The 144,179-nt window shown below is 39.1% G+C and overlaps 3 protein-coding genes across 9 annotated transcripts in view; 1 reads left to right on the top strand and 2 right to left on the bottom strand.

The window, feature by feature from the left end:
* Window positions 1–44,707: 44,707 nt before the first annotated feature.
* Window positions 44,708–81,000, top strand: ECI2 (enoyl-CoA delta isomerase 2; the record flags this gene model as incomplete). The annotated part of the gene is made up of 10 exons (XM_080610745.1): window positions 44,708–44,769; window positions 65,392–65,554; window positions 66,811–66,909; window positions 68,549–68,740; window positions 69,093–69,162; window positions 71,025–71,127; window positions 74,618–74,738; window positions 78,531–78,620; window positions 79,910–80,053; window positions 80,840–81,000. The coding sequence occupies 10 exons, from the start codon at window positions 44,708–44,710 to the stop codon at window positions 80,993–80,995; spliced, it is 1,200 nt and encodes a 399-aa protein (XP_080466871.1). The 3' UTR covers window positions 80,996–81,000.
* An 11,974-nt stretch (window positions 81,001–92,974) lies between these two features.
* Window positions 92,975–118,107, bottom strand: PRP4K (pre-mRNA processing factor kinase PRP4K). 7 transcript variants are annotated; one of them, XR_013956289.1, is made up of 19 exons: window positions 118,005–118,107; window positions 112,965–114,158; window positions 109,827–110,000; window positions 109,383–109,538; window positions 108,552–108,633; window positions 107,269–107,479; window positions 104,836–104,909; window positions 103,263–103,353; window positions 102,753–102,900; window positions 101,023–101,160; window positions 100,311–100,464; window positions 99,226–99,340; window positions 98,562–98,713; window positions 98,003–98,089; window positions 96,934–97,029; window positions 96,257–96,391; window positions 95,698–95,743; window positions 95,089–95,174; window positions 92,975–94,269 (listed from the first exon to the last, which is right to left on the bottom strand). XR_013956289.1 is itself a non-coding variant. In XM_080611342.1 (16 exons), exons 1-16 carry the CDS (start codon window positions 118,040–118,042, stop codon window positions 96,290–96,292), a joined length of 3,012 nt encoding a protein of 1,003 aa, XP_080467468.1. In that variant the 5' UTR covers window positions 118,043–118,107; the 3' UTR covers window positions 92,975–96,289. The 7 variants fall into 7 exon arrangements, 3 of the variants coding, with proteins under 3 accessions (XP_080467468.1, XP_080467469.1, XP_080467467.1); XR_013956291.1 differs by having other exon boundaries at window positions 95,698–97,029; XR_013956292.1 differs by having other exon boundaries at window positions 92,975–93,148; window positions 94,224–94,269; window positions 95,089–97,029.
* A 24,927-nt stretch (window positions 118,108–143,034) lies between these two features.
* The window catches only part of LOC308216971 (uncharacterized protein), a gene marked incomplete at both ends in the record, with an annotated part of 16,430 nt that continues 15,285 nt past the window's right edge, over window positions 143,035–144,179 (bottom strand). The window contains one exon of the mRNA XM_080609672.1: window positions 143,035–143,114. Coding sequence (XP_080465798.1) covers window positions 143,035–143,114 — 80 coding nt within the window. The remainder of the gene's footprint in view (window positions 143,115–144,179) is intronic.

The raw sequence follows: 144,179 nt of genomic DNA on the forward strand, positions 1-144,179 counted from the left end.
AAGCAGATATTCAAGACAGCATACTCTGTTCAACATTTTTGTTCCTGAAAACGTTCACCCCAACTCTTTAATAATTAGGAAGCAGGTACAGATATTTTGAGATGTTTGCATGTAAATTATGGTGAACAAAGACATCTTGGGATATTAATGCTGTATTAACAAGCCTCCAGTACTGTATTATATAAACCTGTTCACTTTCAATGTATTTTCAAATATGTTGATGCTTTCAAACTTTCATGAAATATTTTGTGCCTTGGAAAGTATCCCTGATTTTTTTTTCTTTGCAGCATTTTGTGTAAGTCAACACATGCACCTGTTTAAAACATGGCAGGACTGTGACTGAAAGTGATGAAAGAGAAATATTTGAGACATACAGTGAAATGATCTAGGATGTCCCAGTTTCTCCGGTTTTACTTCAGCTTTAAAGAAACATTTGTATTCAAGAGCCTAAGTCAAATTTTCAAATTAGAGATCTTTAAGCAGTGGCTTCACTTCAATTAGCAGCTAAATAATAAAGGCCAGAGCTTCAGACATGCAATCAATAGAAATTCCAGATGCTTAATATTGTAAGTCTGTAAAACAGTCTTGTGTGTTTAGATGGCTAAAGATAATGACCAATTTTCAGAAGAGCTAAATTGTCTCAATTAGAAATAAACATAGTTCCCAGCTCTGCAAAGCAGACCCTCTTGTTGATCTAGTATTGACCTATTCCTTTATATTTGCATCTTTTAAGTTTTTATATAGGAGAAAAAGAAAGAAACAAACAAAATTCTTTCTTCAGCAGATTTCTAACTGGAACTGAATCATGCCCTTTAGTACATCAATACAAAGCAGAAATACCTTTGCAGAGGTTAATGTCTTTTTTTTCATTTTTTTTTCCATAGAAACAAGTCTTCCAGTTTCATAGGTTAGACATTTTTATTTAATTTTTTAATTCAGATGTAAATATGCAGCTCTAGAAACATGATTGCTGTAACTCTTCTGAAACTCAAAAAGAAGATAAGAGATTGCAGCAGGGAAGGCTTCAGCTGCAATAAGAGTTTGGAGCTTCCATTGCAACATGTCTGTAAATAACTCTCGTAATAAAGGGGGCAACTTGGCTTGGCTTTACAGAACACTGCGTTCTTTCATGTCATTACCAAGAAGTTCATACATGAAACAAGGCTAAAGAAATTTCACTCCCTATTAAAAAGAATATCTGCAGGAAGGGAAATTCCACCTAAGTAGATCATTAAAGTTGGAAGAATGCACCACTTCATTGATTCTGAGTATCAGAGCCAGATTTACCAACAGTTCAAACAATAAAAAAACAAACAAGCAATACTCTTCAGGCAACATACTAGACTTTCTCCAATTTTACTGCAGAGCAGAAATGTGGCGCCTTTTGTCAGTAAATGAATTGGCGCTACTATATCCAGGACACCAAAAATTTGCTTCTTACAGAAAAAGGTTCCATGGAAACCAGTGAACACTGATGAACATTTGACAATTATCTATTTTTACTCCTAACAAGTCTAAACACCACAAAGATCATTTTATCTTGTTTTTTCAGAAATTTGTTTCCTTACCATTTGAAATAAAATGTGATATTTCTAATTTATCAAATGGATTTTTACCGCAAGTGTTTAAAAAGGGTAGACAAAGTTCTTAAAGACATTAGAAATAATGATTTGGCATGGAGATCTGGGATTTCCTTCAGTTCTGTGAAACACTGGACTGCTGTCAGAATTATATAAATAAGTCATAGTAAACCATGCAATAAAAATTTGAAAATACATATTCAGAAACAAGAGGATTTCTTATCATTCAAGGCTTTCTGAAGGATTTTTATTTCAACACGCAAGGTATTTCAGTGAAATAATTGTCCACTCCAACATTAAAAGTTAACTACTCCTAATGTGAGGAATATAGAATGTACCTACTTCTTACCCCCTTGTATGGGATCCCATAGAAGTTGCCTCCTTTATTTTTTACTGAGCATTATACCTCTGTACAGAGCAGAATAACAGCTTGTCAGCTACGTTGCAATGCCATCACCAGCATGAGAGTCCTCCTGAGTTTTATATCGGATCTATGTAAAATAATAAACATCCCTGAGATGCCAATAGATCAAACAGATAGGTGCAGAGAAGGGAAAAGGAAATCTTAGCTTCTTAAAGCTATTTTAAAAAATGCATAGCTGAAGCACAGAGATTTAAGTGATTTCAGTAACTGATAATGGAAACCTAATGAATATAATAAAAAGCTTATCTTTCTTTCAATCCTTAAAGCCTCTTAAAATCCTAGCCCAATCACCAGCAAAGACAGTGAGAATTTTTCCATTTACTTGAAAATACTCCAGATTCAGCCACAACATGTAGCTTGCCTGCTCACTACAAGCTAAAATTTATCTGGGAATTTTGTATTTTATATAGTGCTTAGGCTGTTTTCCTTTTTTTTTTCCAAATTAAAACACAGTGTCTTCAAAAGTCTTCAGTCTCAGATTAGTTTTCACAGTTATCTGTCTTTCAGATGGGCACTATGACTAGTGAATGTAGGAGAGACTCATCCTCTTTAATATTGACTATACTATGTAATTACTTCAAAGGGTTTCATATTTATCAGACTAAACCAGTTTTTTATTAGAAGAACTATAAATAGAGTGATCACAGCTGCATTTATTTTATGCAGGTTTCATCCATGTGGATAGAACTAGCTTTATGGTGTTCACCCAGGTTATTCCTTCGTGTAACTTGTGCTCTCCCTTGGAATTGTGGGCCAGTTCTGAAATGCTTATGCTGTTCCAGGGAGCAATGGCTCATGAGTCATTGTGGATGAGGAGCTGGAGTTTTTTGATTTTTTTTTTTTAACTGATTAAAACATGTTTAAAACATTGCATCATTTTAACTTTATTCACATTTGCATAGAATTAATGGGTTTATATGTTTTTCTCTCTGCTGTCTTGGTCTAACCCCATCTTCATCCTTTTTTTTTTAATTACAGAATGAAATTTGTCTTCCTAGATCATAAATTCTTTGGAACACAAATGCTTTTTTCCCAGATGGATTCCTGTATATACATGCATCCTGTAGCCCAGCGCATAATGTTAGTGCTTCTACAATGTAGAAGCATTAACAAGATGTAATCAGTCTAATCGGTGATAAATGCATATCCACACACCTTGCGCTACAGGCTACTTAGAAGACATACATGTTAGTCACGTTTTTGGGAGGGTTTTGCAAGAGGTTTGTTCATCACGATTCGCATACATTTCTAAGTAACCATGACATTCTTCATGTGAGTTTGTAATCCCCTACAAACAAATCCAATCGAAAATATTTCTTAGTCTTAGTTGTCCCTTCTCTTCCTAAAAAGTTAATTGACTAATGCCATGATAAACAAGTAAGAGATCACCCTAACACAAGGTTATATTTTTCCAATAGAATGAAAAAAGTGAGAGTAGAGATATTTCATTGTTTTGCATCCAGTAGCATATATTGTTAAAGTATCAACTCATCTGTCACATGAAGTCATATTTCTTTTTAATAAATAACTTCAAGTAGCATTATTGTGCCCTGGCTTTCACAAGATATGTCAAGAAAGAGGCATCTTTGACCATTCACTTAGCTAAGGAGTTACACTTATATTCCTGACAGTTTTGGGACAGGAGAATAAAACAAACCTCCCCCTTTCAAATCATACTTGCATCCCCAGTAAAGCCCAAACCCTCTTCGGGTAGCTCCAGCTCAAACAACACAGCTTTGAAAGAACAGAGGAAGCAATCTGTGTATTGAAATGTAAATATTCGCTACAGTGTACTGTAAGTAGGAATTCTGAAGGAAAGCGGGATGCTGAGCATATTTATTCATCCATCATTACCCAGAGTTCTCCGTCTGCTCTTTCATAGAAATGCTTTTCAGTTTGTTTGAGCTCTGGAAGAAACAGAGCTTGGGCATTGCTTTGGAACAGGCAAAGTTCTTTTCTTGGCACTTGTAGAGCACTAAACTCATTTGAAGGCTTGATTCAGATGAGTCAGTACCTTCATTAACAGATTTTAGACCTTCACACAAAAGTTGCAGGTTTGAGTTTACCGAGAGAAGTAACAGGGCTGTAGGCCCATTACACTCTCTTTTCCATTAGCACAGTCTCACATGCTTACAGCTGTGGCTGTGTAAAGGATTTAAATCAGTTCCATTTGTATGTTCAGGCAAGGCATTTGAAGATGAAAGATGGGTAAATAAGTGCCAAGCATTGAAAGCTGCTGATAAGTGGGAGGAAAAAAATCACTGATCTATACAAGACAGTCATTTTCATTTTAAGGAGTCCATTTTAGATGACACTAGCAATCTAAAGAGTAGAATTTCACCAAGAGCTTATTTTCTCATGTTACTGGTACTTTTGGAAAGGAATAACAAACAAACAAAAAAAATCTAAGAAAGTTATTATGAGCCAGCCCAAAAGGACTTTAAAACCAAAATTTCGTCAGTCAAGACCAAAGATTCCTTTTGGGCAAATAAATTCTGTTTCAGCATTAAGAATCATATATTTTTAAAAAAGGATGTTTTTAAAAATTACTCGAATTAAGAGAGGAAAACTATAACATCTTGTTTTAAGGATGCTGAAATAAAACTCTGCCTCATTTTCAATTAACAGTTCAGCAAATATGAAAAACATGCTGGTGTTACTCCTACCATCTTCTCTGAAAGGGATCTTAACATCAGTAATGCACTCAGTTCTTGTGAAGAGGCTTTAAAGTAATGTAGTTTACAGTCTTGTAATTTTTCTGCCAAAGGGAGACACATGTAAATATAATAATATTCCAAATACTATGTGCACCTGTGTAAACAAGCCATTCTTCTTTCTTTAGGAAGTGTTTAAGAAATATAAATACCTGTGAAATAAAACAAATATCTTAACAAATCCTGGAAACCTTAACAGGACACTTAAACTTGAGCACTTGAACTGAGAAAATTAGTCATGTTATCTACTAGTATAAAATCATGACAAATGCAAACCAGACTATTTCAATATAGCTGAAGTAGGTTATATTACTGTTTCTGAACTTGACTTGATTCTTTTCTTTCAAAATGATGGTGGATTATCTTTTTTAGTAAAGTCCACATAAATCCTTTTTTTTTCCAACGTATTTGCCACTTCCATGTATCCAGAATCAATTTAATGACTTTAATGACAAAGTTTTCACTATTACTAACAGTCAAGCTTCCACATCTGATACAGATAACAGAGCACAGCTGAACTGAATTCCTTCTTTTGAATAATCAACATAAATTTTTACAAGTTCAAGAGATGGAATAGGTCAGCAGAAGTAAGAAGCAATCCTGTTTGACCTTCACATGCCAATAGGGACAGCAATAAAAGCCATCTGTCTGTTTTTAAACTAAAGACAGTTTACCTCCTGGTGCTGTTCTTTGAGGTAGAATCTGTACCTCTGGAAGTCAAGAGCAAAGAGGCAATGGTAAAGTAAATAAATCCAGTGGAAAAATAAATTATCTGTGCTGCTACTATGCATCTTTACGCTTCTTGGTCCAGTGGTCAGAATTCAGTTAAGTGAACCGCAAAAGCCAAGAATAAGATCCTGCAAAGCATGCAAGAAAATGAAATGTTGAAGACAGGAGACAGAGTATGTCTAACAAAAATATGTTTATGGGGAAAATCACCAAATACCTTTTAAGGAAGAGAACTTAAAAAAACCCATAATTTTTAAAACAGTTTGCAACTATGATAATCAAGTAATTAAATTAATCTTGAGATTAATCAATTTGAGATGATCAATTTTACTACAAGGCTGAATTGACAAGAATTTCAATCTGGAATGCAGCAAAACACAAGCATCGGAACAATTAAGAGTACGCATTTAAAAAAGCTGTTCCTGCTCTATGATTATACACTGACCTGAGATGAAAACCTGCTACTTCATCTAAGAACAAATACAGAAATTTAATGTGGTACCTGGAGACTTCAGAGGAGTTGATGGTGGACTTGGAAATGTTTACGGTGATTGAGGATGTATATGCACATAGCATGCATGTTGAAAAGAAAAATAATCTAAAAACAGTAAAAAGAGAAAAAGAACTACCAAACTTGTGAACAGGAAATAAAAATTGGATTATATCACTTATTTTCAAATATACAATGACTTAAGAAGAGGAGGTTAACCCTCCTGTAAGCTTTAACGTTTAAAAGAATTAAATTCTCAGCTTTCAATAACATTAGCAGTAAATTAAACTGGCAGTTGTGCAATGTCTTGAGTACATCATAACCTCCCCACAATTAACATAGCCAGCCAAACCCTGTCCCCAAGCAGGCAAAACTCCTAACTGGGATCAAGGTTTTCATCCAGTGTTTAGTCTCCTTTGACCTGATTAATTTCACCATGCCTGCTTCAGAAGTAAGGGGAAAGTCTTGTTGCTGTGAAAGCCAGTGCAGTTATCTGGTCCAAAATTAAGCCTGATGTAACTCAGATGATGTCACACCAGGGATGGATTTGGCACAGTGTCTGAGGAAGTTAATGCTCTTTCTGAACTAGAGATCAGTGTTAAGTCACAGCAGTTCTTTACCTTTGCTGCAACTACAAGTTCAGCCTGGGCTTGAGGGACCAAGGGGCTAGGTGACCTGATTGCAGTAAAGAGGGGAGTGCAAGTTCCCCGCTGCTGCGCCAATAATCCACTTTGTACCTTTACAATTGTGACAAACTGTTCATTTCTTTACAAAGATACATTTATCTGCAGAGGTGAAAAAAAACACTCTTTTAAGGTTCCTTCTGCTTCAGTCACTGTGAATAAAACCCTTTTGTTGGTAGCATTTCAAGATAGGAGCTGTGGCAGTTCACAAACTGCACCTCAATATCTCCTTGGCAATGCTGCCTTATATCCTGCACTAATCGTCTTTGTAGAAACAGGGCTACCATATGCTATGTTAAGGACTGGATTCACTCTCTTATACCAATTCATTAGATGGAAATGGTATGGCACCATTATAACTAAGGGTAGAATTTAGAGCTCATGCGAAAAATGCTGCTTGACTGGGAGTGCTTGCCTTCTGCATTTCAAATAGTCCTTGTCTGAGCATGCATCCCAGTTGAACAGCTCTCCGCACATACAGATGAGCAATAATGACTTCTCATTTAGTGTCCTTTTTCCCCAAGACAGTTATTAATGGTGAAAAGAATTTACTGCAAGTTTGACACATAAATTACAGGACAGCTGTGGAGAGTCTGGGTGTCCTGATGGCAGTGGTGCCACACCTTGCAAGATTGCTCAGGCAGTAGTATTATGTGACTCATTCATAAGGCAAACAGGGGAAGCTGCTGAGTGCAGGAAATGCTCATCTCTATAGTCCTTGCTAAAGAAAATAAAAGGGCTTTGACAAACCTGCAGTAGGAAACCTTTGGTCCTCCTCTGGCACAGTCTTCCCCTACCCCAAAAAAAACAGAAATCAGAAGGGCAGAACAGGAAAATTAAGATGACTTTACATTGCATTTCTTCTTCCGTTGCCCTGAGCTGGCAGAGGAGCTGCTTTATTCTGAGAAAAAGATAAAGCACAACCTGCCCTACACCTGCTGCCTCTGGGTCATAGCAGGGTGTTCTGGGCAGTTTGTGTACTTCCAAGTGTGATCCTCTTCTACTGACGGTCTTCTAAAGAGGCTAGAAGAGAGGTAATGATGTGACCTACACACCAACCAAGAAAGACCTGCTTCATAATCACCACCTGTTAGCAAGGTCAACTATCTGCACAGCCATGAATCACAATGAATGAGTCTCATGCTGCTGTTAGCCTAGGAAACAGCTGGAAGAAAGCTGCACTTTTAAATTGTAGTTGGACAGGGACACCAGGTTAATTCACAAATCCCATCAGTGTTCATAAATTAAAATCACCAGAATCCCATCCAGTATTTAAATCACATTTTAACAGTATGGTTAGTGAGTTAAGCTTCAAGTCAGCTGTAGAGTATCCTTTTTGTTTGCCACTGGAGAATTTCCCAATTTTTGTTCACAGTCAGTGTCAGGTAAACTATTAATACACCTGCACTTGCTTTCGCAATACCACAGCCCTGTAACCTATTAAATCCCTCCCAGTCTCACCATGCAAAATGCTGTGATCTAAGCCAGTTGCTTTTCCTTCCAAGTGAGACAAAGAACACACAGCTCTTCTGCTCCTCTTCCCTGCTCCACACCCAGCCTACATTTTCTTCCTACTCCCAACCTTCAAGTTAAATACTTGTGCTGCGATGCCATTAATTCCATCTGCTTTTCCCATATGTGACTTTCTTGATCTGTAATATCCCTCACTCCATAATGCCCCTCCAAATCTTGGGATGAGGGGAAAGTAAGTTTGCTTCAGCCAACAGTGAAAGGGCTAGAGCCATGAATAACATACTGATGTTTTCTTCCCATGTTAAAATGAGTTTGGTTTGTCTTTAGGGGGTAGAGATCATGGGAAGCTTTTCTCCTCCTTCCTCTGAATATTTTTCAGAAAATGTAATGTGAATCCCTACCATTAGTCAGAAGGATAAACAGAAAGTTGAGAATTGCCAGGAAAGTAGTAAAGAATATAACAGAAAACACTTTTATGCCACTATATGAATCTATGGTGTGCTCATAGACTGAGTAGTGAATATGCTTCTGATCATTCTAACCCATAAATATTATAGTGGAGAACAGTAGAGGGCAGAAAGGATGATCAAAACGTTGAAGTGTTTCACTCAGACAGCAACTGAAGCCCTTCAGTCCAGAGAAAACACAACCCAGAGAGATTATCAGATAACTAAAATATCTAGAGTGGCAAGCAGAACAACTATTCATTGTTTCTCAGAAAAAGGAAGCAAGAGGCTCCCAGTGGAAATTATTAAGCTTCAGGATTAAAAAAAAATCACGAAAGGAAGTGTTTTTCCACAGACGGCAGAATGAAGATCTGGGACTCATTGACACAGGATGTTGTGGAGGTCAAAAGGAAAATCTGACTAAATAAGACTAGACCAATTCATAGAAAGGTCTACTGAGCTCTGTTAAATGTGATGGTCTGCATGTAAGCCACAAATCTAAAAATCCCTCATCACCTACTGTTAGAAGATGGAAAGGTATACCAGGGAAGAGCATATTTACTTTGTTTACTATGTTTCCCTAAACATCCATTACCGGCCCCTTTAACAGGCTGAAAACTGGCCTTTCAGCCTCATCTAGTGGTGCCATTTTTGTGATCTATTGTTTGTTTCTCCCGGTAAGACTGAAGATGTAGCAGAAGTTTCCTATCTCCTTTACTGAGCCTCCCAGGGGAAGGAAAGCACACCCGTTGCTCCAAGGTGCTAGCAAATGCTCTGGCTCATTACATGCCAATCCCAGAATATATAGGTCGCTGTCTCAGCTTTGCCCTTGGCCTGCTGCATGCCTTGCTCAGTGATTATTCAGAGGCTTAGTATATGCTGTGCATATACAGAGATTTACCAAGGAAAAAAACCCACCTATGTCACCAAGAAAATACAGCTTTTCCTGTCATGGGTGTCAGTACCTTGAGAGAGACAGGCACAGAAAAGTAATTCAGAGATTAGGGCAATAACTTAGCCAGAGGTGTTTTTGTGACTGGATCCATCCATTTCTGTGCCTTGGTTCTCAACCTAGAAGACAATAACAATCATGCAGTGGTTTTTTGTTTTGCTTTTTAATATTGCACAGGCTTTATGGGGCTGAATATGTCGGATGTTTTAATAACAAGTAAGACAGGAACCATAAAAATGTTCGAGCTTGAATGCAAATGGTGCTGAAGTTAAGTCCAGCTCTGACATTTCTAAATTGCTTTTTCTCTCCCTGATTTAAAGCTTTGAGTCTTTTTAAAAATAAAAGGAAAAACTAGCATGGCTCCCTAAGAGTACTTCTTTAGAAGCTAGAGGGTGGATTTGCCCCACTTCATATCAAACCGTTTGTACCAGATGGTTGCAATGTCAATGTAAGGACGAAGCCAATGCAGATTTTAGAAAATAGCAATGTTGTGGAAAAAGTGCTCCCTCTGGTTATTTTGCTGGAGAATTAATTGCTCACAGCGGAAGAGAAGTAGGGCAGAGGGCAGTTGGGCTTACCTGCATTGTTTTCACCATTACAGTCAGGAGACCGGTTGTTTGTCAAACAAGGGTTTGTGTTTCTGCCCCTCAACAAGGGCACACATTCCTGACATGCTGTTTTCATTTTCTGAGGAGGGGATGGCTCTTTCTCAGAGGCCATCCATTTTCTGGGCGCAGTAGGGAGTGAAAGAATGTAGCTTTGTACCCAGCATGGGAGTCAATCGTTTTACCTGCTACATCAGCCATGTTGTTGGGAGCAGAGACCCAAAATGGCAGACGCGACTGAGGCAGCTGCTGGAGCTAGCACAGCTTCCTTCAACCCCCCCACCCCCATCTGACACAACAGTGCAGCGTGCTGGCAGTCCTGGAGGATTACAGCATCACCGCTGACTTGCTGTTAACCCTTTTGAGCCCACAACCTGCCAAGCGACGTAATGAGCTGTTAGGTGAAAAATAATGACAGCACCGGGAGCAAAGTGTCTCTCCAGAGACACTTGCACAGTATTTGTTGCTAGTGTGGCACAGTCAACTGCCTTAAAACAGTAACCAAAAGAGAAAACTGTCTTTCAAAATTTTGCACACAGAAAGGAAAACCCTAAACAGGTTATGCCAAGATACTGAATGGAGATAACAGCAGTAACTTCAAGGATTATCACTTCAGGAGGAGCCATAACATAAATCATTTGTCGGTCCTCACAGGGAAGTAACGGGGTCATGTTCTGGGCAATGTCATTTAGACTGAGTCAGAAGTACAATATATTCAGGAGCAGGGTGCTTGACTGCTGAGAAGATATCTTTACAAACTATCAATTGCCATGTTAAAAAATTAATCATAGTAACAAAAAAGTAGAAGTGCCCAAAAGCAGTGCTGAACTGAAAACCCCAGTGATTAAGTATAATCTCAAAATACATCTTTGGGGCAGTCAGTGGCACTGCTGCTCCACCGGGGTCTACCAATGCTAATTTCAATCTGTTTATCAACAGCAGAGAAGTTTTGTCATCTCAACCCATGCTGTCCAGGACCATAAATACTCATTTTGGGTGTCCAAACCGTGTCATGGTTCCAGGGTGCCCTCCCTACCTAGGTGGATACTAATGAGTATCATTATGATTAATGGCAATCACACTTTTGACCACAATACTTGTGAGCTCCAGAACAAACACAGATTGGCAGTGCTATGTCTACATTTTACAGGGGGTTACCACTCCTCCCTGTCAAGATTGCTTCTTACAGGAACACTCTACTGTTAGTCTGAAGAAGACCAGGAAGACGACCTTTTGCCATACGAACTCTGAGCTGCTTTTGGCCTTGACAGTATGGGCTGTTATCTTTTAATACATGTTAATCACCGTATCCCTTATCTTAGGTAGTACAACAGAAAGATTATGGACTTTTGTTACAGGCTGTACCTTTAACAATCTGCAATTCATGATGAAGGAAAAAAGGCTGTTTTCTGTGACAATATGTAAGGGGTTTACAGATAACAAACATGAAAAGTCAAGATGATCTTACTGTCAAGTCCTAAAACCAGTTTAGTTTTACATAGGAACGTTTTCTAGAATGTGAGATTTAACCAGTACTTTTATTATTACTTATTTTGCTCTTCATCCTTTTTCTTCCTCCTTCAACACCTAATATATTGACATCTCAGCAGGTCTTTCTAAGCATCTGTCATTCGACATATTACCCCTCTTTTCTCTTCTTTGAGAAATTGCCTCCTCTTCCCTTTTTTATAGGGAGAAGAATACAGTTCATTTGCCATACCCATTTGCTTTTTCCTTTTGCCTCTCCTCTGAAACTACCAGCAAGGATGACATAAGTGACATTGGATAATATTGGTTAGACAACACTACGCTGGGAATTAGTCATAGATCAGCTGACATCCAACCCTTTTATTCTTTTCTTTTTCTTACATTTTTCTTTGAAAAAGACCTTTTCCCCAAAATCCCAAATGCAGTAATCCATGAAGTGTTCCAACAATAAGGAAATGAATATTTAATTACTTTAATTCTACTATGTTGTTGAAAGCACTGTTTCAAGCAAGTTCATTTTACATGTGGTGAAATTAAGGCAGTCAGTCTCAGTCCCCAGGTCTCATCACAAGTGCTGAAGCCATTAATAGATTTGAGTATAAGTCACATTGTTCAAGCTCATTGAAATTCTAACTGTTTAGTTAGCATTGTTCATTACAAGGGAAAACCAAAGCTCCTCCTGTGCCTACCAGTTCTCAGAAAAAGACTCTGCACCTTTTTGTTGCACATGAACTATATTGCAGCACACACAGAATACAGTGATATTTGTCCAACCAAAACAATGCCGTTAGAAAGCACTCTGAAGTGGCACTGAAATTGGCATTTCCAATTATTTGGGCTGAGCAATTCCTATGGGCTAGTTGTCAAGCACAATCTGCAATGGCTTCTGGCACCCTGACCAAGGGCGAATTCCCCAATTTGTGTTCTAACACAGACAACAACAGTAACACTTTAATCAGAAAGTGGAGCCTTCTGGAAAGCTCTATTATAAAGCATTGTTATATACAACAGAACTGCAGTTTGATATGGCCAGAAACTCTATGGTGGGCTGTGTTTCCTTAGTGAAGCCACCACAGATGCCAAAGTAAAATTAAACAAAAACCATTCTCCTTTCCCTTGACACTTACACAACTGTAGTAAATAGCCTCCTCTGAAGAACAGCATAAACTCTTTTAAGAGCTATCTGCTCTGAAGTTAGATTAGGGAATACCTTGTATATGAACAGAGCAAGTCACAATTAGAGGCAGAGGTCTTCATCTGGAGGACTCAAAAAACACAAGTGGAAGGTGGATCCTGACAGCTCACTTAAATGTATGTTAAGCATGAATTCTCCATCTATACTAAACTTCTAAGTTATGTTAGTGAACACAATGGCATTGTAGCACAATTTTTACAATCAGGCCTTTAAAATCAAAAGTAGATTTTCTGACTTACAATTTGTCAAAACCATGCTATCTTTTAAATACATGGAGGAATGGAAGGGCAACAGTATCAGCCTTCATCTCATTGTATAGGTGAGGAGGCCTCAGTATAAAACCAAAAATACTTCAAGGAAAAGGTGATAGGAACAAGAAGAAAGAAAAATAAAATTATGGATTCAATAGCAAAAGAAATAGTGTATTTAAAAAAGAAAAACACAGTTCAAATGGAATAAAAAATGTAACCTTGAAATTTATATCCTGTAAGTACAATAGATCCAAAGTTCATCTTTTAAATACATGAACTAGAATCTTTCTTGAAGCAATTACAGTATCCCTAATTAAACTGTGGCTCTTGTATAGTAATATCATTTAGCTCTTTAAAAACCACATTATTAATTTATCAAGGAGACAGCTTGATAACATGGTGAAGGCAATAAAATAGATTAGTCTGTAACGCCCACTGCTAGAGAGAACAGGCTTCATTCAGAAGCACACAGGCAGTGAATCTCCACTAACTTCTGTAGAGCTTCACTGATTCACTCTCTCAGGATGGGATCTGCCTTAAAGAAGAATGTTTTTGTGTTATTATGTGTTCTGTTAACTATTTTTTTTATGCACAGCCACGAAGAAAATCATAGTGTCAGAGAGCATGAGCTGTAATGAGGTTGTGCTGTAATGGGCTCTTCTTTGCTGTAAAAATGCATGCTAGTGTAAGGGGAAAGAAGATAAGAGCAAAAAAATAAAGTTTGGAGGGAGAATGAGAACTGAAATTAAAAGCAGAACAAAAGAACAACTTCTACATTGAAAGCTATTTCAGCTAGTAATAATGAAGTTTCCAGATAAACCAGAAAAGAAAGGAGGTTTGGGAAGTACCTCTGGAAGTTATTTCTGAAGAGTAGACAGATGGTTTGGATGGCTTGCATGTGCTTGACAGCAGCTACTCTATGGAGTAATAAGCGAGTAATAGACAACTATTTGGTCTGCTACTGGGTTTGGATGGCAGAGAACCATCTGCACTTAAAATGTCACTACTTATGGGAATGAAAATGTACAAATACTCTGAAGAAGAGCAATACAAACAAACAAGTGTGGAGGGAAAAGTAGGACAAGCTTTCCCCACTGTTACAGTAGTGTACATCTCCTCATTTACTAGGCTATTAAACCAGCAACTCTTTTGAGACACATATATTTAAATCAAATATTTGGTAAGTATTTCTCTCAGTTCTGTTTGTTACATCTCACTAATTTCATTACTCCTTTCTGCTTCTTCTTTTGACCATATTTTGAACATCATGTCCATTAAGCATTCTTCTACAGACAATTTCTTCAGCAGGGCCCCACAGACATCTTCCTGATTTGTGAAAGCATCACCTGCATTTACATGCATGTTTGTGGTCAAAACCCAAGCTCTGTATCACTTCAGCACTTCCCTGCAACGACTTGATGATGTCGACATACACCAGCTTTGGGCCATGCACATAAAGCATAACGTACAGCTCCACCTGCTGCTGGAGGTGCCTCCTGCTTGGATCATCACCACATGGTTTCCTGCAAATGCACTTAGGGAGGACACAAAGTTTATGCCACTGAATGGTTTTTGGGACTTTTACAGTCTGCTGTCCGTGTAGGCTTCCATGTGAGCCTGCCTGCTTTGCTCCCACGTGCAGTTACACGGCTGGCCTTCGGTACTAAACTTAGACTACCAGCAAACATTAGGCCCCAAAGCTGCCCTATCTATGCTTTACAGATGTTCTGCTGGTTTCTTGCAAATCCCTTCACTTGCAAACCAGAAATACAGAGGAAATACCTTTTTCAATGACACTAAAGCACAGTTTCTAATACGGAATGTTCTTTTGTGCAGCTGCTCTGTAGGTCTGGAAAGACCAGCAAAGAAACGAGTGTGGAAGTCAACTTCATACTTTGGAAAACGATTTATAAGCATTTGTGAAAATATAAACAAACAAACAAACAAATAATCTGAGCTTCTGAGTTGGTAAAAAATGATGACATTTTTATTTCTACCAGGTTTGTATTCGAGCCCTTTTTTTTTCTTAAGAAAAGAAGGAGTGCGGTGTGGAGAACAGAATGAGAAGGTAGAACAAAGAGATGTTTCCCTCAAATAAGAACATATCATTTATTCACAGCTTGGCATAACAACAAGGATCTAGTTCTCAAGAAGACTCAAGAGACTTCATGCTGCTCTATGTCTTATTACCACAGCTGGAGGCCTCCAAGCCCAGCCAGGTCTTAAACATGGCAGTGTACCAGCAGGAACCCTCCCAGCACAGCCCTCCCACAGAAAACACTGAGCAGACCTCCAGGACCTGATGCTGGGGCTGCAGAGTCCATGAGCTCTGAATGTCTGTCTGATAAACGCTATCTCATGTACATCAAAAATATGGTTGATGAATGCAGCCTCTACCAAATCAAGTGTTTGGAGTCATAGAATATTTATTTTCTATGGAGAAACAACTTCACCATTGGAAAATTTCTAAATAATTTTTTATCAAAAATTCAAGGGGTGGTGGTGACAAAAGTCACCTGAATCCTCTGGAATGTGATCTAGCAAAATAGTTCCAACTCTTCTTCCAAACTCCTTTGAAAGAAGGAGGTACGCAGGCAAAAGCTAGACTAATAACTAGATTTAGAGAGTGCAAAAATATTCCAGCAGAAGCATGAGTAATACTGCAAGACAAAGTCAGCCAGAAATCTAAATTACAGTTTTGTTTTGTTAAAATTTTCTTCCAGGAAAAGTATTTTTCTTTACAAGGAATCATATACCTGGCAAGACTATTCCCATTGTGTTACAGATATCTGAAGAGAAAATAAAAAAAATAAAAATTGAGAGTGCAGGCTTGGGGGCGAGTTTTTTGTAGTCTAACTGGTCAAATCAACATTATTGAGAGAACGAGGTAAACATTTTGAAGGAGCAGTGGCTTTTTGCAGGACTTGTTAAGAACTGTGCTTTCTAAATGACACTAATAATAAAGATAGACATACACCATGCCCAGGTATGAAATAGTATTCCCTTCAAATTCAGAGATAATCACAATATGGCAAAATTATTTCAGTACAGCTGAAACAATCTGTTGTTCCCCATAACAGCATTCTAGATAATCAGGTAAACTTCAAATAGTTTCAGGTTTGTATGAAAACCAACATTTATGGTAGGATTGACCTGATACAGAATGTATAAAACTCTGCATCTTCAGCCCATATATTCAGCATTTAAGCTATCCCATTTTGCAGTCAAGTCCCAAATCATTACTTCTCACACAACTCAATCAGGAGGCAGTGAGATTGAGGAAGACCTCTGGTCTAGAACACAGACAATCACTATGACAAAGCCGTGCCCTGCAACAGAAACTTCTGCAATACACCGAAGGAAAGGTGAGAAAGGGAGGAGAAAGACCTACTAAGCTCAAATACATGGGACGAGTACATAAATTAAATTCTCATTGCCAAACAAGTTTGACCAAATCCAGGAAAGATGGAAACAATTTTGCAAAAGGCAAAGCTTCAAAACAGTAATGCCTTACATAAGGTTCAGGGAATGTTTCCTTTGAAGATAAAAGGTATCCAAGTGTGAAATCTGTGATCAATAGAGGAAGCAGAATGAAAAAGCAAACCAGCCACAACCAAAAATTCCGGGTGGCATTTTAATTCTGCAAGCATTAGACAGCACCCAGGGAAGACTAATCACTGTATATACCTTAAATAAACTGCATGTAAAATATAAAAAAGTGTTCATTCTTGATAATATATTTGTTTCCCTTATCAGTTAGGGACTACTTCTTTCTCATTTTCTTTTTATTCTCCGAAGTCTTGAAAGAATGAGGTTTAATAAAATTAAATAAGTCTACTCTTATTTGCTAGGGAGTATTGGTGATCTTCTTATGAACATCCAGCAGCTTCATGTAGCTATAAATATTTGCTCTTGAAGCATTCAGCAACTTCAGGAAGTATCAGCTGCAATTAGAAGAAAAATGAATTAAATTTGGAATTAGATAGGATAAAACTTCACACTGTTCCCACTGAAATTTTTCAGGTTGAAATATTGGCTGTGTGATTTCAAGAAGGCCTGGCTTCCACTGATACAAATAATGCAGTTAGCGAAAGCCTGGTGGATTTTCTGAAATAGCTTTAAACTAATTTTACTGCTACTGTATCTTTCAGAAAGCAACTATTACCAATCGGTCTCTTGACTAAAGGCAGACCTAAGGAAGCATGGCTCCAAAGATAATTTCCCTCAAAACTTGGCAAACATTTGGGTTTGGTTTTCTGATTTGTTTTCTGAGTCTTGAAAATGAGATACAAAATTAGGCATTTTATCTAATGCCTGCTTTGTTGCCAGTTAGAAATGAGAATGCATCAGCACCTCAGCTGAACACATATTTAATACCCTGTCCAATTTTAAGTGCACGAATAGTCTCATAGATTGTAATAGGACTACAGTCAAAATAGTATCTCATATGTCTTTTAACAAGACAGAGAACATAGAATGGCTAACCTCCCAGAGCAAACACAGAATGTAGAAAACTGTCCTTTCTGATGTAAGCCAAGCAGCCAAGGCAGGAGGCTGTTTTGGCAAACATCACTCCCGGTTGATGCAGAAAGATACGAGAAGCTACAGGCTGGTCAGTCTTACCTCCATCCCTGAGAAGAAAATGCAGCAAATCTTCCTGAACATCATTTCTGGACATGTGAAGGAGACGAAGGTGATGAGATGACTGGTTCAGTGAGTAAGGAGATGGAAGTAGATGTCATTTACCCTAACTTTAGTAAAGCTTTTATTACAACCTCCCAAAGCATCTTTTGATTCTGTCTGGGGAGGTATGACTTGCATGCATGGAAAACTAGCTGAGTGCCAGCCTCAAAGAACAAAATGTCCAAAGGGTAATCAGTTCCTAGGGATGTTTCTAAAATGTTGATCTTGGTACAGGTACTGCTTAACATCTGCTTTAAAAGAGCAGGACACAATAAATTATTGTTTTTACCAACACACTACTAGCAATAAGATGTGGTCTTGGCCATACAGCCTCAAGGCTGGAGATGGACATATTCCTAGTATTAGTTAAACACTGTTCTTTTGAGTGGTGCCACTAGAAATCATACATAGAAATTGCATAAAATATATGTAACAACACACATCCAGTATGTGAAAAATGAACTTTCTTGATATTGACCTCACTTTATTTGCTGTTCATCTGCCTAGACACTTTAGAAAAAAGAACAAATCTACTTTTTAGGTTTTTTGAGAACCAGTACCAAGAGCCAGATGTGACTGGGATCTTGAGGAACTATCAGGTGGAGTACGTTAAAGTACTTACAGCCACAAATTAGGAATCCTTTCTTAATTACCAGAAAATGGTCTCCTTGGACATACGATTAGAAATCTAAGATGAGATTTCTGATGGGCAGACGGGCTAAAAAAAATGTCTCGGATCTCTCAGTGTTTTAATATGCAATTTAGGCGCCTAATTCATTGAACTCAATGAAGTCATTGAATTCAGTTTTGAATGCACTGCTTTGATGAGTTTCTATTTCAGAAGTAATTCCCAAATAAGCTAGATGAAAATTATCACTTTCCCTTTGTCAGTCTTACTTATCAGACTGTTCTTTGCTCCAGTCTTTTGGGTTACTACATGTGTCCTGAAACTTTTCTAAATACGTGTTGGCACTCTTCTATGCAAGTCAGGACATCATGCTTGGTTCTTTTAACTTCTCTGTTCCCAGCCCAGTAACTAAGCATATTTGTCTGTACATACAAATACAAAGGATTTATTGTCATTTTCCATTTCTTTAAATATGTGAACAGTATTCTGAGAGATCCTACCAAATATTGGGAAGGAAACCTCTTTATCAAATCCTTTTTTTTTTTTTTTTTTTTTTAAAAAAAAAAAAAAAAAGTAAACAATTTGCCTGGAAACACTAAACCCCCAAACTACCAAACCCAAAACATACTTCATGCCTCCTGCTAGTCTCTGCCTTGACTGAATGTAAGTTGTAGGAGAGATTCCTACACGACAGGTGGTGTTGGGAGTACTTCTTGGCACATACCTCTTCAGCTTCTGTCCACTGTAGGAGACCTGGCCATATGAGTGCTTGTAATTTATTAATTTGCGTAGGTCTGTTTGATGGTGCTGGAGCACTGCAAGTTTTGCTTGTTCACTTTATTTCTGCCTTAAGCATTCATGAAAAAGCACACTGTGTGCTGTGTAGATTAGCAACTCCTCTATGCTGTATGCATCCAGAAAGCTTTGGGGTGTATTCAATTCATTCCGAGGACTTCCTTGAAGGCAAATACAGCCATCTACAGTAACACAAACAGTATCCTTTGATTATTTGAAGCTGATGGAAGACTGCTGAAGAGGGCATTGTGGATGAAAAGTATTGCATTGATATCCAGTTTTAGGTCTGCTTGTTGATTTTGTATCAGAAGTATGCACTAATGCTCTTATCAATGAGAACAGCCTTGGACACAAAACACCGTCTGACTGAAAGCATCTGTTGGATGCTGGATTCTACTGTAATTGAGTAGATTAAACTATAAAATAACATCCGTCCTAATTTTTCTACTTGTTTACAATCTGAACGGTTCAGTGTGAGGTGTCCCTGCCCATGGCAGGGGGATTGGAACTTAATGATCTTAAAGTCCTTTTCAACCCTAACTATTCTATGATTCCATGATTCAGGAAGATACTGACTTTGATAAAGTCAGTACTTTAAATAAAAGACTCCTGCAATTTACCACTAACAGCAAAATCAAAGCAACAGTAAACTGCCCAGAAAAAGCAATGATACCAATTTTGCAGTGCACTGAGTAATACATAACTGTAAACTACATATTAGCAAACTCAGTTAATGAATTTTTAGATCTATTCAAAGAACTCCTAAAAACAGTTGCTGATCCGACTAACATCCGTTAATTTCAACAAACATGTAATGAAGCACATCTAAGCAAGTGTGTGTTGCCTATCAAGAGCATGACTAGATCAAGACTGAAAACAATGAAATGAATTTTCGTTCTAATTCAAATGAGAAAATTTGTTACTATTTTGCTTTTTTATAAGTAACAAGTACAAAGACAAATGGTCAAAAAACACGTATACTAAACACAACAGTTTCCAAAAGTTCCCCTTAAAATGTAACTATACATTTTTGTCCATATAAACAATATCTAGTTATCTAACTTAAATTAGTAAGTTGGGTTCCATCAAAAATAACACCTACACGTCAGCTAGCAGAGCAAAATTTCCAGTAAAACTGGGGAGTATTGAGCTTTAGATCCTATGCAAGGCTATGAATTTATCTTTAAAAATACTCCAAGGACTGACTAAAATCACCACCTCATTACTGAACATCACGTTTTGTAATTATAGGTACGATATTTGTTCCTGCCTTTGAAGTTTATTTTCAGAACAATGTCCTCTCCAATTAGCCCTGCAGCTTACAAAACATTAGCATACTTGACTTTCAGTGACTGAAGTTCATGATGTTTTTATCAAAGGCTAATGGTTGGGGAGACAAAATAATATGTATTTGTCTACTTATGTTAAATGTATCTGAAATTGACTTAAGGGAAGGCATAAATACCTTAACATTTGCAATATTCTGTTTCTCACTTGCTCAAAAAGTAGGGAAGGTTATCAACTGGTCTATGATTTGTTCATAAAACCACTCATATAAAATTCAATTATTGCAAATTTCAATAGCTGAGCTAAGTGCAAGCAAAGTTCTCTTTAGTTGCATTTATGTAATCCTTCTGGATTTAAGAACAAGTCAAAGAACTGAGGAAGTCAAAGAATTGGGCCTTAATTTTATCCAAAATATCAATACTCCTGGAAAGCTAAACAACAAAGTAATCTGATTGAGAATATGGGATCATTTATAATAAAGTCTGCTAGCTCTCAGGATCTTGGCCTAATTATGTTTCTACCAGCATCAGTGATGTGTAATTCAACTGGGGGCAGTGTAAAATGAGTAGGTGAGACCAGGATCATGCCTTTTGAGACCAGTATTAACCTCTTCACAACATTTATTTAGTCAAAGTTTTTTCCTCTTGATTCATATTACACTTTCCTTCCTAGAAATCCTGGCAGAAAAACAGTCTCTCATTTTTTCTCTCTTTTACTCTTTTCCCTCAGAGTTACACAGAAATTACATAGCACTTAGAGAAGCTGCCAAGGACAGTTCAGCTGTAAGTGTCATACAGGCATCACATTTCACACATTTCTCAGCCAGCCTTGATGTAATACAGGAAAGATCAGATGATCTTTGGCATGTGCAAGTGGAGGATAGACCAATCTACCAGGTCAAAGCTACAGCAGGAGAAAGCTGATGTGAATGCAAGGAGTTTGCTTCCCTGGAAATATTCCAGCACTGAAACGCTTGGAAAGCCCCCTGAGGAAGAGCTTCAAAGCTTAGAAAACCAGGCAAGGAGCTGAATGCTAACCTATTTTGCATCTCCTGAATCCCTCTGCAGGCATTTACTGCCAAACTTGCACTGACTGGGTTTACTATGCATCAGACTGTCTCCTCATTTCTGCCTCCCATCTTCTCATGTACCTGGCACAGAGTAAGACAAGGAGCTCCAGAAACCTGTAGGCCGCCGGCAAAGAGGACAAGTCTATTAAAGGCCAGGCTGCTAGAAATCTGGGTACAGCAGAGTACCATGGCCAGTAAGAAAAGGGAAAAAGGGAAATGTCCATGACCTCTGTTACAACTCAGAGCACCTTCAACCTCTGTAATGCTGTTACTGGCAGGAATCCTGACTAAAATAAAACACAAGCCAGCCGAGCCCAGTCTTATGCCTCATCACCACTCAGAAAGCTCATCTTTTACCCCATTACTTCATTACCTCATCCTTTACCCCATTACTTGCTTTATGTCTATCAGACATAGCTCCACCATCAGGTTGTACCTGGTGTAAAAGTGGCTGAATCCGGCATTTAAGAAGAGCGCTGAATTGCATTGGTGTGTTTAGGAGACTTCCTTGTTTCAGGAAGTGTCAATTTCGACTGTCAAAGGAACCTCAACAATTTTGCAGAAAATTCAGAAGGTGAGTAAATAAATAAAGAAAGGACATTTTGGGATTTTGGTCTGTAAGAACCTGATCAAAAGACCACCAAAGACAGCAGAAAAACCTGGTGCAGCTACACTGTTTCCAGATCTCAGCTAATAACCTGCTCTCTGGGCTGAGCTACAGCCTACAGCCAGAGTGGCTCTGGAGATTGTTGTGTTGTTGTCTGTGATTTAGGCAAGCTATAGGCATTGTTCCAAGACAGATACAGATGGGTTTTGAAACACCATTTGTCCACCAGAGTGGTCGTCAGTTGACAATGGTAGTTTTTTTCTAGGAAATTTTATGAGAATTCAGAAGAAAATAGGACTGTCCCTACATTGGTCTATTTACAACACAAGTCCCACAGCTTTTTTAGCATCTCCTCCCACTATAGATCTCAATTATTCACATATCCTGCCTCATTTTACTGCATCTCATACTCCTATAAAGGCTTCTGCACTCTTCTTAACTCTCATAATTCTAATGACAGTTTTCATTAATAAAATAGTTTTGGTCTGCTTACAAAGGTCTTTCCACATGGAATGAGATTTTTAAAGTACTAAAAGTCCTGCAAATTTTATTTAAGTAAAATGTTGAGTTCAGAGGTAGCCAGTTTCTGTTGCGGCTTACTCCTTTGCGCAATGGTTGAGATAGATTGAGACAGGAAGGGCAAGTTCTTACTACAACAGCTAGAGCAGAAGAAAGGCTCCAGATCACCTACAAAGGGAGGGAGGGAGGGAGGGAAGGAAGGAAATGAAGACGGGGTGCACCATTTTTCAAAACAGGAAGAAGATAATAACCCCTCATCTCATTTAGTAGAGAAACAGGTCTAGATGCAATATCGTGAGTTAATGTGTTCAAGTGCCCTGTTAAATCATTCCTGCTAACCTTAAGGTTCTGTTGATGGACAACTTACACCCATTTGTTTCTGGGACAAGATCAGGAAGAAGCACATGTCTTTCTCTTATTTAAAACTCAGTGCTTGCTGGTTGATAATAAAGGCAAATAAATCATCCTTATATAAGCAATCTTCTTATCTAATTACGTCCAGTTCTTCAGCTTCCCTTCCTCTCTCCCCCAAAAATTTAAGACAAAAACAGAATCATCAAGACCTTCTTTTCATTTTTTGCCTCATTAAAAAGATTGTGTTTAAAATAAAATTTGAATTTTCTGCAAAAGTCACTGAAAGATAAAAATAGGAAGGTATGAGAAAAGGCTTTTTATAGTGCAGTCATAACAGTACCACATCATTGTTGAGCACCACAATTAAAATGATCCATTATGACAGTGATGTGATACATCTCTTCATTTAGTCTTTCAGGATGCAGAAAAAACTAATACAACTTTTGTTCTGTCTGCCAACCATTTTTTTGCATGTGGTACTCATATGCTTTGAGATAGTATTTTTGCCTTTAGATGTTGCGATATGTGTATTTTTTAAACACATTTTTGAGGTGTTAAAGTAACATTATTTTATAGTCACCAAACCTACTAAGAAAAAGAAGAACAGGAAAAACTCTGGGATAAGTAATACTTTTAGCTGGACCCAAGAGCCACAGTTTGTTTGGAAGACTGGCCAGGATAGTTATTTTGTGAAAATATTAGATAGTTTATTTTGTGAATTAGATAAGAGTTGCAGGTGTGAAATTCCTTTTGATGTTTAGATAATTATATTAATTTATGAGACAAATTCATGCTGAGATTTGTGAATGTGGATGCCGCTACAGTTCAGATGGAAAATGAAATATGAAACCCTTTAAAGCTGAGGTGATCTAAAGAGGCATTTATAAATTATATGAATACTGTTTACCCTTCAGTGTTGCCTTCTATAAGATTCCCCCGTACAAGCTTCCTGAATAAGCCAAAGTCTGGCCTTCTGAAGTCCAGGGTCTATCCCCTGTTTTTTGCCCACCTCACTCGCCTCAGGATATTGAGAATCGCTGTTCCATGGTCATTGGGATAAGGCTGCCATTGATCCTATCAACAAACCATATCGCCTCAGATTATAGCGTTCAGAGGGCTGAGGTACTCAGTCCTACAACACACGTAGTAGTGATCACTGCTGTAAGGCTAAAGTCCCAGGACTCAAAATGCTTGCAGAGGAAGGTTCATTGTGCAGCAGAAATGTGTTTATATACTTTTCCTTCCTAAAAAATGTAAGAAATGGCAAAGTCTGTATGGATGTATTTCCTTATTTAGGGGAATTTATATCAGCTTTTACAAGATATAGTTATCAACCCTGACATCTCACATAAATACACTTATTCTTTATACAATAGGGGACTAGGGGATTTTGAAGCTCTGCTCCTATCCACTTTCTTTTAAATGCCCAACAATGACAACTGTATCAGTCTCCTATGAAATCAGAGGCAGCTGTTTATTTCTTTATGCCTGTCTTTCTCCACCCTGTTCTCTTAAATTGTAAGCTTTTTGTGGCAGAAAAGCCTTTTGCTCATTGTTTCATGGTGAGTATTTTTGGACAGCACCCAGCAAAATGAAGAATAAGGTTCCTAAGCTTTACCATAATACTAATCAATACATGTTCATCCATATTTTTTTTTTCTGGGTTTGTATCTATATGTGACATTTTAGAATCTAAAAAGATACCCAGCTCAGTCAAACTCCAGAAACTGCTCCATACACATCTTGCCAAAGATAGTGGTTTCACCTGCAGTGAGCAGCAGATTGTTCCAAATACTCTTCTTCAAACATATGTAAATACTGCTCAATGTCATCTACCAATATAATCAGCTTTCTGAAGAGAGGCAGAGGCACAAAAAAGATGACCAAGTTATGGGCTGCTATTGTCAGAGAGAGCAAAATGATCTTCATTACAGTGAGTAACAGAAAGACAAACTGGAAATAACATGATATTGTTCTTCATGAGAGAGGAAAATTAAAAAAATGTTTACCTCTAAAGGCTCCGTTTTTTCTTTTCACAGATACACATACTGTTCCTTCCACAATTAGCTGGTAAGTTGAGTTCCATCCAAAGCTTAGCAAGGGCTACTTAAAACACCATAGCTTGCTGGGGGGAGAGAGAGAACAAAATGTATACTTCTTGCCTTTGGAGAGGACACTACTCAGATCAAAGGAGAGGTGGTCCAATAAGCTGACACCTGACCATGTTTTCTGGACAGTTCAGTACTCACAGTCACTCTCATCCCATCAGCCAAAGTGTTTAAGAATACAGTGTACAGCTACATAGTCTATTCAAAATAACACAGGATTTCAAGCATAGTGAATAATGACTATATTCTTATTTGTATCTATCTGTCAGAACTATTTCACTGTGGTGGTACTTTGTGTGGAACACCTTTTTGTTCCAGAAGTGACTACCTATTCTGGACAAGATTTGAATAAATTACTATCTCTTTTCATATATGTAAACAAATTTCCCAATACTTTTAAGCAATTGCAAAACAAACAAACAAACAAACAAAAGAAGTCTCTGCTGGAAGCCTGAATTGCATAATATTTTGTACTTTCTGTGCATTTTTCTTGAAACAATCCCTCATGCTCTGAAGCCCAGGTTTAAGCCACAGAAATCTGCTAAAATTTCAACTATTGAGACCTGTAAGCTGTATTAAACTGTCTGTAATAAACCCCTGAATTCTCCTCATTTAGCATTCATGGTGTTATGCTATCAGAGATTGAAGAACAAAGAAACAAGCATGGCTGATGTGCAGCTGTAAAGCTTTTGCAGCCTGCACAGGCAAAATATTTAAGGTGTGCCTCTCAGATTTTTTTTCTTTTATCATCTAATATTTTGTTCCTAAGTCTGCTACTTTTTTCTAAGGTGCTCATAATAATGACTTCAAGACATAACTTTCTTTTACTGCATGTGAAAAAGAAACAACTGGATAATTTGAGCTCATTTTTAAGTGGTCATGCAAACAGCAGAGGATTCTTGTGCGTAAGTTCACAAGGCTGACTTTCCTTGTCTGTTTTACACTGAGAATAGAATCACTCATGACTGATACCTTGCAGTACTCCAAGTATTTCAGCTGATGACTCACAAGGGAAAAAAGACTAATGAAGTGACAGTTTTCTACCTCACCCCATCAGTACTGGCCATACCAGGACATTGTGTGAAAGAAAAGACTGTGCTGTCTTTCCCCGCCAAAACCAAGTCCCTTAGAGAAATAAACATCCAATGAATCACCACTGGTGCCAAATGTATTTATAGGGGTTGTCAGAGTCTTATGGTATACAGGGTGATTCTTCTGCATAAGCAACTTTTCAAAGATGGACACCGAATTTAACATCGCGTGCAGCAACCTCAGTGTTGTTTCTGCACCTACTGGTGCTGCAATTATTTCCTTAATACTGGCAATCAGTTGATGCTCTTTACAATAATACTGAATGCATGTTTGAAGGATAAGTGCCAAAGGTATGGATGTAGCAATGAAAGAGCATCTAGTGCATGCCATTCTAAATGAGAACATGTAACAAAATTCACACAGCTTCAGAAGATCAGGTGTCCACCTAGTGTTCCTCCAAAGCATTAATTCATGGGATACTCTCCCAACAGCTCCCCAGAGCTTCAATCATATTATAAACCTACATGTTGTCTGAACACCTGAACTAGATTTAAATAAAACAGATTCAATAACGTGCTGCACTCCTGTTCCCAGTGAAAAAGTATCCAAATATCATTGTGTCAAAAGAGCAAGGACTTTCAGCAAGGAATAAATTTCTAGGAAGTGACAAATTTCATGCAAAACAATAATACAGAAGCAGAAAGTTTCTTTTGTCAGACAAGAAACAAATTCTTCAAGGCACGAAAGAATCATGAAGGATTAATTACTTCTCTGATATCATAAATCAACTGGGTTGGAAAAGACTTTTAAGACCAGTAAGTCCAACCGTTACCTCAGGACTGCCAAGACCATCACTAGACCATGTCACATATTGTCTACTTGAAGTGGGTACTTCAACCAATTAGCAGTATTTATTATGACATCCACCAAGAAATATTTAATACCGTCTTTCAGACTTGCTCATTTTCACAAATCATATGTTTACTGAAGCATTCTTTGCTTACCCAGAACATCGTAGAAATGGAAATCTAATAGTTTTTTGGATGTTTCTCCTTGGTATAATGCCCATCATGTCCATACAAGTAGCGGATCTAATAAAAGGAACTGATTGCTACAAGTGTAATTACTGAGGGGTCAGAGATTCAAGGCACAGAAGGGCAGACTACTATGCATGATCTGTCTGTCTGCAGTGCACATACAATACCTTCGTCAGCTAGCCATTCGCTTGCCTATATACATATTGATATAGAAGATTTTTGTTCAGATCGTATTTCAAAGCCCTTTCAAAAGTAGTTCCTTAATCCAGATAGTAAATAATGCTTCTCAGACATCAGGAGTTCTAAAAGGATTTTGTTTTACAGGAGGATAAACACAATACCATCAAATAATCAATCTGGTCTCTTGCAGATGATAAAGGTCTAGGATTCAAAGAGATCAAGAGGATGCTGCAGTCTTGTTCAAAACACTCAAGAACAACTGGATGGATCCAGAAAGCAGTGATCAGGTGGCTGTCAGCCTGTGAAACTAGTCTTGCCATGTATTTCTTCAAAGCAAAGAGAAGGCAGCTTCCATATCAGCCTTGAAAGAAATGTCATAGTAATATCTCTACTGTAACTTTTCATGGGTTTGGATCTCATTGGAAAGAAAAGGGTGCAGAGCTCTTGGGAAATAAGGTTATAGTCAAAACAAGACAGGTTTATTTGGACCATTAAGTGTTGCTCTTACGTCCTACTTTTGCTCCGAGAACTGCCCTCCTTCCCCCATACTAGGCTCGATTTCCATAGACCATGGTTAAAAAAATGGAATGAAGCAACTTCAAGAGAAGGAGCAGCAAAGAACACAAGTCATGTTAAAATCAGCCCCAGGCCAGGTTAGTATTATTGCTGATGTAAGCCTAAGACAGAGAACAAGCACTGCTAATAGTAATTTGCAGAGTTTCTGGAAAGTGTCTGGTCATTGGCAAAGCAAATGGTACAAAACCCTAGAACTGATGTGGTAATCCATATGTGCTGGGGCATAGCAATAAAATGTGCTGACAGGTACAACAGAGACTTACAAATGTGTTTGTTTTAAAAACACAGCTGCAGAACACAATATGATAGATCAATATCTTTTTGCATAGCTTCATCAATAAACTGCATTTTATTAAATGCTTGACCAAAAGGACAGTTAAAAAGGTATTACAAGCATAATCTGACAAAGTTACCCATAATACTTCCATAATACTCATAGCAGTTCCTCTGCTTTAAGCTAGCCGAAGATCACTTTGGGCAGGCCTCACTCCTCAGGTTATACGTGGAAGAGAGATGTACTCCTGTTATTTCACTCTCAGTAGGTACAAATAAATCAGTCATTTCTGAAGATGCAAACATGCCTATACTCCAACCTAGGGAGTATAGCAGTAAAATCCTATGCAACATACCAGAAAATGAGGAAGCGAGGGAAAAAACAATTCAAAGTTTAGTAAGAGAGTACCCTCCTTTAGAATCAATACTGGCAAACCAGTGACTGGCCTTTGCAGGATTCCTGTTTACAACTTGCATCAGCAGTGCAAGGGGAAAAATGAAAACAACGTAGTTTTTTGCAAATGGGTGAATTTATCAGCAGACCTCTTCTGGGCTTGAGCAAGTTGGAAGTTTTCCCAGCTCTGTCTCACACACATGGCACTATATCATAGAATCATAGAGTGCTTTGGGTTGAAACGGATATTACAGATTTCAGTTCTAATCCCCTGGGCATGGGCAGGGACATATTCCATTAGACCAAGTTGCTCAAAGCCCAATCCAGCCTGGCCTTGAAAACTGCCAGGGATGGGGTACCCACAACTTCTGTAGACAACCTGTTCCAGTGCCTCACTACTCTCGTAGTGAAGAACTTCTTCCTCATATCTAACCTAAATCTACCCTCTTTTGGTTTAAAGCCATTTCCCTGAAACTGCAGCATCTGATATTACTGAAAAACATTTGCAGTTGTTCTGCTCCAGAAAGCTGCCATTTCACTTGAGACAGCTCCTTCTGTGCAAAAGCTACCTGTACCAGCTTGTACTCTATGCAAAAATAAAGCTGCATTTGGGAGATTTCTGCAATATTGGCTCATGGTATCAGTTCCAGACAAACAGCTGGCTGGCTTGCAGCAAATGACCTAGAACACAGAGCTGTATTAGCTATCAACATACACTGTTCAAAAGACCAGTGAAGTAAAGGGTGCTAAAGATCATTCTGAAGTGGATTGGTGGGAGGAGAATTAGTAGGTTGTTTCAAGTCTACAGTTAATTCCCTATAATTAACTTACAGTACATAAAGTGGCCTTTCTCCAAGGAGAAAGATCCTGTGTTTATTTATAAAGCAACACATATATATTTCTTTGATTGTGTTAAGAATCTTTAATTGCTAAAGAAGCATGGCTCACGCGTTACAACCTGTGTTTGCCAATAGAGGGGAGAGTAATGTCATTAAAAATACACATCAATGCTGCTACATTCCAGATTACCAAAGGCTAATGTTTCTGATCTTGCTTCATTTACTTATTGACGTTGCACTCAGTCCTACATTTTCCATTCTTTGCAGCTTGCATCTGAAAGCTGTTCTACAGGAAACACAGCACCACTCTGATTTCCCCACACTCGGTTACTTTAAGCATTTGGAACACTATGAATCAATTGATCAGTGGATTTGTTTATACTGTATGTGATTATCTGGGCTGCTCCAGTACAAAGGAAACGGTCTTAACTTTCTTGTCCTCCTTTTGCAATGCTTTGCCACCAGGAGGAGCTGTAAAGTGCCTTGTAGCAAGGTAGAAAACTCCCGGGAAATTAATCTTTGAAACACACGTAGCAAGCATTTGCTCCAGACTCAGCCACTACTGGAACAAATATTTCAGGCAACTGCTTACAACAACATTTATAATCAGAATACTTAGCATAGCTGAAAATGCAAGGCTACACTAGATTCTTGTCTCCTAAATTTATTCGATGCAATTTCTATTCTTCTAAAAAGCACTTTCAGATTCCTAATAAAAGTTAGCTACTTTTCCTAGCTTCCACTTCTTCTTCCAAATGCAGGATGAGTGGAACCAACTGCTGGCAGAAGGACTCATGCATAGTCACGTGTGTGTGCGCGCAAAGCTGTCTTCTGTACGGGAGGGTTGTTTGGTTTAATTTTTTTCCCAAGCGGGCAAGTCTACCACAACCTGAAGCCTACATTAAACTCGCTGAGCTGTCTTCAGAGAAGGGAAAATGGATTAGCATATACTGCATTCTAATGTCTTCTAAAAATTTAGTGTAAACATTATTTTTCAGTCCCAGAGGAGAAATTAGCCAAGAATTTTGTTTGAAGCCTATGGAATTTTATGTTATTTCCTGCTCAATTTCACAGCAACTTTTCTATTTAGCTATAGAGATGTAAAACAGCAATAGCATTCTGTGAACATGCTATTCAAAACAATAGTCACAGCAAATATTTTGCAAGGCAATCATACTCTGAAATGCTTCAACTTTTTTCCTAACTCAGATTAATGACACATTTCTTTATGGAACAGAAAAGGATGAGAAAATTATCTTTTTTTTTTTTTTTTTTTTTTTTTAACGATTAACAAGAAGTATATAAATTAAATAATACAACTATATCCTTCTTCTTTCATGCTCTTTTCTGTGTTCAGGATCCTTCTCTATCCTGAATCAGATACTTCAGTATAATTTACTGATATTTCTTCTGTCCCTACCTTTCCTTCTCATTTTCTTTCTCCCAATGGATGATCAGGAGAAATTAGCTCACTCTTCAGGCTTGTTCATCCTTTTCATTCTCTACTGCATGCTGCTGTCTACTAGCATGACAACTGGTGCTAGTGACTGCTCTGATGTGGACACCTATTTACTAGGAATTAGAAGCAAGCTTAATCCAATTCCATTTTATGTTTCTTTTGGACTGCATTCTACTTTGCAAAAGAAATGTTCACTTCCAGACTTGATATGTTGTTCAAATATATCATCCCAGGACATACAGTCAATTATGAAGTTTCAATTTAATTGCAGGAACTTTGCAATTTTGATTTCAGTGATAAAATAAACAGGATAATTTGGAGCACTGAGATACTTTACTAACAGCTTTTATCACTTATTCAAGGGTCTCTAGACTCTCATATGAATTGGAGCTATACATAAAAAGCTGCTGTCATGAATATAACTGCATACACCATGTACTCTTTCAATACACTAATATGCTATTTTCTTTGTGTATTGCCAAAACAAATCTGAAATCCACAACAGAAATATTTAGGGCCCTGAAAGATGAATCAGTTCAAATTGTCTGAGGCATACTATGGTTCTGCACCTTTCAAATAAATAATAGTTCAATATTACTGTAAATAACTGGAAAACATTCTCCACAGATGACTAAAAGCATGTTTTAGATTTGGACAATGAAAGGGTATCCACTGTATATTGGAGGAAGAAAGCCATTATCTTTTCCTCAACCAAGCACTTCCACCACGACAGAGTGCGTAAAATTGTACAAACTTATTGCAGCACTGAATTCTTTGTCAGGCGTGGTTTGCCTCTTTAAGAATGAGTCAATGCTTATGGCTCACAATGTTTATAGCACTAGTGGGATGCACAGATTGAGTACATATGTGCAGGCAGGAGGCATCGTAGTTTTCAGCAAACAACCTAGTTGTTTGAGAAACAGTCTTACTTATTGAAACAAAACAGGTGATGTTAGACTGAAAAATGATAACTACTTCTATTCTCAGCTATGCTAAATCCATTTCATACAGTTTGGGTTTCCCTTTTGAGTGAAGCAATCTTGCCTTTCATTTCACCTACAACTCAAGGCCATTTACTTGGTGATGCTCAGGTTCTCTCAATAAGATGTACAGTGCCCCAGGATGGCCCCAGTTCATTCTGTAATCAAGTTGGAGCCGAAGTTCTCACTCCATTCATAGTCATGAGATTGCTGATTTCATTAGTGGTGCTTCCATGCAATGAAAAGGAAAGTAACAAGGAAGGGTTAGATCATAGTAGCAATGGAGGGTCAGATCATTGCCAAATGTTTATGGTTCTGAGCAACCTACTCTAAATTTATGCTGCTATGAGTGGGGTACTTGGACTGGATGATCGCCAGAGGTCCCTTCCAAACTTAATAATTCTATGTCTCTTCAGAAAAAACATGCCAAAATAATATGTAATATTTATTGATGTCATGACAAATTCTATGCTTTTGTAATGATTTCTATCAATCTCACATAATTAAGAGGTCTTTTAATTCATGACTAAAATTGCGTTTCAAAATTAAGCTTGCCTTAAAGCAAAAAGACAATGTAAAGAAGGATTATAAAGGAAAAACATTATGTATTAGGGTAGCTTCCAAGAACATCATCAACACCCCAAAAAATTACTAACTCACATTTGAAGAGGGGTGACCAGCCTGACACCTGAACTTTTCAAGCAGTTCACGCACAGCTCGTGACACAGACCTACATTATACCCTTGTCAACAGGCTTGTAGTGGCCTGGAGTCTACTGGGACTACTAAGCCCTGAGCTGTAGCAAGAAGTGAATTAGCAGGAGCCATTCTCCAAATCAGACCAGGTCCTAGATGAATGCCCTGCCGCACAACCCAGCTGTGAAGGATTTACTGCTAAAATTGTGTCTTTCCCTACCTTGCTGATACTTGTCTTCTAGCTCTTAGCTATATGAAGATTTTGATACATGACTACAGTCATAGAAAGATCAACATCCCTATATTGGAAGGTGATTCTTACACTTTTGGATAAATATAGAGAATACAGATATTAATATAAACAATAAGAATGAGACAACATGATTGCAAACCAACACTTAGATAAACCTATACCAAAGATGCTTGGTATATTATAATCTGTTCAGCTGAACAGTCCCACTGAGATCAGCAAAAATAGAAAGCATGTTACAGTTCTATACTTTATGGAACCGATGACTTAGGAAAATTAATCAATTGGAAATTATGAGCTATACAGCACAATTACAATCAGAAGGAAAGACTGGTGTCTATCAGTGACAAAGGCTTAGCAAAGATCCAGTGGTAATGTTGATTATTTAACGAATATAGAAATCCTTACCTGGAAGAAAAACAAGTGACAGTATGTTCTCTTGAGCTTGTAATCCAGGACAAATCTGAACCAGTTATTACTGAGTGACAACTTGTTGCCGTGGCCACCAGCCAGCTCAGCTGTGGGTAATTGAATTTGTCTCAGGTGCAACAGCAATGAACCAGCAGGAGCCAGGTCAGTAGCCACAAGCATCTTGCAGAAATCAGCCTCCTGCTGCAAGCAGGAAGCCTGGGGAAGTCAAGGCTGAGAGGACAGTTCAAAACACATTTGCAGCTACCTCAAGACACAACGCTGCCTGGCTCTGTTTTCTATCTGCCCTATGCTAATTTTGTTGCCATTAAAATCAGTGTTAGAGGATAGGCTGTGTATGACTTTGGTGCTGTGGAAACTGAAGAATGCTAGAAAAGTAATATTTAGATAAATTTAAGGCTAGCTTGTAAGAGATATTGGCTTGTAAGATATATAGAGGACCTACAAGAAAGATGGAGACGGACCTTTTATAACAGCAAGTAGTGATAGGACAAGGGGGCATGGTTTTAAACTGAAAGAGGGTAGATACAGATGAGATATAAGGAAAAAATTCTTCGCTACGAGGATGTTGAGGCACAGGAACAGGTTGCCCAGAGAAGCTGTGGCTGCCTTGTCCCTGGAAGTGTTCAAGGCAAGGTTGGATGTAGCTTTGAGCAACCTGGTCTAGTGGAAGGTGTTCCTGCCTGTGGAACTAGATGATCTTTAAGGCCCCTTTCAAACCATTCCATCATTTAACCTAAGCCTCTCAAGGCCTGACTGGGTGTTTTCACCTGTAGGTAGTGTATAAAAGATGAGCAATGCCTACTTTTCCTGCTCCATCTCTTTCCCTGCCGTTTCCTTCATTCCTATGATAAAATAAGTACTAGCTCTTTAAAATTGTCTCAAAAAATGAAGATAGGTGTGTATCCTTGAGGGAATTCTATGGACACCATCCCTCATGGGAGAGTCACTCCGTCTGCAACTCTGTGTCAGCTCTAAAGAGAAATGAGACTGAAAGCATTCCCCCAAACTTAGCAATTCATGCTGGTGAGCTTTAGGCAGCTCCCAAAACACCTGATAAATTTTAATGTCATCCTTCTGAGGCCTTTTTCTCTTGTACAAGTGCATGGGAAATAAAAAGTTGGGCAACAGTTAGAAACCCTTCAATCCTTTTGAGGTATAAATCTCAAATAAAATGAAAGCCAAGTTATATGCCTCTTCTGGATGCTGAACCTATCAGCCCTTCCAGTACGCCACCATGACCGTAGTTATAGATGGTTTTCCACTGAGAATGTTTTAGATCAGGGGCTGGAATCTATTTTGTTGAGTTTTTTATTTTTCCATCTGGTTAAAAATCTGTGACAGTTCAGGCATATCTACCACCACATCCTCAGAGTCATTGTTTTACTAACCTTTCCTAGTGTCATTATCAGTATGCCTCAGAATAGACACAGTTCTCAATGTAAAACAGATTGAGGCTACAAAACTTGTAAAATGTAAGTATTTTAATACTCTGTTTTGTACCTGACAAATATGAATTACCTGACACGCTGACACCATTGCCTGCTCCTTTGACCAGTGTTGTCACTGCTATGTCTTGTCTCACTCATTCATATGTTGCCTCTTTATTTATTCTTACAAGAAATCGTAAAACTTACTCCTTTTGACATGGAAAGTCTTCTTGTCTTGTATCCTTACAAAACCTGTCACTGTGGGGAGTAGGCCTATGACTCGTGCTACCACAAGACAGCTCTTAAAAAATGAAGAAACAAAATCTGTGCTTAACAGCCCTCCAGAAGGGATGAATGCTCCACATAGTCCCCTTTAGAAATTCACAGCTTTTCTGTGATTAACACAAACTAAACCATGCATATGTATTGACCACAAGGGATGATTTAAGCATGCACCTCTATAAATCAAGGAGTGATTAACAATCACTTAAATCCTAAAAAGTAAAATAAGTAAGAGCAGTTCATTAAAAAAAAAAATACATTCCTTAACCAGAAATGCACTACCATTCAAGACCATTGCTAACTAATAAACATCAAACTGGCTGGACTCCAGTAAGTTGCACTGTGGCAGATGAGCCCAAAACATTCCAAAAAACATTGTTTCTGAAAAAAATCCAAAATTACTCACACTAATAATTATGATTTTTCACAGATGTTGTTTGTGTTACTTTGACTAATTAATTTAACCAAAACCATTTGTACAAGGGAGCAGGAGAGATGCTATCAAGGAAGGTGAATATCCTGGTGATATCCCAGTCCAGACAAAAGCAGAAACAGATTAAGGGTTGTGGACATGAAATGAATAATCTATGAATAATCATCAGAGCACAGTATGAAACCTGACACTGAAGTGACATTATTTTATAATTTAAAACTTTTGGGTTTTTTGTAAAATGTACATTAACTGTCCGAATGTATTAGCCAAGCCTTATGTCAGGAAATGTGGGAAACTGCAGGAAAGCATTGTAACTGATCTAGATGAGTCACTGTCCATCAGGTTTGCGGGGAGGAAAGGGAACAGTGGTATACACTAAAGGTCAAAGCAACACAGATATATTTTGCTAGACTGCAAAGTTAAAGCTTGAAAGAATGCCAACAGTTAAACTTTGTTAGGAAACAATGTGATTACCTATGACCTTCTAGAAGCTAATACAGAGAGAGATGGAAAGGGGTATGCCCTTCCTGAGATGAGAAGGACGTTACTATCTTAAAGAGACATAAAAGGAGAATTTTGAGGTGAATTTTGCCTTTACTGGAACAGAATTGCCCTAGATGAAGAAAATCAGATCAGAAATCCTCTCTCTGCAAAAAGATGCATAAAGTACATGCTGAAGTGTTTCAGGAACATGCAGACAAAAACCATGTTGAATTACTTTAGCAATATAATTGAGCCCATCCTGAAAAAAAACCCAGACCAACTCTGCCCTTGATAAACAAATCAGTCCTGCACAACAGGCAGCCTGCAAAGCAAATTACACATTGAGCAGCCAAAAGGCAGCACATACACACTGCAGTCTGGATGCTCACTGATCCAAGCTGGGATTGGTGAAGTTCTGGAGTTGTAGGAGGTGCAGGCCAACACTGGTAAACTTAAGACTTAAATGGTTTAACTGCAGTAAGTTTATGCTGCCCTTAATTCAGCAGCTATCAGAGTCCTTAGATAGTTGATACTTTTTCCACTAATTTATGTTCATGTTAATAGAGCCAGGCAGACGCCTACTCCAGTTAAACTGTTCATCATATGGAAAGTGGAAACTTAGTATAGGCTAAGGAACTAAGTCTTACTAGGCGTAGGGATGTAGTCCAAATAGAAATGTTTCATCAATCATGTCACCTTGGACAGTGACTATGCTCTGAGCTGTGTTAGTTTCATTGTTTTTGCGAAGAGAGTGAAACAAAAGGGGAAACTGGTCCAGCTGATGGGTTTTCTTGGGTGGGTTACTTTTTAACTGGATCAGTTCTTTGATTCACTGAATGTCCACACAAATACTGGTGTTGGCACAGCACAACAGGCTATGCATGGGTGAACACAAACAAGTGGAGGTTCAGATTGCTTCCCCTTACAATACATCAAGGCCCAGAGAATCCCACATGTGAGAAAAATGTTTTCTATGACAATCACTTGATAGAGGGTAAAGCCCATGATGCACTCCTTTGCTTACTGAGACCATTAATAGTTTTATTTTCCTCTGTCAGCCAAAAAAAAAATGCATAGGAACTTAGTATCTTCCCCTACTCCCATGTCAACTTTCATTTTAGCATTCTAGTAGATGCACATTACTATTGCTTTGTAGTGTACTTTATAGAAGAGCAAGCTAACAGCCCCATTTATACATACTTATAGAGGTACTTTCTGCTGTATGGGAGTAACCCATTTTAGCAATATAAACAGCCCAAGACAGAAGAGTGTACCAAATCCCTCAGAGGCTATGACAGAAAGCAGAACAAATCCCTGAGAGGCAATGCATTAATTCTTTCATGTCATAAGCTGATGTAACAAAGCACTGCTGCTGAAAGAAGCAATCCCACTGTCTGTCAGGCTTCCTTACACCTCCCTCTTTGGCACCGACATGAGCATGTGTTCAGCTGTGTGATGAAAAGGATAAGGGGTTTGATCTGGGTCACAATTAACCTTTATTCATTTACTTACTTGGTTTTGCCTGGTTAATTGTAACTCAGATCAATTGCCTGAACCAGTTCAGTGCTTGGGCATGAAAACAGCCATGTCAGCAGAAAAGAAGGCATGTGAGTGAACTAGGAGGGACTGAGGAAAATAGAAAGACTGCTCCTTTCAGCAGCAGTGTTTGCTTATCCTGGCTTCATGTCTAAACTGTGAAATGATGGCCCACAACACTTTTTTTGTTGGTTTTTTTTTGAGTGAAATATAAAAAGTAGGAGTTCCAGTTCTTTGGCAAAATAGTCTGATGAGCCCACATCCAACACCTGCATCATTTAATGGTTCAGGAATCTAAAAAGGACTCCAGTTTAGGAAGATTTCAATTCCTTTAATTAACAACAATTCTGTTGTTAGTTGATTCATATGTAAAATAAGACTCCTGTAACCACATCTCCTGATTGAACTCCTGCCAATAATGTTTCTTTCCCAGGTGCTCTTAGTGTGAAAAACCAATGCAACCCAACATACCACTTCAGATGCATTCAAAAGTACTTTCTCATTTCCTGCATTTTGCACGTTATTTTTGAGTGGATATCTTCCCAATCCTGGTGCATAGGATATTATATGTAACCTTTCACATATAATTGTAGCACTTCAGAACAGCAGGATAAAAACATACACGTTCCATAGATTGTTAATAAATGTTGCAAATCTACAACATATTTAAAAACATCTATATCTTTCAAAAGCTAAATATATAGATTTGCTGGTTACCAGGTAAACCTCTACAAAATCTCTTTGAGGTTTGTTATGTTATTTCCTCAAAAAAAAAAAAAATTTTTAATTGCATTTCTGTTTCTATTGTGGTTAAAAATCTTAAGAGTAATATTCCTATGAAGTTTAAATGTTCAGTCAATACACTGAGCAACCTGCTGAGGAAAGTGTAGCAATTTCCAAACACCAACACACTAATTAGAGAGAAAGCTGCAAAACAAAGTTACCAAATAATTTATTTAATAAAGACGCAATAGTGACTTTTAAGAGCAGCTAGGTGCTGGTGATGAGCCAAAAAGTATTATGACTACAGAGTAAATAGCCTTCTCCTGTTTCTGAATACTGGAAGCAAATGGTGAATGACCAAAGTAAATAAGAATATGCCCATGTTCTACCTAAGGAAAACTGTACTAGACCCTGCACAAGACACCTACTTGTAGCTGTTTTGTAAACGGATCAGAAAGACTCTATAGGGAAAAACTGAGAGAAAAGATTGAGACACTACAGCACATAGAACGGAGACACTACAGCACATAGAACGGAGAACTAAGCAATAAAAATACAATGTAAAAGCTGACACTGGCACAACTTGAGGCAAGTCCATCAATAGCAGCAAAGTGCCTAAATAACTACAGTACTTTCCAGACCTGAAGCTTAGCCCTTCAGACCCTCATTTGTGAAAATATTTCAAGTGAGGTAGGCTTAAACTTGCAGTACAGCACATATGATCTCAGTAAAAATGATGTGTTGTCCAATTTTACTGAATGCTGAGAGTTTTGGAAAGCTTAACAATTCAAGATAGAGGATAATATGTTTTTATTAGATGAGGATAATCTGCAGCTGGAGGGGTTAGACTAATTTGCATTTATAGTAAAAGAATTGCAATGATTTGGAGTAGCAAGATTGGTTTTGGATGGAACATTATTGCAGAGCGTGAGAAGACAGAGACAGATCAAGGCATCCATCATCAGTGGAGGAGATTAATGAGAATTGTCAACAAAGAAGTCGGTATTTTAGATCCAGACTAAGGACAACACTGCAAAAAGGCTATTCCTCCAGAATTACTGATTACCTGAGAATGAACCAGGAAGCCAGTCAATAAAAATAGAGCAGAGCACTGTATAATTAGTTAGCTCTTGATTAGATTTCTCTGTTTATATTTCTCTGTTGGTAAAAATTTCTGCTTAAGTAAACAGGTCCAAGTCTCATTTCATCTTGAGTATTGGGAATTGAGCATGTCTTTCATGCTGAAGTAACATGGTCCACATAAACAGGGATTTCCAAAACCAGGCTTACAAAGATGTCAGTGACAAATGCCCTTTGCTAACATTGTAGTTTCCTACACTGCAGCAGTAGAACTATGAAAACCCCTCTCCCACGTCTGAAATGGCTTGTCATCATCAATGCAAAATGCATGATAATTTCATCACACAAGTACGTCCTGCAGGATTTATGGGATTGACTTTCAAGGAGAAGGTGAACAAAGCATCAAGAAAACTTTGTTAAATATGTATTCAAGTTCCCTGTAGTGATAATGCAAAGCCATTTGCCATGGAAATCAAATTCTGAATAATAAAGTACCCAACACATCTGCTTCCTGGATAAACAATTTCTATCAAAGAGAGAACAGCTGCCTTGTCATGGTAAAGGAGGACAAATTTTCAACTCCTTAATAATGATTTCAGTTCACTGACATGACAAAAAGCATTTTTCAGAAAATCTGGGGGGAAACCCATCGAACTCTCTACATAAAGAGTGCAAAATCACTGCAAAGATGCAAGAATTATTATTACAGAAAAAATAAAAAAAAAAAAAAATAGTGTGCTGGTCAGATTGTAGAATACTTTGCAACCTTGAAGAAACTGGAGATGCAGGTGATAGTGATCACTTTGATGTATCAGAATCATGTCAGCACTCTCTCTCCCTTCCACCATGAAGTTAAGCAAAACACTTTTTGTTCAGGCTTGCATCAGCATGTCAAAGAACCTGCAATTATGCAGAAACACAGAGCACACAGGTATACATTACAACAGCCAAACCATTTATTTTCCAAGCAAAACATCAGGACCCAATGGTCAGGAAGCTTACCACATAATTTTGTCTTTCATAAGGGCACAATAGTTTCTCTAGCATACACATAGCTTATAGTTATTTTGACAGGACATATATGGTGAAAAGAATTTACGCACATTTGCAGAGGCAGAATAAGAGTGTAACATTAAGCCACATGTAAATCCAATCCTGTGAGGTATGTGACTTTGCTTCCTCGTGATCCCTTGTCCAGATGTAAGAACGCATTGCAAAGAATCATAACCATAGAATGGTTTGGGTTGGAAGGGACCTTAAAGATAATCTAGTTCCAACACCCCTGCCATGTTCCAACACCAACATCCCACTAGATGAGGCTGCTCAAAGCACCATCCAACCTGGCCTTGAACACTGACAGAGATGGGGCAGCCACAACTTCTCCGGGCAACCTGTTCCAGTGCTTCACCACCCCCATAGTAAAGAACTTCTTCTTAGTAGCTAATCTAAATCTACACTCTTTCACAAATGGAAGACAAATGGAAGGAGGCATAGTTGTCTAGAGATAGACACATAAAGCAAACTACACTCTTACAGACACAGTTCATGGTTTGCGATATGTATCTTAGAGAGGTGATGAGAAAAAGAAGTCACTGTGGTTACTATTTCTCTACGCCCCTCTTTGGTGAGCACTGAATACTGCTGATGTCTGTGTTTAACTCCTATAGCACACAATCTATCTTTGACTGAAAAACACAGAGACAGCTTTTTGCTGTCTTTAGGTAAAACTGGTGAAACTCTTCATTCACCCTCAGAAGTTTCAGTGTGCCTCTATGAAAAAGGCAGGTGTATTTAAACTGACATACATTCAAAAGAGAAATTAAGAAAGATATTTAACCTCAGATAAAAATGGATCAGGGGAAATAAAAATTTCCTCAGGGGAATATGGATGATCTGGGGAATTACAGACCAGTCAGTCTCACCTCTGTGCCTGGCAAAATCTTGGAGCAGATTCTCCTGGAAGGCATGCTAAGGCATATGAAAAACAACAAGGTGCTTGGTGACAGCCAACACGGCTTCAATAAGGGGAAATCCTGCCTGACCAATTTGGTGGCCTTCTATGATGGGGCTACGGAACTGATGGACAGGGGTAAAGCAGTTGATGTGATCTACCTGGACTTGTGCAAAGCGTTCGACACTGTCCCACACGACATCCTTGTTTCTAAATTGGAGAGACATCAATTTGATGGGTGGACCACTCAGTGGATAAAGAACTGGCTGGATGGCCGCACGCAAAGAGTTGTGGTCAATGGCTCAATGTCCAGCTGGAGACCGGTAACGAGTGGTGTCCCTCAGGGATCGGTGTTGGCACCGGTCTTGGCCAACATCTTTGTCGGTGACATGGACAGTGGGATTGAGTGCGCCCTCAGCAAGTTTGCCAATGACACCAAGCTGTGTGGTTCGGTTGATATGCCGGAGGGAAGGGATGCCATCCAGAGGGACCTTGACATGCTTGTGAGGTGGGCTGATGCCAACCTTATGAACTTTAACCATGCCAAGTGCAAGGTCCTACACCTGGGTCGGAGCAATCCCAGGCACGGCTACAGGTTGGGCAGAGAGGAGATTCAGAGCAGCCCTGCAGAGAAGGACTTGGAGGTGTTGTTTAATGAGAAAATGAACATGAGCCGGCTTCAGTGTGCGCTCGCAGCCCAGAAAGCCAACTGTATCCTGGGCTGCATCAAAAGGAGCGTGACCAGCAGGTCGAAGGAGGTGATCCTGCCCCTCTACTCTGCTCTCGTGAGACCTCACTTGGAGTATTGTGTGCAGTTCTGGCGTCCTCATCATAAAAAGGACATGGAACTGTTGGAACAAGTCCAGAGGAGGGCCACGAGGATGATCAGGGGACTGGAGCACCTCCCGTATGAAGATAGTCTGAGAAAGTTGGGGCTGTTCAGCCTGGAGAAGAGAAGGTTGCATGGAGACCTCATAGCAGCTTTCCAGTATCTGAAGGGGGCCTATAGGGATGTTTGGGATGGACTATTTATTAGGGACTGTAGTGACAGGACAAGGGGTAATGGGTTAAAACTTCAACAGGGGAAGTTTAGATTGGATATAAGGAAGAAATTCTTTACTGTTAGGGTGGTGAGGCACTGGAATGGGTTGCCCAGGGAGGTTGTGAATGCTCCATCCTTGGCGGTGTTCAAGGCCAGGTTGGACAAAGCCTTGGGTGACATGGTTTAGTGTGAGGTGTCCCTACCCATGGCAGGGGGTTGGAACTAGATGATCTTAATGTCCTTTCCAACCCTAACTATTCTATGATTCTATATGTAACAGCAAAAGTTTTCTGCAAATGATATTGGATGACAAGGAAGTCCCCAAATAATGCACAGCTGCTATGCTTTGTATTCACCTGCATAGAGGTAATAGAAAACATACTGAAAGAGACTTTTGCTTTGAAATTGAAATGGGTGATCTGGGTCTAATGAGTCTCTTTCATTAGTTAGTTATCTTCAACTAAGCAAATATATAAAAAGCTCTTCTGTTTTTAAAGAGGGTAATGAAAGCAAAGAGAATTCAGAAGTGCACCTTTTTTTCCTTTCTCTTGTATTTTCTAGACAGTGACACAAAATGTGAAGCTGTGCTACTTTGAACTAAAGGAAAGAATATGAGATTTTTACACAAGGATTAAAATGCAGCCAGGAAAAACCTTCATCTTCCCATGAACAATAAAATGCTAGAGAAGGCATTGTCATTAGGGACTTGTTTGGCAAGCAGTAAATCTGAAGCAACTTATTAAATGAGATCCCTAGAGAGTCCCCTCTACATTAGTAAGGACAATACCACTAAATTTTCAACTGGCATTCATTATATTACATTTCTGTAATGATTTTTTCTGGCCTTTTCAAACACCAAGACTAAGACTGTTGTGTGCATAAGGTTTTAGTAAGAAAAGTGTTATTAACTGACAAAACAAATGCCAGAATTTTAAAGCCAAATTCTCCTCTTTCTAATTCACAGAAAGCCTCATTCCTGTATCTCAGAGCAAAATTTTAGACCATAGTTCAGTTTTATGCATTCAAAATACTGTTGCTGACTAACAAGGTACATACTTAAAAGCTGTGATTTTTGCATGATTAGGGCTAAATAAGGACATAGATCAACAATAGCATTCAGTACAACACCTTTTGGAGGGTGCTTTCAAAGTCTTCTACAAAAGTGAATTAATTTCACCTCACAGCCCTGTGTAGCAGAGGAGGAAATTACCACTGAGGGGCTAAAATACAAATAAATATCTCTTTTAAGTAGGTCAGCTAGAGATGCAGCAAAGAAAATTGAATTGAAGAAATGCTAGGCTTTTGGATCTGTAGTCATAAGTAAAACACAAGGCATATCAAGTTCAAATAAGAGCACCTGTACTTGAAATCCAAGGCTATGTTAGAAAAAGTCAGCTATGTGCAATTTGACCAGAGTAACACGTCATGACCTTTGCAGTATGAGGGCAGAAAAGTGCTGTCCTAATTGCTAGCTCTAATGGTTACATACACTTTTGGAAAACTTTAATCAAATATTTAAGAAAGGAGAACCCCACGGTCCACTAACAGCTTCGAAACAATTATCCTTGAGGGAGAACTCAGAGTTCTACATGCATTTACTTCTGCAGAGAGCAAAAAAACCCCAAACAAACCCCAAAACCAAATCAAGACACACACACACCCCCCCGCCCCAAGAGGACTAAAAGGTTATTTTAGTGGTTGTCTTTTGAAAGGAGACCAATAGAGCCGAGTATCTGAATCATTAAGATCCTCCCAGCACCTAAACAAGCACAAAACTGTCTTTCACGTGCCAAGTAACATCGGCAAGGAAAAATCAACTACACCCTCAGGAGCTGAAGCTGAAAGAGCAAACGCTTAGCAGTATGTAGTGGTATCTTTTAGGTTAGCGGGGGCAGACCCTAACGCTTACTCCACCTTCACACAGCACCAACCCTACTGATGTACAGGCACCAGGCTGTTCAGCAGCTTACCAGGTGATTCGTGTGGGAAAACAATACAAATCTTTTTAAGAGCTGCCTAACACGCAAAAATAGATAATGCAAGTAATAGCCCTGATAAACAACGTGATGTCCCTTACAAAGCACATTTGTAGAGCTAAGACAAGCCTGTGACTTTGGCCCATGAAGAGGCTTTGGTTTCACACTCCTTCATTTTCCGTAGACCACTCTGGCAACTTCGGCTGACCAACGACAGCCTGCCCCATTTCTGATCCTAAAGTACATTTTCCAGGGCTCGGCTACAGAGCACTGCCACATGGGTTTGCTTTAAGCGACAACAGAGCACGCCTCCCACCCCCACCGTCACCTCATGCCTCCCTCCAAGGCCGGCCCTGCCCCTCAGCGGCTACCAACGAAGCCACCAGCAGCAGCAGCCCAGCCTCCCCGCGGCGATGGAGGCGACAACCTCCCCGCGAAAGGAGTGAAGGGCTGTTACCCGTCAAGCAGAGGGCGTGGCTGCTCCGGCGGGGCGGGGTTTGCCGTCTCCTCTTCCTCCCGCCTCTTAGTTCTAGCCCCACGCCCCACCATGGCGTCTGCGGCCCTGACCTTCGTTCGGAGGGTGTGTTGGCGGCCACTCTGCGAAATAAGGTGAGCTCCGATCGCACCGTCTCAGCGGCAAGACTCTCCGCTGTCCTGCACCAGGGAGGGACCGCTCCGTGAGCTGCTGCCTCGCCGCCGTGCTCCCGGGGTGAGTGGCCGGCAGCGAGCTTGGGTGGCTTCCCCTCAGTTCTCGCCTGCTCCTCTGGGGCTGCTCGGTGGGGTACCTCACGGAGTCGGGAGAACCACCAGCACTGGGCTGCGGTGCGAGTGCCCTACTGCTGCGGGAGGGCCGGCCGCTGCCTCAGGCCTGGGTAATCGCATCTCTGTCGCGCTGGAGCCCGGCGTGGAAACTTGAGGCTCTCCTGCCTGTGCCGCTTTCATGGACTGGGTTGGCCTTCATACAGCCCATAGGGACCTGGTTAATGTGCAGGGCGGGACATTGCTCTCATCCTGAGCCGAGGGAGGTAAGTTTCCTGTTGAGCTGGGGGCGTTTCCAGCCATACCAACCACCTTTTCAGTGCGTGAATACAATGTGGGAGTGGGAAATTTGGAATTAATGCCTTCCTGGGGCAGATGTTTAACCACCAAAGAAACTGTTGGTTAGGTTTAGGGATAAGGTATCTGAAACGATACTGAAATATGGAGTCAAACGTGTGCTGGAACAGATTGCCCAGAGAAGCGACTGCACCATCACTGGCAGTATTCAAGGTGAGGTTGGATGGGACTTTGAGCAACCTGGTCTAGTAGGAGGTGTTCCTGCCTATGGCATGAGCTTGGAACTAGATTATCATTAAGGTCCCTTCTGACCCAAACCATTCTGTGATTCTGTGTTTTCTTGTTTGCCTTTTTTTGCCCCTCATCAGTCCCACAAAACCAAGCTTAATTTCATATCTGGATAATTAAGGCTTCTTGTTAAGACTACTGCAGCTTTCCAGATAGTCACATAATTTCTCCCGTGGTGTGTCTTTATCACATACTGCTCTTAAGCTGTTTCCAAATAAAGTGCTGTGGGTACTAGTGTATGCTGCAACAGCTGCATGCCTGCAGTGTTAGGTGGGCTGTGGAAAGCCAAAAGGATGGCTTGACTTGCAAGTAGGTTTAGAATGGCAGGATTGACATTTTTATTGAAAATGGTTAAACTGGAAATTCTGCTGTAAAGTTGTTTATGTATGAATAAGAATTGCAAAGTATGTTGATTTGTGGAATTTCCTCTATTAAAACCAGCTTAATATTAAAAGAGAAGTAAGCATTTGGTATGTTGTGTACTTGATAAGCAAGTTCCTAAGCAAAATAGTGAAGCAGGCATCATCATACCAATAGATACTACCTGGGATACCCTGCTTGTTAACAACATGCAAATTTGACTGGTTTAATATATGTTTTCATAAGAGAAATGCTTTTACTCAAGTATTTCCATTAAGCATGAGTGCATCTTGACCAGAAAACTGTGGTAATTTATGCATTAAATAGTAATATTTTTCTCCCAAAGCTTTGTGAGAAATTATTTGAAATATGTACATGAACATCTTAAGATACAGGGAGAAACAAAGAGAATATGAATTGTATGATCAGTGTGACTTCTGCCCTCATTTCAAAAAGAGAACACTTTAGGTGAGTTTTCTACAGATAAATAATACTAATTTCGTACAGCTAAGTTGTTTCCATGAGAGGAAGGGGAAGCATTTCTGAATTGGAGAACATATAAAAGACTGCCCTGCTGGACGTCATTAGGCTAGTGGCATCAGATGTATTTGAAACAGCAAGATTCTGTATGTGAAGCAAGGTCATAAATCAATATTACTAATGGGTAATGGGGAGGAAAATTTACACAAACATAAGTGCAGAATGAAAGAATAGTTCTTGCCTTCTCGGCTGCTTTTGTTTGGTGGTTTTTGTTTTGCTTTTTTTTCCTCCTCAGCAGGACATTCCTAACCCTTTCAGATGCTGAGTTGTGAGTTCCGCAGGCTCTTCTCACTCATGCCAACGTCTTGTCCTGCCTTGTTGCAATATGTAATTTTTCCAACTTTGAATTTGTCTGAGGAGGTGCAATGCTGACACAAATGGACGTTCAAAGAGTTTTATCAGGGCTGTAGCCATTGGACAGTCTTTGTGTTCAGCTGCTTGAAGCTGGAAACCCACAACTCTACTGCTGTGAGGCTGTATCTGTGTATATGGCAAGTCAGACCACTGAGCACAGAATGTTTGCTGCTGGGAAAGCTGCATCCCATGGTATCATTGTTTTCAGAGATTCCTTTGGGCTTGTTGTAGTATTATCCTAGCACTGAATGCCAATCAGTAGTTGAAAGGCATCTTGTGATTTCATGTAATCTAGAAAGAAAACTAATTTGCATGTGCCAAGACAGCTCTACAGCACAAACCAAGGAAATGGAATTGGCAACAACTTAGACTTGTTCCAAGAGCACTCCTGATCAAAACCAAGACACTAGCATAGTCACACCCTAACTTCCTAGTGTGTTCCTTGATATAGTTGTCTCAGCAACTGTAAAGGAGGTCAGATCTTAATAAGAACAATTTGTCCATGAGCTGTTCTTTTATTTCTCAGCAGCTCTAAAGAGCCTTTTTCAGAGGAGCACTATTAAATGCTGGTCTTTGAAGTGGATTGAAAACCAGTTAATTTTCTGTTAAGTTGTTGGTTTGTCCTTGCTTATGTGGCCTTGTTGGTCTTTGCCTATGCGTGGAATACTTCCTGCTTGCAGTAAATCTATTTTTACTCCAGTGTCTACTCTTCAGCTTGGGAGGCAGCAGCCTTAAGGGTTTGAGTTTGCTTCCATCCTGGCTCTTGAATAGTATCCAAAATCTCTTCTTGGTTTCTCCTCATTGTCTCATGACAAGACATCTGCATGTTTACCAGCTACCTGCATGGCAGGAACTCAGGTATCATTAAGTCCCAAAACAGTATGCAACAGTCCTTACACAGTTTCTACAACCCTTTTCTGCTTGTGTCTGGGAATTAATTGAACCTGCTCCCTCAATTGCTTATCCTTTGCTTGGTAGTGCAGTTGCATTTGTTGGCCATTTTATCAAGGGCCCTTTGGTACATTGATGGCTAAAGCAGGACATTATAAGTCACTGAAGATCTTGCAGCTCTTTTTTGCCTTCTCTCCCACTAAGCCAGTCAGGTGTACGTCCTGGGAAAAGACCCTACAGTGAAACTGCTTATTATGGACAAATGCCTCTGTTGAGGGTGGAGGAAGAACTGAGCTCTTGCAGCTGAGAGATTATTTCTGGCTTCATTGAATGGCTGTGTTCTGGGGCCTCTGTCAGTGAGAAGAGGCTCAGTATTCCAGGTAATTCCGTAAAATACTTTGTTGCTGGTAAAGATCTATTGTCTGCATCATGGAGTTTTGTTTGTTCATTTTTAATATGTGACGAGGATGTAAATAGAGTCTTCCCCTGCTGCAGATATGCAATAAAGTTTCCTGCACTTGGAAATAATGGCAGATGTCAGCACACCCAGAGCACCTGTAAGCTTTGTGGAAAACATCTTTAAGGCTACTATCATCCTGGAGATGACCAGTGAGTTTGGTGGTATCCCGTCTTCTGTCCTGTTTCTTTTTTCCGGGTGTGGCCATGAGGAGCTGATTGGCCTTAGAGGGTGTCTGCCTTGTAACCCTGTAGTGGAAAATGTTTATTCCTTTCTGTCAGTCCTGTTCAGATAGCTGTAGTTTGGTATGGACATACAAATATTAGTGGCTTTGTTCTGATGTTCTTAAGCTGGAAGGCACAAGACACTATTGCCTCTTCACTTCTCACCCACTTTCCTGCTGCCAGGTGCTATTTCTGTATTGCAGCAGCTGCTTTCCTACTCTTTTCTACTGACTGCTGTCAGCCCCAATCCAATTCCCTTTTACAAGGAGGAGGATTGGATTTTTGTAGTGTTGCTCTCAAGTAACCTATCAGAATATATTCTTAAACACCCTGTTTGCTAACAGTCCTTATTCTTCTGTGGGTCTGTACCAAAACCTCTGGTGCTGGCAGTAGAAGTTGCTTTATGCTTGAAACATTTGCCCAGCTGTTAGGGCTTACCTGAGTTGGGTATGATTTCTCTACCAGTGTTAGTGTGGCATAGGCAGCAGGTGTCCTGCAGCCTCCTGAATATCTGCCCACCAACTTCCCCACCTGCTAGCAGTTGGGCAGGAGTACCTCCTGGCATTTTGATGTAGGAAATGTGTCCATGTACAGGGTTGTGTTTTATCCATATACCCTCATCCTATACTGTGGGGCCCTGTGGAATATGCTTTTTACTCCCTGTTGGCGTCTTACATGTGTTTTGGTTTCAGAGCCTCTTAAGTCATGCCTTTTGGTGCTGTGTCTGTGGTTGTACTAGCTTGCTTGCTCAGCTCTGTGCTATTCCCTATCAGCCAGGCATTTTTTTTCTGTGACAGATTTCTTTATCAGATATCCTTGTCTTATGCTGGATTCTGTAGTTCTTAGGTACTCTGCTCTCCTCCTCCTGCTTGAGATAACTGTGTTTATCTTTTCAAACCAGGCTTCTAGCTCTAGTTGATGCTTGTGAGCCAAGTTGTCTTGCACAATCTTTGACTATCTGTGACCACAGATCCTTGCTAGATCACCAGAAAAATCAGGCACAGTACATAATGCCGTGATTTTAAACCTGGTTTTGTTTGATTTTGCCCCCAGGCTTGGTCTTTGTTTCTTGGTGAAGATCAATGCAAAATTTGGACATCTCATCGTATTCTCTTTACTTTTTAAGCAGCAATAATTTTCATTAAAAGAAAAAAATCACGTTCTTTCTTGAAACCTTGCTCAGTTTGACTTTTGCAGTAATATTTTGCAGAATACTGGTAAAATCAGCTTCCCCTAACGTTGTGATGTAAAGGTAACTTTCAGAGTCTTTCTGAAGGGATCTTCATACTACCCATGAATTTTGAATTTCTCTTTTTTTTTCTTTAAGGGTTGGGATTCTGAAACATAACCGTTACAGTAAACTCATCCACTGTCTTTTGACTACTGACCCTAACTAGTTAATGGAAAATGAACAATTAAATCTCTTGCTTTTTCTGCAAATACTGAGTTACTACATCTTGTTTACACATGCTGGTTTACCAATATGGCTTAAAAGAGAAAAGGTAGTGGTGAAATGATTAAACAGTCATCCAGAGAAGTGTCATAATAGACTTGTGTCCTTATTTAAACACACTCTTAAACTGTTTTGAGCAGACATACATGCAGCAGTTAAAATCAACAAAACAAAATCTGGAGCAGCAAGCTCACTAACTGCATGAAATTGAGCTGGATTTGAGAGTTCACAGCTAATATCAAGCCAAAGTGTCTGGAAGTCTTGAAGATGGATTGGCTTGGAACACTGCTTTCTGTTGTTAATTTGCTTTGAAGCAGCTGTTCATTGAAGTTGGTGTGACCATCTCAGCGTTGCCTGCTGAAGTCAGTGATCACTAGGTGCTTCTGCAGCAGCTTTGCTGCCGAGTTCAAAAGAATCTGATAATATGAATTCAAGTAAGGTGGTAGTTAACTATTCTTTTTGTTACTGAATTTTGGAGAGAATGGCTGTTCAAGTCTAGCAAAGTGGGCCTCAAGTAGCTCCCACTTGACGTGAGCAACTGCAGTTTCTTTCTACCCTTATTTTTAAAGATAGTTATGAGTTTCTTGAGGAGAAAGAAAATACATTTTCAAATGTCTGACTGTTTTTTAATTTAATATGGTGCTAGGAATTTTTAGCTCTTGCTGGGGTAGAAGATACTGTCTTTGAGTAGTACCATTCTAAGAAGATACTTATTTCTCTCTTCCCTTGTACTTCTGTCCTTGTACAAATTATGTTCTGTCTGCGACTGTGATCTGGTGAAGAGAGCAAAACTGATATACCTCATTCTTGCATAGCAGTCTTCAAGAAGTTGTTTTATTTCTAGAAAAATTTTTTTGGAACATTGCATGTATAAAGAAATTAAAAATACTTGAATGACAGGAAATCAGAATTCATAGTGCAAAACATGACATTTTACCTGGGCTTGATATGCAGACTTAATTCACTGTAATGAACCATGTTTACAAGTATCCTCCATTTATAGTGATGCTAAAGTAGGCCCAGAGGTTTCCCTGATAGTTATCCTTGTTAGAGGGAACACGTACAGAAGATTGAACCAGTTATGTCAGTCTCTTCTTTTTTTCTACTCCATTGTTGTATTCAGCATATTTGTGATTTTTTCCCTATATGCTGACTGGTTTATTATGAAAGTATTTTAAGAATAAAGTATTAAAAATAATTTAAATGTTAATCAATGTGAAATAATCTACCTAAAGCTACTTTATCTTGATGTTGAGTTCAGGTTGGATGTTTCATTATTATTCTGATGTAGTAAATGATTGAGCCTTTCTCTTGTGATGAGCCCAAGCATTACAAGGGAACAATACAAGTTCCCTTGAAGTTCATTATAATAAAATTCAGACTGTACTCAGTAACTGTGAGCTAAGATTTTAAAGGTCTCCTAAAACCATCCTTTATTTCACAGAGAAACAGAAATCATTGCCAACTAATTCAGTACTAGATGCTCCATGAGAAAAGAGGAAGCAAAAGCTTTTGTAGAACGGGTTCTAGCTAAGGCTTTCTTCCATTGAAGCTTGAGCTTTAAGTCACTGAATAAGTGGTGCTGTTTGTTAGGCTTTGGAGAGGTCTGTCAGTGATTACCATGTAGCAACTTGATTATTTGCCAGCATCCTGCTTTTTAAATTATCCAGTGGTAGTCCTTTATCACTGAAAGCAATGATATTAAAGAAAAATTGTCAGAATTGTATTTTATCAACTAGTCCTTTTAATATGAGCAGTGTTAAGTAATACAGGTTATCCAGCCATGGAAAGGAGACCATAAACTAATAACTTCATTGTTTTCTTCATAAGCTATTGACTTTTCCTGTCAACCTAAATACCTACAGAAAGGATAACAGCACTAGATAGCAATAAATAACTTGTGTAATGTTTTGTGTTGTTTTGCTGTGTGTATGACAGCTACCTTTTTTTCTGATAACGTGGAGTACTCCAAGTGGAAACGTCCGTGACCCAATCAGTGAATGAAGTCTGTTTTAATTGAAGATTAAATGGAAATTATCACTGTGTTGTTTTAGGAAGAAGTAAACCCAATTTTGCCCTGAGTGCTATCTAAGCACATAGTTCTTGGTAGCTAAAAAGCTGTGGTAGTACAAAGCCATGTTTAAAACCAAACAAATTAAAAAACTCACCTGCAAACTCAAAACCTTTCTACTCTCTGAATATGGTAGAGTCCTTTTAACCTGCTTACAAAAATGTCGTCTTCTATTGGCATCTGACTCCCCAGAAAGAAAGGTTTTCCTCTTCTCTCTCCCTTTGTTCATCCTGTGCTTTGTTCTGCAAAAACTCTTTACTAATTTAGGCAGTCAGGATTTGGGACATTTTTTTTTTTTTTTTTTCCTGTCATGATCCTTCAGATTGATCTTTATGATTGGACTTTGTGCCTATAACATTCATCTCAGTATTGTTTTTGTCCTTGAATGTAGATTGACATGGAGTGAGCCTGCCAGCTGAGAATTGAAACAGTCGTCGTTCAATAGCAAATGTAGTCTTCCTATTTTGTGAGTGTCCTAGAACAGATCAGAATCAGAATTACCAGGTTGGAAGGGACCTTCAAGATCATCGAGTCCAACCCATGCCCTACACCTCAACTAAACCATGTCACCAAGTGCCACATCCAATCTCTTTTTAAACACATCCAGGGATGGTGACTCCACCACCACCCTGGGCAGACTGTTCCAATATTTTATTATTCTTTCTGTGAAAAATTTCTTCCTAATATCCAACCTGTACCTTCCTTGGTGCAGTTTGAGACTGTGTCCTCTCGTTCTGTCAGTTGCTGCCTGGTGAAAGAGACCAACCCCCACCTGTCTACAACCTCCTTTCAGGAGGTTGTAGAGAGTGATAAGGTCACCTCTGAGTCTCCTTTTCTCCAGGCTACACAGCTCCAACTCTCTCAATCGCTCCTCGTAGGGCTTGTGGTCCAAGCCCCTCACCAGCCTCGTTGCCCTCCTTTGGATGCACTCAATCATTTCCACATCCTTCTTAAACTGAGGAGCCCAGAACTGGACACAGTACTCAAGGTGCGGCCTCACCAGTGCTGAGTACAGGGGAAGAATAACCTCTCTGTTTCTGCTGGCCACACCATTCCTAATGCAGGCTAGGATGCCATTGGCCGCCTTGGCCACCAGGGCACACTGCCGGCTCATATTCAGCTGGCCATCCACCAATACCCCCAGGTCCCTTTCTACCTGGACACTATCCAGCCACACTGTCCCCAACTTGTAACATTGCAAGGGGTTTTTACGGCCAAAATGTAGGACTCAGCACTTAGACTTATTAAATTTCATCTTATTGGATTCTGCCCATCTATCCAACCTATTCAGGTCTCTCTGCAGAGCCCTCCTTCCTTCCAGAAGATCGACACAAGCTCCCAGCTTAGTGTCATCTGCAAACTTACTGATGAAAGACTCAATACCCTCATCCATGTCATCAATAAAAATATTGAACAACACCGGTGCCAGCACAGACCCCTGAGGGACACCACTGGTGACTGGTTGCCAGCTGGATGCGACACTGTTCACCATCACCCTCTGGGCCCGGCCATCCAGCCGGTTACTGACCCAGCAAAGAGTGCTCCTGTCCAAGCCGTGAGCTGCTAGCTTTTCCAGGAGTATGTTATGGGGGACAGTATCAAAAGCCTTGCTGAAATCCAAATAGACAACATCCACAGCCCTTCCCACATCCATCAGGCAGGTCACCTAATCATAAAAGGAAATCAGGTTGGTCAAGCATGACCTGCTCTTCATAAACCCATGCTGGCTGGATCTAATACCCTGGCCATTTCTTAAGTGCTGCTTAATAGCACTCAGTATGAACTTTTCCATTAACTTTCCTGGCACTGAGGTCAGACTAACTGGCCTGTAATTACCAGGATCCTCCCTCCTACCCTTTTTATAAATGGGCATCACACTGGCCAGCTTCCAATCATCTGGAACCTCACCAGTGAGCCACGACTGTTGGTAAATGATGGACAGCGGCTTTGCAAGCTCATCCGCCATCTCCCTCATTACCCTGGGATGGATCCCATCTGGTCCCATTGATTTGTAAATGTTCAGGTGCCTCAACAATTCTCTAACTTCCTCTTCTTGAATAACAAGAGGACCATTCTGCTCCCTAACACCACCTAGCAACCCCAAAGTACAGTTATCTTGAGGGCAAGGTGTCTTCCTACTGAAAACTGAGGCAAAAAAGGCATTAAGCACTTCTGCTTTCTCCTCATCTTTAGTTACTAATTTCCTGCCTCATCCAATAAGTAGCAAAGATCAGTCTTACCCTTCCTTTTACCATTGATATATTTATAAAAACTTCTTTTATTATTCTTTACGGAAGTTGCCAATTTAAGTTCAAATTGAGCTTTGGCCTCCCTAATTTTCTTTCTACATGCCCCAGCAGCCTCCTTAAACACTCCCTGAGAAACCCTACCCTCCTTCCGAAGATGATACACCTTCTTTTTATTTCTAAGTTCCTTCATAACCTCAGTACCCATCCAGGCTGGACGCTTGCCTCGTCGGCTCATCTTTTGGCACACAGGAACAGACTTTTCCTGCGCCCTCAAGATCTCTGTTTTGAGGCACACCCATCTTTCCTGAACTCCTTTGTTTTCAAGGGCAGTTTCCCAAGGAACTCTCCAAATGAGTCTCTTAAACAGGCCAAAATCTGCCCTCCGGAAGTCCAAAGTATAGGTCTTATTGATGTTCCTCCTGATTTCCCTGAGTATTGAGAATTCTACAATTTCATGATCACTGTGCCCCAGGCAACCTCCAACCTTCACCTCACCCACCAGCCCATCTCTATTAGTGAACAACAGGTCTAACATAGACCCTCCCCTGGTAGTCTCGCTCACCAGCTGTGACAGAAAGTTATCCTCCACACACTCTAAAAACTTTCTGGACTGCCTTTTTTGAGCTGTATAAAATTCCCAATATATATCTGGTAGGTTGAAGTCGCCTACAAGAACAAGGGCTGAAGATCCAGAAATATTCTCCAGTTGCTTATAAAACAAGTTGTCCACTTCTTCTTTCTGGTTGGGTGGACGATAAGAGACCCCCAATAGGATATCAGCCTTACCGGCCTTCCCCTTGATTCTTACCCATAAACATTCAACTTCATCATCATTAATTTCAATACCTATAACATCTAAGACCTCCCTAATATAAAGGGCCACCCCTCCACCCCTTCTCCCTTTTCTGTCTTCTGAAGAGCTTGTAGCCATCCAATACAATGTTCCAGCTATTAGACTTGTCCCACCACGTTTCTGTGATGGCGACTACATCATTTCACTTCCTCCCCTGAAACAAACTCTAAAGGCTTTCACATGAAGGCTAGAAGATCTATAGCTTTAAAGTCTAGTCTAGAGATGGACTGTTAAAGTTAGCGGGACGTTAGTGTACTGCTTCAATATAACTAGCAGGTTAAGTGTGTTTGTTTTTCACAGGTCACAGAGTGATTGAAGTTGGAAGGGACCTCAGGAAGTCATCTGTTCCAACCCTGCCATGGAAGCAAAGCCACCCAGAGCCAATTGCCCAGGAGCATGTCCATAAGGCTTTTTAATATCCCCAAAGATGGTAATTCCACAACCTCTCTGGGCAACTTGTGGCAGTGGTCTGTCACCCTTGCAGTAAGAAAATGTTTTCTGCTTTTCACAGGGACAAGCTCCCTTTGGCTATTTATATATGTTACTAAGATCCCCCTGAGCCTGTTTTTCTGTAGGCTGAACAGTCCCAGCTCAGCCTTTCTTCATACACAAGTCCTTTAATCATCTTTGTGGCTCTCACTGAACTCTTCCCAGAATGTCCATGTCTCTCTTGTACTGGGGAGCTCAGGACTGAATGGAGTAATCCAGATGTGGCATCACCAGTGCTGAGTAGAACGGATTCCATTCTTAAGTTGGAATAAAAATGATTTCTTTAAGATTAGATTAATTGTATTCTATGGATTCTTAGCTGACTCTAGCAGTCCAAAAAAGTGGCTACTGTTGGCAGTCTTGCATGTGTGCAAGTACTTTAGCTCTAAACCCAAATTACCATCAGGTTTGTGTCAAGTAAATTTGCCCAGGTTTTTACATGACATCTGTAGGTTTGCCTGGTGGTGGGTGATGGAAATAGTGCCAAAATGAACAAATGCGTTACTTTGTGTTTAGACCTCATTTGTTGAATTCTAAATTATCTGAATTCTGGATTGGGACAGGATAAGCCATTGACAAATACTGCTTTGTTATTGTTATATAGCTTGTTCGGTGTTCTTGTGTCCATACCCTTTGTATCCATGTGTCATGGATTCTGGAGTGAAAGTGTACTTCACACAAATTGTTTCCTTTCACTGGTTCAGCTGAACTGACAGGGGTGTCAGTGGGTTTTCTAGTTGTCATGGTTTAAGCCCAGCTGGTAACTGGGAACTGTGCAGCTGCTCACTCACTCCACCCCTTCACCCCCTCCCTCCCAGAGGGATGGGGAGGAGAATGGAAAGAATGTAACTCCCATGGGTGGTTAAGGTAAGAACAGTCCAGTAACTGAGGTATATATAACACAAAACCACTACTGCTGCCATCAATAATAAGAATGGTAAGAGAAACAACAAAGGGAGAGAACATAGAACTAAAAAGGGAAAAGGAGAAGAAAACAGTAAACACAAGTGATGCACAGTGCAATTGCTCACCACCTGCTGACCGATACCCGACCCAAGCAGTGATCTGGGCCTTCCGGGTAACTGCCCCCAGTTTATACACTAGGCATGACGTGCTGTGATATGGAACACCCTTTTGGCTAGTTTGGGTCAGGTGTCCTGTCTCTGCTTCCTCCTGGCTTCCTGTGCCCCTCCTCACTGGTAGAGCATGAGGGACTGAAGTCCTTGATCAGAGTAAATATTACTTAGCAACAACTAAAGACATTGGTGTTATCAGTGTTGTTCTCAGACTACAGTTGAAAACACAGCACTGTGTCAGCTACTAAGAAAGAGAAAAATAATTGCTACAGCTGAACCCAGGACACTAGTGTGGATGGAAGCTGACTGGTCTGTAATTCCCCGGGTCATCCATTTTCCCCTTCTTGAAAATGGGGGTTATATTTTCCTTTTTCCAGTCACCAAAAAAAACCAAAACGGGAGAGCGCGAACGCAGATGTTTTACATGGACTGAGGATGTACAGGAAGTTGTCACGCTATAGTTATTCACCATGTCCAGATAAGTCTGCTGGAAAGAGAGCACTTGCGGAGGTTTTGGGAAACAATGCCATTTTCCCTACCAGCAGCTGTGATGAGAGAATATTAACTGTGGCTATATAGAGCATAAAGAGCAGACTGTTTCAGAGCTCTGAATGATAATCTAGATCTTTTATTCTTAGATATTCTTCAATATTGGAAAAAGAAAAGTCTTAAGCACAGCTGAGCCACTAACACTAAACAACAGTGATTCAGAACTTCAGTTTGCCAACAGACACATCATTACCCTGTAGTTCTTATATGTCAAAACAGCGTAGGAGTGTAAAATAGTAAAAGCTTATAAGGATTTGTATCCCAAACTTGCATTTAGAACAACTATTGAAATGTTCTAATGTAAAGGAGAAAGTAATTTGACGTTCATTTTTATTTCTGTTTATGAAAGCAGCAGTAAGTAAATTGGTTGTGGAATATGTGCACTGATCTTTTCTGCTAGCTAGACATACTGGAAATACCAGAACACTAGAAGCATTGCTAATACTTGACAGCAATATGATTTAGTTACTCCACACTAACTACATTATAATGGAGTATCACCAGGGGCTATGCTGGTAGAACAAGGAGGGGTAGTTGTTTCCTTATGAGTATTCTTGTTTGGGGTTTTTTGTTTGTTTTCTTGGTGTTTAGGAAAATTGTCTACTGAGTCATCAACACCTCTGTGTTACCACCATGATTGATGAAACTTTTTGTTTCCTCAAGTGAAACAAATGCATTGATTTTTTTGAGAATAACTTTGATGCTGATTAGACTTTCTTAGGCTACTGTTTTCTGGTCTAAGAGGTGAGGCACTTGTTTGAATAGGTCTCTGCAGTAACCAGGTGGAGAGTAGCATCGCTTTACCAACCAGATGTGTGCATTGTTTCTCACTGCGTGAAGAAATAAAATTACTCTGGCTGCTAAGTTGGTGTTAATCTAATGTTAACCTGCTGCAACCTACTAACTTGGATTGCTATTCACCTACTGACACAGAGCATGACAGTAAGTGATAGCAAAACACGGCTTAACAGAGTGAGCCTGTGAACTTGTGAAGTACAGACTGCTTTGCACGCAGTAGTTACTGCAAGTTAGTTGGCTTGTTGGTTGGAAGCTATAAAAGTCGCTGTCATGAAAACTTTGGGATTTGGGTTTTAACTCAAAGGAACAACTCAGTTATTTTAACTGTTTTTTCATCTTTTGTTGGTGTTAGATATTAGAAAACATATCAGTTACAGAAATTTGAGGAGACAAAAATTGTTAGGGGTAGTCTCTGCTTATCCATCTTCTCAATGAAGATTAATTTCATCTGCCTGTGTTCTGAATTAGTTTAGCTTTAATAAATAGCAGAGGATCTTGAATGAGGTGCATACAAATGAGGGGGAAGTAGAAGTTTTCACATGAGAGTTGTGAAAGCAGGTGCAGGCTTTTTCAGGATGTCAGAGGTTGCAAAGGAAGATGTTCATGTGTCAGATACTGTTACTCCACATTTCCCAGTGTAAGAGAAGAAACTTGAAAGGACAGGACTAGAAATTAATAGCTGAAATAATTTGACTTCATTAGTGTAAAAATTGTCAAGCTCAGGTTTCTGTAGTAAGTCATTGTCACTACCTACTACCCAACTCCTGTTTGTAAGAAAGTCAGTACAACTTACAAGGATACTGCTTTCCACCTAGAAGTCTGACAAGATATTGTAACAGACTTCATAGTCATTTGATAGACATCCATGAAAACCAACATAATTCTGCAGGGAGAGAAAAAGATAACCACAACAAAGCACTAAAACCAAACAAAACTGAAACAACCTGAAAAGAGTATATGATAAGAAATAGTGTGTTTAGTCAAATGTTCTGAAGTTCTTTGGAAGAAGCCTGTAACAGGATGGCATAAAGAGAGAGGGCTGCTTTGCTTTTACAGCCAAAAGGCCTCCCTCACAGAATCTCTGTATTAATTAACCATCCACCCTTCACATACCACTCCTTTTTTCTCTAGCACCAGCGGAGGGGTGATTGCTCCAAAAATGCCACAGTTGCTCGGTTTGCTTTAGCACTGCCAGGTGTCTCTTTTTTCCCCAGCTCAGCTCTAGGTAGCTTGTGCAGAGAGGAAGACTAAGAGGTATGGCAGAAGTTTGACATTAGGCCTTTCCAGCTTCAGCTGAGTGGGAAAGCTCTTATTGCTGTGTAAGTGCTTGGGCTACGTGAAAATATATCAATCCTTAATATTACATTATTGTGTAGGTAAATAGCTGTTTGGTTTCAGTAGCATATCGCCAATGGCATGAAGAATGATGACTTGGGCAACCTGCAGATTAAAACTATTAATGATTTTTATGTTAACAGTGCAGACAGTAGCTTCTTCTTGCTCAGCAAAATAAAATGAAGTACGGATTTACTGCATGCAGAAAATACTGCAAGTGAATATGAAAAATTGTAATGTTACTTCTAAGTTACAGTGAAAGCTATGATGTAGTGATACTGCTAATGCTTTGGTCATTGTCGTTATTTGGTTATCAATCTTTCTTTTTCCTTTTCTTTTAATCTTATTTTTAAAGATTCTGATATAAAGTCTTGGGGGAAGGAGAAGGAAATAAGAGCAGTCAGAGTGTCAGCTTGAATTTCTTTTTCCAGATGATCCACTTATTTTCTCATGGTTACTGTTTAAATACTGGTTTCAATTCCCCTCACATGCTTCATTTCCTAACAGTGGCAGCAATTGCCAACAGTAGCAACCTTTCCCACCAGCTCTGTTCCTACATCCCTTGATGTAGCTGAACTAATGATCAATGATTGCTATTCCTTCTCCAGATCCCTTTCTTTCTTCTCTGGGGAGAAAAATCAGTATTATTTTGAGGGAGGATCAAGATAGGAGAAGTGCTACCGAAAGTTGAGGTGGTGTGAAGCCTGAGACTGCTTGGAGCGAAAATACTCCATGGCCAGGTGCCAGTAGCCTTGGACTACCCTGTCACCTTGTTAGGGAAGGCTCATGGTTCCTCCAGTATGGATGTGTGTGGCCCAGCATCAGGAGGATAGTGAGCAAGGGGGTCTCATGTGGTTTTGCCCTGGCTTTACTTGGCAGCAGCCTTTCAGAGCAGCAGTTGCTGGTGCCAGAGCAGACCAGATGAAGTGCTCTGAGTAAGTTTCAGGCTCCTGAACCCTGTAGAACAATTGAAGCTCTGGCTGATGCCTCAGAAACAGTGATGGGCTGGGCAATGTATGCTGTCCTCTCTCAGGAGAGACTCTTCAGAGGCACATAATCAGCAGCTTATTTTAGGTTATAACCAAACATTTGGCACCTTGAGGTTTGCGGGCACTGATTGCTTTGTATCCTAACTTAAAATAAAAAACCAACCAAACAAAAACCAACCCAAAACACTTCAGCAGCAGCAAACCAGGATTTTGTTTCATTTTCTCTTAAGATAGAAGGAACATGAGCAGAAATATTGCCACTTTATGGTGATTTCATACCAGGTGTGTGTGAAATGGCAAGAGGCAGTTACTGTGCTGCTCACTGTTCTGCATAAGGAATGTGTGGAAAGAGCAGCACAAAAGATCACAGCACTTTGTGATAGTTATCATGGCAAAGAAGAGATGTCATATGCATTATCTGAAGTATTACACTGAATGTACAGAAGATACATCATCTATTAAGCATGTGTTCCAGGATCCATCGAGTGGCAGTTTAATGTACTTCTGGCTTCTGTCTGACAACACTTCCTGTTCTTTTTCTCCCTTGTCTCTAAAGCTAGTTACAGTAATGTGAAATGAGCATTTTCCAGCTCTGTCGGGGTTTTAAACCCACATGTTTCTAGCACCACCCGCTGCTTTTAATCCTAATGCGTTTTTTAACTGCTTCTGTCTGTGCTTTATTTCCCCAGGATCTACTAATGTTTTAAAGAAAACCATTTATTAAGTAAATGGAAGATGGATTTCAGGTATATCCATCCCTGTCTTCTGCTGAGCATGTCTGATGTTTCCTGTGCAGAGATCTTTTGGCTTCTGTGTATTCTTAATGAGGAAACTGCTAAGTTGCTTTAGAAGTTGGAAAGTGAGCAGCCTCTTTTTTTTTACAAAAAGTTGGCATTTTTAAGTCCATAAAAGTCCTTGTGCAAGCGACAGAACTTCACAGTAGTGAAAGGTCCTGGTTTTACCAAATTTTGCGGTCTTTGCTAATGATATGAACAGTGAGAAGCTACTTTCAGTGTAATTGACTTTTCAAATCTTACTTATATGTTTGAATGTTTATCAGTATAAGAGGTGTTTATGTGAACAGGGCAAACAGTGGGCTTGCAAGATATCCTGAATGGCAACAGATCATACCTGTAGTGTGCTACAACAGCCTTTCTTGCTCTGGAGTCTTCAGGATTCTGGCATGGCATCACTGTGCAGTCCCAGAGATGGCAGTGCTGTTGTGTGTGCTGACATGTGGCAGCGAGCTATGTCCTCACTCTGTGGTCTACTTTGGGTAAAGCTGCTCCTACCTGATATTCATGTATCCCTCTGAGGAATGCCTAAGATGAACAAAATGTGAAATAACTTCATGTTCCCTTTTGCATTTTCATCCTTAATAAATAATAACAGTCAGCTTAGCCTTAGCATGTTGACAACTGGTGATCATCACTGATGCATAGTAAATGTCCTCTAGAGATCAGAAAGCAGATAGAAAGGAGTGAATCATTGATATCCTACAGAGAATTAAGCTACAAGCAGCAAGTGAAAACGAAAGAGGTTTTTTCTTATAACCAGGCTTCAATAAGCAGCTAAGGTGCACAATCTCCTATCACAAATCAGTAGGTAAGGAGGAAGAGAAGAATGAAAGATGGAATGTTAGAAGTGGATAGATAACTTACTTTACCCAAACATTTTGTAGCTAAGAATTAAAATTGGATATGACCAAAGATCAAAGCAAAGTTGCTCTGAGACTGGACTTACTGAAAGATCATCCCACTTGCACCCAGCCAGACTTTTTTAATTCACCTAATTCTTTTCTATTCCTCTTCTTAGTTGTCCGCTTAGCGTTAATAAGGAAGAGTACTTGTGACTTGCTAAATGCTAAAACCCCTTAACCGAAAATATGTGTGTACATACCTTTGGACCGGCTGATATGCTATTCCCCTCTCCCCAGCTGCCTGTCCTCTGCTCTTGTTAATTTACGGTCACTATGAAATCTTGTATAAAAAAAGATTTTTAAAGCCTATTCATAATATTGCCTGTAGCCAGGCTGGAGTGAATTCTTGATTGTCAAACATGGTGTAACCCCAAGTCTCCCTTTTAAGCATTGAATCCACTTCAGTATAGTCACTGCCTAGACTGACAAATAAAACTGTACCTGATACACAGATAATCTTGGGAACAGCAGCATTCAAATAATCCCAAAGATGGTTAGCAAAATTGGAGGAAGAAACCCAACCAAACCCAAAACAAGTCTCCACAGAGACCTTATTGCTGTGTTTCAGTTCTTAAAAGGGGCCTATAAGGAAGTTGAGGAGAGACTTTTTATCAAGGCCTGTTGTGGTAGGATGAGGGGTAATGGTTTTTAATTAAAAGAGGGGAGATTCAGGCTGGACATGAAGAAAAAAATTCTTTACAGTGAGCATGGTAAAATACTGGCACAGGTTGCCCTGAGAGGTGATGGATGCACCATACCTGGAGATGTTCAAGGCCAGACTGGATGAGGTTCTGAGCAGCCTGCTCTGGTTGAAGATGTCCCTGCTCATTTCAGGGGGGTTGGACTAGATGACCGTTGAAGGTCCCTTCCAACCCAAACTATTCTATGATTCTTGCACTCTCGCTTTCTTCTTCCTGTAAATGTGACTTTAGGAGCATGTTTGAAGGCAGGATCTGAAAGTAACCACTATGTTCTGTGACTATAGGATAGACAAATCAAAGAAACTCAGTGTTAAAAAAACCCCTTTAGTCTATACACATTTAGGTGCATTTTTTCCTGTCCAAGGTATTTTTTTGCTGCTGGAGATGAAGTCCACAAGATTGGCCTCCCAGTTGGTTAAGGGATAAACTTGTTAAACTCTGACACAGTTTTCTGAACTCATCAGTTTGAATGTTAGTGAAACTGGCAGCTGGTTAATGGTGTTTGTCTGGATGCGTTGCTTGTTAATAAAGGCCTCCAGCTGCTCAATTTAAGTAAAAAGACTTTCTGTTCCTATAGCCCTTTTTGATTGCCTATTTTGTTTTGTATTGTTCAGATAGTTTTTACTAGCATAAGTTTTTGAAGGAGAATCTGGACTTGCTTCTATTTGAAAGAATTTCTGTGTATAACAGAAAATATTCTTTCCGTGTCTGTCATTCAAACACAGTAGCCCCATGATACCAGGAACTTAGGTTTTATTAACACGGAAGATCTGTCACAGGACTTAAAACCAATAGATGTTACAAATATTTTTTTTTACAAGACAACTAGAACCTTCTATCTGCATGAAATGTAAAAGTAATCAAATTAATTGGGCACAGTTGGCATTCTTCACACTATCTGCCTGCAACTTTTAGGCATGCAACAGAGAATAAGTTTTATTTAAGAAGAGCAATGAAGGCCAGGTTGGATGAGGCCTTGGGTGACATGGTTTAGTGTGAGGTGCCCCTGCCCATGGCAGGGGGGTTGGAACTAGGTGATCTCAAGGGCCTTTCCAACCCTAACTATTCTATGATTCTATGATTCTAAGTTATTTTTGAAAACGAGCAGTAGAATTTCTCTAAAATTTGCATTAGGTGTGTAAAAAAAGGTAGAATTTTAATGCTAAGTATGACTTTTAAATGATGGTTCTGTAACTGAATTATTAACAGATTAATGATTAAGCATTCTATCAGTCTGCATTTGAGATAATAATTAATTTTTCAAATCTGACTGATTATGAAATCTATCATATATGATGTTCTAACATGACAGCTATGCCTGTAATTTAGAATGGGGAAAGCTGGAGGAGGGGGTGTTGGGTTGGTTTTTTTTATGGAAATTTTTTTATGTAAACTGCTAACATTTTAAAAATAGTAAAAATGCTTAACCTGTATTGCAATTTAGGTAAAAAAAGTTGAGACAACATGCTTTTTTCCTGTTGAAACAAGCCAAAATTATCAGACTGTTTGGCTTTTGATTCCAAACTGTTGAAGTGAACTTGGTTTTACAAGTTGGGTTTTTTTTTAGTTGGGGTTTTTTTCTGGAATTACCTTTTTTTTCTGGTGGAAAGTTGTTCTCCCAGAATATTTTACCACTTTTCCCACTCCCCCTCCCCCCTGCCAAAGTGTTTGCAGGCTGTTTCACAGCCAGTCTTTTACCAAAGTACATTTTGAAATTAGTCTCCACTTATGCTGCCCTGATTGGAGAATGGAGCTTTCAGATTGAAGTGGTTTGAGATAGAAGATCACGACATGAACAGATCACAAAAAGCAGGCTGTATATACTCAGTTTAATTCATAGACATATAAAGCTGTTAATCTTTTAGGTTGGAAAAGACCTTTAAGATCTTAAGGTCCAACAATTAACCTAACATTACCAAGTCTACTTCTAAACCATGTGCCTAAGCACTACATCTACAGGGCTTTTAAATACCTCTAGGGATGGTGACTCCACCATTTCCCTGGGCAGCCTGTTCCAGTGCTTGGCAAGAAGAAATTATTCCTAATATCTGATCTACACCTCGCTTTGTGCAACATGAGGCCCTTTCCTCCTGTCCTATCAGTTGTTACCTGGGAGACCAACACCCACCTCCTTACAACCTCCTTTCAGGTAGTTGTAGAGAGTGATAAGGTACCCCCTGAGCCTCCTTTTCTCCAGATCAGGCAACCTCACTTCCCTCAACTGCTCCTTATCAGCCTTGTGCTCCAGACCCTTCACCAGCTTCATGCTCTTTTCTGGACCCACTCCAGCACCTAGATGTCTTCCATGTAGTGAGAGGCATAAAACTGAACACAGTATTGGAGATGTGGCCTCACCAGTGCCAAGTACACGGGGATGAGATTTAAACCATCAATAAAAATATTCTGGTTTTTATTTGATTGTCATAGGTATACCCTGTAGCACTCTAATTTATTCCAGAAACAGTAAAAGGTTAGTTTACCACTAGTACCATTTAGTGGTCTAAATGTGATCATTTGGTATATTACTGCATGGTTTCTTTGTCATCTAGCAACGTTAAATCTAGCACTTTACATACGAGGCAGGGATAGCATCATGTTCTCCAAGGTCAATTATGTGGCTTCTAAAGCAACTTCTGTATGAGTTTTAGTATCTTGCTGCTTGTTGTTGTTTTGAACAGTGTGGGTACAAATACTTTATTTTACATTTACTTTAAACATGTTAAAAAGCAGCATGTTCATTTCTCCTCTAGTCTTACACAAAAACTAAGCAATGGATTTTTTCATGCCACTTACTAACAGGCGAGCACAAGCTGTTTGCATTCCAACGGTTCACCTGCACATGACTGCAGCCACCATGCAAGTCAGCCAGAAAGACTTTGAAAAGGCTCAAGAACAACTGAAGCTTTTGAAGAAGGATCCTGGGAATGAAATTAAGTTGAAGCTCTATGCTTTGTTTAAACAGGTAGGCTTGTTTTATTTTGTTTTGTAAGGAGCATTTGTAATATGAAAAGATGGACCTGTGAAATATTTGCTTAAAATAAGGGTTGTTCAAATGTGTTGTGCCTTAACAAGTTCTTCATTTCAGGTGCTCAAATTCTGTTCTTGAAATGCCAGCCCCTCAAACTCTGACTAAGTTCTGAGGGAAACGAAACCTGTTTTATAAATCATGCTTTGAATAGAAACCTTTATTCTAAGAAATAGAGCCAAATTGCATCCATCGTGTGATGCCTTCCAAATACCATATATTGATGCACCTCTGGAAAAATGGCTTGTGCTTCCTCTTAAATCTGTTGTATCTACAGCTGGGCCTGTAATATAAGGGTGTTGACATCTGAAGGTTGATTTCTGGGTGGTTTGGTTGTTTTCTTTTTGTGTGGTCATTGTAGGTTTTTTGTTTGTTTGTTTGTTTCTTTTGTTTGATTGGTTTTGAACCTCAAGGAGCTGTACCTCACACTTTGAGTGAAGGTTATTGTTTTCTACAGAAAGGAAGACCTTTGTAGAACGAGCCACGAGTCCTTAGTGGGGGTTGTACTGGTATTTGGGGAAGTAATTGTGGGTCAAGATTGGCTGCGGGGTCAGTACAGGCTGTTGCTTGTTACACTGAAGAAGGCAATCAATTGCTCCTTTAAATAAAAACTTAGCTGACTGTTCCAGGTAGTTTTATTAGTTAGTAACAATGAGCTCATAAATGTATGCTTTGTTTCCTGCCTCCTACTTGAAATATTTCTCTCCAATGGTGTGCTTTCCAGGAAAACTGATCATATAATACTTGAGGATAGCTCAGACTCTTGCAGTTTAACTGGTCTACTACCGTCGCTCATAATAGGACCAACTTTGAAGTAAGATCCAACTTAACAGATCCTATGCAATGTTTTCTTTGTTCACACAGCTTACAAGTCTTTAACTTTCTTTTTAAGTATGAAGCTTCCACTGTTTTTGAGATAGGTGAACTTAACATGCGTGGGTGTTTTGATAACTGGCATCTCGTATTGGTTAGGTTCTTCTGAAAGCCCAGCACCAGATGTCAGGGAATAGCAGACACTGAAAACTTCATGCTATGTGAACTGTCTGAATATTGCCCAACCCTGAGGTATGCCTTCTGTCTCAGAGTTGAATTATGTATCCTGACCAGATAAATATTCCTAACAGTCATCAGCTTTTCTACCAAGGCATCTGAACTTTAATCAAAGGTTTAAAGTTGTTTCACTCTCTTTTCAGGCTACTGAAGGTCCCTGCAATGCTCCGAAACCAGGTATGCTGGACTTTGTCAAGAAAGCCAAGTGGGATGCATGGAATTCTCTTGGCAATTTGTCTCAGGTGATAATACCTATCATTTCACTTAGATGCTTTGTAGGTTACCTTTAAGTGCCTGGTCTATAAGTGAATGCCTGATGTCTAAACATACTGCATGCTACTTCAGCAGCTCTGCTTCAGATGCCAAAATGTTTTGCACTGTATTCTACAGTCATTTCACTGCTTTAATTTTTAGGAGATTTTTCTACTGTGTAAGCCTAGTTCTACATTCACTACTATCAGCTTCCGTCAGTGTAAGAGATCTTATGTGTGTGGTGACTTCCAATAAAAAGGTTGTTTTTCACATTGTGTTCTATTCTGCTGTTCTCTTTAAGAAAGATGGATTGAGCTTCTCAGTTCTTACAACAAAGAACAAATCTGTGAATACAGCATATTGATAACTTTGCCATTTTAAAATGCCAGTCTCTTATGGCACTAAAAGACTAGGGAAAAATGGAGTATTGAGAGCCTCTCTTCGTTCTTTCTCAGTATATCTTGATGTCTTTAATACCTTTCATAACATTTAGAGAAGTCTACTTCAAATGAAGCCAGCAGGAAGAATAAAGATACAAAGTTGCATAAGCCGCCTTTTCTTCATGCAGACTGTAGTAGAGTCTGACATAGCTACCACAGTTTCTTCTGCTACTATTAAGTGAAGGAAGCATAAGCTTTACAAAGGAGCTGTGTCACTGCTGCACTGGCCTGCTGTTCAGGAGTAGTTTCTGAGGTCAGTAAAAGATATTACTTAATCACGAGGGGGTTTTGCATTTTTTTTCTTTTAAAAGAAAACATGCTTGCTTCATTTCAGTAGCATAACATATTCTTGTGCTGCTTTATGGTTTTTAGGGTGTGTTGTTTTAGTTATGTTGTTTGGGGTTTTTCCTGAGATAGCTTTGCAGTTTTTAGGAGTAGCCAAGAAATACAGAAAAGAATCTCCTTTTGGAAACTGTAGTGGAGAAGGAATAGACAATTTCACGTGCTACAGATCATGAATTATAGAGTTGCTTGAAGTATATTATTCTTTCAAGAAAATAGGTTGTAACAACCAAGAACTTAGATTTCTTTTAAATCATTTCTTACTGTAGAAGTAGGGAGGCAGGATTCTTCAGGCTTTTGCATGTCATGTTTGGGCTAAATGAAAAACTAGTGTCTTCAAATGCAGTAGACCCATTTCAGCAGTCCTGTTTTCAGCGGCACATGTTCTAAAATAAAAACTTTCATTTTGTTGGAGAGATAACCAGCTGGAAAGTAGAAACAAAGGACCCATGGAAATGTGTAAATGCTGGGAATATGACAAAGGTCTCTCTGATAATCTTAGCTCTGGATGGAGGCACTTCTCCAATAAAATAAATGTCATCCTCCCAGCATGTGTACTTTTATTTTGCAGATCCATGGCTGCTGCTTTCTAGATGACTGTAAGCATGATCTGCAGTGTTTAAATACATCATGTTCACCTTCTCTGCCTAACTAGAATGCTTTCTAACTGAGTTTTACTTGGTTTTTTGTCCTGAAGCACAGTGTCACTTCCCTCTCCCCCTCACCCCCCTCCCCCAGGTACTCATTTTATGAATAGCATAACAAACATGTCTCCATTTCAGCCTTTGATGATCTAGTGTGGGTTTTTTTGTCATCTCTCTCCCCTTCTCCTTTTCTTGTATTACAGGATGATGCCAGACAGAAATATGCTGAACTTGTCGCAAGTTTGGTCTCTGCAGAACCTGCTGTGCAGAAGGAAGAAGTTTCCCCAGAAGAGGGCAGGCATGATGGCTATGAAACAATAATAGTCACCACCAAAAATAAGATCACAAAGATAATGTTTAACCGACCTGATAGGAAAAATGCCATCAACCATAAGGTAAAGAGATTAACTTGGGAGGATTAATATCTTTTTCTTTCCTGGGTAAATGACTTAAGTGTTTAAAGAACCAGTACTACAGGCTTAGCAGAGCTGACTGAAGCATGGTGGTCTGAATTTTGAGGGCTTAGTATCTTGACTCCAATGATAACCTAAGGAATAAATATCCACTATATAATGAAACCATTCAGCTAAAATTTTACAGATTGGGATTTTCTGTGTCTTTTGGTTTCTTTCAAACTTAATATAGGATTACAGTCTGCACTAAATTAAAATGGCAAACTCTAGGAAGATTAGCCTGCTTTGTGGATAGAAGATTGGACTGTACTTTGTTGATTTTTCTCTTATGCAGATGTACAGAGAAATTATCAAAGCGCTTCAAGAAGCTGGAAAAGATGATTCTACCATAGCAGTTATTACTGGTACGACACTTCACATTCCTCTCTTGGATTTGTTTTATATTGTGCGAAAGTACAGTACTAACATGAACTATCTACCTGTATTTAGACTAAGATAGAATTATTTGAGGAATTTTTTTCCTCTAATATAGACCAAAGATTTTTCCGAAGTACTTGGGCAATATTCTTTCAAGGTGGTGTTTCAGATTCTTTAGCAAGCTTGATGTTATATCTAAACCTTTGAGATGAGAGGATAGACATGGAATACTCCTGAAGAGCTTTTATTACTTTGTGTAGCTGAAATATCTGTTCCACAGCATCTTCATTACTGTTTTTAAAGTTAATTGGTATGGGTTTAACCAGCTGTATCTCATCCTGTGATACATTGAAACATACTAAAATCAAGTCCCTCAAATCCTGCACTGGCATGGCAAGCAGAGAGTTTACACTGCATGTTTACCTATGATCATTGGGAAAAAAAAAAAGACAGTTTATGTTGACTTTTCTTCTGTGGCTGCCATGGAAAAGAGTTGGTCAGGCAAGTTACAACCTGGCCCAGCCATATACATTGCAATCACCAGATGTGTGCAGCTAGATGACTGCAGCAACAGTGTGAAATGGAAGCCCAAACTCAGCTGTCTGTGACATCTAGCTGCTCTAGGGACATGTCATTGGGATTCTCTAGAGGACAGTTTGTTCCATCTCTGATGCTGACTATGACAAGGGCAGGTGGGAGGGGCAGAAAGGCTGAGGGCATGCTCTGCCTGTCTGGCACATCCTATTTGCAGATAGGTGTGCATTTACAAGCTTGAGCTTTGGCTGGCAGCTAGGTAGTGTGGTTGCAAGGTGAATTTGTGCTTAAGCCTCTTTATTCATTACTTCTGAGGTAATTGCATACGTAGTCTTCTCCATGGTTGTCTTTCCTCGGAATATAAGGTGCCAGTTTGCTGAATTTCCTTTCAGTAGCAGTAACAAGGCACAACAACCCTTACAAAATGAGAAGGGTGGTTGACACAACTAGAATGTTTAACACATGCATAGCTAGGACTAAATAGCAAACACCTCTGCACAAGCCTTTCAGTTCTGTTTTACATAGTAAGATCACTGCAGCATAAAGTAATGGATGTGCTAACCTGTGCAAGGTCCCGTCCTGTGAATGTCCTCACGGAATGTAGGATGATTTACACAAATCATGCAGTCTAGCTTTTAAATACTCCTTGCTTTTTTGATGGTGCCTCAAACTGACATATACATTCACTAACAGGCTATCTGCTTCTGTCTGAAGAATCCACCTTTCAGTATAATAATATCAATTCTGTGCTGTCAGTCTTATCCTGAGAATGCTATAGCTTTTCCTTAATTGGTCATAAACCCCATGAATCTTCTACCACATATTAAGTAGGTCATTCTGTGTAATTTTGATACCTTCATCAGTTTGAAGGAGGATGAAGGTTGATGCTTAAAGTTACATTTCCATCTTCCTGTTTAAAAAAAAAAACAACAAAAAAAAACCCAGTTTCTTGCATCTTACTGTGTGAATGATTGTGAATTGACAGAAAAAAAATCTCTGAACCAATATGCAGGGAAAGAAAATACTTTCCCTCAGACACTGTTACAGAAAAAAGAAATTCCCTCCTCCCTCTCAAATCTTTCAGATTTAATGTTCTTTGGCTCTCTACCCGTTGTTTTTCAGTGAATTGTCTGTCAAAACTTGTTTTTAAACTGTAGATGTCCTTTAAGGTAGTATGTATACTTTTGAGACAATCACTCTAGTTATGTAATAATGTTAGATACTAGGAATGAAATGCTTTTGTAAATGTAATAAATGGAAGCTTCTCATACCTACTCAGAAACCATTGGTGTATTTATTCGTGTGTTCTCTGCAGGAAATGGAGACTACTATAGTAGCGGAAATGATCTGAGTAATTTTACTAATGTCCAACCTGGTGAGATGAAGAAGATGGCAGACAATGGAGCAGCATTACTCAAGTAGAACATCTTGATTGCATATATATAAAAGTTATCATAATGGGTAAAATATAATTTGCGGGCATTGTTAGAAAACATGGCAGCAGGGACACAGTTATGCTACGATACATCCATTTAGATGACTCTAAGGGCTCACCATGTGCACAAACAAAAAGAGCATGTGGGAGAATTAGTATTAATTGTATTAAATAAATGAGGAAATGAGATGAATATTGGAAACTTTAAGTACAATGGTGCTAAAGACTCAATTTTATTTTTGAGTCCCCAATATACATGCAGATAGAATTACAAAAACATGATTTTGACTGTATAGTTTGTACGCTGCAATGAAAAATCTGTGGGGTTTTTCTTTTTTGTTACTATGCAGTGGTGTCTACACTAGCAGGTCATGCCAAAATGCCTACAGTGTCAGACTACTTTGTCATGAAAGGAGGGGCTGGCCACTTGGGAGGAATGTAAGGCTGCTGCTAGAGGATGTAGGAAGGCAGCTAGGATGGCTAAGGCCTCCTTAGAATTAAATCTGGCGAGAGGGGTCAAGGACAGCAGAAAGAGCTTTTTCAAATACATAGCTGATAAAACTAACACCAGAGGCAAGGTTGGCCCACTGGTGAACGGGATGGGTGCCCTGGTGACAGAAGATACAGAGATGGCAGAGTTATTGAATGCCTTCTTTGTCTCAGTCTACTCTGCCGGAGGCAGTCCTGAAGAGCCCTGTACTCCTGAGACCTCAGATGAAGTCAGGTCACTGGAGCAGTTTGCCTTAGTTGACGAGGAATGGGTTAGGGACCAGTTGAGCAATCTGGACATCTATAAATCCATGGGTCCAGATGGGATGCATCCGTGGGTGCTGAGGGAACTGACGGAAGTCATTGCTAGACCACTCTCCATCATCTTTACCAAGTCTTGGGAAACGGGAGAGGTGCCTGAGGACTGGAGGAAAGCAAATGTCACTCCAGTCTTCAAGAAGGGCAAGAAGGAGGACCCGGGTAACTATAGACCGGTCAGCCTCACCTCCATCCCTGGGAAAGTGATGGAACACCTTATCCTTGATGCCATCTTAAGGCATGTCAAGGACAAGAGGGTTATGAGGGGCAGTCAACATGGCTTTAACAAGGGGAAGTCATGCTTGACCAACCTCATAGCCTTTTATGAGGAAATAACATGATGGATGGATGATGGCAGAGCGGTGGACGTGGTCTACCTTGACTTCAGCAAAGCATTTGACACAGTCTCCCACAGCATCCTCATAGCTAAATTAAGGAAGTGTGGTCTGGATGATCAGGTAGTGAGATGGACTGCGAACTGGCTGAAGGAGAGAAGCCAGAGAGTTGTAGTCTATGGGGCGGAGTCCAGTTGGAGGCCTGTATCTAGTGGAGTGCCTCAAGGGTCAGTACTGGGACCAGTATTATTTAATATATTCATCAATGATTTAGATGAGGGAATTGAGTGTACTATCAGCAAGTTTGCTGATGACACTAAGCTGGGAGGAGTGGCTGACACGCCAGAAGGCTGTGCTGCCATCCAGCGTGACCTGGACAGGCTGGAGAGTTGGGCAGGGAATAACTTGATGAAATATAACAAGGGAAAGTGTAGAGTCCTGCATCTGGGCAGGAACAACCCCAGGTTCCAGTATAGGTTGGGGAACGACCTGTTAGAGAGCAGTGTATGGGAGAGGGACCTGGGAGTCCTAGTGGACGGCAGGATGACCATGAGCCAACACTGTGCCCTTGTGGCCAAGAAGGCCAATGGCATCCTGGGGTGTATTAGAAGGGGGGTGGTCAGTAGGTCGAGAGAGGTCCTCCTTCCCCTCTACTCTGCCCTGGTGAGACCGCATCTGGAATATTGTGTCCAGTTCTGGGCCCCTCAGTTCAAGAAGGACAGGGACCTGCTGGAGAGAGTTCAGCGCAGGGTGACTAAGATGATTAAGGGAGTGGAGCATCTCCCTTATGAGGAAAGGCTGAGGGAGCTGGGTCTCTATAGTTTGGAGAAGAGGAGACTGCGGGGTGACCTTATTAGTGTCTATAAATATATAAAGGGAGAGTGTCATGAGGATGGAGCCAGGCTCTTCTCAGTGGCAAACAATGATAGGACAAGGGGTAATGGGTACAAACTGGAACACAAGAGGTTCCACTTAAACTTGAGAAGAAACTTCTTCTCAGTGAGGGTGGCGGAACACTGGAACAGGCTGCCCAGGGGGGTTGTGGAGTCTCCTTCTCTGGAGACATTCAAAACCTGCCTGGACACATTCCTATGTAACCTTATCTAGGTGTTCCTGCTCTGGCAGGGGGATTGGACTAGATGATCTTTTGAGGTCCCTTCCAATCTCTAACATACTGTGATACTGTGAATAGAGACTGAGTGTAATGAGCTTGTTCCATCTTTGAGGCTGAATCTACCTATTAAAGTACTTTATTTTCTGCGGCTAAGGAAATCGGGGGCATCACTGCACGCAGAGATTGGAATGCTTTTTTGGGACGAACATGTTCATTTCTTCCCTATTTAAGCAGATTTTGTCTTCTCTTTTACTTCTTTATGTGATGATTACATCTGAGAGATGCTTGCAAGCTGTATAGCTTCCTCAAGCACATGCAGTTGATGGAAAATCTAAAATACACAAAAAGCAACAATGGTTTTGATTTGTTTTTTAAGGATGAACTGCAAGCTAAGTACTCAGTTTTGCAGTTTTTACGTAGGCCAGCTGTCTGTGGATCACAGTTGCCCCTACAAAGTGATAACAATGCAGCCTGAATTTGCTGCAAGGATGTTATTCAGTGGCATCTGGCAAGTGTTCCAACCTGCAGTGTTTTGTAGGGTGTTAGGCACAATGTATAGTCTCATGTGTACTTTATGGTCTTTTATCTTGCTATTGTGAGAAGACTCTATTTGCTACACTGTTACTATTACACAAGCAGGGTGCTTTATTACAACTGCAGCACGGTGATGCCAGGGAAGTGGAGTTTTACCACGCTGTTAACTTTTCAAAAATGCTATATTTTGAGAATGTGTTTTGCACTTCTTGACAAGTGAAACAAAATACAGTTTTTCAAACCCATGCAGAACAGCATGAAGCAATTCTGTGTTGTGGTAGCATCATAATTTTGGTGCCTGCTGGGACTTCACTGTAAAACAGTCTGTGATGGGAATGGATATCCCATGGGTGGGATTAAGATGGATGTATAATCAGATGGATAGACAGGTCAAAAGGCTGTTCTTGTTAGTGAGTTGTATTCAGTAACTGTAGCTGAAGAGGACAGCACTTTCATAACTTGATGGCAGGGACTAGGAGATTGTGCTGACATGTATGTGTTTGATTCTTAGTTGGTAAGGAAATGCAGGTATTTCAGATCTTGTCATAATTCATCTTGAAAATGGTCAGAAACATGCTACATAGAATCTAGCTCATGGGTTTTGTTATGCAGTATCTAATCACATGTTTTGAAAGTTGTTTATATTTGATGAAAGACAAGGACATCTCTTTCCTTTGCTTTAGAGAGTTCGTGGGTCAATTTATTGATTTTCCAAAACCACTGATTGCAGTGGTAAATGGCCCAGCTATTGGAATCACTGTAACGGTCCTTGGATTGTGTGATGTTATCTACGCTTCTGACAGGGTAAGTACTTTACATAGGTGATCCCAAGGCAGTCTTTACACCTCTTTCTGTAACTAATGTTATTTGGCTTGGGTTAATCTCACAGAAAAGAGCACACAGGTGTAAAGGATTTTTATATTATGCCAAGGAACACCTATATTAATTACTAGCACTGGGGTGCATCAGCCAGTGGTTAACAAGCATGGAATTTCCCTGCCGTAGTTATGGTTATCAAGTTACTGACTCCAGCTTGAAAACTCTTTACTGTATTAGTGAGTACAGTAAAGAATAGCTGATGTGAAATGATGGTTGTAAGGCCCCGTTCGAGTGTGGGATTACTATGGAAGTGCAGTAACTGGCATTTTATCTAATCTTAATTCTAAGGTAAGTTTAGAAAAGCTTTGGTTTATTCAACTTAAGATTCTTTTTAAAGGAACTCGCCAAATGCATAACCAAAAGCTGTATTAAGGCATAGCACAGAATCTCATTATATGACTTATTTTTTATGTTCTCTGCTGTGCATTTATATAAAGTTATTAAACAGATAAACTTAACCCAAGGTCTTAATTCTAGGCAAGCTGCCTCTTGCAGGAGCGTAGTGAGTGGTACTTTGACTCCTGCTTCAGCACTGTATCAGGGTTTCCTTGAAGTCACTGCTGGATTGGGTTTGTCACTATGAGACTAAAGACAGTTGAGTTGTGTCCTGGTTTAGCAGTAGCAGTCATTTTTTCTGCTGGTGCAGCACTGTGGTTTTGACTTTCGGCCTGGGAAAAATATTGATAAAGCCGATGTTTTCAGTTGCTGGTCAGAATGTTTACCCTGACCAAGGACTTTGTGAGTCTCATGCTCTGCCAGGGAGGAGGAGAAGCCGGGAGGAAGCAGGGACAGGACACCTGACCCAAACTAACCAAAGAGGTATTTCATACCACAGCACGTCATGCCTAGGATGTAACTGAAAGTACCCGGAACAGCTGGAACACTGGGGGGTGGGGCGAGGTACCGGTTGGTGAGCGGTTGTATTCTCTTGCTTGTTATTTCCTTTATCATTATTACTATTAGTGGTAGCAGTAGTGATTTGTGTTATACCTTAGTTATTAAACTGTTCTTATCTCAACCCGTGGGAGCTGCATTCTTTTGATTCTCCTCCCCGTCCCTCCAGAAGCGGAGGGAAGAAAGGTGGGGGGGGGAAGTGGACTTCGTGGTTCTGATTTACGGCCTGGGCTTAAACCACGACAAGTTGTAAGGGTCCAACTCCTTCTGTTTGCACTGTCACAGGATCAACTGGGACCATATCACTCCTCAGATACGCTTGTATAATGTGCATGATTTATTTGGTCTGTTCCGGTTCCTTGATCTTTTACTAGGAGATTATTGAGTTCTCCCTCTTCCTCCCTTCCCATCTGATCTTTTTTTTTTTGCTGCAGGGTGAACATATTGTTTCTGAATTTAAAGAACAGACAATTTTTATTCTCCTTTACAACAGCTGTAAGTGCACTTAGCCATCAGTGTCCTTAGACTGTTAGATATGTCTCAGGTTTACATCCACTCTGTCTTTTCTTTTTCTGGTTTTTTTTTTGTTTGGTTGGTTTTTTTTTACCTGAACAGCTGCAATTCATTTGTTTTTTCCTCATGTGGCCTGCAGTCACATTCCTCTGGGCTCCTTCCAGTTGTTCTTTAAGCATAGTGGTACAAACTGGATGTTTGTAAGATGTACCATCTTACTGATGTGAAGCAGAGCAGAACTCTTCCACATTCTGCCAACTGTATTACTGTTTTGACATCCCCCGATGTTATTTGATTTATATTCTTGTCATCAGCTCTACTACCCAGATCCCTTACTTTAGAGTTGCCAATTTGTTCATGTCATATATCACATACTTGGTATATGCTATCATGAGTTAATGCATCTTATTTTTGCCTTGTTTTCTTTTTTTTGTTTGTTTTTACTTTCTGTATGCTTATTAGTTTCATTCTTAGTTGTCTGACATACTTTTTGCTTTTTCCTACCTGCACTAGGGCAGCTTTTGCTTGTGCCCTTAGTTATAGTTCTGTGGGGATTTCTGCTGGGTCTCACTTAGCCTTTTGCTTAGGTTAGTCTTCTTGAGAACTTTACTGCTAACTTCAAGTTTATTGAAGCTTTCTGTCGTGGTTTAAGCCCAGCTGGTAACTCAGAACCACGCAGCCGCTCGCTCACTCCCCTGCCATTTCCTCTCATCCCAGAGGGATGGGGAGGAGTATGGAAAGAATGTAACTCACACGGGCTGAGATAAGAACAGTCCAGTAACTAAGGTATAACACAAACCCACTGCTGCTACCACCAATAGTAATAATAATGGTAAGAGAAATAACAAGGAGAGAGAATGCAACTGCTCACTGCCTGCCGACTGATACCCAGCCCGACCTGAGCAGCGATCTGGGCCTTCCGGGTAACTCCCCCCAGTTTCTATACTGAGCATGATGTGCTGTGGTATAGAATGGCTAGTTTGGCTGCTTTGGCTAGTTTGGGTCAGGTATCCTGTCTCTGCTTCCTACTGGCTTCCCGTCCTCCCTGACAGAGCATGAGACTCAGAAAGTCCTTGGTCGAAGTAAACATTACTTAGCAACAACTAAAAACACTGGTGTTATCAGAGTTATTCCAGGCTGAAGGTCAAAAACACAACACTGCACCAGCTACTGAGAAGGAGAAAAATGACTGCTACTGCTGAACTCAGGACACCTTTTCAAAAGTGTTTGTTCTCTGTTCTTCCCTTTCCAGGATTGTGAATTCCCATGCAGTAAGGTCATTCTTACACTAATACTCAGTTTCACAGTCTCCAATAGTTTGGAGTGCCTTAGGCATTGAAGTGGCCAGCTTTGCTATATCCAGGATCTGGTTTTATTGTCAGCCATCTATTCCTAGAGCAGATCATTACCAGCCACATTTACAGGACACTGCACAGCCCGGTCTGACAACAGATCAGTGTTTTGGGTGGTAAGTTAGCATTGCCTTCTGTGCTGGGTTTTGCTCCAGTTCATGGGGCACCAGTTTAGTGTAGTTAATCTCCCCTTACTTAAGCATGACCAGTACTAGCCTGTATCCTGGCAGATGTTGTCTAATCTTTTCTTACAAGGATATAGATGCCACTTTCTTGCTATGAAGTCTATTAGTCTGTCTTACTGTATGGCCCTCTGCAGTACAGCAAGAGATTATTACCTTCTATTACAGTGCAACTTTTGCACTCTGTGTCAGTTCATGTTTTTAAATGAAAATTAAAGAAATAGAGACAAGCATTTCCTTGCTTAATGATATGAGTTGTCAGAACAACATTCTGTAGTTTGGCGCTGACTTGAAATTAGGAGACTGTTCTGTGTGATCCCATGCTGCATTTCTGCCACAAGTTCTTCTTAAATTTGCATAACATTTGAGGAAAGAAGATTCAGTGCCTTGAATTTTTCAGGAGTAGAATAAATGTAGTGTTATTTCAGAAAGCAAAATGCTTTTTAAGTTATTTGAGCTATGTAGTTAACTTTTCAGATTTTGCACATGCAAATTAGTTTCTCTGAGCACTGTATTCAAATAAGGTAACTTCATCAGTTATTATGAGAATAAAACTGAATTATACATACAAAGTCAGATCTTGGGTACATTGAGAGGATAAAGCAGTGTTAGTGGATGATGTTTAAAGCCTGTTGTGGTAACAGTTCAGATGTATTTCTGGTAAACTCCATCACAGTAGAAGCTTTACAATGAAAACTAAATCCTGCTACTTCAGTCTTATGCTCTGTTGTGAGGTTTGATTTGGTTTGTTCTTTTGTTTTGTTTTGTTTTGCCAGGCTACATTTCACAGCCCGTTTAGTCAACTTGGACAGAGCCCAGAAGGATGTTCCTCTTACCTGTTTCCAAAAATCATGGGCTTTGCTAAGGTAAGAATGTCTGCGCTCTGTGTGGGATCGTCTGACCTTTGTGTGTTGGTATCCTCCAACTGTAAGAGCAAGTGGAGTCACAGCAAGAGTCCTTTCTTTCTCCTGAAGAAAGCTCCTGTTTGCAGCTTTTGAACCAAAGATCAAGAAATGTGATGACAGTGTCAGCACAGGCACTATAACAAAGCAGTGACCACTTTGAAAGCCATACTGTGGAACTGGTTAGGGTTTTCTTTCTCATGGCTTCCTCCACCTTCTTGAGACAATTTCTGTATGGTGAAAGGTTGTATCTTTTTTTCCAACAATGGGATGGAATGATGTAAAAAAGAAAGTAAGTGTTCTCATAAGAAATGTCTTGGTAGACTGCCTTTCTCAGGCAAGGGAGCAAGTATTGTAGGGCTTCTGCCAATCATGTGGGAAACTTGTATTCAACCATTCCTCCAACTGTGAACATGAAGCAATCCACTTATATATTTACTCAAGACCTCTTCTATTTCCTAATATGTTCTAACATATATTGGTCTTCTGTCCATACTCTTATTTGCTCTGTCTACTCCAGAAACAAGGAAACTAAATTATAGTAACTACAAAAAGAGTGTTGGAATTTAACCCCAGCCAGAAACTAAATAACACACAGCCATTTGCTCATTTCCCACTCTGGGATGGGGAGGAGAAATGGAAGAAGATAAAACCTGGGGATTGAGATAAGAGCAGTTTAATAATTTGAGTAAAATATAATAGTAATAGAAATAACAACAACAATAGTCATAGGGAATAAAAAAGAGAGAAGGACTAAAACTCTGGAAACACAAGTGATGCACAATACAATTGGTCACCATCTGCTGGCCAATGCCCAATTTTGTCTTGAGAGAGGAAGAGGAAAGGGGTACAAACTGAAACACAGTAAATTCCATCTGAACATTAAGAAATACCTTTATAGTGATGGTAATGATAAACAGGAACAAGTTGTGCAGAGATGCTGTGAAGTCTTCATCCTTGGGAAAGTATACTTACCCTAGGGAAGGTGTCCTTGGGTGTCCTTGAGGACACTTGAAACCTGACAGGACACAGCCCTGGGCAGCCTCCTCCAGCTGACCCTCCTGGAAGAGGGGGTTTGAGCTAAACAGTATGTAGATATCCCTTCTAACCTTATCTATTCTGTGCTCTTTTCAGAAGGCAGATATTAATGAGCAAGAGTAAAATAAATGTGACTTGGAAGCTTGTACTTTTTCTGTCTGATTGCTCAAGTCCTGTGTCTCATTGAATTGCTCTTTCTACTTTTCTTTATATAGGCAAATGAATTTTTACTTTTCAATAAAAAGCTGACTGCAGCAGAAGCCTGTGCCCAGGGACTTGTGACTGAAGTCTTCCCCGAGAGCACTTTTCAGAAGGAGGTTTGGGCAAGATTAGAAGCTTATGCAAACCTCCCCAAAAACGTCAGTATTTTAAATTTTCCTCCACTTTGTAAGCCTCTAGCATTCCCAATCCTCCTGCCAAACTTAATCTTGTTTCTTGCTCGGTTTCACTTTGTCCTTAATTGAAATAATAAGGCTCAATATATTTTCCTTTAAGCACAGATCTGTCCCTCTGCTACTGGGAAGCAGATACCTCTCTTCTATCCTGGCTGAATCTAAGACAGTGCACTGTATGCAGTGGCTGAAGAGCCTTAAAAACTAATTAATTAATCCACCTGCAGTCTCTGTGTGCACACCTTGGCTGCCTCCTCTGAGATGTTTTATTTGGCAATGATTTAGTTTTAAGAGCCTTACCACTGGGTCTGCAATATTAATTGCACTCTGTGCTCTGTGGGTGCTCAAGATGATGCTGGGTGGCTTTACTTTTTTTGCTGAATCCAGTCATTCTGCTCACTAGTTTAGGTTTTGCAAAACTACATGAGTCACAATGTATTACTTTGCATTGTACAAGAGGAGACACTCGTGCCAGCTGCTGATAAAAGTAGGTTGCATTTGGCACTGCAAATAGTTGAACAGGTTTAATTTCTTATGCCCATCTCTCCTGATTATGGACTGCTGTTTCCTTTCCCTGAACCACCTCCACCTTATTAGCAGTCTTGGTGATCAAATGCAATAATTACTTCTGACAAAAAGGTGACAAAAAGTAGTGTTAATACAGTCTGGTTTGAATTCCAAAGTGTTTGTGTTCCATTTTATGAAACAGTATAGAAAACAGAACTTCCTAATGTTCCTGTTTTTCTCCTCTAGTCCTTGGCAGTGTCAAAGCAACTGTTACGAAGTATTGAAAAGGAGAAGCTCCATGCAGTCAACAGTAAAGAGTGTGAAGTCCTGAAGGAGAGATGGTTATCTGATGAATGTATAAATGCTATTGTCGGCTTCTTTCAGAAGAAAGCAAAACTCTAATCTTGACCAGTAAAGTAATTCACCTTCTGGCAGTGGCTTAATCTGCCCTTACCATTAATAAACTTTCTCTTCAATAATATGATTCTTATATCTTTTGATGTGGTATATATCTGCGTACTGGGCTAAAACACAATGTTATGTGCCTTGGATCCATTATGGATATTCAGGTTGGGGTAAAAAAGGCAGCAGTGATATTTCTAAATAATACTAAAGCAGATTGTTTTCCAAAAGAAGCAACGGATGAAATTGCACTGTATTTTGATAGTTCTTCAGTACTTGTCTTATTAGTGATTCTTTTTATTCATCTATGGGGAAGGAAATACTATATTAATGAAGAAATAAATAGAAGTATTCAATTGCTGTTGTGTTGATTCTTACTCCTTCTGTTAAACATCCTCATGAGAGGGAAAGTAGTTCAGTAGTTCCTCAGGGTGTATTGATTAATACTCTTACAAAACTATTCACTTGCCTGACCTGAAGATTCTCGAAGATGTTTGTTGTGATTTTTATGCTTCTAAACGTAACTATGTTTTTCCACCAATTGCTTCAGATTACCCAGAAAAATCCCACCAAAGATAGTATAGCCTTTTGCTGTAGCTATTTTGGAGTTAACAAAATTATTATTTTTGAAGAGAAAATTTCTCCACTGTTGGTGGATGTCTTCTGGTAGAGGGTGTACCAGGCACTGCAGAGGACAGGGGCAGGCTGCTGGAAGCTCATGCCAACAAAAGGAAATCGTGGAGAAACAGCAGTTACTTGTCAAGATAATGTCCTTTCAATGACAAGGAGCTGAAAATTGTGAAGAAGAAAAAGAATCTTTAATTTCAGTACTCTAGACTCTGATTTCAAGAGCAGTGACAGGGAGGAACAAAAAAGGGAACACAGGGAGGCACGTATGTACACAGAGGTTCAGTGGGTGCCTGCCTGCAGGCACCGCAAAAGGATACTGGTATAGGTGCAGCGGAGGTTGAGGTGGATGCTGGTTTCTTGTCTGGGCATGAGTGCCAGCAGCACCAGGACTGGTGCTTTGGGTGCCATCACTGTGCCTTGGTTGAGGCTTGTGGTGCTGTTGCCAGAAAGTCACCTGCATCTGGGCACAGACATGCACATAGTAATGAGCAGGTCTTAAAATCCAGACTTTGCCTCCTATGTGTACCTAGCCATTGGGATTTAACCACTGGGAAAGTAAAACAGAAAGGGATCAGAGCAAAAAGAAAGAGAAGCATGGGCATGCATCATTCAGCTATGCTACAGAAGTATTAAATATATTTAGGGTTCTCCTTTAACCCTCTGATGGGGTAACCATAACCCTCTGGCAGTTGATGCTGCCATACATGATTACCAGTGAAAGCAAGTCTGCTGTCACACATGGAGGATGGCAAAAGTAGGACCAACAGAAACATGGGAGGGATGGAGAGGTAGAGGGGAGAAGGAAGGAAAGTCTGACAGAGAGACCTGAGACCAGCTTTAGATCTAGCTGGCAGGAAAGAGAGGGGAAACAAAATAATGTCTTATTATGAAACAACATGGAAAAGGTGAGGGCATGCTTCCAGCAGATGTTAAACAGCCAAGGGACAGTGGAGCTCTTCCCCCTTCCCTCCCTGTGCCCAGAGAGGGGATGTGGCCCAAGCCCTCAGAGCGTGGTGGTGGTAGGAAGGATGTCTCTGTGGGGTGACATACACTGCAGGGTCGGTGGGACTTGAGGGATGGCTGAGGTTCAGGGGATGGTGGCAGGAGTGACAATGAAAGAAGAAAATTAGGCAGAGATGTAGGTGGGAGGAAAGTGCTGCTGGCAGGCTAGGGAGGCTCAGGGCCACCATGATGCCTCAGCCCCGTGTGGCAGCAGCCTCCACCATCCTACCTAGGTGCACCCTGCTGTGGACAGGACAGCCATTGGGCAAGGAGCCATGCTGAGGCAGCGGGTTGTCTGGTGGGGCCACACTGGCTCTGAGCAGGCATTACGAGGGCACCCCAAGGTGTGAGGCTCCGTGCTGGCTACAAAATGGTGGCAGTTGTGTGAGGTGAGGAGGAGGCCAAGAGCTGTGGCCCTGGCACAGGGCAGCCCCTGGGCTGGGGGCACCGCAGGGGACTGGAGAGTACAAGATAACTTTGTCCTGCCAAGGCATTTGTGGCTCTCATGTCTCTTTTGTTGGTTGTTTTTTCACACTGCTCACATGAGCCGGAACTGCTTTCTATGGGGTGCTATAGCACTGGTGGTGGCAGAACGGTGGCCATTGATCACATAGCCAGGGTTAAACATTTGTTTAATGTTTCATTAAACAATTAAACATTTGTTCAGTCTTCTTAAAACTCTTTGTTAATGATAACATTTAGTAGATTTAGAAGTGCATGAGCTATGTCATCAAGTGTATTTTGTATGCTTTTATGTTTCTAACATTGAATGTACAGCTCAGTTGTAAATATCCCATAAAAGCTCTGCTGTGTTAAAGTGCCCCTCCCTTGTTCCAGCTGAATGTGAACACGTATTTTATCAAGTGAAACTTTTCTTTGCAAAGGGTATAAATGAAAAAGAGAATTATCTGTTTAACCTCTGTTCAGCATCTTTGTTGGTGACAAGGACAGTGGGACTGATGCACCATCGAAGTTCGCTGATGACACTAAGCAGTGTGGCTCAGTTGATACGCTGGAGGGAAGGGATGGGGTCCAGAGGGACATGGACATGCTTGAGAGGTGGCCAATGCCAACCTCATGAAGCTCAACAAAGCCAAGTGCAAAGTCTTGCTCCTGGGTCCGGGCAATCCCAAACACATACACAGGCTGGGCAGAGACTGGATTGAGAGCAGACCTGAGGAAATAGACTTGGCTGTGTTCACTGTCGAGAAGCCCAATATGAAAGTGTAAATTGGGGTAACAAAGGAGAAACAAAATGAAAAGTATACTGAACACTACTGCTCTTCGGTACTTGGATTAAAGGGTAATTAAATTGTGATTGCTTTTGTGCAGTCCCCTGTTTGAGGTAAAAGATACCAATCTTCTTAAGACTACTTCTCCCCCTGGTTAAAACTTAAACAGGGGAAGTTTCGATTGGATATAAGGAAGAAATTCTTTACTGAGAAGGTGGTGAGGCACTGGAATGGTTTGCCCAGGGAGGTTGTGAATGCTCCATCCCTGGCAGTGTTCAAGGCCAGGTTGGATGAGGCCTTGGGTGACATGGTTTAGTGTGAGGTGTCCCTGCCCATGGCAGGGGGGTTGGAACTAGATGATCTTAAGGTCCTTTCCAACCCTAACTGTTCTATGATTCTATGAATCTATAATGTAAAAGACCTCAGATCTAAACATGGACATCTAAAGCTTTTCAAACAAGTTAGAATTTATGATAAAAGACTCTAAACCTTTGCCATTCTTAACAGGTTTCCCGCAAGTACAAACTCTCTTAGGTGCTTATGGTCAGACAGTCATGCACGTGTATAATCTTGTAGAAACTAAACCAAATACTTCCATTCACAAAGATTTCTTGGAGCTTTAGGTTTCCTCTTTGATTTACAAGCGAGCAACCTTTAAAATTAACTTTGTGCTGCCTGTAATAGGTGAAATGTAGTATCAATATATTTCTAGCCCTAAGCAGGTGGAATAGGTAACATGTACAGTTGAAAGCAGGTTTTATAGAGTGTTTAACATGATATCACTTTAATTAGTTGCAGTGGGACACACCTGTGATAGCAGTTCAGCACCTTCTCACAGAGCTTATGCAGCTCAAGATGAGGACTAACAGAACTGGCAGCAAAGCCTGCAGAGCTTTGCAAGGCAATCAGTTTGGGGTTTGCAGAGGGCTGGAGCAAAAAGGCTAAGATGATTACTGCTGTCATATTGTCTGAAATTTGGGGATTAAAACATAAATCTCAATAGCAGCTTGTCAGGTAGTACCTATTCTCTGGATCAAAGGGTGGGAGAGTTCCTCTTCTGACAGAACACTCAGGCTCTGTCCAGGCCTTGTCTCATTGCCACTCAAAGGTGATGCTGAGAGCTGGTAGGATGCTGATGAGGACCTCATGTCTATTAGTCTGCCACAGGTGGGTACACGGAAGAAGTGTCATTTGAAGGAATGCCTAGCTGCATGCAGAGGGTCAAAGTGCTGCTGCAGAGGGGTTGCAGTGTGGTGTTTGTCACTGCATGAGTTCTCCTGTCATTCCTCAGGAGTGCCCTGAGCTCTGCACTCTAGGCTGAGATGTTCTTTCTGGGACTTGCAAAGCTTATGAACCTGTGCTTTTCACGAGTGCAGAGTTTACATGCACGTATATTATGTTAGAGACATCGTGTGCTAAGAATGTAAGTAAGGTTTGTAGGAAGATATTCTTTGTTAGAGTGGTTACTGCAGTGTGAAAAGATTAATTTTTTCCTGGCACATAGTACTTTCTTCATGTGTCCTCAAAAACCCACTTCTTTTCTCCAACTACTGCAGTTAGTTTTACAGAAGTTGTTTTTCCCTATCTAAAATCCCCATCTTGTTCAAATGCAGACACAACATGTGAGGTACTTTGTTAAAAGCCAGGTTCAGCTCATTGAAACTAACAGACAGATGATCGCAACAATTTTCTAGGAAAAGATCAAAATGAAAAACTAGGTGATAATTTCCAAGAAGTGTTTTCACATGCACTATAGCCCAAATTAGTTTGTTCTTTTTGCAGAACTCTTGCAGACTTTCAGCAGACCTATTGCTAGATTTGAGGCCATATGAAAATAAGTGTAGCACAACAGAGGTGGACTTTGCTGGCCGAATAAATTAGGTATCCTGGTTTATTTTGTATTCCTTGCACTCATTCTAAAATGTTTCTCATATTTAAACAAAACTATTTTCCTTACTTTAGCTAATTATAAGTATCATTAAAGAAATAATGTTTCATGCCTGGAAGAAGACACGTAATGAAAGCAAAATTGCAGTGAGCAGGTAAACTAATGTTTTAATAATTGCATCAACTTAAATTGAGTAGTTAATGTCATAGCCATCCAGCCAGGCTGAACAGGTGAGGGCAATGCATGCAAAGACATGTTGGCAATCAAGAATTAAATATCAACATGTAATTATCAGCTTATATGCTTCATAATTGGAGCACTCAGAGGGCTTTTGTTAATTGATGTAAATTTGTTTTCATTAAAGTTAAGGGAGAGCACTTGGGAGGTAACAAACAGTATGTTGAAGTAAAAGCCTTTAGTCTCTTCTAGAGCATGTTATTTTGAACTGTAGTTACACACCCTGAGGATGCTTGTAGGTATTCAAGTGCACAATTAATTAACTCCGTTGTTAGTGAGTGCAGTGTCTTCAGCAGATTCTCTATATACTCTGTCTGATGTAGGTTTCATTATTAAAGGAGTAGTATGGTCCCTTCCAACCCAAACCATTCTACGATTTTTGTTCGGCTGTTTTTCTTTCATCAGTACTGGGCTTTCTCTTGGTAAGAACCAAATCAGTACTTTCAATTAAAACCTACATTTCTTATACACCACCTGTTCTAATGTATAGGAAGTGTTTATGCAGATTGGAAACTGCAACCCGAACTTTGAATAATTCACTTACATATCTTCCCTAAATGTCTATGTAGGTAAACCAACAGCATCTACAGTTTGTATCCCCCATGATAGTATATGTTCACTTTAATTAACCTTTTGTGATGTGTAGGGTTTTGTATTTTTCACTCAGTAATATATCTATTGCAAATGTATTTTTTTACCTGGCGTTTTAGATAAAAGTAGTGCGACTAATCCTACAGATATGAAATAAGCAAACCTTTACCTATTGTTATTGTTAGAGTTAATTTAAAAACCTGGAAAAGATTTGCATGGATTAAAAATTTAGAAATTAAAGTACTTACAGAAATTTGGTGGGGTCTGTGAGAACATACCTAAAAGAAGATAACAAAACAATCTGAAAGCTGTTGCAATTTGCATTGATTAAGGGGCATTTTTGCTGTCTTACAGCAGTGCTGAATATTGCTCTATTTCCTTTTGACATTTAAAGTGATTAGACTTGAGTGACATTTTAAAACTTTTTTTTTAAAAGTACCTGAGTAACAAAAGGGTAGAAGCTCACTTCTGATCATTATTGCTCCATAATCCCTGATCCTCTAACTTGGTGTGATTTTACCTTTCTTTTGTGATACAAGGACAGAATGCGAAATTTTTTATAAAGCTCTACTATTATACAAGGAGAAATAGCAGAAGGTACCGTTAAGTACATGCAGTTAGTGAAGAGAATTTCTTGGAAGTCTCTCTGCTCTGCAATAATAAAATGGAACAAAACATAGTTTGTATTTGTCAAGGACAAACAATGTCTAATTTCCTTCATTAGTGTGTCTGGCTTGGTGTGTAGGTGAAGAGCAGTGAATGTAATTTAAAGTTTAGTAAGGTTTTTGTGCTGGTTTGCCGTGAAGCTGCCATAAACAATTCTAGGAAATGTGATCTGGATTAAATCACAAGTGTAGAGTTATAGAATTGGCTGAAACACTGCACTAAGCAGTAGTCACTGGGTTATCAAAGTGAGAGGGCATAGGCTGGCATCTGACAGGAGTTTATTCTGGTGTTGCTTTTGCTCAGTGTGTCCATGAATGTTTTGGATGCCAAAAGAGAGTGTTGTATTATAAAGTATGTGGCTAACACTAAGTTTTAAGAACGTCTTGGTGAGTTGGATTGTTCATGATCAACAGGCTGAATTTCAATAACGAGAAGCACATTTCCCCTCATGCTACAACTGCTGAATCTTCTTTGGTGATTCTACTGGTGGTTAGATTATCTTCTAATGATGCTGAAATTAGGTACGCTAAAACCTGACATAATTGCTCTAAAATTGTTACCTCAGAACTATTTCAATAGCAACTATACTTTAGCAAAACCTGGAAGGTCAGCTGGAAAGAAGCAGGGAAACCCAGAAGGTGAGAGATACATAGTTTGTTACCTGTGTTTTGTTGTCTTGATTTATGCTAGTGCTTGCTTTGTTCTGCAGTTGGTGTATTGGAAAAGCAAAAATACTTACTGTGCTGTGAATCCAGTGGGAACAGCATGGGAAAGGCCCTCTGCCTGCCCCAGCCTCTCCTGGCCCTAGGAGCACAAGAAGCTAAACTGGGTATGCACCTTCCTGTGGGAGTCCAGTTGGAAGTCTGTTTCAGTCTTTGGAGCTGAACATAGCTCATGTAGCCTACGAGGATGAATGTTCCATTTGGGGACACCCATTTTCATATAGAAGGTAAAGAGCAGGTGACTGACTTTTCTTAAATAAATCTCACATTCTGTTTTTACATTTTTTGACAACGGAGTGGATGAGTCGCACAGAAGATGGGTGATTCTATGACCCAGGTGACACTCAGCTTTTGATATTTTCAATAAAAATACCAATCTTACGTTTGTGCTTGAGTGAGGGAAGTAGAGTTGATTTTCAGTTGCTTGTAGGCATTGAAAAATAATTTGAGCAGTTACTCCACGTTTATTATATGTTTAAATTAAAATAGCAGCAAATTCCAAATGAATCTTGTGGAGTACTGCTTTCCTGTCGTGTGACATGGAGTATCAACAGCTGTACCCTTAGGTTACAGAGTACAATGACAGTCAAGATCTTTACTGGATTCAGCAGGGCAGAACACACAGGAATGAAAGAAATTGAAGAAAATAATGCATCTCTGAGAATGAAAAGGTAAGTGATGGTTTGCCTAAATATTTCAAAGCATGAAGTTAAAGCTGTACTCAATAGAAAATAATGGAGGATCTAATACCCAGACATGAAACCAAAATATTCCTCTCTCCTCCCTAACTCTCTATTCATTAGTCTTTACAAAAGGTAGTCTTTTCAAAACAGGATAACTACAAGTTAGGGTTTGATCTCTCTCCATAAGGCTCTGGAGGGACACTGTTCTCTCAGCTACTGGAAATGGAAGGAATGAAGTCTCTGACTACATTCCATGAGAAGACCAAGACCTCACAGCTTCTCCCCTTGATGGCTGTCAGCAACAACCTATTTCTTCAAAGCCCATGCATCGGTCAGTCAGGGCTACCTCCTTTTTCCTGTCTTCAGACAGCTTTTAAGCGACAAAACCTTCCAGCTGCTGTGCATGTGAGCAGAGCTGTTCGAAATGTGTTCACTACTGCTGAGGGATGGGCAGGTGCATAACGGAACACCCAGCACTGGCAGTTCAGCTGCAAGGGAAGTCAGAGCATCCCACAGTGCTCTCATGAGCTCTGAGACACCCACAACACAAGCAGTATGTCTGTGAGATCTTCCTCTTGCTCTCCGGCTGAACCAAGCTCTCATTCAGCTCTTCTAGCAACTTCAAAGTTACAGCCAAGTACAGCTGCCTGTTACCCTTTCTGTACCATTCTATATGGACAATGTAGGACCAAAACCTCTCCAGAAAGAATTCAGTACTGAGTAAGCCTTTGTCTTGCCATGGCAAAGCTAAAATACATTAATACTGAAAAATATCAATGCCTTGAATTCCTACCTGTTTGTCAGTGAGTCTCGTTCAGCATTGCATAATGGGTGGGATGGTAAATCGAATAACATATGTGAATCACGGAATGGTTTGGGTTGGAAGGGACCTTAAAGACTGTCTAGTTCCAATCCCCTGCCATGGCCAGGGACACCTTCCAGTAGACCAGGTGGCTCAAGGCTCCATCTAACCTGGCCTTGAACACTGTCAGGATGGGGCAGCCACAACTTCTCTGTGCAACTTGTTCCTGTGTCTCACAACCCAATTAAGTGAGTCAAGTAAAAACATTTACCACCCTCTCAGAATCTAGGACTAGATCATGTTCCTGTGACTTGAATTTTAGAGGACTATGTCAACTATTCCAAGAAACCTCCTTGAACTTTTATGGGTAAATTACTTGAATTCATGTCTGTTAGGGGGTTGTTTCCATTAAGTGTGTGTTTAGGCTGCATCCGTTTCTCTCTGTGTACAGGATCTTCCCACACATGAATTTCGCTAGTTTTTGTCACTTTAAGTATCAGCTGTTGCTTCAGGTATGCAGCTCTTCCCTGAGAGGTCTTAAATTGCTCTTAATTGCGTAGGTGCAACTACTGCTTAATTTACCACATGGTAAGTGAATTTCTAGATTATTTTTGAAGAAAAGCCTTAAGAAAAAAAGCCTGTTGATCTTGGCATTATTGGGGATCCTCATGTAAACATATATGGATTTTTATTTAAGCTTTTATGAACAGAAACATATTAATTACGCACAAATAGGAATGGACGTGGTATATCAGCTTTCATGAGCTAGCAGAGCCATTTGAGACTGGGTAAAATCACCCATTTCCCATCCTGTCAGGGCGCCTGGGTGTTCTGTAAAAGAGGCAGGGAACTCTGCGCATCAATTTGCTTTGCAGATTTATGTAATTTAAGCCTCCTAGGGGAAGAAAATGGATAGGCATCATGCATGTTTCAGATTTAACTTAAAAACTCACCAAAAGAATGACTAAACTGCCATTTTCCTGCATGTGGGAGATCATTCAAAGGAATAGTGATTGCAGGCACTCCTTCAGCCGTGGTGAGACACCTTCATTCAAGAGGCTGAAGGGAAAATTGCCTTTCCTGGATTCAGCCAGCTGGCCTCATCAGTGTCCTGATGTTACAGCTGAACCCAGGACAGTCAGTCTGGATAGTAAATCCAGACTAAATTTAGTATAATTGTTTATGGAAATCTCTGTGTGTCACCTTTCTGGATGGCTAGTAGATGCACAAGTAAACATGGTATGAAGGTCAGCTTGGCTTTAGTTGAGCAGAACTTTTTTCTTTCCCATGGAAAGTCTGCAGCCCAAATGTAGAGCTGTTCTATATTAAGTATCTTCTCTGGGTAATGTTTTTAGGATGAGCTTTATTTTAACCTAGGAGATAGATTAGTAGAATATCTGAGGTACAGGGGTATTTAGATAAGGTAAAGCTCCTTTTACAGGTAACATGTGACGTTCAGCTCCCTCATTTGAGAACAGGCACAGAAAGAACAGAGATATTCACAGTGCTCAAAGCCATTGTCAAGAGTTCTTGCAGAAGAAACTGGTTTTTGTCAAAAATCATGGATATTAGTCCTGCTGCTCCTGCTTGTAATGTGTTTACCACCATTCTTCTGCTTCAGTACAGTTCAGCTTGAATGCAGATCACTACAGCACTGTAATTCCCAGCAGACTACCAGCCAGCCTACTTTCTTCAGGGTATTTTTCCTTCCGTATTACCTGCACAAGAAGGTGCACTAACCCATTTTTAGACCCCCTATACACCCACTAGTCAGGATGCAAGTAAGCAGCTGTACTTCCAGCTCATGCTAACTAAAACTCACCCAACATTTAGGTGGGGAGTTTTACAAGCAGCAGAGTTAGAAACTGTTGGAAAAGGGGATATGCAGAATGTCAAAACCTATTAACATTTATTCTTCCTTGACAGCAGATGGCTTAGAAGTGGTTATGACTTTCCACCAATGCAGAAATTTACCTGCATCCTCTAAGAAATTGTACTGCTGCCTGATAATGTACTAGGTTCTATAATACATTTACCTATCCAAGGGACAGGTGTGTTGTAGCTGTAGCCCTAAATAGGCTTTCAGAGGCTTGTAGAACATGTCAGTTTCACTAGCAGTCCATGGGAAGATCCAGTTCCTGTAATGACGTGTGATTAGGGTTTTCGGCATGTTGCTGGAAATCAGAATACTTTTTTTTTCTGAAGAGGAGGACTGGTTTGCCCCTTGTGACTACAGAGAAAGCGTGGTAGAGTGTACCACAGGCTCCAGGGGCTGCCATTCCCTCCTTGCTCTTAACAGGACCCCTTACGGTGGAAACTGCAGGCACCTTTCACACACAGCTGGAGGCAGGGCAGAAGAGCCAAGAGTTTTCTTTACTTTGGCATGACTGTAGACATGTTCCTGTGCCAAACAACCTCCTTTACCAACTTCCATGTTTCTTTTTGAAGCCATATGGTCTTTCTTTACTCACAATTCCTGGTAGCAACTACCAGTCCAATTCTTTCAATAGCGTGTACTTCAGCTGCCCTTAGTTACCCTCACGCAGTTTCTTGTTAGGAGAACATAAAGCTGCATTTGTTGCTCTCTCTCTTCAAAAGAAACACTCTCAAGACTGAACCATAAACAGTAACAAAATAGACTGTGACTGTATCACTATTTACTTTCTGGGTTATGACCTATTTATTTCTACCTACCCCTAAAAGTAGCTTTACATTATTTCTCATAAACTGAACACTGAATCTTTGTAAATGTTCATGTGTCTCCACTATTTTGTAAATTATTAGCTCATACCTACTTTATAGAAAGATCTGGGCCACAATCATCAAAATCAGTGTTTAGGAGCAAATACTTGAGACAATCAAGAATTCAAAAGGTGTATCATGAAAGTAAGGGCTGAGTTTTTAATTTAGAGAAAGTAATTATTTGTCACAAGTTTAAATTGAATTTTAGTTATTTAATTTAAGTACTTAGATGAGCAAAACTGAGATGTGAAAGTCTGGTAGTTTTGCTTCTGAACCCACATAGTAAGTGTAACAAATATTCTGAGATTAATAATTTGATACATAATTTGCAAGGTAAGAAATTAAAATACACACTCCGTCCCACTTTAGCATACTGCTTCTCCCATCTGACTAGTCTCAATTTGTCTCTTATAAACATTTATCTGTTTAGTATCTCTGGCTTCCCTTCATTATTATATAAGTTAACTCTTTCATCCCCTAACTCATCTGAGCAAGCTCTCCCTATAACAGATATAAAGAAAGGCATGGGGAAAATCAAAGTGAAATCCACATCAATTCTTTGGTGATGCTGGGGAGAGATGCAACTTAATGAAAGGCAACAATTCCATTTTACATATAATTCAGGAAGGCTTTTTCACAGATCCTTTAACACCTCTGATACCCAAGCAAACATCCCCCTTCAAAGAATTATACTTGGTTTTAATGCACTTTAAAATTGTTCATACATTCACCACCTTTGCAGTGTGACTTTTACAAACACAGCAGAAGACAGGATGCAGGTCAGTTATACAGGTACTTTATTAATTTCAAGCGATTGCCACTTCCCAACATCCTTCCACCCAAGTCACAACATTACACATACTGTAGAAGGTTGCTCTACCTCCAGCAGTGTCACAGACTGGTCTGCCTTCTGCATACAGGTCAATACACACACACAAAGGTTCTTCTGCCACTTACCCTATGTATGGAGATAAAGTATTATTAAAAAGGTTTTAAAGGAATCATTATTTTTATTGAAAACTCTTAAACAGTTTTAAATTACAGTAGTATACAGCAAGGCAATAAACACATATTCTAACTGCACAGGGCTGATACCCTGTGTTTTCTGAATGCTTGGCAAACTAAACATGTTAAATGTGAAGCACCGTGTCACCATGAAGGAGAAAGAAGTAGAAATTAACACAGTAGATTTAGCCAAACTTTATACTTGTAGGGGCTTGCTCAGGTGAAGATAAAAATTACATCTTCATGTACTGGAGGAAAAGTTAAATTACCCTCCCTCTTAGATCAGCTGAGAAACAGTTCAACACAAAACCCCCGTTTCTTGCACAGCTCTTCTATTTGCACCAAGCTGCAACCACTGGAACTATTTAGCTGACTGCAGAGGGATGAGCAGCTACTTTGCTCTTCCCACAGACCACAGGCTACTGGGACAGATACTGCCTAAAACTAGAGAGGTTACTTAACAACATCAGAAAGTCCTCAATTCCGGAGGCCTTTGAAGCCAGAACTAAAGGTTTTTTATTGTTGCCAACAAGAACTATCAGCTGAAGCTGATACTGGACAGAGGACTGAAACCCATTGGTTTTGAATAACCCATTAGTTATCCCTCTGGATCAATAATAGTTTAGCAGAATTAAAATAAGTTATGAACCTGCTGAAGCTAAAGAAAAAAGGTGCATTGTCTGCTTCGATATTTGCTAGTTAACACATAGGTATTTTAACCAAATACAATGGCAGATTTTTTCTAAAAATTTCACAAGTTTTGTACTGATCATTATTCTAGCATTTAAAAAACTTCATTTAAACACTGATGCTCAGTTACCTACATTTAAACACAATAAATGAAAAATAAAAGTATCTTCAACCACAAATGAACACATCTATGTAACAAATTCTAAACCAGAGAGTATGCTTGAGGAATTATCAGTACTGCAGCAGTGTTAATCAATTCTAAATTGGAATGCTGGAAACCAAAAGATTAAGACAGAACTACACAAAGAGTATTTTTGTATCTTTTATAGGACAGAAACCTTTGTTCATGTCTTCTGGTAGCCATCATCTTCTTTTGAGCTGCACCTACAACACAAAGAACAAGTGAACGAGCAACTTTATGCTTCTCCAGGATAGCTCAAAACAGTTCTGTAGGCATTAAGGGGCATCTTTTCTACTGCTTTGTTTCTGTATCACCAACTCATTTCACTGTTTTATATCCCTATTTTAAGAATAAAGTACAAAGCAACAGAGAGACTAAGCTATTGCTACATCTGTGTAAAACTGCCCTCAGAAGTGCTGCCTATCTTGTAAAAGTGCAAGCTACTTTCTGCATTTAACTAGCAAGCAACTAGTGTTTCATTAAGCATGAAAGCTAATTTTTTTTAATCATTTCCTGTATGAACAAATACCTTAATACACAGAATTAAGGAGAGATTATTTTTTTATTAAGAATTTGACAATATAAATTGAGAAGAGACAGGCTGAAGGTTCCAAATAGGCATACAAAACCACCCATCTCCTGTTTGTTTTTGTAGTTAGTTCATTGCATCTCCTTGGTGGGGTATTCCCCACCAGCAGAATGACTGCTTTGTGTCATTTTTCCATTCTTGAGTGCACTGGGAGTGCATGACTGTTGCCATTATGTACCTAGATGGATACAAAAACCCTTCTTAGTTCAAAGTATTGTAAAGTATGTGAAACCGGTGGGGTTTTCACAGCTTGTCCAAATATATTAATAAAAATGAAAAGATGAACTTAACATTGCCAAAGAGAACATTAAAACAGCAGTATGGACCTGCAAAGTCTGATTCTGTTTTCCTTGCCCTGCACAACCAACTCAAATGTTTCAAGCCCTTCTAACTTGTTGCTAAATGTTTATCTACACATGCTGTCAGAAATAACCTTGTTAGGAAGGTGAAGTTGGTGTCTCAGCAAATCAGACCCATGGAGTAGGCGTTGAGTGGCCTGTGACTCGCTTTCCTTTTTCTCTTTCAGCACCATCAAAAGGAAAAGTGAGAAAAACAGCACAAACATTAGTTAAAGCCTGAATTTAATCCCATGTCCTACAGGAATAATTTCATTACAATGAAAGCAGACAGACATTATCTGAAGGGGCTTTTACTTCGTTTTTCTTTAAGCAGTGATAATTATAGATCTAATAAACATAGGCTATAGCTCCCCCAAAGATCATAATGTTTAATAATCCCTTTAATTAAATCATTAATAGGAAATGCAGGGGTGGATCTTACGAATTACCTGATTTACCATCACTGAAGACAGATTCTTTTAAAAATGGCTACAAATGCCTTGTTCACAAAAGACTTTATTATCTAATGATGCATACTGAAAACATACAGAAATCTGCATGGTCCACTTTACATGCAGCAGAACAATCTTCACTTTACAATAAGTAAGTGTCAACTGTTTTATGCAAGAGACAACACTTTAAAGTCACATTTCTTAAAGAAAAGCTTCATTTACAAAAGAAATAAAAGGTAAAGAAGCAATTACCGCTTTTAAAAAGCAGCTGCTTTGTTCAAGAGTGGAAGGTTTATGCCTGTATTGAAAGACAACATGATCACAAATAATGAAAACAATGAACAAATGAAACACTTTTAGCATAAAGCAGTACACTTTCAAAATGACATACAAATAGTTAAAAATTTCCTTATGTTGTCTATCTAACCTTTAGATATAAGGTCTTTTGAATGAGATCCCAACAACTGTAATTACTAAACAAAAACTCTCTTGTAAGTGTCTGTTCTATGTCATAGTGAACTGTATTTAACAAAATGTATACAAAGTTTATAGCAAGTTGATTAAAAAAATTAAAGTAATAAGAAACAGTACACTGAAGGCGCTCTATCCATCAGGTGCGCACTCTCCAAGTCTTACATGTGATGAACAGAACAGAAGTTGTAACTATGCCACGGTTACAATGCCAGAAAAGAAAACACGGTCATTTATCAAACATGCAGGGAATTCTGCCACAACGCTATTGTCTCTCATTTGTCAGTTGTTCCAGTAAAATAACAGCTTAAACACCGGTGATGTTGATGGGTTAGCTTACCTTCAGTGTACTGAAAGTTGTACACAACCTGCTTTAAAAGAGGAGACCATCCCTGCGGGCAGGCTCAAGAAGGAACAGACCCCCTTCGGCACTGACTACACCAAGGGCATGCTGCTGTGGCCTGCACACACACACCTAGGAAAATGTGAATATAAACAGCATTTATGCTGGCCATTTTTTAAAGACAAAAATGAAGCCAAGTCTGCTAAAAACAAATCAACCACCCAGTATTACTGCTTTTTTTTTCTTTCTTTTTTTTTTTTTTTATAACAGATGCTTTTTTCTTTTTATAATATATACGAACTGCAACCATATACATTAGCATTGTACTTCTGTGCAGTCTCGGCAATTAAAACAGTTCTACAGTGAAAATTTTCACATAAGACACAAAACAGAATTACTCTAACATTTCTAAAAGAAATATCAGCCTTGATGTTAATTCAAATGTATCATTGCTTCCTCAACTTTGCAGTGGAAATATTTATGTTTATATACATTAATAACTGCTGTGAAATTTCTTCAGTCTTTGTATCTTAATTACTCAAACCCTTTGAACTTCTTCATCTGGTTTAAATTTTTTCCTGGATGAAGGCGTGCTGCAGAGCCTGGTTGATGCTAATCCGTTTGGCTGGGTCTAACATTAGAATCTGGTCCAATAAGTCCTTTAGCTGGTGTACTTTTTTACGCTGGTCTTCAGGGAGTCGTTGGCACCCAATCAAGTCTGCTAACAGGTCCTTGGTTGGATTAATGGTGCTCATAACAGTAACTTTCTCCTACAAATGCAAAAATGACAACCTTGTAGAACAGAAGGCATGAAACCTCCTATCCCTTTTACAGAGGTTTAGCAGCAGGTTTTCTGCAGGGTTATCTCATATCCGATCAGCAATGCCCTTTCACCATCATACAGCTTCGTAAATCCTCATGGGGACAAAGGAAAAGAGTGGAAGCAATGCTGTCAGGGGTAGGCCAGACTGCATCTTTTGGCGACAGCAGGTGTACATATGAAACTTATATCCCAGTCAACCAAGAACATAATTTTTAGAAGGGCCTGTTGTGATAGGATGAAGAGTAATGATTTTAAACTAAAAGAGGGGAGATTCAGGCTAGACGTGACAAAGAAATTTTTTACAATGAGGGTGGTAAAACACTGGCACAGGTTGCTCAGAGAAGGGGCAGATGCGCCGTTCCTGGAGACACTCAAGGCATGGCTGGATGGGGCTCTGAGCAATCTGCTGTAGCTGAAGATGTCCCTGCTCATTGCAGGGGGTTGGACTAGATGACTTCTGAAGGTCCCTTCCAACTCAAACTATTCTATGATCAAAATTCCACGTGGAAAGTTCCTGTATCTGACCACTAAATTCAGCGATTCTTGATGAATATACTACATTACAATGTTACAGAAAGTAAGAGTGACCTCCAACAACTTAAGCATATTACACTTAAGTTGGACAAACTTCTCTAAAATGAAGGCAGAATTTCTTAGTAATTTAAGGACAGACTACGTGGAGATATCCTGTATACCAACCAAGATTAAACTTCAGACTTTTCTTAAATGCATTCCTAAATTGTAGGAAAAATCCTCTGTTGCCAGCTCATAACTATGTAACCTGTCCACAATGCTGCAAACGGACATTCGAATAGTTTTAAAAAAACGTATTTTTAATAAAGATGTCAAGATATATTTTGAAAGACTGTAATAGTAGGAAAGCTTGGTAAAAATAGGCTGTCAACACAGTAATGACTTACCCTTTCTGTCACTTTATCTACTTCTATATACATAAAGTTGAGATTTTGATCAAAGTGCTGATCTTTGAACACACCTTTTCGAATCATCTGGAAAATGAGGGAGAGGCAAGTTTCAGACTAATTCTGTGTCACAAATTTCACAATTAACATTAATGTCTAACAACTTCCTGCAACATGAATAATTTACTACTAATGAAAAATATATCAAAAAGACAGTAAGAAATGTCTAGATAGAGTAAAAAAAAAAAAAAATACAGTTCAAACCAGCTGAAAGGACACAGTATCTTCCACTGACTTACGCATTCTTTTCAGGTCACTGCTTAGGTTTCTGTTTTCACTTTATATTTAGTCTATGAAAAAGAAGCTGTATACTTTCACTTCATAAGATTTCAAATCAATATAAATTATACTGTCAGAGAGATGCCTGATATTTACTTACTCTTAGGAGATATATAGGATAAGAAAGAGAGTTGAGAGAGTAAAAAAAAAAAAAAGTAAGTATATTCTACTGTTCACTACAGCAGTTTTAAATATTAAAAACATATCCTTATTTTCTTACCTTATTTGGCATCTTTCCTTTGAGATCCATGGCTAGTTTCAACATATGGTTATTGGTTTTGCCAGGAAAGAGTATTTTTCCTGTATAAAGTTCATATAATGTGCAGCCTACAGACCACATATCTATACCATAGTCATAGATTTTTCCTATAACTGAAAGAGAGCAACTTCAGTTAACTCCATAAAGCTAGCCTTAAATTATATCACAAAAGAAGACAGATGAAAAAAATCTGATTTGTCACTATGTTGGTGCACTTCCTCTTAAGAATAAAAAGTTACCACAGAAGAAGGAGGCAAACCTTTTACAGTATCCTTATTTCAGAAAGGGAGGTTTTTATCTAATACCCAAACTAATCAGCATGAATTAAGTTAGTAATAAGCGAGAAGTCAGAACAATACCTCTAAATAAAAATATAACTATAATAGATAAGAATGATTTCTCCCTATCCTCACTGAGCTGACCACCAACATACACAAAGAGTCACACAAGCATGCTCTCAAAGCCTGAATTTTTGACTGTCACCATATTTCCAGAGTGATGTTTTGCTAGGACCAAACAGAGAGTAAATTCAAGTTGAATTCTCATCTGCTGGGACTGGTACATCCTGTTACTGCATAGTACATACTGCTTACGATACATGTAGCCAATCCAAAATGAAACTTACTGATTTCTGGAGCTCGATAAAATCTACTAACTAGATATGGTGTGATGTCATTATCTGCAACATGCGAAGCTGATCCAAAGTCACAAAGCTTTAATATTGTTTTAGACTCATTCACCTGAAAGTTAAACATAAATATTCATTAGCACTATTTGCAGACAGAATTGCCGATAGCACTGTGAAAGTGACAATACATTTAAGTTGGAGATAAGAAAAGCATTCAGTCTTTAAACTGGAAGTTCTTCCCATATTTCAATTCTTCCTCTCTCTATTCTAAGGAAACTGTAAAACTTTCTAAATTGAAAGTGACAGATTGTGTCTTCAGAGCCTACAAAAAACGAAAAAGGTCAGTTTCACGTAGTCTGCCCTTATCAAAATATCCTTGGTGGACCCAGATTTCACTCCAGATACTGAAATTCTATCAGTTTAGACTTCCAACTCCGGTTTCCAGAGTACCACTCCTAAAATAGCGTATTATTCACATATCTCATGCTTATATAATAAGTTTTACTGCTGTGATGGCTAGAAGAGAACGCTTTGAGTAAAATAAAAATCTGAGTTTGTCACAGGAATGACCACCAAGAAAAACAAATGAAAAATGTTTGATTCCTCCGATGTAGCTCTCGTGGCCTGCTAACCAGAAGGTTTAATGGAAACAGAAGAGGAAAAAAAGCAGTAAGGATTTTTCCCTATTATCTCAATCACATAAACAAAATCTCCATCCAGACTCAACCTACTTCCATTTTGCAGAAAGCAAGAACATTCTTCAACTATTGATTGGAAAAGGTCCCAGGATTTCTCCTAAGAAAGGATACTGTCTTAGTTTGGAAGATCTGCTTTCTATAAGATACAAGTGGATGCAGGTTTGTCTGAGAAACATTATACTAAATAGAAGATTTTCTTTAGATGCTGTATTATATTTCTTACTATTTATACCACAACAGCATTTTATGTCAATGGTAAACCCTTAACGTTTTCAGTTATAGTAAATTTTGACTTCACCTAAACTAACGGAATATTGTTAATTTTAAATACTTCATTTCACACTACAGACTGTGCAAAATAAGTTTTAATTATTCATTACTTACCAAAATATTATCTGGTTTAATATCTGCATGTAGGATATTGCATCGCTTAAGAAGTTTTAAAGCCAGGAACAACTGCTGGCTGTAGGAACGCACAGCTTTAATATGGAGCCCAACATCTTTCCCGTACTTCTTCAACACCTCTCGTAAATTCATACTATTAAAAGAAAGAATGGGAGAGAGAAAGAATAGAGAAAAGCTTAAAAAAGAAAACTAGTTGCCTCCTAAAACTGTAAGATAAACTTGAACAAACCAGTTATCTGTAGATGTTTTTAGAGAAAAGCAGCATTCAACATACATACCACTCTGTTAGCTACAGTAACAAACTAAAAAAGCTCATCAACCAGATCTATCCTATACTGTATAATTACTTACTAGACTAAGCATACTTAGTTCAGAATACATTTTGAATCAAGATCAATTTGACATGATTTATTTGCACATGAACAATGTTTTCTTAACAACAGTAAAGCCTCTGCCCTTGTTTTCTTCAGAAATAAGTAACAAAAGAAGTAAGATACAAGTTGAAGAGGCGATTTTTTGGCAAATTCAACAGCAGATAAAAAGATGACAATTCCAGGACAAAACTAAGTTCCCTGCATTCTTGAATCTTGGCAATAGAAGAAGTATCAAAACAATAGACCAAACCAGAAAGGTAGTGATCACTCAAAAGTACTTTACTTTTTACAGAGAGCCCCAACATTTGACATCTTACCTGAGTGGCTCAAATACCAGACAAAGATGTTGTTTGTGGTAGAAATGTCTGAACAACCGTAGACAATGAAACTTGTCATCAGGATCTGCATCATTGAGCTTCTTTAAAAATTCCAGTTCTTTTAGGCCAGTTTTTTGCCTGTAAAAAGAAGAAATGGTTGTAAAACAAAATCAGTGAAATCTTAATAGCTTTTTTTAAATCTAGACATTCACTTGTATGGTTGTCACTATCCAGAAATGAAAAAGTGTCCTGTCATTACTTAATGTACCACGGCGTAAAACAAAACATCACAACAGTGGTTTGCTGTCAGCGTCCACACACTGGAAAAGTTCATTTAATTCGTGTTCTTCAGTGTGCCTTTGTAAACGTCTTATCCTTTCTGCCTCCCTCCCGGCTGCATATAAAGCTATAATTAGATTTCCTCCTGTAATGTGACACTTCAGTTTCAAAGAGCACTCAGGAAGTTCACTTAAAAAAACGCCACCCCACCCCCCCAAAAAAAAACACACCAAAAAAACCCCACAAACAAACCAAAAAACAAACCCACAAACAAACACCACCACACCCCCCCCAAAAGTATTTAAACATATACGCTATTAAAATTTTCTAAGCTAAACTATGTATCTAGACTGACGGATAACTGCCTTCTTACACTGGTAACATACCAAACTGAAATAGTTTATCAACCCCCCTTGAAGGAAAAAAAAAAACAAAAGCACACACAAAACTTCCCCAGACACCTATTCATATGACTCAAAATAACCCAGTTACACACACAGCAATACATCTTTTAGAACTTCCAAGGTAAAATGCATGGAGAAGGTTTTCATTTGTCTTTAAAGCAAGAGGACATATATGTGACTGTAGAAATAATGCAGCAGGTACCAAAAATGACTATTTCAGACAAGTCCTCACACAATGCAGTTTCATAGACCATACTTGTTCACTCATTCTGAAAGACCTAAATTTTTTTTGTATTTCAACAGGGAGACTCCCACCCTCTTTCGATATCCTACATACATGGGAACATGTAAGTTGCAGATGATCAATTAGGAGTCAACCCATAACCTGCCAACTCAATTTGGTCCATCCAAACAAAATTTTCACAGAATCATGGAAAGGTTGGGGTTGGAAGGGACCATAAAGATAATCTAGTTCCAACCCCCTGCTATGGGCAGGGACACCTCACCCTAGACCAGGCTGCTCAAAGCCCCATCCAACCTGGCCTTTAACACTGCCAGGGATGGGGCAGTCACAACTTCTCTGGGCAACCTGTTCCAGTGTCTCACCACCCTGATAATAACGAGTTTCTTCCTAATGTCTACTCTAAATATACCCTCTTTCAGTTTAAAACCATTCCTCCCTGACCCTGTAAAAAGTTCCTCTCCATTTTTACATTTTAGAGTCCATGACTCCCATCTCAAAAAATCTAGGGCTGGGCAGGCCTCATAATTAACTGTAACTGTTTATTGCTACCACTGTTCCCTACAGTTTTGCAAATGAGAAAGTGCCTGATGAAAATCAAGTACCCTTCTTCCTGTGATAGCTGTAAAGTGTGGATACATAGTCCTCAAGCGCTTCCCATTATCTGGCTCATATTAGCAGAAAAGGCAGGAATCACAGCTGTAATCTGCTACTTCACTTGAAACAAAGGGAGATTCAAATCACACCATGAAAAATTTGCAACTGTTACATATGCTTTGTTATTATCAACCAAAACCATTACTTACATAAGTTCGTTGTTCCTGATGATTTTAACCGCTACTTCTTGGTTTGCTCTTGCCATGTCCCTGGCTCGCACTACGTTACTGAAGACTCCCTGACCAGTGTAACCATAGACATTGTAACGTTTATCTAGAACTTCACCTATATTAACACCTGAAGGATAAAACCAAGCAATTTCAAGTTATGAGTGACACACATAATGGATCTTTGTATGAAAAGTAAACCATTCTGTATAAAATTCAGTGAAACAGGATAAACGGTGCAATCAGTTTCACAGCATATAACGTTTTTATCACCTAGCTTCGCGGAAATCATGGGGAACAAACTGTGATTCTGTATGTCTGGAGTTTTTCAGTAACTGAGGTTAAAACCTGCATGCTCATTTCATCCATCACATTACACACTTAATGAGGTACACTGACATGAGAATAACAGTTCAGCAGTGTTACATGAGGATCTTTTCCATTCAGCACCCTTGCTCTACCTGTCCTTGCAAATCAACAAATACAACTTACGGTAATAGCCCTCTGCATCAGTCCAGTTATCCCTGAGATTAGGGTTTTCTTTGAAGTCTTTTCCAAACCCAGCAGCCCTTAGACGAGCACTCTGAAGAAAGAAAAAAAACAAACACATCTTTGCTTCCATGCTCTTTGTCCACGATGTTTACTTACCAAAAGTCCTACTGAAACACTGTTCCTTTCCACACTACAAACACACTTAACTTGTAGCAGAGAGAAACTACTGAACACAAAATGCTCTGAACACAAAATTTACATACCAGTATCTAAAGACTGATGCAAGGAAAGAGGATGAGATCAACAAACAGAACTATCATCAAACAGAAATGGGCAAAGTTTCAATATATACCCATAAGGAATTTATACAAGTCATGTTAGATGCACAATCTGGACCATCTGATAAGATTTTACTTGCAGTATGATTCTAGTAAAAAAGCTTAGCAACTTGTAAGGAAAATTTAATTGTTTAAGCCTTGAACTTCTGTTTATTCAATGCCACTTCACAGATTTGATACTATTTACTTGCAATCATAAAACTAGTACAATTGCTGCTGATACCTCTTAACAGATCTGGCCATCACAAATTCAAATCTATGAATAGTAAAGCGTATCTTCAATTCAAAGTCAGTTTCTGGAAGGGGGAACTGCTCACTTACAAGTCATATTAAATCCCTACTTGTAATGTTCAAGTTTTTAAAAATGCACTCACAGACACTATCCTTCAAGTATTTCTATTTTTCCAGGTTAAAGGCATTTTGAATTTTTAAATTTTATTATTGTTACCAATATCACTAGAGTAAGACCATGGCAGCCTTCTGTCACCAATGCTTCTGTTGTAACTAATAGATTACATCTATCATAAACCAAAATTAACTAGAGAATTTCTAAGTTAAGAAGAAAGTCATCCTGTCTTAACATGCTGATGCATAACATCTTGTCAGTGTTATACATCAGCAACAATGTGGCATATTTACACAGAATGGGCTACCAATATTTGCAGGACACTTAAACGCATTTAGAGAAAAGCTGCTAGAATTGTGTAAAAGTAAAACCAGGAAATATATCTCTTTATCCAAATCAAACCATCCAACCAAAAAAAACAACCCACAACCAACCAACCAACACCTCCCACCCCCCAAACAAACCACCACATCACTCCACCATAGCATCATCAGCAAATTAAAATATCTTACACAGACGCTTTTTAATTAACCATACACGAAGCTCTGAAAAAAAGCTCATATTAGAACAGTGCAGCATGGTAACATTAACATAAAGCTTAACCTAATAGGTTTGTTACCGTGCGCTGTTGTAAGTCCTATTCAAACAGCAAGTGAATTCATTCCCCAATTGCTAACTCTGGTAAAACTAATTTCAGCAGGTTTTCTCTCAGTGAAATACTAATCAAGAACTACTTTGTCTGCCTTGGCTGATCAAAAGATTCAGAGCACGCTATCAAGTCAGCTACACATGCTTTCACAAATCAAAGTTCTCACAAACCTCAAGTGACAGTCTAACGAAAACCAAGCAAAACAGTAAATCATGTATTTCAACTCCAAGAATTACCTACATCAAAGTATGCAGCGAACATATCATCTGATTCCGTGAACATGTCGGGAGCTAGCAGTTTCTTCTGAGCTGAACCTTAAAATGAAATTTAGATTACTCAACGTGGAAAAAAAAAGGCAAACCAGTAACTCGATCACTGGTATAACTCATGATGTGCTACATATCATAAGATAACCTAAGATCAGTATGTTGGCAAACAGACAGCTCTACTATTTCTAGCAAATACTGGTTTAGATTGTAGAAATACAAAACTCAGATCATTTCAGTTCTTCAAAGCACTCAAAAATTTATACTTCCTTGAAAAATTAAGTATAATAGCTTTCAAATAATTCACACAGCAGAAAGTAGTACATACTTACACGATTCCCTACAGATAATGACTACACATAAATGCATAAAAAGAAATGTAAAATGACCATGTATATACATTAAAAAATTACAGATGCATTTTCAATATCTAAGTTCAGGCTTTTCTGCTAACTAGAAACCAAAATTGTAAAGCCCAGTATTTGTTTCTTTGGAAAATGTTTTCTTCAACCGTGTGAAAAGGACCTCATGTGCAGCTTTTAGCCAAAGACAGTCTTAACTATTATGCTTAGGAGAAACACTTTTAATGTGGGCAAGATTATCCCTTTCTTAAGCTTTTAATCATTTGTAAAGTCCCAAAGATATTTTACTTGGTTGACAAGATAAAAGCAAAGAAATATAAGTTAAGAACATGTTAGTGAAGGCAAGGAAACTTCAAACTATTCTGTAACACATTATGGTAGCATCCCTTCATGAGCATAGTAAATCAGACACTCCCTTTAAGGTATAAACCAATGCAGAAAAATAAACGGTTAAGCTCAGTTGCTTCAGGTCTCATGATGCATATGCCCAAACACTTTCATACAAGGTAACTACACTGGAATCTTCAGAGAGCATCAAAACCTCTCAACCATCATGTCAACACCACTGTTCCAAGGTACAGACCTGTCATTTACACTATGGGGAGACAAGTTATGCCACTGTTCCAAGACACAAGCCCTTCCAGCAACTTCCTCAAACTTTCTTTTTAGTTCCAGTTATTCACTGGGCTACAACAAATTGTAACTACTTCCTCAGTAACTTACTATTCTGGCCCTGTATGAGGTCAGTATACAAACGAAAAATGGCTCTTAAAAAGAAGGATGATCTATTGCTTCCATCTGTTTTAGCCACCTCCACCCCAGAACCCCACCAATATATGAAAATTTCCAGATTTGAGTGTAACTGATCTGTTTAAAAAAACCAACCAAACACAACACTTCTTTCATATTTTGAAAATACCTGTGTAGTTAACTTATATTTTCATACACTTTAGTAGACAAAATCAGGAGTACACGCCTCGACCAAAAAGGAAAAAGATGTTGTCTGATACACACAAGAAGGCTAAACCTAAATTTGCAGTATGCAAATAAAGGAAAAGTGCATAGACTGTTCCTTCCACTTACATTGCAGAAGAACAATCTGAAAACATATTGCTCAAGGGAACAGCAGGACAAGCTACAGAGGAGTGCACCAGTGCCAAAGAGCGGCAGCTTTATTACTTCAAGAAGAAATGCCTGCTAGAAGATAGCATATTTAGTCCCCAAGGATACATCTAACCCATGATATGAAATACAAGTTAACTGTCCAGAGATTTCCTGGAGGGGCTGGGCAGGTTTCATATCCCTTGTTAAACAGCGTACTGTAGCAATTAAAAGAACTAGCTCAAGTACAACCACAAAGCAACTAGACACACCTTTGACTACTTGGAAGACTGTCAACGTTACAGGGTGTGCTGGAAGATGCTCCATGTTACTTTTGACACAGCAGGCACAAGGCAGGTTTTATATCACAAATTTATTCCATTTCAATATTGCTGTATAAGAGATTACGTGCAGGGAGGAAGAGGATGAAACAGCCATTTCTTCAGCAAGAAGTTATGCTGCCAAAATGGACCTACTTGCAATGACTCTCAAAAGCCTTCATCATTCTAAATGACTACAGACCCACCTATAATCTGACACAGTGGCTCTGACAAAAGACAACTACTACAAAGGGGCATGGTTTCCAATCCACCCCAAAATAAAGACTAGGACTGTATTAAGCTTCTACAAAAACAACATGCAAAAGTGAAAAGAAAAATGTGAAAGTTAAAAAGGAAGTTAACAATAAAGACAGAAATTATTATTTGCTTTTCCAAATGTATGGTATGAATTATGTTCAGAGTTACTAGAAATATATCATCCATTTGTATAAGCTTCCTTAATGAGCAAGCTTTAATTTAATGTTTAGTACCATAACATTTGTGGAAACATTCTCAAATTCTGACCGAAAAAGAGTCAACCTACTTCCAAGTCTGCAAGTATAAAAGAAAATCAAGCAAAATGTCTGCTCTTTCAAAACTGTAGTAAGTAGTTTTGATTCTTACCATTGTTCTGTTCAACTGTCATAAGGTTGTGCTTGGCCTTTACTGACGCCTCAAATGTGTCCACGTTTTCCCGTTCGTACTCCTTGACATCAGCAGCTACTCTTTCTAGGATGTCGTCAGGCGAATTTGAGCGACTACGTGTACTGCTCTGAGGACTGCTTGGTTCAGATGGTACAGATATATTACTGTCTTCTGTCTGCCCTTTGTATTTCTATAAAGAAATTTAATTATTAATCTCACCATCAGAGCTTATGATGACTTAAACATTTTTAAACTCAACCTTCCAAGGGCTTGTGCTAAAGTTTTCACAATCACCTAAAGGCAACAGATTACTTGCAGAATGGGATATAGCTTTTGAAAACTCATTCTGCGTAATGCACCAGAGCCCAGACCATAAAATAAGACTGAAAAAAAATCATGTGTGCCTACAGCAATTTATATTGGGAGATTAACTATTTAGTTGTGTGCAACAAAATGTTAGCAGCTAGAGATTCATTACTAAAGCATTCTGGCACACAAGTATTAAAACAAAGTCTTTTAAGGAAAAGTAATGATTTTGTATTTCACATCCTAGAAACTTTCCTGTTTCTATTGGTATTATGGTACAGAAAAGTAGTTTTTAGATTCAGGGTTTTTATTTGAATTTGAAATCCTGTTTATTCATTTGTTCTTGTTGAAAGATTTCAGACGCATTAAAAAACACTGAAGATAGCACCTTAGAAATTACTTCTTTAACTTACATAGTACAACATTATACAAATGTGTAAGTTCAAAATCCCCAAAAGTGCATAATCAGAATGAATAAATGTTGCTACCACTCAGTTATCAAGGTCAAACCATTTAGTAATACAAGCAGATGTTTTCCATTTAGGGAATGAAGCTCTGGAAATCTGCTTCCTGCATGGACCAACAACAGGTATAAACAGCCTTTAAAAATGATTTATTTTATATGGCTTTGCTCAGGCACACTTCTGTAGGATTTTACAATGGGCTTTGCATAAAAGCTAAATCAAATGTACTGCTGCTTAGACTGTCAGAGAACGTTTAAACTGTGGCACAACAATGATTTACAGAAGAGTTGTTTCAGCCTTAAAAGCAATGCTGTTGAAATAGAAGTGTCAGGTTTACCAGAGACTAATATTTACAATGAAATAATTGGAAAAAAAAATAGTTATTACTACCATAATGTAGTAATAGGCTAAGGGCCTTCCTTTAACACAACATTTTACGATAAAAATATAAGATTAGTTTCTGTAACACACATGATAATATAAACCATGTACCTGAACAATTGCTTGCCGCTGTAATCTTCTTTGTCTTATCTCTGCCTCTTCATCCTCTTCTTCCAAATCAAAGTCTTCAAGACTATAAATACATAATTAGTTTTTATATATCATCATAAATGTAATATTATCTATGGAGTTTTACCAAATGCAGTTCTTTGGCATAGAAAGCACACGATATATTTAACAATAGCTGTTCAATTGACTCAGAAAGCAAAGTTGCATTAAATCCCAGTGTGTATATTTACATTTCCTTACAAAGAAAATTTATCTTTTGGTATCTCATCAGGACTTGGTGTGTTTCATTTTTAACTGCAAACAATTAACAGTGACTGTTTTTAAAGAGAAAAACAACAACAAAAAGACTTTGCTGATTTTCATTCCAGCATCATTCTTCCTTAATAATCTGGTTAAGAATGCACACTCTTGTGCAACTGGATTAAGTAGATATTCATTAAATATAAAAACAATTTGCAGATAGTAGTTCATCCTTTCAGCTATTACACTTTTTCTTCAAGCAATGAGCTCGAGGAAACAGACCAAGTACTTTCACAAGATACCAATCAAGTCGAATTTAGAAACCTGGTAAGACATCATCCCCTCAGGTCTGCCCACTAGCCAACAGGTCTTGATATTTCTTGCATACTCCAAAGTTTTTCAGATCATCCCAACAGCAATCTGACAAGACCGCAAATAAATACTATAAAACATGATTATGGTTTTACATCACAACTCAAAAACTACACTATGAAGACAAAATGTCAGTTTGTTCTCCGTATCAATGTATCTCTATTTTTAGATAACCAGCTTAAGTTAGAAATTCATTCTTACTTTTCATCTGATGAAGACTCCTGCTCAGCTTTCATACCCTCAGAAAGGCTACCTTTGAATTTGTCTTCTTTAGCTTTGCTTCTGCTCCTACGTCTATGGCCACCACGTGACCTGGACCTCCTTCGAAGGCGAGATCTACTTCTTCGGCCTCTATCCCTGGTAACAGTGAGAACAGTTTGGTGTTTGGTTTTGGTTTTGTTTTGTCTTTTTTTTTCCAAGAAAAGGAAGAAAATTTATTCATAAAACATAAAGGTACATAAGGAGTCCAAATAATAAAACAAATTAACTGATGGAGGACAAACTGAATTCAACTATGCTAGCATACATAAACGTGGACAAAAAAATGAATTGCCTTTTTATACAAAACGTAGCAATCTTTATTTGTTTAGCATTTAGTATTACCGTATTTTACAAACCACATTTAAAAATGCAGTGTGCCTTTACCTCCTGCGAGGAGACCTACTCCGCCTTCTTGGAGATCGGCTACGTCGAAGGGGCGAACGAGACCTTCTTCTAATGGGAGACCGAGATCTTCTTCTGGATGGGGACCATCTACTGGGTGGGCTAACATCTTTTGATCTTTCTCGTCTAGACAAAATATCATCTCTGGTCCGTGTTCTTAAAATGGAGGAAGAGAACAGTAGTCAAAACAGGAGCAAGCTGAAAACAAAAATCACAGTTCCCTCTAAAAGCTCACTTTAAAATCCTGCTGCAGGTGAGGGACCATCAGATGGGCTTCTGAGAGAGGGATGGATGCATATGCTGCAGAGATGGCTACCCTTCCTATGTGTCTCTCCCCACCCTGGGAAACATGTGCCCATACCTAGGTCTTGTTTAGGACAACTCTGGAAACAGCTTGTTAACTGCTACCACAAAGCTAAGTGGGGTTTTAAAACACAGCTTGTGTTTAGGTCTTACATAAATAGTGACCTATTTTCATCTTTATCAGAAGCAGTATTTAAACAATAAACAAAGCCCCAGAACTAATCCTTGAGAATTTTCCCAGCAACTTCAAAACACAGTATCGAAATGTAGGACTACTACTTCACAGCAATGACTCTGATGTCTCCTTCAATATGCACACTAGAACAGGACAGCTTCAAAATTTCATACAACAGCTGAATACTAAAATTCTCAATGTAAACCAACCCTTGGCAAAAAATAATTTAGGTTTGACACTATTTACTATTCAAAATTTGTTCATTCTTGTCTATACAGATTCACAATTATTCAAGGAAAAAAACTCAAAACCCTGATGAGAGAACTACATTAAAAGGCTTCACTGTATTCCGTAACAGCAAGAGTTTGAGCAAAAATTTGAAAGAACAGAAGCTAAAAATATTTAACCACCATTCTAATGTGGCTCCAACAGAAAATATTTCTGGACAGTAGTGATGGAAAATATTTGCACATCATTGTTCAAAGGAAGCGTTGCTATTCTAGTTAATTTTATCCCCTTTGGTTTTTTTTTTTTTGTTTGTTTGTTTGTGGGTTTTTTGGGTGGGTTTTTTTGGGTTTTTTTGTTTTTTATCAGACAAATTTAAGCACATGCAGAAGTAATGACAGTTTCTACAAGCAATTTCTGTAGACTCAAGTGCTGGAGCAGGCATTTGATTTAAACAATTTAATTTACGTTATATGCTTGTGAATGATATTGGAAAAAAAGTCACAGGATGAACTCACAGTTCCATGTTTCCTGGCTAAAAAAGTGGTGGCACCGCCAAAACCCAATCAAAATAGCTGTGAAAAACATGAATCAATTCAGGGACTAAAGGTATGAGATAAAAAGCAGAAGTGGATGAAGAATTGAAAGTAACATCCTATGATGAGTAACTTCACTCAAAGACCTAAGAAGTGTCTTACATGATTAGAACACTACATGAAACAAACATGAAAAATAAAATTACTGGAAATTTTCAGTTAAAACTGTTCATTAAAGCTCCTGAAATTCTCTGGCAGCCTGAGTAATTACAGGTAGTTAAAACTCCAACATAGTTGGAGCTGGTTCGGAAATGTCCCAAAAAGGAAGATTATTCCTGTTGATTTGCAAACACTTCCAGCAGCAAGTATTTCTTAGTATTCCTCCACTCACAGGTTCACCATGGTGTTACAGAACTATGAATTTGATAACAAAATTCTAGACACATGCATCACTTGAAATAGTGTCTAGACAACTCATCTAAACTGGCTGCAACACAAGCTGTCATGAAAAATGAAAGATGCAAAATGCTACAGAAGAAAAGTCACTTTGTCAAAGAAACCTAGTGGTTATGTGCCGATACATTCCTGACTCACCAGAAAGCAGTCAAGAGAAACTGCTAGCGCTTAGAGTACTTGCTTAACGTGGTTAGCACCACTGGGGTCATCCTCCAGAGCACCTGCAGTACTACCAAGCAACAGTACAGACAAATAAGCTGATAAAGCACCCATTAGAAGATACCCCATACTGAAAACCACAACAACCCTCAGTGATGCAGGCAGAAAGGCTTTCACTTTTACTAGGTGCTTATTTACTGAGCTAGATTGTTGTGGTTCCAATACATGGTTTTAAATTCATAATTTCTTGTTCTTAATTCTTGGAGTGGGTGAAGCTAAAGCCCACAATGACAAGTTTTAAATTACTCATTATTTAAAAAAATGCTGAACTCTTGCCTGTTGAGCTTGTTACATTTAATGAATTACTTCCAAAAGTGCATAGACTTATATTATTCTCTGCTTGGGAACTTACTATTCAGGCCTTCTCATCTTCAGAGAAGACAAAAGCAATTATTGCCTCATGATTTATGTTAAATTTCAAGGTAACTGCTTTCATAGGCTAGATTTTCTTTTAAAAACATGCCGAGACAAAAAAAAGAAACCAAAAAAAGCAAACCCCAAACATTGAAAAGTCTTTCTCCTTTAAGTGTATGCAAAATATAGCAATGATATATGACAGAGCAATAATAAAGCAACACTACTGTACCTCCAGCAAATGAAAAATACAAAATACTTTTAAGGAAAAAACAAAAAACAAACAAGCAAACAAAAGCCCAACCCCCCCCAAAAACCGAAAAAACCTGTGAGAAGGACATCTTGAAGTTAAAGATTTGCTTACACTCACAGATGCTGACTCTATCACTAGGCTGTTTGGGTTTGGTTTTGTTTTTTTTTTTTTTTTAAGGATAAAAAGGGGCTAATTACCCACTTTCAGCCAACACTGACATGTAACAGAAGGGACTCCCACTCAAAAAAAATTCCTGAAAGCAACAGAACTATTAACTAACAAATAAAAGACAAGCTACATTTTGAATCCAACTGAGCAACAAAAAGGAAAACCTGAGCTACAAAACTTGTTCCCACTGATGGTGTGAGTGCAAATAACTCGACACTTTACTAACCAAAGCTGAATTTGCATGTCTGACAGCTGGGGGAAGTGTTTTTTAAAACCTGAATACATACAAAGTCAGCTCATAATATAATGCACAATCTGATTACCTTTTTTCATAACTCTTTTCAGAATAAAACAAAGAGATAAACACTGAACTAGTAGATCTTTCATCCTGTAAAGCGTTTTTGAGATTGGTCATGCCATCTTTAAGTTACCTGGGAGAAGACAGACGCCTCCTTTCTGATTCTCTTCTTTTCCTTTCTGCAGATCTACTCCTCACTCTTCTAACTGGAGACCGGGTTCGGGAGGGGGATTTACTCTGTTTAGATCTACGATCATTAAAGAGAGGGGATCTGCTTCTTCTTGACTTTTCACGCTGCTTGGGAGATAAGCTTCTCCCTTTTGGGCTACGGCCAGGTCGCCTAGGGGACCTGTTTTCTTTCCCTGAAGAAGCATCTTTAGAAGGAGATTTAATTGGCTTTTTTTCTTTGTCAGTCTCTGATCTCCTAGGTTTTCTATCTTTGGATCGTGATCTTCTATCTTTGGATTTGCTTCTTAGATCTGTAGGAGATTTAGATTTTCTGCCACGATCTCTGCTTTTGTTTTCACTTACAACTGGGGACTTCCTGCGATCTCTTGATTTACTTTTATCATCAGCCTTATTTCTATCTTCTGGCGGGGACTTAGACTTTCTGTTTTTCTCCTGGGATCGCCTTTTAAGCGTTGGAGACCTGGACTTCCTTGTCTGATCTTGAGACTTACTTCTCTTATAAGGGCTTTTGGATTTCCTCCTTTCTTTTGACTTGCTTCTAGTCGTCTTGTCTTTGATTCCATCAACTCCTGCCTTGCCTTTCTTTTTGTCAGATCTGTGCCTAGTCCTTTCTTTTGATTCACTCTTACTTCCTTTCTTGGAACTAGTTTTATTGTCCACAGGTTCTAATTTCCCCTTAGTGTTTGACTTAGCTGCAGGTCTTGTCCCATTCCGTGCTTTTTCATTTATCTCCCCCTCTTCTTCAGATCCTGATTCATAACCTTGTAATATTAATCCCATCCCAGACTGGACTTTTCCTTCCATTAATTCATTTTCAAGTTCAGCTTTCAATAATGCTCTTTGTTTCTCCAAGTCTTCCAGAGGAGCTAAAAAATCAATTTTAGTTCTTTTAGCTGGTCCATCTTCTTTGTCAGAGGCATCAGCAACCTCTTTCCATTTATGCTTCTTGTGTTTGTGCCTGTGTTTATGTTTTTTGTCTTTATCTTCTTCTGAAGAATGTTTATGTTTCTTGTGTTTACTTCGGTGTTTGTGTTTCTTTTTTTTGTGTCGGCTGTGTTTGTTCTGTGGTTGGTCTGCCTCTGATACTTCCCCATTTTCTTCATTTACACTTTTCTCGGATGCATCAGCATCCTCAACCCTGCAAAAAATAAAAAACACAGGTCAGTACTATCAACTCACTGCAGTCCTTAATCCTGTGTTTAAGTTCAGTCTTTTTTACGATAGAAACTAAGTAGCATTTAATTACCTACCTTTGGGAGAATTAAAAGTGTACAACTAATGTAACTAAATTGTAACAGCAGATACACTTCTTCATGAACAGACAGCTACAACTGCAAAAAAGAAACACTACAGAAGGTAGGTACAGCAAATACACGAACAAAACGTGTGTGTGAAAGCAATGCCTATGCTTTTAGGTTCAATACTGATGATATCTGTTAATGGTGTAGAACAGTGCTGCATATTTAGGCATGTCAGTTTATCATCTCTTTGCTGCTCCACTCCGATGTCTAACCCAAGCTACACCTTTTAACAGTGTTTTCAAATGGCAGAATACAGTTGTGCTCTGAAGATCAACACTTATTTCAAGGGATGATGCTGACCACCTAATGAAACCTTCTTGCAAAACCTCAGTTGACCGATTCTCTTAACTGCAATTTCTTTCTCTAAGTATACACATATGCCAAAAAAACCCCAAACAACAAAACCAAGAACTTTTCTTACTGTGCACTTGCATTATTTATGCAATATGAGAAACAAGATAAATTAAGGAAGTCTAAATTCAGAAAAAGCCTTCTGATAGTATACTGAAGACTATCAGCTTCCCCCCCCGCAAAAAAAAAAAACAAAAACAAAACAACAAAACAAAACAAAACCAAAAAAATCTATAAGCTTTAGACCTGTAAAATGGCACTGGCCAAAAAGGCTGAAAACAGGTTTACAGTAGGTTATTAAAGTAACAGTAACATAGTGTTTCTTTCTAAAATAAACAAATCAGTTTGCTAGTCACAGCAACAAGCAAATTAAGTAGTGGGTGTACTTACTAACTTAAAAAAATTATCAAATTGAATCCTGATCTTATGCATTCACTTCTACTATCCTTAGATGCCGAAACTGGCTTACCAGGAGGTTTTTTTACATTGTTTAGCAAATACCTACTGATCTCCTTCAGAATATCAATTAAGTTACTATTTGTGGCAAGACAGACTTTTGCCTTTTGAAATCTGTGGCCAAATAGGTGCCTGAGTTCACTTTTCTACAAACTCACCCTGTCTAACCTACAGATTTTAGATTTACTAGCTAACACTTTAATAACTTAAATATAGCCTTTCAGTATCCAAAGCCTCATTCCTTGAAAAGAAATCCCCTAAACATGATGGTCAGGAGCGGTGCGGGGATGTACACAGAAATCTAGAAATATCTTCCAAACTCTATTAGTTTCATACAACAGTTGTTTCTGAAGAATACAATCAATGATCCAACACATGTATCGGAGGTATTCTAAGCCAGGCCTAAAGAATGGCACTTCATTATAAATGCAATTAATGTCTTCCTAATTAAGGCTAGGATAGTCAAACAGTGCACTACTACAGATTATCTCCTGCTAGAGTTAATGCAAATTTTAGTACTAGTAAATAATCCAGACTTCTGCAACATACGCTAAAATTATTTGCTAAAACCATTAACACTTTGATGCTCTGAAATGAGCAACTTCCAAAGGGAACAGGCAGCTTGAGCTATAAATATATAAATATGCAATATTTACAGACTTAAGTCAGAATGCTGTATACTTTTTTACATCTTTACTGCTACTTCTGCTTACTAATTTAGGGAGAACGGTGTTTTTCTTAATTGCTTCCTCCTGACACTCCACACCATTAAGACAACAGAATACCAGAAAGAAGACAAATTGCCTTAAAATGAGTTTGCTTTATGTTCCATTTGGTACAAAATACAGGAAAAATAAAGAACAAGTATTAAATGCAGAACTTTTTCAACTTGGATTTGCAATCCAGAGCAACTATGTCAGTGACATAAGCTTGCTAAAGGGCAGAAAAACAACACAATGAAAACTTTAAGGAAAATATATATCTTTCAAAATATTTTTTTTGGTTAGATACAGGATGCTGTATAAGTCCCAGACTGCCAAACTGATGGTACTTCAACATTATGAAAACGTTACAGAACAACAAAAATCATATCTGTTCAAGCCACTCCTGGTAAGTCTTCCTTCTTTTAATAGCAGAAAGTGTCACTGAAGGAAGTTGTTTTATTGGTGTATGTATCTTAATGCTATGTAATAATCTCGCCTTGTATTCTGTAAAAGCAAGCTGGCAGTGGAGGCATCAGGGGAGGTGCACCACCACGGCCACTGCAGAGAGCTGCCAGCTTTTTTTGCATTTGTACCTCAACTATAAAATTACTACTAACTTCATTAACACGCATGAAATAGGCCATTGTCACATACATGAATGGATTTATTTTGAGTAATTCCATCAGAACATGGATAAATTTTGGCTTCATTTCAGTGCTTCACAGGCATAATGACATGAAGGAGAACCCTTTTAAAGATTTCAGAGGGTGATGAGATCATTAACATGTTTAGGTGCTAACGACTTTAAACAGAGAGGAAATATGCCATAAAGCTGTCCCAATTTCTTTTATTTTTTAATTTAAATAGAATGATAGGAAGTTCATGAAGATGGTCAAAGAGATGTCACCCATCTTTTCCTACATCCAGACATCATCAGTTAGTACTTTCTTACTCTCAGTTACGTTTCCCTATGTAACACTAAACTTTGTTCTTCGTGTGCTCATGTGTTTTATATGGTACACATGCACTCCTACTGCTTTTCCTCATCTATATTTCACACCCACGATTAACAAACAAAAAAGAAACCTCAAATAGCAACTTTTCAAAGCAGAAAAAAACACAGCAGGTTATATGGCTAAAATATTTGTACAGTGAAGTAATAAAATAAGCACTAGTTTGTCACCTCTGGGCAAAAGTTCCAGAGGAGAAACTGCTAGTGAGCTTGTGAGTGTCGACAAACCTAAATCTCACGGCGCTAACCGGGCTGCCAGGCAAACGCAGCCCCGGTACGAAGGGGCGGCGGCTACTCGATCTTCACTTCCCAACGGGAGCCGGGAGTTGCCAGTCATTTCGAGGGCTTGAAGGAGGGGCCGGCGGCAACAAATCGGTTTTTGCTTCCACCACTACAAGCACTGTTCCTAACGCGAGAGCGCCCGGGACCCGGGGGAGGTGGGCTCACCGAGGGGCGGGCAGCGGCTCGGCGGCGGGCAGAGGGGCAATCCTGGCCGCGGCACCCGCTGTCCCCGATCCCCATCCCGCTCCTCTGGCGGGAGGCCTCGCTCAGATAATGAGCCGTGGGGCGAAGGGGAACTCCGGGGAGCGGCAACCCGGCTTCGCCTCGGGGATGCCCGAACCCTGCGCTCCGCCAGGCACCCCCCGGCCCGCGCATCCAAGCGGAGGAAGGGCTCGCCCGCCCCGCTTTCCCAGGGAGAGGAGGGGCGGGAGGAGCGGGACCGAAGCGAGTAGCGCAGCAGCCCCTCACCTTTCCCCCCCACCCCTCACTGAGGCGGGAAGGAGCACGCGGGGCGGAGGACACGCGCCGCAGGTCCCGGCTCCGCTTCCCCTCCCCCCACCCCCAGCGGTCCAGCTCGTGCGCGCCCGGCGTGCGGCCTCGGGAGCGCTGCCCGGTCCTCCCTTCAACACACCCCGGGCCCCAACCGGCGGAAGGCGGCTCCTGCGTCCCGGGCCCGCCTGGCAGCCCGCCGCGGGGCGAGCGGCCCCCAGAGCAACCCCTCTTCCCCGGAGCGGCCGCTATCCCCATCTCCCTCCTCCTGCCTTCACCACGTCCACCCGGGCCGCTCCTCGTCCTCCTCCCCGCACTCCTCTCCCCTGCGCTTCTCCCTCCGCCTCCCTAACGCGCCATGGCAAGGAACCTCCCAGCCAGTCTCTTACTCGGGCGGTCGCTGCTCGGGCTCCACCGCGGCGGCCATTTTGAACTTCCAAACTCCTTCGCTGCCGCTGGGGAGACGCGGGGCCGCGGCGCAGGCGCACAGAAGCACCGCGGTGGGTGGGGGGGGGTGCGGGCCGAAGTGGTGGTACCGCCGGCCGCCGGAAGTGAACCCCGCTCTCTGCGCAGGGAGCGGACCGGAAGCTCCACCCCCGGGGCGGTGTTCTGCGCGCGGCGGGAGCAGTCTGGAGGTGGAGGTGATGGTGGTGAAGGCGGGGAGAGGGTAGGGTTGTGGCTGGTGTTTGTTGTGACACTTGCGTTTGTGATGGCGTCTCCTCAGGGATCCTCGTCGGGAGAGGGGTGCCGCTCAAGTTCGGAGAGGGTCTGGTGATGGAAGGGGCCGCAACCCAGGAGTGGTCTTCAGGGCGGGCGCGCCTTGTGAGGAGGTTGTTCCGCTTAATTTGTTTTCTCAGATTCCGTCTGACTGTACTGGACTGCGCGGGAAGGGCCGGTGGGGTGCTGGGCGGTACCTGGGGTGCGCTGATACGTGGTGAATGGGTTGGAGGCCTCCGGGTATCAGCGGCGCAGGTCTCTCACCAGTGTGTTCTTCTTTGAGGTTAACGCAGCCCGCCTGTTGACAACAAGAGGTGTTATAAACTAAACATGTAAATGCCGTGGTACTGTTAACCTGTAGTTAATTTCTAAATTCGACAGGTGATTTGAGTAATCATTTGTGACATCGTTTTTCTAATGATAAAAACCCTCAGTTCTTTCAGATAGTCTTAAAATCTGCACACATTGCTCGGACTGGAATCCGAATCTAGATTTTATAGAGACCTAGAGTTCTTGATAATTTATGAAGTGGATTTTGACTGCTTTGTTTATTGTTATTTGTAGATTTATCTACCACTAACTATGGAGTATAATTTAAATACAAATATTGACATATTCTGTCAATGAACCTGCATCGCTCTGAGGAAGTCTCACCATCCCAGTTGTATGCTACTGTGCTTGATGGTTTTGAAACCCAGATTGCCAGCCTGGTGAAGATGTTTCTGGTGGGGCTATACATGTATAAGCTTTGCCAGTTCATAGGCAGCATCAGAAGTAAAATCAGGGCATACGGGGCTTCTACGTGTTAAACTGATAGAGCATCAAGTTCTAAGCTGTCCTAAAATTGACCAAAATGAAAATGAATCGTACAGCATGGGAGATGAAGCTAACCAAGAAAATAAGGAAAATTAAGAAAATTTTGCAAGAAATGTCTCTTATTACCTGTGTATCAGATGCTTCAAAATGAGTCCTCACTGTTGCGACATGAGCCCAAGTGGTCAGAGCAGTAACTCTTATGCTTCTCACTTTTGTAAACACCTTGTTTGGAGCAGCAGCACTTTATTTGCAGCTTGAGGAGTCCTATTCTGCACTGCCAACTGCTATTTCAAATGCCCAGTCTGTGCATCTTGGCCTCTGTTGTGTTTCTGGTGTTACAACTTGGATCTTAGCTGGGGAGATAAAAACCTCTAAAGCTGAAGCAAGGTATAAAAATGTCAAAAATAGAAGAAAGCTGGATGTGATGGTAAAGGGGTAGCTCATTCTGTGAAAGATGTTTGAGTTTTAAAGTTCGGTTCTGAGAGAAGGCAGCATTTCTACAGTGTGCAACATAGCACTGAAATCAAAAGATGCTCAGAAAATCCATGAAAATGTTCATGACGTGGATTGTGGCTTTAAGTGCATTTATTGTTGCATGGCTGAGTGGGGCTTAATGGAGAATCATTTAAAATCACAGAAGGGGTAAAAGAAACCTGAGTGCCTCATCAGTGAAAGTGTTCTTATGTCACAGAGTGCCTGGAAAGTGCACAGAAACAGACAGCAGAGGAAACCTCATCTCTTTAAGGCCACAATATGTTCAGCATCTTTTGAAACTGAGCGGGTAAGAAATCCTCATGTAGTTTGCCTTTATCAGGATATGTTTAAATGTCTGTACAGTGATTTTATTAGTAAGTCAGATTTTATTCTCATACAGTTGCCTCAGCTACAGATGTATCTGTGTGCTTAACTTTATTTGTTCAGTGCAAAATTTATTAGAGAATTTCAGCATGAGCTGTAAATGCTATCAGTTAAGTATCTTCATACTGGTTTAAACAAAGAAAATATGAGAATGGCAAAAATTCTAATAAGTGGTGGTCATTTTTTGGTGATGTTAATTCTGCAAAGTTGTGTCTCATTGAGGATTCTGACTATTTCTAGGAGTAGTTTGCCATCATATTCTAATAATTTCAATATTATTAGCTTTTTAATGGCTCTAACATTGCTGTGAAGGTACTTCTATCAAGGTTAATGCTTTTTATCTCTTAAATTTTGTGACACTGCTAATAGTTAAATATTGCCTTCATTTATAAATGGGTGACCTTGGCAAAGTAACATAATCTGCGTCTCTCAGATCACAAAAGGTCGTAATTACAGTGCTGTTCTCCTTTGCATTGACTACAAATATTGGGTTTGTAGCAATTATGCTTTATTTAAGCAAGGAGGAAACACCATTAAAGTGTTTCTCATAATGATTGCAACTGTTTTGCCTTTGGTAAAGACAAGCATTTAGTGCTTACCTTCAAGACTGGATAAAATTTTGAAAGATGTATGTGCAGAGGTAGCCTGGGCATTTTTCTGTTGAACCAGTCAGTGTTTTAGGCGATTGCAGTGACTGATTGATTTTGGCAAGGTTTCCATGGTTGCTACTGCTCATGCAGACCAATCTTGTTTTCTGGGCTGAACTATTGGTTTGGTTCCGATTGCTCAATAAAGCCAGTGCAAAGCCAGGCGATTTATGTGAAATAAGATGATGGCTCGCAGGAGCACTCTGGAGTTTGTGGCAGTGCTCAGATAAGAAAATAGGCAATGTTAGGAGTGTTAGGAATGTGGAATTACAGGGCTTCCTGTGATTGTAGCCAGGCTGGCCATTGCATCTGTGTTGCAGTGTAGGTTTTGAAGAGTTTAGATTAGATTGTACTGTGCAGTCTAATTTTAAAGTCTTTGGGATAGGTGGGATTCTGAGCTTTTACTGTTCAAAAGGGCAGGAAATAAAATTTTCTTAGGTTATTGCAGAAATTCTGCAGGGAAAGGAACTAAAGAAAGGGTCAGTTTTAGAGCAACGGCATACAGTGTCTCCCTCCACATCATTGCATACGACTGTAAGCTGGCAACAAGGCTGTAGTCCAGTCTTAACTTTTTTCGCTAAGAGGTTGGGAAGCAGAGCACATAAAAAACCAGCTGAAATTCACACACAACAGTGAAAAAGGTTTATGAATGCTTATACAAACAATGTTTTCTTAAGTGAAAGGGAAACCGTTTTGTATTGGCAAATTATAACTCATGTCTGAAATGAATAATTTGTTTCCTTTTTTTTTGGGGGGTGGGGGTGGGGGAGATCAAGAATCTATTTCCCTTATAACTGTAGTGAGAAAACAATCTGGGATGAGGTTTTCTGGGATCCTCTTTTGATAATTTTCATCATGTCTGGGTACAGTGAATTTTTGAAGATTATAATTTACTCTGTTAGGTTAACACATTCAGAAAGGTTGCTTAGTTTTAGCTTCCTATTGAAAAATATAGCAGGTTAAATACTTAATAGCTTTTTAAACTATTGGTAGTGTGATGGAATTGTAAATGTTTTATATTTGTTTTTAATATTGTTTGCATTTTTGCAATAAATGTGAGCAAAGGAAGCCCTTCTAAATGTCTATTTAACATTGTGTTAATTTCTTTGTGTTTGTGAGGTGGAGAAGAAACGTGAAAGAAATTGAGTAGTCTTCAGCTTGCTAGTATTTTTCAGGTGTTTTGTTCCTTTAAAGGGTGTTTTACCATAGCATTACAAAGAACTGTTGTCTGCCAATTTATTATGCTTGTGAAGATGATACAATGGGTATGGGAGCCTTCCTGCTTACTATGGGGATAGTTTTTGAAATAAGGTTTAACTGCATCTTCCTTAGCACCAAGCTTGTGTTTGACTTAAAGTTTTAGCTGTAATTGCTAATGTTATTTGCTACAGTATGCTTCAGAACTTTGAACTTACATGAAAACCTAACGTGCTTAGTGGGAAAAAATGTGCAAATTGCTAAAATACTTCAGAGTACATTGAAGTCTCTTCTTAATTTCTTATGTAGGACAAAGATACTGATCTGTCATGCTGAGAGATTCTTGCATGCATTTATGCGATGTTATCTTGTTTACTTGTATAAATTAAAGCAGTTGTTGATATTTGTGTAGACTCTATGGTGACTATTTACCATCTGGATCAGGAATAAAAAGGCAAAAGGTCTGAAAGACTGATTATGCTGTCTGTCATTATTTTTGGTCTTTGAATCTTAAACCTTTAAGAACAGTCCAGAAGTTGCTATACAGTGATTTTATATTAAAACCTTTACAGGAAAGGGTTAGTGGCCTTGATTTCCATTAAAGAGAAATCTTTTATGCAAAATCTCAACCTGCAGCCAATACTTTCTGCAGACCAAATTTAGACAGATTTACTGTCTGATTTAGCAGATATACTTAGAAGACAATGGACAACTAAAGTGTATCTCATCTCACCAGTAAATCCTTTAAAGCTTCAGTATTTTGATGTTTCCTTATTGTCCTTTCAATATTTTTCATAGGCTCTATAATTCATGTCAAAATAATTCCACTGCAAGTATGTATTTTGTGAGCTCATTTTAAATTCTGGTTTGAAATCTTTGAGAACTGCTTGTTATCCTTTTTGTTGTTGTACTGTTTTGACACTGAGGGAGATGAGTGCCTTGATCATCCTTAGCGCTGAGTTAACCTTGCTTTTGGTCAAACTCCGTCTTCAATTAATAGTTTCTTTTTTTTACTGAAATACTGCGTATTTCAGCCAAATGCAGCCTCATATTACTTAAATAAGCACAAAACACTTTAAAACTACATAAGAGTTAAGTTCGAACTTTTAATAATTGTTTAAAATGTAGAAATGCCTTGATCTTAATGGATTTAATTTGATTTTAACCCATTATATCAAACTCTGACATTTTATACAGCTAAGGAATGAATTAAGGTCTACAGGCATCTGTACAGCCATGGTTACAATTTCAAACTCTATCCATGCACTGAATGTGAGAGATGAGATGTTTTTTCCAAATAGAGGTGTATTTTTTGGCTGTTGTGTTGTTTTGGGTTGGTTGTTTGTGGTTTTTGTTTTTTTGTTGGTTTTTTTTTTTTATTCCCCTTCTTCAATAGGTGTTAGCATTTTGTTTTGGGGTTTTTTTTGGTTTTGTTGGGTTTTTTTTTAACTGCTTAGTTTATAAAGTGTAACAAATGCTTTGTAAATACTAGAAGTATGTACAGGACTTCTGCTTAAACGTTTTGCTTCTGTCTGCTTTTATCGAGTGAAAGTGAATTTCCCAGTGCAAAATATTTGGATAATGCAAGTCTATGTACTGGTAAATCAGTTTTAATGGGTGGAAGAATGCTTTAAAATTTATTAAGCTAGAGTAAAACTGTGTTTTGAAGGGGGAGAAGAGGATTAGGGACTTACAGTTTGCTTGAAGGCACTAAACAAGGATCCCCATCTTCAAAGGCTAATGGTGGCAGTGAGATGTGTAGCAGCTGCATTGAGCTGGCAGCTCAGCAGCTATTAACTCGGTAGAGGAGAGAAGACAGCAAGGACACTTAGTGCAGGAAATCTAGATGCATGACAGCATCCTTGGGGCTTGGATACTTTTTATGTTTATTTGAGTTTTTGATGGACTTACTTTGGCAACTTATAATTGCTTGGTTGGATAACAAGTTGCCTGGTAGTTTAAGAAGAAATTCTTCTTTGTCGAGTTAGTAGCAGCAAGTTTGCTTTCCTTCACCAGTCTTGCTTCATCTTACTCAGTGACAGCTTTATTTTCATCTGCAATAGCAGAGATTCTTGCTTCTTACAAGGAAGAATTACTCTCTATTACCTCACAGGTTTATTGGGTTTTTGTTATTAAACTACTGGGCCCTTCACTTGAAAGGAGTAGGGAGGAATACTGTAGTGCATAAAACATTAAACTGAAGGATGCTTCATATCTGAAACTTTTCTGACTTTAGCTTTATGTCAGTGTTACTGGAATAACACCGAAACTGTAATACTCTGAATGATGGCAAGCCAGGTTCAATCTACAACTTAGATCTTTTTTGACCAAGAGTTTGATTTCTTTCCGATTCCTTTGTGGACATTTAATAATGTCAAAAATGCAGGTTGCAGTTCATGCTGTTAGCAGTCTCAGTTCCTCTGACCTTGACCTACAAAGTCCTAGACTTGTGGTTAGAGCAGAGCTATGTGGAGGGACTTGTCTCTGCATCTCTGATTTCTATCTGCTGTCTTCAGTTAATCTCATTAACTGAAGCAGGCTGAATATCACAGGGAAGTAGGTAGCAGCCTATCAATCAATATATATTTACTTTAGTTCCATCACATAAGCAATACTTAGGCCAACTTAAATACTTCTACAATCCTAAAGTAACTTTCAAAGGACCCTATCCAGCTTTGTATCTTGCAGAGTGAACAAAAGGAGGGAAGCTGTGCGTTTTTATACCATCAAATTTGATTTTTTTGTAACTTATCTTTTAATAGTGGTAGAGGCTATGTGTCTCTAGCAGCAGTTCCTCATGATGATATATGCTTTCCCCAAGACTTGTTAAAGGAGACCCCTTCTTCTGAAAACAGAAATTAAATGAATTCATGACATATGCCTGCATTTCTCACAATTCCTCTGTGTTTTAACAGCTTACATCATATTTAGTGTTATAAAACCATACTGCCCTTTTTTTTTTTTTTTTTTTTTTTCCACTAACCTACATGCTTTCTTTGTTACTGTCCTGGGTTCAGCAGTAGCAGTCATTTTTTCTCCTTCTTAGTAACTGGTGCAGTGCTGTGTTTTTGACTTTCAGCCTGGGAACAGCACTGATAACACCGATGTTTTAGTTACTGCTCAAATGTTTAGTTTGACTGGGGACTTTCTGAGCCTCCTGCTCTGCCAGGGAGGAGGGGAAGCTGGGAGGAAGCAGAGACAGGACACCTGACCCAAATTAGCCAAAAAGGTATTCCATACCACAGCACATCATGCCCAGGATGTAACTGAGAGTTATCCGGAAGGGCTAGTGCACTGCTGGGGTTGGGCTAGGTGTCAGTCAGTGAGGTGTTGTATTCTCTTCCCTTGTTATTTCCTTTATCGTTATTATTACTGGTGGCAGCAGTAGTGATTTGTGTTATACTTTAGTTACTGGACTGTTCTTATCTCAACCCATGGGAGTTACATTCTTTTGATTCTCCTCCCCATCCCTCCGGGAGTGGGGGGAGAAAGGGGGAGAGTGAGTGAAGGAGCTGTGTGGCTGTTTTTAAACCACCACAGTTCCCGATGTTGTTTGTTTAAAATAGAGTTTTCACTTGCTCATCTGTCTTGCTTTTCTGTTTTTGTTTAAACTGCAATTTCTCATGTTTCTTTGCCTCCAAATGATGCTTGTTTAAGAACAGATCAAACAAAATTGTACAACCAATTTTCCAGAATGCATGTGGGGGAAAACTTTCTGTTCATAATGTTTTGAATTGGAACTGGTAAGACATGGCTACCTTTTATTTAAGAAGGCCTAGTAGTTCATGGCTTGCAGGAAAGATGTAGGCATTTTTCATATGGTGTCTTCCGTTAGAATAGATAAAAAGGCACACTCCTGATGCAAAAGTCTGTGGAGATTTGGCCTTTTCACAGCCTCCAAAAAATGCAATGAGCAGTGAAGATAACTTACCGCAGGAAGCTAATTGTGACAAATTACAAATTGCAAGATTTGGGCCAGAACAACACTATGCAGTGCTACAGGCTTGAGGAAGAGTGGCTGGAAAGCTGTTCTGTGGAAAAGAGCCTGAGGGTGCTGCAGCTTGTGCCCAGGCAGCCAAGAAGGCCAACAGCATCCTGGCCTGTATCAGCGCCAGTGTGGCCAGCACAGCCACGGCAGTGATTATCCCCCTATACTGGGTACTGGTGAGGCCACACCTCGAATCCTGTGTTCAGTTCTGGGCTCTCACTACAAGAAAGACATTGAGGTGCTGGAGCAGGTCCAGAGAAGGGCAACGGAACTGGTGAAGCGTCTGAAGAGCAAGTCTTATTTGGAGCTGCTGAGGAAACTGGGATTGTTTAGTCTGGAGAAGAGACTGCTCAGCAGGGACCTTTGCACTCTCTACAACTACCTCAAAGGAGGTTGTAGTGAGGTTGAGTATTGGTTCCTTCTCCCAAGTAACAAGTGATAGGACAAGAGATAGCGGCCTCAAGCTGCACTAGGTTTAGATTGGGTATTAGGAAAAATTTCTTTACAGAGAGAGTAATCAGGTAGTGGAACAGGCTGCTCAGGGTAGTGGTAGAATCACTGTCCCTGCTCCCTCAAAAACCGTATAGGTGAGGCCCTTAGTGATATGGTTTACTGGTGGTCTTGGCAGTCCTGGTGTAATGGTTGGACTTGATGATCTTAAAGGTCTTTTCCAACCAGCTGATTCTATGATTCTAAGGGAGGCAGGGACAGGAACTAGGAAAACTTGCCAGTTTTCTTTGGTACCTGGCTGCAAAGGTTTTTAATTCTTCGGGGAAAAAAAAAAAAGTTGGCTATTGGATACTAAAGATTATTGTGGCTGGAGAACTTGTGAGAAGTTGCTGGAGGACATGATGAGGAGATGAAGTCGAGCAGAATTTGGCATGGTAGCAAGAATGCTATTGGGACAGGCCATAGTCAGCAGTGAAGAAAATAGTGAGGAGTCTCAGAGAATTAAAATAACTTGGGCAAAAGAGTGGCCTGAAGTGAACAGAAAGGATCTAGAGCCTCAGGCACGTGAACCAGAATTAAAATAATAGGATACACAATAACTTCTATGTACTATTACTGTCATTACTCAAATGGGAATTAATTTGAGCATCAGAGGTTTCTGCAAAGGCTTCAGCAATGCCAGTTACCCCAAATATAATTCCCCATTATGAAATCTGGAAAGCATGTTTTAACTTCTTACGTACTTTGTTTCAAAAAAAAGAATAAAGCCTAAAACATGTTAAAAGCCCCCAACCAAACAAAGAGAAAACCCAACAAACCAAACACCCACAGAAATTCAAGATAACTTGCAGTAAAGGATGCTCATCGTCTGCCCAGCAGGTACACTTGCAAAATCCTCAGTTGCTTGACTTGGCTACATGTGCATATTTGTTCCTCCACATGATCCTTCTAAAATTCAGTGTATAGAATGAGTAGTGCTTCATTAGCCTTGGTTTATTGTTTAGTGAGCATAGAGTATATACACAAAAAACAATGAAATAAAGGTTACCAAGGCAACTTTAACTTTTGGCAATTACTAATTTTTATGTCTTGCCTTAGCAACCTTAATGAGCTGGAATTTTGGTTTTTGTTTTTTTTTTTTTTAATACAGGATTTATTTTGTGTTGTGAGAAATACATTGGGGATCTGTGTTAGCATACTAAAATAAATTGCTGAAAATGCCCTAATCATACAGCAGTATGTGCTGTATGCTTTTAGCGGCTAGGCTGTGAGACCATACAATACATTGGTATATGTAAGTTCACGTATTTCTTCCTTAGGTCCTGTGACATCTAGACCCACTGGCTTCAGCTCCATCATGGCATCCTAACATACACTGTGTTGGTGGGGACTTATTGACCATTGAACCATGCTGAAGAAACTGGTGTACACTATATAAAGGGTTAGGTAAGTGTTTTATTCACAATGCTATCTTGAATGTACCATCTCAAAAAGCTACAAGATACTTAGGTTAGGGGTTTTTATTAATCTCTAAGTGGTCATAAAATTGGCAGTTATCCTCCCTTTTCCCCCAGTCACTGGAGGCTCCATAAGCCAGCAGCATTTGTAATCTTGATGCTGTGCCATCATATTAAAAAGAATTAGCAATTTAATAAATCAGGCTTGATGACTCTGGATAAGGAAAAATCTTTATTTTTTTCTTCCTGTAAACTGCAGTGTGCTGAAATGTCTTACATTACCAAGTTCTTGTGGGGAGCATTTGATACATACTGCTTAAGTTGATGGATTTTACAAGTTACCTTCAGAGTTGGTGCAACTGTTTTGAGATTGATTCATTTATATAACAATTAACATCAGTTTTGGGGAGTGTGGGGGTGGAAAAGAGGGTTCTTGGTGCTTTGTTGCTGAAATAATTACCTCATAAAAAAGCAGTAATATCCAAACTCTGTCAGGACCCAAAAGATTGAGTCAAATTAAGTGATTCTGTGCAAATGACATTTTCAATAGATGGAAGTATTCTACTTACTCTGACACAAATGCTAGCTATCTTCTCAGTCATCTAATGGGCTTATTTAATTTTTCCCAATCTGACCAAACATGCTATATATTCAAATGTATATGCAGCACTGTGGGGTTTTTTTAAGCTTATATTTTACATTGGAAATGGTTGTCATTTCTTGATATTAGTCTTAACAATGTAATTAGAATCTTATGCTATTTTTACCACAGAATGAGGAAGGAAACTTATTAGGTCAGGAATATCCAAATATTAAAAATTAATCAATTCCTTGCAACATAATAGCTATATTATGCAAATATGTTGCTTGTTCTTCATCTACATATATAATGGTCGTAAGAAGCTCAGGAAACTTAGAAAAGACGACTATTTAAAATGTGGATTGTTAGATAGAGCTTTTGTATGATAAAATCATTGTAATCTGGTGAAACCAGTGGGTTCAGTTCAAATGAGATACCTGAAAATCGTGTTTCTTCTTCCTGCTTTGTCGCTTTTAAGAAACAGAGATATTCATTGTGGCAGCAAGTGTGTCAAACACAGGAGTGGTTTTCCAAATACTGTCATTTTTATCATTATAATCTGTGCTTACCTAATTTTGGTTTTCTTTGTGCTGGGCAGCACTGGGGCAATTTTATAATGAAAGTGTTCATCCAAGAATGATAATCTGTTCTAGGGTATGTGTGAATGGCAGCTAAACATTGCAGTATGTCATATACCTGTTCATTGTATTTACATGTCCAAAAGTAAAATAAAGCAGTTCTTTCTTCAACATTACCTGTATGTAACAACTTGGATCTAATTCTGCCCTGTAGTTATAAAAACCAAAACCAACCAAAACAAACTCCAACCCAAATAAATGGCTTGTCTAGCTCTTTTGAGAAGCTGTTGTTTTGCCCTTAATGTGTGTTTCACAAACATAACACAGGATGATCAACAAGGCTTTTTTTCCTCTATTAGTGGACTGAATTATAAGGGTTACACTATTTCGAAAGTCCCTACAACTGTCTTTCACCTGAAAGTATCTTATCTCAAATTCTGAAATCTTTCAGTCACTGACGGTAATGTAAAATACTGGTCAATACAGTATTTTGGATTTCTTTTTGAATTAGTTTACTTCTTAATTGGCCAAGAAGAGAAGACTTGAAAGAGCATATGGAAAATTGCTAAACTTCTACAGCCTTTCTGTCTTCCTTTTGGGATCAAGTATTCAAAACCAGATGTCAGATGAGTGGACATGACAAACAAATCCATCAGAAAAAAATCTCAACAAAGAAATTAAAGAGAGGAAAGAAGGCTGAAGATAATTCTGTGTGCTTCACAAAGACAGCTAGAAGGATTTTGGTTAATGCACATGCATTGCCTACAGTAGGGTATGACCTGTACATGGCAAAACTTGCCATTTTGCTTGTTATGCTCCAAATACCTCTGTAGCTGTTCATTGCAGAACAATTGATAATGTGGCATGTGTATATTTACTTACTTTTTTACTAGAAAGCTGGACACAGATATCCTGAACAAAAAATGAGCTTCCCTATTCAAAGAGGTGTCTTCTTCTTGGTTTGTGAAAGTTCCAGTCTTTTGAATAAAGTAAGCTGATCAGAAGGTGCTTCTGAAGGCTTTCTCTCAAGTTTTGTTACAAGCAATGATAAAGGAGAGCCACTGAGATGTGCTCTTCGAAGAGCTGAGAGGTGTGCTGTGAGGCTTCTTGAAATTCTGTATGTAAACTAGATGAAAAAACTGTGACAAGGTACAGCTTCCTTTGCACTTGTAGCTGCATTTATAAGAGGTGTATTTATTGAAGCACCAATCTTATCAGTTAATACAAAATTCTACTTATCTGTAGATGTAAGAGTTAACACTAAGACTTTGTCTGACCTCAAGTGCATCCTCTCTTCCAAAGAAAACTTGAGATGGCATTTGATGCTTTCCTGTTACTCAGAAAAGTGGGTTTATTTTCCTTTGAGAGAGAAGATAGAAATCTCTGGTACCCACCCATCTGCAAGTTGACATCATACAATATTCTAACAATAGCTTTTCTAGTATTTAGGTAGAGAAGTTGGTGTGCATTCTGTTTTTCTAGGTTTCTTCCAAGTATCTGAGTTTGGTTTTGGGCATTTTCTTTCTTAGTTGTTGTTTATGGCCATGCATATGTGTGTTACATTATGAGAAAGCATTTTCACAATATACACCTTCAGTTTAAGTAGAGAAATAATTTTCTGACTTTTACAGTTGTGTATTATAATTAATTAATTAATTCAAATTGTCAAAGTTTTTTTTTCCAAATATCTTCTTTACCCTGCTGTTTCCTAAGACTGAAGTAATTGCCTATATTGAATCTAGATTTCCTGGTTTGCAGTTGTAATTGCTCATGTGGAAAGAAGTAAATACATGTTTTAGTAGCTTGCTGAAATTGCTGTAATAAAGAAAAAAAAAGGATAGTCAAAGGCCTGATGACTGATAAGTGAACTAGCAGCTTGGCAAGTAAGTAGAGAGTAAACTGACATGCTGATGGCGCACTTAGGCAGCTGGTTTTTGTTTTGTATTAAATTAATTAGTTAACAAGCCTTGTCATAGTCAAAGCACAGTTCAGTCATTACAAATTCACAAAGCAGGTAGACAAGTTGCTTCCATGTTCACAGTGAGGTATTTTGAAATAACTTGTCTCAGTTTTAAAGAAGTTGAAGAGCAAGGTTAAGCATTTTACATCTTTTTATCATTACAACAGTTATTTTCAAACCAGTGGAGTGTGGTGATCCAAATTTAGTCTGAGGTTATATATTGAATGTGTCATTATCTGATGAACGTGTTACCTCTGTGTTTCAGAAGCATTTATGGACTAGTTTTCTGGGAGCTCTCCCTGGAATGATGCTTGTAAATTGCTGCAAAGATTAAAAACTTACTTCAGCTTTTCATACCTAGTTCTAACTTGAGTTTTGCTGTGCTATCTGTACAGCGAAGCAAACCTCATGTTAACATTGTTTCTTTTTTATAGCCTCTTCAAAGGGCAAACTAATGAAAATAGCAGTTAGCCATAATACCATCCTGTGACTTTTATTTCTTGCCACTGAAGGCCCTGACCCTGTGGGGGAACAGAATCTGCTGCAAATTGTAGCCAGTTCAGTGTTGTGTCCTACATCTTAGGTTAATAGCTGATGGCAGAAGAGCATGAAGAGAATGTTGCTGTGTTGACTCTGAGCGCAGAGTCTGTGCTGCTCTACAGGACTCTAGAATGCCAAGGTAAGAAGCCTCAGTTTCTTTCCTCCCAGAAATGTCTTCAATTATGCCTAGATTAACAGACTCATTTGGGAAATATATTTTGAAGTTTATTTGTGGATGACTTTCTGGCAAAGAATGGCCATGTACCCAGATCAGCAAGTGCCTACGTTGAGTTCAACATGAACCAAGGGACACCAAAAGGTGAAGGAGGAGGGAGTGAGGCACTGGGAGTAAGAATCCCAAGGAGATAAGAAGGAGCTGGAATTTACTGAGTTGCTAAATTGAGGACTGTTGGAAAACTTTGAAGGTCAGGTTCTCACACCTGTGCTTAACCAATTATATGTTAGTTGTTAAGGGCCTTAAAGATATGTATCCAATCACAATGGGCCAAGTTAGTGTAAACAACTTTAAGAAATAGTATATAAAGAGTTAGTTTTCTATAATAAATGGCATTGTCTGATCACATTGATCTCCGACTGAGTCCATTCCGCGACATCTGTTGATACTTTAAAAATAAAACTTAAAAAAAATGCCTTTAAGAAAAAGATCTGCTGTCACAAGTTTGAGTTATCAGAGAAGCGTAGGTAATGGTACTCGGGGAGCATAATTTCTTGGCTGTCTTGTCATGCTTTTACTGTTTACTTTGGCTTTCCCCAGGAGAGGGCAGCAAACGAACAACGTCGGACTTGCTTTTACTTTTCGAATGCCTTTTCAGTGTTCCTCTTTGGTTATAACCCGCAGTGTACTGATGGTAAAAGTTTAAAATTATGATTTCTACCCAATTTGTCTGCTACAAGGGTAGCTGGAATGTATGAATTTTCATTATTAGTAATTAGTAAATACTAAAAAAATTAGTATCATTTTCAGTATTAGGCAGTAGAATTTATTTAGTAAAATCAAGTTCAAGTTTATAAAGAAGGTAGTTCTAAATGAAGGCTTAAGGTTTTTATGACTATTGCATTAGGTGTGTATATATTTTAAAGGATAAAATAGCCAAACAATTGGATCCCATGACAATTATTAGTTAATGTCACCCAAGTCTCGCTTAACATCTTTCGAATGTTTATTGTTTATATTTCAATTTAAATTAATATAATATTCCAATTCAAAACAATGTTGTCATAACCATTTTTCTCCCATCAGAAAATAAAACTGAGAATACAGTAATTACAGTGATGGTTTTAATTCACATATAATTAATGCATTAATGTACAAGGATGGCTTGTGCACTCTGCGGACAGTGCATGCACATTAAAGGCCTCAGTTCACAGAGTAGTAGTAATACTAAACAATATAACAATTTTTATTCTTATTTCAGCAACAAAGTGCAGGTTTATAAACTAAAACTTTATGGAGGCATACCATATTACTGATAGAGAGTATGGGATGTTTTTTTCATGACTGTATGGGAAAATGCTGATTAACACCTAATTCAGAATTTCTTGAAAGTGTGTGGCCATAATTTTGTCAGTTACAGATCAAGTAGTTAGGAAGAAGTGACAGAGAGAGGGCAGTCTAACCTTTCCATTCACTGAGCTTTAACCAATAGTTCATATAAAGAAGAGAAAATCATAGAGGCATCTGTGAATATCAGCTGCCTATAATCAGTGTTCAAAAGTGAACTGGGAAGAATGAAACTGATTCCTGACTAAAGTGATGTAGTGATAGTCTTATCCAATTGCTTCATTAAAATCATAAGTGTTACAATGAATGTGGGACCTTTATGGAGCCTAAAAGTTGATCAAGAGCATGCAAGACACTTCAGGCTTAACAGGTCATAATTTCCCACTGTCTCAGATGCACCTTATTTGTATCTGAAGAAAGGAAGGTTAAACTATCAATATTACAAATTCCAGGTTCCTTTGGACTTCAGCTTCTTAACCTTAGAAGATTGAAGCAAGCCTCCTAGTTACAGAATATTCTTTCTTTTCTCCTTGAAGAAAAAAGTGCATCAGTATTTGTGGGGAGTTTGCACCACAAGCACTGCATAAGATAGGCACTGCTGGCAACCATTTCAAAATTCTGAAATTTGCATCTAAAGCAAAGTTAAATGTGCTGGAAACAGGCAGCTGTGCTCACACTTTTCTATAAAGTAGTAATTCAAGTAGCTAAAAAATCCAAATAGCTCTACTTTTCTGCAAAGCATTTAAACCTCTAACAAAGGAAATTGTAAAAGACATCTCCTGTAAATGCGTAAAAAAAGTACAGTTTTAATTCTGATTTCAGTGAGTAGAAATGGTAACAAAGACAATTTTCCCGAGACTGTGAATTGGTATGTTATACCTTTGAACTGCTGTACTTGTATTGGATTCACAAAGATATTACAGAAATTAGCCTTTGCATTTTTGGTCTCTCCTAGCTCTGAAAAAGTTCTGTCTGCCCTGTAGGAGTTTAGAATCTAGATCTCAGACAATTTTTTCTTTTTTTCTTTTTTTTAATGTGTTTTTCCTCTTGAAAGATCAAAATGTTTAGGAAAGAGGGGAAAAAAGTACTACAAAGAGTTATTCAGAGAGGCACAACTTGCCTTTCAGAGTTGGCTTTCATCTTGAAGCTTGCTGTTAAAATCCTGGATTTTTCCATATAGGCCCTTGGTTATACAGAGATCACTGTTTTATCGTTCACACCTGTGCATCGAACACTTCAACAGCTCCCCTGTGTACTTAAGTTCCCTCATGTAAATTAAGGGCTTTTATTCTTTGAGCAATATAAGCTTTATTTCTCTGCTGCAAGAAAGTGTTAATCCACACAAATATCTGAGGATTACATCCCTTTTTCATCTTTCTTGTTTTGAATACTGTTGCATAAATTAACAGCTGTATAATTCACTCTTAATTTAGAATTAGCAAGAATACTTTTACCAGTAGAAGTCTTGAGTATAATATAAACTAATTTCATTGCTTTCTGAAATACGTTTTTTTCAAAATAGCAGGACTTTAATTACCTTCATAACATATGATGAAAATAACTGTGTTTTCATTACAGAATGTTTAAAGAACGATTAATCCTGTTTGTTACATCTAACATGTGAATCTAGTGCATGTATTTGGAAGTAGTATTTACTTAGTAATTAATTATTTACAGGTATGACTCAAAATGACATTGTTTCCTTTTGCTGAGTGCTGATCAATAATCTGGGTAGAGATCTAAGCACCTTTTAAATCTGCTGTAGTTGACTTCCACAGGACAAAGATTTTAAAGTTCTCGGATGCTTACATTTCTACCTTTGAAGTTATTGTGTGTTGAAGATGTGACTTTACAGTATTAGACTTATGTTTGAATTTGTGAACAGCCAGTGCTTGCTATGTTGTTTCTGAGTTGTGAGGAACTTTAAGTGTTTAAGACATAGAATACCTCAAAACCATTTAACTCTAAGCATGGTGTGGGGAAGAATCTGGAAAATCAAGAAACTTGGAACAGCTGATCTGTGATCTGTGTAGTACTTATCAAATGCTTTACAGTTGTGTTCCCTCGGAATCCTCTCTTTGTATGTAAGCGCACATAATTTTCATACACATAATTTTTAATTTTAAATAAATTCCACTTGCAGGCCTGAAAGAGTAGCAGGTCACGCAGTGGAGCAGATAGAATCTGTCTTTTTTAATTCAGACAAAAAAAATCTAGAAAACATAGGTGGACCATTCAAACATCAAGATACAACGATCGAGTATGATCATCTTGCACTGTGCAGTATTGGTTGCTAGGAAATTGCTTTAACACAGCAAAGTATGTAATTCTGGGGATGTAAATAAATAATTAAAAGATAATAAAATAGTAACTGAAGTATCTGATCGTAGACAGGTCTGATAAGAATGTTTGTGCTGTCATTTCTCCCCTAGTGATATCAAGCTTTCCTAAGTGCCTTAAATACTTACAATAAAAGGCATTAAAAGCTTTAATTAACACATTAACTGAGAAATGTCATCCCTTCAGACCACTTTACACAGGAAGAATAGATGGTGATTTTCCAGATGTGACAAGGTTCATTTCCTTTCTGACAGGAAGTGTTCTTACAGTTAGTCCTGTCGAAACACATGGGAATGCATCCTGGCCTCAAAGCCTTTCACTGCCAGCACTGTGAGTATGAAACAAGGCTAAAGACCTTCCTGATACAGCAGATGCAGGTCGATTACATGTTGTCTTCCTTATGTTACCACTCAGGAGGGAAAAAAAAGTACTATGAAGTTGGAATATTGAATACTGTGTAGGAGTGATTCTTTTGTGATGTGAAAAGGATTTCTACAGAAACGGAGTATTTTTTACCTATTGGTAGTTCTCCCTCTTACACTGAATGTGCAAACATCAAACATGTGATCTAAAAAACCAGGCAGTTTTTTAACTGAAGTGGGGTTTTTTTATGGCATTCAGAGATGTTGATCTTTAAGGATATGTTTGACCCTTGTTTGAGATTTATATTCAGAAGACACCTATGTAAAGGTATAGACGCTGCAAAGACAAGGACAGCTTATGCCCATGGCTCATTGACAAAAAACCATGACTTTGCTAGTTCAGAGGGATGTAGACTTCAACCAGTTTGTAAGTTTTATTTCTGTACTGCTACCCTGTGGCCAGGAAAGAATGGGAATGCCTTCTCAAAACTTTTTAAATCAACTTGCACACATTGGCATGTTTCATGGTTTTTAATATAATATATTGCTGTTTGTCCAACTTGGCTACATTCCATTTCGTTTTCTGGAAAGCTTCATGTTTCTCTTTTAAAGTTGAATGTTGAACCTCTATCAAAGGGCCAGCCTGTCTGTGACTGATGCTCTGGGGTTCTTTCTGTCTCAGTCAAGTGATCTGTTTATATAGACTTTGCATTGCCATAGTTATAAGTCCATCATTCTGCCAGAAAAGCAACTTGCATTAGGAATTCTGAATTATACAGAGGAATATACTTTGTAGCATTGTCTGCTTGAAACTGTTGGATCTGCTCCATGTTGTTGGCATTTAAAAAGTAAAGCTTTCTTCTTTCTTCTGAGCATTTATACAGGACTAGAAAATAAGTTTAACTGAATGAACAGGATGGGAATGTGCTATGTTGCCTTAACGGCCTTCGGAAACCTGCTACTTGATATGTACAGTGAGTGGGTAGATGGGACAGTAGGGAGTCAATTAGATGCTTATGATAATACTTAAATAAATAAATTGTGGAGATCCTTCTATAGGATCTGGCAGCAGTGAATAGGGAATATCCACCTTTGTCCACACTGACAAAATTAGCTTTTCAGCAAGTTGAAAAAATTAAATACGCTTGCACTGGTTTGGCAGGAGTGCAGCGCTCTAACACTTGAGTGATATGGGTGGTGCATCTTCCCGCAGCACTGGAGCCACGGCATCACACACGGCAGCAGAAGAGGGTAGGCAGATGTCTGGCAGGAAACATAGGTGTGAAGGGGGCTGATAGACGTCTTACGCTACTGAGACAGATGGCTCTCAATCCCTGTGGCAGCAAGTATGCCATGTCTTCAAAGACAGACATTTGCTCTATTAAATATTCTTAGCTTATGGAGAAGGCGACTGACAGGGCTTCAAAAGGTACAGGAAAAGGAGAGTGAGAGCCAAAGAAAAGAGAACCAACTTCTCCTGGGGGGCTGGTTAGGTAGTGTGTATGGGCACTGTTAATGATGTTCAGGTACATAAGTAGACAAGTGATGAAAACTATGCAAAATGAATTAAGCTTTTGCAAAAAAATGAAGTCACTGTCTAGAAGAAGGATTGCAAATCCAGAACTGTCTCCTGCTCCTTGCTTTGCCGCTGAGCTGCTACATAACCTACAGCAAACACATGTTATGAGTTTTAGAAAGCTGCTTATTACTGATGAAAATGTGATTTATTATCTGGCTATCAAACCATTGATAACTGCTCCTGAAAAATCTCATCAACCTCTTCCTGTTTGCTTCCCCACTGACAATTGGGAGTAAACAGAAAAAGCGCTTTGATTTCTACATCATGCTGACTATGCAGTGGTCACTCAATGTGATATCCCCTGCATTATTCTTAAAAGATAACACTAATAAAACTATAGCTGGAGATGTAATAGTGTTGGCATGAAATGCTACCTTGAGGAGAATTATTTCTATTCCAGGGTTGATGTTAAGATTTAGTTTCTTAAAATATGTTCTCTAAAATGTACTTACTTGTTGGTTTTGTGGGGTTTTCTTGGCTGCAAAAATGAAAATACGTTTGCCTATTTGGGGTTTGGACTATATGACCTCCCAAGATCCCACTCAGCCTTAACTGTTTTGTGATTCTGTTTCATTTTTTTTTTAGCTTGTGGTTTCTTTCTAGTTAGGTTCTTTTCAGGTTCTTCACTGTAAGGCTAATACTTCAGAATTTTCATGCATCAGAAATATATGAAGATAAATGTTGTAAATTAGAAATCATCAGTGGGCGTGTAGATGAAAGGGGAGGCTTGTCCTTTAAGAATGTGCCTCTTGGTGCTTTTGTTATTGGAAGTCATTGTTTTCCTTTGTTATTGTTATTCTTGTTGTCTTCACAGAAAATTCTTTGGGTGTTTTCTTCATTAAGTTAAAATGACTCCTTTAGCGTTATTCCGTTGCTGCTTGGAAATTTCCTGTTCTGCTGCATTTCCCCATTCTGGGGGATTTTTTTGTTTGTTTTTAACTGGTGACATAGGGCACGCTGAAAGTTGTCCCTCTGAACTTCGATTCAGGAAAAAAAAATCAAAACTAAATTTGGAAATGGTTCTGGCTGTTTTTTCTTGATTAGACTTCTGATGGAAGCTAAATTTATATGCAGTAGGTCTCCTACTGGTAAAACAGACTGTGGCATTTAACTGCCTAGACCATTATCTGAGATCATGCTTCATTAGCAACAAGATCATGGGAAAGATGAGTTGTGGCTTGGGGGATGTGCTGTAAATACTAATCCACTAATATTTTTGAATTTCCCACACATACTTTATATTCCCATGGAAGATACTATATCCTTAATATTTGCTTTCTGTCTCTTGGTAGGTGAGAAGGCTTTCAAGTGTGAGATTTGCTCTTATACCTTCATTGATGCAAGCTCCCTGCAGCAGTGTTTCTAAACATGTGCTAGTGAGAGGCCCTGCAAATGCTGACTCTGTTCATGTAGTTGGTGTCAATAATCCCTCTGTCAGGCAAATTCTGTAAATCTGATGGCTTTTAAAAAGCAACAGTAAAACCCCCACTCTAAATTCACACATTTAAATATATTCCTATTTGGAACTTGTCTCTAAGAAGGCTTTTTTATTTAAAGGAATTGCTTTGTGTCCCCTCTTTACAACTCTGTCCGTATATAACTACTGCAAAGACTGTCCTAGAAGATATGTGGAACACTAATGCGGTAAATACAAAAATACACAGTAGCAGGCAGCGATAGTATCTGTGTCTGTATGTGCAGGGGTACTGGGACAAATAGTAGTGACTTGCATAAAAGCAAAAATGTGTTCATTCACTAACTGTATGTCTTAATTTGCAGTATAAGGTGCACCATGCTGCTTTTTCACACTGATTCTGTTGTAGTGTTTTGATTCCACCCTCCGGCTCCTGCCAACTGAGGAAATGCTAGCATTTCTGACACTGCTAATACTTTTCATTTTGCAGTGTTGGCAGCATATGTCATGTGATGAGTGGGAGCGTTAGCTAGTCTTAGTAAAGTCTAAGTACATGTTGAAAGTATGTGCTTAGCAGCCTTAGAGGCTGTTTAAATGTTAAATTCTTACGTCTTTAAACTCTGTACACTGAATGATTTGAGTACACTGTTTACTTTGGGTTCTTTTAAACTAAAAGGTTTAAACTAAGATAAGCTCATGTTCACAAGTCACTTCTTTAAGTTTCTTTTCATTGAGAGTTTTTCAGTATGCAGTATTGGAATAACGGGGAAAAATAATTTTTCCTAATTTTGGTTGCAGATGTGTAGAAATGCAGAATTGTAAATGTTATCCAAATGCTGTAACAAATGAGGGAAGTTTGTAAAATTGAATAGCTGCTTGTTAGAAAGACAAATATTTGTTTGCAGTTATTTACTTCTGAGAATTATCAAAAATGTCTTAATTCATGAGCAGGAGAAAATAGTGGTTGAAAAGCTTGAGGGATATGATAGAGGTGAACGCCACAGAGCAGAGAGTGGAACAGTGATAGCCTATCACTCTTTATGCATTACTGTAGTAGGCATAGGAAATACAGTTTCCTCTCCTATCAGAAAGCTTTAGTTATAGGATACAGCTAAGCCTGATAGGGGCTGTAATTAAGTAAGTTCTGTACTGCTAAAAATCTGTTTTTTAATAAACCATTCTAATACCTGTCATAGTATTTTATCTCTTTTTGCAGTATTACTTTACAAACATTTTTCATTTACTTGTAATAAGCCAGCCCTTCTTGCAGGGATCAAAGATTTTGTTGCTTGCAAATAACCAGCGTGCCTCCTTCCACCAGCCTGCTTTGCTCCCTTAGATGCACATTAGCTATCATAATGTAAACACTTGCATGCGTAACTTTTGCTGTGGAACTAATTCCATTTGAAGTTCATAGAACTGTTCTTTAATAAATTAAAAATGAGAGTCCTATGGGATCAGGAAGTGAATGCTTTAACTAATGTCTGAAAGTACTGGTTTCTTGTATGCGAAATCTCTACTTACAAAACGTTTAGTTGCTGTCTGCATAGTGGTCCACACATAGATAGTTTGGTTGTTTGAAATTACCACTTGTGAAACAGTTTGCCTGAACTGGGTAAATACAGTTAAGTTTGGGGTGGGGGGTTTCTTAAGTAATCTATTTCAGGTCTGTAACAGATTTTTTTAAGCACACTAGAATGTAATGCACTCTATTTCAGAATTGTATCAAAAATACAACAGAATGTAAGAATACTAAAGGAGAAGAAAAGGAAAGAAAAAGACCCAACCTTTTCCAGTCCCTGAGCATATACTTTACACTCACACAGAACCCCTTGACTGATTCAGTGAGCTGTATTCAAAAGTGAGGTGTAAAGGGTAGAAATCACATGCAGATCTGAGTGTAAACAAGACTAAGGATGGCATAACTGCAGTGGTGAAATATACATAAAAGTGTAATCTCTAAACTTTCCCAGTATTCTAATTTACTTAGAATTGTGAATTTACTTAGTTTGTGAATAAATACATATTGTTTACTGTTATTCAATTAGAAAATTTATTCAGGTTCTCACCTTGTGCTTTGTGTTCATCAGATATATTGAGTGAAAAAATATAGTGAAATCTGCAGTGGAAACTGCTCATCAAAATTCAGGATTTCCCTGAAATTTTAATTTTAAAGTGCATCCCTCTATATCAATATATGTATATATTTGTGTGTATATGTATAATGAACTCACGACTTAAAATGTGTATGTAACTAGGCTGTTCACAGCAGTCTTTTTACCTTAAGGCTTTGTCTTATCAAGAGCTTAGAGCTATGTAGAAAAAGAGAATTTGCTTGGGATATCTGTCTTGCTTAGTGACATGGAAGAGTCAAATGACTCCTCTTGATGGTACAGAATCCGACAGGCTCACATTTTTGGTAGTTTTGCTGTCAAAGACTGCAAGAGGATTTCCTTAAAGTTGTGTGTTCCTGATTATGGTAGGGAGAGTTCTGTGCTGCTTTAATAAGAATATATGGGAAAATATTTCATCGTTTGTGTAAATCTTACCTTGATAACACAGGTTTTTCTATGTCTGTGTAGTAAACTAGTTTCTTACATGCCAGATAGCAAAAAATGTAGTTGGTTTAGGTGTAAGGGGAAAGGAGGGTTACGGTATCCTTTTTTGATGTAGTGTGCTTTAAGAAAGTCTAGAGTCTTTTGCTTGTTGCATTCATAGAAATACCACCATCACCTGAGTACCACAACCCTGAATGTACAAAACCCATAAATATTTACAGCACCAATCTTGAGGTTTTTAAGCTGGTATGGTATATGCATTGTGAAGTCTAAGAATTAATTTTAGCCAACTTAGTTGTTTAATCTGACCTCTTTGTGGATACCCTTCTATACTCAGTGGAGAATGGTGGGCATTCCCACAAGACATCTTAATTTCATATGAGACATTAGTTAAATGTGTGGGCTAATTCACCCCCTTTAGGGTTACTTACTGCCTGCCTACAGTTAACTTTACAGAGGAAATCTAGAGTAGACACCCGTTGGCAACATTATGCAGGATGAATCCTCTTGTAGGTGGTGGTTTTAATTTCCTAGCTCATAGGGCTGCAAACAGTTGTTGCCAAAATAAACAGATCCTCAGTATCTGCTTAAGGAAAGCCTTATATTCAGGGAAGCTACCATTACAAATTGGTAAGTTTTGAAATACAACTGTTTGATGTTAGGTAACAAGTGCTGAGACTAACCCACAAGTCTCAGTTCTCTTACAGCCTGTATACAGCTGTATTCTAGGTTGGCCTTGTATGGGGGAACTGCCAAAATCTAAAGATTTAGGTTCCATATTTGCTATTCCCTGAATGTGAAAGAACTGAGGTTTTGATTAGTATCAGGTGATAATTCCACCGTCTCAGGGCAGAATTTAGACCCATAGTAAGTATGTAGCAGACCTCACATTTTAATATAGAATGAATCATGGACAGTATTGCTGTTATGGTCACATTCTTTATTTTGAAGTATGTCCCTGTCATAATGCAAACTAAATAGGTTGAAATGACAGATGAAAGGTAGGACTTTTTGGTGTATTCAGACTGGTTTGCAGCTTTCATGATATTGAGCTGGAATTATATGCAGATAGACATGCACACACAAATGTGTGCATATCTGGTGTGTGTGGCTGCATGCTGGTGCAATACCAGCATCCTTATCTTAAGGATGTAAATGCATATAAGGTCCTGTTAAAAGGTAAATTGGGGCACTTGTCCTTGTAGGAGTTTAGGTACCTATTGCATGTATGGAGGTTTTATTTTTGAAGAATAGATATATCCACATTTGCAAACTGAAAGTGAAGTAGAACCACTACTGGAAACATGGTGCAGGCTCCACTAATTTACTCCAGTGGTAGGAGAAAAAAAAACCAGTGAGAGGTGCTATCTTGCTTGAGATGACAAAGAGACATATTTTAGGTCTAGAAACCCTCACTTGGGCATACAGCTAGCTGTAAGTGAAATCGTTGAGCTGTGGCTCAGGAGGGCTGTGTTCTGATCTGGCTTCTGCCACTAGACAGAGCCACAAGATCTTGCTAGATATGGCTCATACCCTCACCTCTTGTCTGGCTATTTTGGATTTCTGAACACTCCAAATACAAACTGCCAGCGTGTGCTTGTGCAGTGCTCACTGCTACTGATACCACTAATGACTGATACATTTTTAATTTATTACAGCATTCAAAGAAGAGCTTGGACCTTCACATATGCTGACATCACACTGGTGAGGTGTGGTTTTTGCTGCTATTCTTCTGAGAAACAACTTCTCCAAAAACACATTAAGAAATGTCACCTAGGTTCAAGAACTTTCTTAACCAGCTCCCAGCCCACTTTTACCCTCAAATCACTTCCTGTGGAAAATTAGGTTCTTCATGCTTAAACTTCCACCAGAGCATCCCTGCGAATAAGGAAGCTGTTGGCATTGTCACACTTCTGTGCTGAAAGCCAGGGGTTATCTGGAAGAAGAGAAGAAACAGTCCTTATGCGGCAATTAAAAGCACTTAGAATGGTCTTCCCAAAAGCCTTCTGTGTATTTTGGGGCAGGTGGAAACTCCAGTGTGCTGACAGAAGCGTGAAGATTTGTGTTGCACAAAGGTGGACATGTTGATTTTTTATTCTGGTTACCTCTTGCTGATACATTCTGCTTACTTACAAATGAAGAGTTTGACATTTGAAGGCAGAACCTGTTGAAATGTACCAAAGCTGACAGTGAATGCTACAGGTTGTTTCTGTACTACATCTCTTATTTTTGATACACGTCTCTACATAAATTATATTATATATATTTAAAGTATATATAAACATATATGCAAGTAAACTATTCAAAAAAATCTACTGATGCTGTGGGACTCAATGTGGTAAAAAAAAAAATCCTGAAATTCCTTCATATTTATTTATTTTGTAACAAAATGTGTCTATTATCTTAAGCTGACCCATTGTTGAAGTAAAAATATAAACTATTGAAATGTGACATCAAATAAACTGTACCTTATTTGGCCAAATAGATACTGCTCACTTTAGAAGATCAAATTAGAAGAATGTATACTTTCTAATTTTAGGCTGTTAGAGGACTGATTTTACTCTATGACTACACATTTATTCTTTGACTATGGTGGTTTTGTAGAGTCTGTTATCAGCTATAGATGTTGCTCAGAAAATGTAACTGTTGCTAAAAATAAAAAACCTAATATCACAACTTCCTACAAGACAGAAGCGAATATTGACTGAAGTGCATGTACACTGTTCTCTTAAACACAATTGTAAAGATTATGCTGCTTCAACAGGATAAAAGTTTCCCTTCCAGGTAAGTTGTAGATTTCTTGATTTACAGGAAAATATAACTAAAAGAGTTATGTGGTGAGCAGCTACTGGCAAATTGTAGGTAAAGAATTGAAGATAAATTAATTTTCAGAGAAGAAAATTCTTACATTGTTAGAAACTGATAGTCATCACAGACCTCATCTTCCTGTTATACCGTTGGAAGAGGAGAGGTTAGAAATGCATACCTAAACAGAAACATT

Source organism: Psittacula echo (genome assembly GCF_963264785.1).
Source record: "Psittacula echo genome assembly, chromosome: 2".
Classification (NCBI taxonomy): Eukaryota; Metazoa; Chordata; class Aves; order Psittaciformes; family Psittacidae; genus Psittacula; species Psittacula echo.

Bases quoted from the DNA above. Each gene is read 5' to 3' on its own strand.
- PRP4K (XM_080611341.1), bottom strand. From the start codon at position 118,042: ATGGCCGCCGCGGTGGAGCCCGAGCAGCGACCGCCCGA. The intron at 107,480-108,551 runs GTACATGGTTTA...ATTTCTTTATAG, and splicing joins AGCGGCAAGCAATTGTTCAG to AAATACAAAGGGCAGACAGA. The intron at 98,090-98,561 runs GTAAGAAAATAA...CTCATTTTCCAG, and splicing joins AAGGAAAGATGCCAAATAAG to ATGATTCGAAAAGGTGTGTT.